General features: G+C 37.2%; 7 protein-coding genes, 3 long non-coding RNA genes and 3 pseudogenes across 16 annotated transcripts; 6 read left to right on the forward strand and 7 right to left on the reverse strand.

Annotated features, from left to right (window-relative positions):
- Positions 1 to 5893: 5893 nt before the first annotated feature.
- On the forward strand, positions 5894 to 9362 carry LOC126608358 (uncharacterized; annotated as a pseudogene).
- A 1195-nt stretch (positions 9363 to 10557) lies between these two features.
- Positions 10558 to 53052, reverse strand: LOC126608362 (probable acylpyruvase FAHD1, mitochondrial). Of its 2 annotated transcripts, XM_050276241.1 has the most exons (8): positions 52728 to 53052; positions 52495 to 52660; positions 52330 to 52382; positions 51707 to 51769; positions 51162 to 51212; positions 50964 to 51081; positions 50709 to 50845; positions 10558 to 10610 (listed from the first exon to the last, which is right to left on the reverse strand). In XM_050276241.1, exons 1-7 carry the CDS (start codon positions 52833 to 52835, stop codon positions 50730 to 50732), a joined length of 675 nt encoding a protein of 224 aa, XP_050132198.1. In that variant the 5' UTR covers positions 52836 to 53052; the 3' UTR covers positions 10558 to 10610; positions 50709 to 50729. The 2 variants fall into 2 exon arrangements, with proteins under 2 accessions (XP_050132198.1, XP_050132197.1); XM_050276240.1 differs by lacking the exon at positions 10558 to 10610 and having other exon boundaries at positions 50543 to 50845.
- Positions 16543 to 20465, reverse strand: LOC126608359 (uncharacterized; annotated as a pseudogene).
- LOC126608367 (uncharacterized) lies at positions 20063 to 31183 on the forward strand. Its single transcript, XR_007617841.1, has 2 exons — positions 20063 to 20210; positions 30978 to 31183. It is a non-coding gene; the product is annotated as an uncharacterized LOC126608367 (long non-coding RNA).
- On the reverse strand, positions 27834 to 31248 carry LOC126608360 (uncharacterized). Its single transcript, XM_050276238.1, has 3 exons — positions 30681 to 31248; positions 28399 to 28640; positions 27834 to 28305 (listed from the first exon to the last, which is right to left on the reverse strand). Exons 1-3 carry the CDS (start codon positions 31155 to 31157, stop codon positions 28056 to 28058), a joined length of 969 nt encoding a protein of 322 aa, XP_050132195.1. The 5' UTR covers positions 31158 to 31248; the 3' UTR covers positions 27834 to 28055.
- On the forward strand, positions 44295 to 49714 carry LOC126608368 (uncharacterized). Its single transcript, XR_007617842.1, has 2 exons — positions 44295 to 44675; positions 49608 to 49714. It is a non-coding gene; the product is annotated as an uncharacterized LOC126608368 (long non-coding RNA).
- On the forward strand, positions 46741 to 49601 carry LOC126608364 (uncharacterized; annotated as a pseudogene).
- Positions 53053 to 53303: 251 nt separating the features above from the next.
- On the reverse strand, positions 53304 to 58902 carry LOC126608355 (protein GAMETE EXPRESSED 2). Of its 5 annotated transcripts, none has more exons than XM_050276231.1 (16): positions 58593 to 58902; positions 58155 to 58493; positions 57565 to 57891; positions 57051 to 57257; positions 56878 to 56963; positions 56606 to 56747; positions 56102 to 56410; positions 55780 to 55904; positions 55391 to 55608; positions 55088 to 55315; positions 54769 to 54998; positions 54440 to 54678; positions 54204 to 54360; positions 53909 to 54099; positions 53718 to 53803; positions 53304 to 53644 (listed from the first exon to the last, which is right to left on the reverse strand). In XM_050276231.1, exons 1-16 carry the CDS (start codon positions 58900 to 58902, stop codon positions 53500 to 53502), a joined length of 3339 nt encoding a protein of 1112 aa, XP_050132188.1. In that variant the 3' UTR covers positions 53304 to 53499. The 5 variants fall into 5 exon arrangements, with proteins under 5 accessions (XP_050132188.1, XP_050132189.1, XP_050132187.1 ...); XM_050276232.1 differs by having other exon boundaries at positions 53909 to 54072; positions 57565 to 57894; XM_050276230.1 differs by having other exon boundaries at positions 57565 to 57894.
- Positions 58903 to 59575: 673 nt separating this feature from the next.
- On the reverse strand, positions 59576 to 63009 carry LOC126608357 (lipoamide acyltransferase component of branched-chain alpha-keto acid dehydrogenase complex, mitochondrial-like). Of its 2 annotated transcripts, none has more exons than XM_050276237.1 (8): positions 62542 to 63009; positions 62196 to 62354; positions 61818 to 61943; positions 61210 to 61583; positions 60778 to 61025; positions 60542 to 60630; positions 60102 to 60329; positions 59576 to 59903 (listed from the first exon to the last, which is right to left on the reverse strand). In XM_050276237.1, the coding sequence occupies exons 1-8, from the start codon at positions 62731 to 62733 to the stop codon at positions 59790 to 59792; spliced, it is 1530 nt and encodes a 509-aa protein (XP_050132194.1). In that variant the 5' UTR covers positions 62734 to 63009; the 3' UTR covers positions 59576 to 59789. The 2 variants fall into 2 exon arrangements, with proteins under 2 accessions (XP_050132194.1, XP_050132193.1); XM_050276236.1 differs by having other exon boundaries at positions 62533 to 63008.
- A 23773-nt stretch (positions 63010 to 86782) lies between these two features.
- Positions 86783 to 89049, forward strand: LOC126606552 (protein DETOXIFICATION 55-like). Its single transcript, XM_050273950.1, has 2 exons — positions 86783 to 87083; positions 87201 to 89049. The coding sequence occupies exons 1-2, from the start codon at positions 87036 to 87038 to the stop codon at positions 88707 to 88709; spliced, it is 1557 nt and encodes a 518-aa protein (XP_050129907.1). The 5' UTR covers positions 86783 to 87035; the 3' UTR covers positions 88710 to 89049.
- A 21686-nt stretch (positions 89050 to 110735) lies between these two features.
- LOC126608672 (uncharacterized) lies at positions 110736 to 112004 on the reverse strand. Its single transcript, XR_007617942.1, has 2 exons — positions 111936 to 112004; positions 110736 to 110956 (listed from the first exon to the last, which is right to left on the reverse strand). It is a non-coding gene; the product is annotated as an uncharacterized LOC126608672 (long non-coding RNA).
- A 13264-nt stretch (positions 112005 to 125268) lies between these two features.
- On the forward strand, positions 125269 to 126364 carry LOC126606422 (FCS-Like Zinc finger 15-like). Its single transcript, XM_050273807.1, has 2 exons — positions 125269 to 125688; positions 125907 to 126364. The coding sequence occupies exons 1-2, from the start codon at positions 125396 to 125398 to the stop codon at positions 126073 to 126075; spliced, it is 462 nt and encodes a 153-aa protein (XP_050129764.1). The 5' UTR covers positions 125269 to 125395; the 3' UTR covers positions 126076 to 126364.
- Positions 126365 to 130132: 3768 nt separating this feature from the next.
- Positions 130133 to 133007, reverse strand: LOC126609397 (uncharacterized). The gene is made up of 3 exons (XM_050277333.1): positions 132614 to 133007; positions 132395 to 132500; positions 130133 to 130436 (listed from the first exon to the last, which is right to left on the reverse strand). The coding sequence occupies exons 1-3, from the start codon at positions 132782 to 132784 to the stop codon at positions 130354 to 130356; spliced, it is 360 nt and encodes a 119-aa protein (XP_050133290.1). The 5' UTR covers positions 132785 to 133007; the 3' UTR covers positions 130133 to 130353.
- Positions 133008 to 144179: the final 11172 nt, after the last annotated feature.

A 144179-nucleotide genomic window follows, 5' to 3' on the forward strand; every position in this document is an offset into this window, starting at 1 on the left:
TTGGGCACCGTTGGGTTTGCTTTTTCTTGATCTATTTGGTGTTTCCTCATCTTGTTAGAGTTCGACTCTCGTGTTGAGAAATTTTGGCTTCTCCTTTTCTTTTTGGCATTTGTTTGTGAGCAAGAATTTAAATATTGTTATTGGCCTATTTCTACACTAGTGAATTAAGGGTTGTCATCGCTTAATTGAAACACTCTTTTGCAATCTCATATTGATATTTGTGAAATATTATCGTCTCTGAATTAGATCTAGGCTATAAATCCGAACCATATAAATTAGGGTGCATTAAAAAAAAACTGACTGAACTACCCAAACCGCACTGATGGGTTGGTTCAATTTTTTTTTATTTTAAATTTTCGATGGTTAAACCGAACCGCATCGATCTTAATCGATTTGGCAAGCGGTTTTCAAAATTCTTCGGATGCTGTTAACCGAACCAACCCGCATATACTTATTTTATTTTTATAACCATAATTAATACTTGTAGTAATATAAATAATTAGTTATTTACGAGTTACTTTGTATCCACCACATAAAAATAAAACTTGATTATTTTAAGAGTCCCTTTTCCTTTCATTCAAAAAGTAAAAAGAAAAGGCAACATTTATGTGCCTAAAAAGCAGAGAGGAATGAAATTATGAAAGGAAAATAGGGTCAACATTTGGAGAAGGTAGTAGCTGCTCTTTGGTGCTCTCCTTGAGCTGCATCATTTGTGTTTTTCTTTGAGCAATCACTCATATTGGTTCTACGTTATGTAGCTTTTGGGAAAAGAATTTGTTATGTATTTTCGTCTTCACACAAATCGAAAACCGATCTAAATCAACCCACCATTGTCGGTTAACCGACCTTATCGGTTTTAGACCCAGCTTGGTCAGTTTCGGTTTGCAATTTTGGCCTAACTGACTAGGTTGGTGTTGACCCTAAAAACTACCAAGTCTATATGGCGCGCAGGTTGAGTAATTAATAAGTTAACTACGCCATTCGGTTGTGTGCGGGGTGTGCCAATTCGTCGACCGAGCTCAACCAGGGAGTAAAATGTGTTGATGTTGCGTTGAGCGCGTTGCTGATTTCTTGATCTTGCGACTGTGTCTAAGGAAGGAACACGTCTCGGCCTTCAGGTTCTAGAGCCTGAAGACAAGGCTGCTAGTTTTGCGAAGTTCAATATCAGATTTGGCTTTCAATGTGCCGAATGTAGTAACCTGGTAACACCTCACTTCGCCGAGAAGGCTGATGAGATGACCTCTACCAACAAGGATTTGAAAATCCTTGTCGACCGAGACTTGGATAGGTAATTAGTTGGTCGAGAAGCAATGTTGTTTATCCAAACTGAAGCTGCTCCTTGATCGGCTAATTCTACGGTTCCAGTGTTGTTTATCCAAACTGAAGATGTGTCGATAGGAAAAACAAAATAAAAATCTCAAGGTTGTTAAGATGTTTCACGTAAAGCGAGAGTTTATGCAAAGCAGTTTGTGTGTTGAATTGGAGGGGACTTGAAATGTTGCCTGTGACTGTGTATTTATAGTGGCTGTCTTTTGTCAAAACTTTGTAGAGCATCACTTGCTACGTTGACCCAGAACTTGTGTCCAACCACCTTAGCCGTCCAATATCTCCAAGATATGATAAAGACTATCTCCTAATTCTCCTTGAAAAGATAAATATATCTTTCCACATGCGTGACCTAACCAAAGGAATGCATCTTATTCCAACTAAAACTTCTCTTTCTCCACCATGTTGGTCCAGGTGCAACCATGCATGCATAATAAATTGTATTTTATTTGCAACATAACTTGATCACTTAAGAGATGACCTCATGACAAGATAGGAGCAAGTGCCATTTATCCTTCATGATTATTCGTGACTTTTCAGAATAAAAACCTAGGCTTATCACATCATCATCAGAAGCCTGGCCTATCTAGGCTTCTTCATGATCTATCCATGCATCCTAATCCTCATTTAATGAATTTCAAATTAATTTTAAATTCATTTCTGACTACTTGTCAATATGTCACCACCACCACACGCCAGACACCCCAAATCAATTTGAACTATACCACTTGCTTGGGGATATAATCCGCATCCTATCTATCCCGTTTAAGAATATGCCAAGATAATTCATATTAAAAGATAATTATTATGATAAAAACCATAATATTATCATTTAACAATAACAAAATTATCTTCATTTTTCTATCCAACGGTTGGAAGCTATGCTCACTCAACGACCTTGATTGCACGGGCCGATGATGTAATTTTGGGTCCAAATAATTGGTATGGTGTTGATTTTGGCCCAAAACCGTCCCAAACCAACTGGCGCCCACCCCTATTATAAATCTTAGGTTTCTTGAATATTTAGGATTTCTTGTCTTTCTTTGATATATTCGCCTCATATATATGTCGGTTCTGCACAACAATTTCTTGGTTGCCACTTCTAACATTTCCAAATACTCATTCATATATGCATAGAAACCATTTCGCCGGCCATAACACCTATGACCTATCAATAGTTCAATACTAATAATATGCCCACACACAAAGTGTGTGAATTTTTTTATTTTTGTTTTTAAAATTAAAGGAGAAAGGAAAAGAGTGAGATAAAACGTGAGAGTGGGGAGAGAGGAAGAGAGTTTTTCATATTTATATTTATTTTTATTTTTATTTATAAAATCACCTGTGAAGTTTAAACAAAAAACAAGAAATTTTTTTATTTATAAAATCATGTTAATACTCTTAATTTTTTTGTTGTTATAAAAAACTAAATAATCTTTTCACCATTTTTTAGTGGACAAAGAGAATTTTATTAATATTTAGTTAAATAATTAAAAAAATATTCCCATGCATATTCTCTCTTACGGCAAAATATAGAACGCACTAATGACTAATCACGATTAACATTAAAAGTCAAAACTCTATAATTAATTAATTATTCATCGTTTTAGGTCCCATCTCTACAGAACTAATTAGTAAATGAAAATCATCCATGACATCATGGATTTGGCTTCTCACATTTAGATTTAGGCCGCACGTTGTTTTTTAAGTTTGTGCCGGGATAATGTAACAATTTGTTCCCCTGGTTGGGATAAATTTCAAGTTTGTATTTTACACGATACATTCTTAATTCGATTTCTGATGTTGGTAAATTGCACGATGATGGTCAGGAAAAGCTGAAATGCCTATGCTTCTTCCTATCTCGCGAAATGGTGGATTGCCATGTCGCCACTAACTGGTCCTCTTTAAAAAAAAATATAACAATTAAACATATACTGTGTTGGCCTTTGCTTTTAGAAAAAATTACAATTCTTATTAGGATCGATTTGAGTTAGTATTTACTTTTTGAAATATTATTTACACTAAAGGGGAGGGGGTGAATTTACCCTCACAATGAGCTAGCAATATGCGGTTCAAATTTGCTTTTGGCAAAAATCAAATCTAAAATCTCTCATTTAGAAGTAAAGAAAAACTCCCCTAAATCGCACTATTAAGTAGCAGCATTGGTTTAGTGAGTTTGATTCACTAAAACCTATCTTTTGACCCAACAAATAAAAAAGTAAATGGAAATCACCGACCTTAGCTCCTTGTACACTGCATATTCTTTAACTTGATCGAAATCTTTGACACTAGCTCTTTAACTTTAGTGGGCTCTGATGTTCTGTGCAATAATTAGCTAGGAAAATAAAATATTCCGAGTTCTGGGTTCCACTCCCGTCTTCTAATTCTCGGAAGAGCGGAGGAGAGGCCGTTTCGTGAAACACGTTTACTATTTGTTCTCTCTTTCAGTTTGATTAGCAATTACGTTGAATAATACTAAGGAGATTAGATATTCATATTACGTTGGTATACCATTTCATATAGTAAGTGATGTACACAATCATCATGCAATGAGATAAATTTATTAATTGACGTCAGTCGTTGTATATACACATCATTAACCACATCAAATAGTACAAAAATGTGGTACAAAAATATATGGGAGATTTTGGATGCGGTCGTTAGTTGTGAATATTCTTTGATTGAAACTTTGTTGGTTTTTAATTTTTGATCAAGGTCCCTGAAATTAATGTGATAATTTATTTATATGTACGTTACTATATTTTTTAAATTAAAAATTAGAAATTTTAGTTGTTTATATAAATGAGATTTTAAACAAAAAAACATAATTTGTGGGATTAAATATTAAAATATAAATATACTATTGTGTGTGTGTATATATATACATGGGTATCAGAATTAACCAAAAAATTTATTGTATCAAAACATGGGTACATTCTTCAAAATCACAAAAAAAGAAAGAAAGATATTAGGCTTAATAACATTAGTAAATTTATTCGATTCAACTTGACATGAATACATTTTAAAATCAAAGAAAAAAAAATGTACCCATATAAGTTTAAAAATGGATTAGAAAAAAATTGAATAGATTTTATATAAAAAAAGGGTACATTTTACATATAACAAATTGGTATATTTAAGAATGAGTACATTTTAAGATTAAAAAGTTTTACAAGAATGGGTACATATAATTAGCATGGGTGCATTTAGCAAAATAAAAAGTACAAATAAAAAAAAATGGGTACAAATACAAATAAACTTTAAAAAATATGGGCCCAAAAATAAATTAATATATGGGTACAAATTAAAACTAAAAAGAAAATTGGTACAAGTTAAAAAAGAATTACAAATTAAAAATGGGTACAAACTAAAACTAAAAATATATGAAAAAAAAAATAGCCATAAATATAAATATACTAATTGTAACATTTTTAACATTAAATGAATATATTTAGAAATATAAAAAAATATTTTATTATTGAAATAATTAATGATGTTATTAATACAGAAGGACCTTGATCAAAAATTGAAAAAAAAGAAGATTTTAATCAATGAAGTAGTAAAAAAAAGGATGAGAACCTAATTTCTCCAAAATATGTTCTACCTAGCATTTTCCTAACACGTTTGATTACAATTTCTATGTGACCCGTCCTTCCTTTAGGTGGTCATCTTACCTTACCCTAGTTATTGACGGAATAATGGATGCATCATGCATGTTGAGTACAATGTATCTACTGCAAAATTCTAGTGATGGAGAAAGAAGAATAGCATCCTAGGTTGTTTTCAGTGAAATTTCACCTTTCCTCTCAATCTTATCATATAGATTGTCAATTACTATCAAAATACCAATCAAACACTTATTTGATGAAAAACATAGGAAGTTTTCAGTGTACTGGTAAAATTGATATAATAAACCTTGTGTTATAGTACAATGGTTGCGGGTCGAAAAACAATGACTCATTTATGTCTATTTTTTTTTAATTTTGACACGTGTCATAATACTTAATTACAACTTAACTCTGTTAACTTTTGATAAAGTGAAAAAAAAAAAAAAAATTGCAGAAACATAACTCCCCAGGTCTCCCCCAAATCACCCACCGGTTTACAGTTCGTCATCTAAATCTGTCGTGAATTCCAAATATCGTCGGCGTCACAATCGCAGTGAGAAATCGCCACAACCGATGCCATTTCCGGATTCTCATTTATAAATAAAGCAGAATACCACTAAACTATAGTGCTATGTGAAAAAAATAACAAAGTTAAAATTAAATAGTATGACACATATAAAAAAAATAAAGTGGAAGACATGAAAGAGACACGAACAACAGATCCCAACAGGATCTTCTTCGAATTCTTTTGGTGAGGGTTGATTCGTAAATCATGGTCGTTCATTGTACATTATACGCTTAATTTTTGTCAGGTATTGTTTGTGTTTAATTTTAAATAAAAATATTTAAAATAATTTTTGATTTTATGATGTATGATTCACGGATTCTCGGAATTCTCACGATGAGGATTCGGATTCCAGCAGATCCACAGCGCAGCCATCATACAATTGATTGGAAATAAAAAAAAAGATAAAATTTTAGTCGATTCATTTTACACGTATCAAGCGGTTAACCTCCAAACGATGCAAAATCCATTACTGCCGGATTCCGTCTATAAAAACACACAAAATCACCCAAACACCAAACACCAATCACTCAATGATAATTATTACCAAAAAAAAAAAAAAACCGAGAGAGTTTGAGAGAGAGAGAGAGCGATCGCCGATCATGGAGTCACAGGGAATAGAGCACCGAACAGTCGAAGTGAACGGCATCCACATGCACGTCACCGAGAAAGGGAATGGCCCACTCATCCTCTTCGTCCACTACTTTCCTGAGCTCTGGTACTCCTGGCGCCACCAAATCCTAGCCCTCTCCGACCTTGGCTACCGTGCCATAGCCCCTGACCTCCGAGGGTACGGCGACACCGACGCCCCCGCCTCCCCTTCCAGCTACACCTGTTTCCACATGGTCAGAGACCTCATGGCGCTCCTAGATGCCATCGCACCCGATCAGGAGCAGGTGTTCGTGGTAGCCCACGACTGGGGCACCCTCATCACTTGGTACCTCTGCCTGTTCAGGCCCGACCGGGTCAAAGCCTTGGTCAGCTTGAGTGTGCAGTTCATGCCGCGAAACCCTCAGAGGAAGGTCATCGAATCGCTTCAAGCTGCTTATGGTGATGACTACTACGTCTGCAAATTTCAGGTTCGGTACTTTTTTTTTCTTTTTTGGGAATTTCTGAGGGACAAGGATTGTCTGCCCTCCACTTCTAGTGCCCTCCCCTTGCTCTCTTGTCTTGTGTGGTCACGGTTAAGCCATGTTAACATTTTATATTGTTTTTTTATAGATATAATAAGACAAAAATAAATAGTAATATAAAATGTTGACGTGACTTAATCGTGACCACACAAACAGGAAGGCACGGAGAGGGCACCGGAAGTGGAGGGCAAACAATCCTTGTCCATTTCTAAGCCTCACAAAATTCCACACTATTGGGAAATCATTTTTTTAGGTTAACCTTAACATCAGTCACTAATTCAATTTGATTAAAATTTAATCATCTTTTACTCAAATTAGTTGTGAGGTACATAATGTACTTCCGATCTGCACTCTCGACTTTCAATTTAAATTTTGAACGTCAAGTTTCTCACACTTTTTTCTTTGTCAGCTAGAATAAAGGAAAATAATTGACATATGAATTGACAGATTTTAATGGTGAGGAACAGATTCGCATGTTTTTTAAATTTAGAGGGAAACAGATTTAATTAGGGTAATTACTTAAAAGTTTTAATTAATTCTAAAAGAAATATAAGAGTTAGACCAAAACTATAAAGATACACTTTGGGATAATCGATATTTTTAATTTTAACTGAACCTTGAGTTTTTTTTTTTTTTTTTTGTTTTGTTTTGTCAATCGATAGATTTAGTTAGAATAGATATTAAATTAGTTACCGACATAATTCAAACTCATACTATCATGCAAATATTCAATTTCTTTCCACTGCTGTAATAAAGAGCTACTTGCTAGCTAACCTTGAGGATTGCTTTTACTTATTAATTTAATCTCTAAATACAAGCTACAACATATCGTATAGCTATTCCACACACTTTTTTTTTTTTTTTTTTATCTTTTACACACTTTTAAAGTATTAATTTTTGTCATGTAATTTTTCTGTGTGGACATCCTCACTTTGGAAGCGATTATTTTAAAGAGCTTACTTTCAACACAATCTTGGCGGATTGAAAACAACCATCTCTCTCTCTCTCTCTCTCTCTCTCTCTCTCTCTCTCTCTCTGTAATCAATCTGAATCGCAAAGTGTTATTTTATATTAAATAGGATGTGACAATATTATATTTTTTATTACATTTTCTACCTTTCAAAAGCAAATATTTTTAAGAGTAGTGTTATTTACATATTTTTTAATCTCTCATTTTTTGTTAAATTTTGTATATTGATCGTTAATTCATTTGATCCGACGGTCAAAAATAAAGAGAAGTATGAGAAATAAAAATAAATGTTTTATTGTAATGTAATTGATTGTGATTTTTTTCTTTTAGATTGAAGTTGCTATGAATATTTCTATCACTAGCTAGATTGCGAATTTGAACTAATAATCAAATTGGGTTTATTCGAAAATATTGTTGTTGTAGATAGGTTTTATTGTATTGTGAAGGTAGTCATGAGTGTGCATTACGGTGCGGATTTGATCTCCACTGATTTTTCTTCCCTCTAATAACTAACTATCTAAGTCTAACCCGCTAACCCTATCGTTCTATTAAAAAAATATTATTGTTTGTTTAACAAGAAAACATTAGTATGCAATTTTGAAACCGCATACCTGCAGATATCAATTGCAATTTTTGCTTTTGACTCGACAAATTACTCATATTTGCAGGAGCCTGGAGTGATAGAAGCTGAGTTTGCTCAGATGGGCACTACAAGAGTTATGAAGGAGTTTCTAACATATAGGAATCCTGGTCCACTGTTCCTACCTAAAGGCAAAGGATTTGGACATCCCACAGATACTCCTATTGTCTTGCCAAGTTGGTTGTCTGAGGATGAAGTGAACAACTACGCCGCCAAATTTGACAAGACGGGCTTCACCGGTGGCATAAACTACTACCGGAATTTGGACATGTACGTAATTTTTTTTTGAACATATGCTGTGTGTCGATGAACGGTTGTTTTAATTAATTTCATTCACTTTAACAATGCAGAAATTGGGAACTGACTGCACCATGGACTGGGGCTTAAGTGAAGGTTCCGGTGAAGTTTGTTGTGGGAGACCAGGACCTAGTTTACAACTCTCTAGGTGCTCAGGACTTCATCCACAAAGGCGGGTTCAAGAAATATGTGCCGCTTCTGGAAGAAGTAGTTGTGCTGGAAGGAGTTGCCCATTTTCTGCAACAAGAAAAGCCTGATGAAATCAGCAAACACATTCACGACTTCCTCAAGAAATTCCATTAGCCATACGTCCTTGTATCGACGCTGGCTACTGCCTACTGGTGTTTCAGTTATGCACTTCTTGCCTCCGACTTTGAGTGACGTTGTAATGGACATTGTTGTTTCCTTGTTTACCAGCGTGCAACTTCCATCAACTAGTTTGGTTTTGTCTTGAATAATCACTGATGATGCGTGTAATTTAATGCTAAGTTTAATTTTATAAGCTGTTTCTGTTTGGTTAAGGGCTGGTTTGGTATTGCTGTGCTTAGAAAAAAAGTTGTTGTGAGAATAAGCGGCTGTAAAATAAATCAGTAGAGTGTTTGATAAACTTTTTTGTAAAAGTGTTTTTGAAAAAAAAAAACAGTATGATAGTGGGTATTTTCATTAAAGGAGCACTGTAGCTTCGTGTGCTTTGAAAAAAAGCCAGTTTTCCAAAGCTGCAAATAGCAGCTTCATTATTTTCCTTTGATTTCAGCTTATTCTCACAGCAGCTTTCAAAATAAGCCTTTTTTTTTCAGTTTACCAAACACCTAAAACCCTCACAGCTTTTTTTCATGGGTGCTTTTTTTTTTTAAGCACCCCACTCCCAAACCACTCCTAAGTCAGTTCGATGACTTGAAAAATAAAGAGGTGTGTGAGGAGTTAAAACCACGTCGGTTGCTTCAAGATACACATTATCGCAGGGTTTACGAAGCTATGACTAACGTAAAAAACTGAACGTATATCATAGAGGTCAATTTGCACCACTTTGTCACATTACTGAATGACCACTTTCCTACTTTCTCACAAGTCCGAAAAAATATGTAAATTGATTTAATGTCAAACGTTGAGATCTAATAAGAATAATCGAAATCTCGTGAATCATTTCAAAATTGATTTTAAACCTCAGTAGTGTAAAATGCATTTAGTCTGAAAAACATGCATTGAACATAAATGAATATCAAAATTACTAATAAATACATTAATTTAAGAGTTTTCTATATATAAATTCTTAAAAACAACACACTAGAATAATACTTCAAACTCAATTATCATTGAGATATATGACACTTAATTAATTACTTGTGTTTATTAGTAAAAACGAGTGGTTCGTGGCCAATCCATGAAACTTCCTGCGTATGATTAGAATCATTAATATAAAAATCATTGTAAAAATTATCTCAACAAAAAAATTAATAACTATATGAGATTGTTTAGTTATTAAATTTTATAAAAACAGATCATTGAAATCGGCAAAAGTATTACAAATTATCTATCTATTTGCTATAATTTATTGACTAAATGACTTTAATTTTAATTATTTTTTATGAAGATAATATTTCTAAAGTGTTTTATGGTATCAATGGACTATTATAATTTCTAGGAAGCAAAATGAGGCAAAATGGAGAACAATTGTTTCCAATTCCACGGTGAAGATAAATCCTCCATAAGAAGGTATAAAAGGCTATAAAAGGCTAATTAGTACACGGTGAAGATAAATCCTCCATAAGAAGGTCACTAATTAAGGTTGGAAGTTCATCTAATCAAGTACAATTGTTTCCAATTCCATAATAGAGAACAAAACAGGCTAAGCGATGAGCAACCAAGTTTGCTTGTCGGGGGTTGTGGGCAACATAAGCTTCAGCGACCTTAGTTAGCCAGAACTTAGCATCTTGCCCCATATGAAATTACGCCTAAATTCCTTATTTCACTCCAATTTTAATCTCACTCCCAACATGAAGAACAAAACAAATGGACAAGTTCAGATACCGCCTTGTAAGACGTTTAATCCGAGAGTCAAATACAATAGCACCTGGTAGAAAAAAAACAAATATTTCTGCAGGCTTCCTTGTATAAAAAGACATAGAAACACCCAAATAGAGAGAGAGAGAGAGAGAGAGAGAGAGAGCGATCGACTATCATGGGGTCGGAGGGAATAGAGCACCGAACGGTCCAAGTGAACTGCATCAACATGCACGTCGCCGAGAAAGGGAATGGCCCACTCATCCTTTTCATCCACGGCTGTCCCGTGTTAGGACTCTATTGAATTGTCACTGAGCATAATAAGGACAATCATACGTGGAATTAATTAATTAAAGTCAAAACCATTTAAAGGATAAAATCCCTTGTTTGTAGGACACTAAATACGTGCTTTAGTTGTGGTTTAACAATTGACAAACGTGGAGGTTTTTTTTAGGCCTTGACAATCCCACGATAGTTGGGATGCAGATGGGTTATAAGTCTATATAGGAGGTGTCCTTACTCTCGGGAAGATAACGTCAAAACAAGATCTAGAACTATCGCTAGGGTTTTGATATCAGGTTCCTCAGTGAGTAGAAGAAGATCACATCAAAATGGGATTTTGTCAAACATTGTTGCATGAATTAGGTTGCAGGATATTGTAATTCATTTATCATGACAATTTGGTATCAGAGCTAATCCCTAGCCGGATGTGTGCTGACGAGGACATTGGGCCCTTAAGGGGAGTGGATTGTAACATTCCACATCGCCCAGGCGTGTGGATCCTGTAAATCTTATATGTATATTCCCATCTCTACCTAGGGTTCCATCGGAACTCCGAACTTAAGCGAGTTCGCGCGTGAGCAATCCCATGATAGGTGACCCACAAGGAAGTTCTCGTGTGAGTTCCTAGAAACAAAACCATGAGTGTGTGGTCGGGGCCCAAAGCGGACAAGATCGTGCTACGGCGGAGTCGAGCCCGGGATGTGGTGGGGGCCTTGGCCAGGATGTGATAATTTGGTATTAAAGCAAGGTTAGTCTACTTGGATTCAGAACTATTTTAGTCTAAACATATCACATATAACCCTCAGTACTCTCAAAACAAAGTTGAAGAATTTTAAGGAGGACTTTGCATCGATGCACAATTGTTTAGAAGATCACATCAAAATGGGATTTTGTCAAACATTGTTGCATGAATTAGGTTGCATGATATTGTAATTCATTTATCATGACATACATATTATTCTCTTCAAAAAAGGAGTATATGACTGGTTCAATTAGTGAATTAAAGCATAGTGATTGCTGGGTTTCCTCTGATATCACTGAATGGCAGCATAAGAGAAGTCGGAAGAGCGGCTTCGGTTGAGTGTTGTTCAACCGGTTTGAGTTGTGGAAAATGCTAAACATGACGGAACTAATTTCCCAATGAGGTGACCAGAACTTGATCTCGACAATGTGCAAGTCATGGTACGAGATCGAACGGTGGTGCATGATGTGATATTCAGCGTGAATTGCTACGCTGTCATCCCTAAGATGGTGATCAAGTGGTTCCCGGACGTTTGAAGACCTCACTTCGCAGACTTCAATATGGTCCCCGTCGTAAATTGGTGAAGTGGATTCTAGGGGCTCAAAGCTTCCATTGATAAACCCTAGCTTCGATCTTCCTCCTAGAGCAAGTGACACAGCTCTTGACCAAGGAAGGTAGTTGAACTCGTTCAGTAGCACCGAGCAGAGTCGTTGATTTGGATTGTTCTTAACCCCTTTGGTTAAATTTGGGGAGGAGGATGAGGCACTGTCAGCACTAGACACATTTTCTTCTGCCATCTCTATCGATGATGAGAAAATGAAGAAGTAAAAAAAAAAAGGAACAGAGTCAGGACCCTATGGTTCCTGCTCTGATATCATGTTGAGTTTTGGTTTCAATATTTGTTGTATATTTCATTATGAATGTTACAAGAGAGTGAACACAACTCTTATAGAGAGCCAAAAGAAAGTTACAATAGATTGTAGGATAACTACACAAACACAATCCCTAAAATCCGCCCTAACAAGTGGAAAAGTAAAAACCAAATTACAAGTAAAGAAATTTTTACAAGCAACTAAGAAATGTTGATGTAAGGTGAATGATAAGCTATGGAAAGTGAGGTTGATGTAAGGTGAATGACAAGCTATGGAAAGTGACTTTAGCCTATGACTTAGCTAAAGTGAGGATGGCAACTCATACATACAACCCATCCATACAAACTGGTTTCAATATTTTTGTTATGTCCTTTAACGTTATTTTGACGTGTAATGATTATTTTGGTGTATGGAAATATTATTAATTAGCACGTACAAATCATTAGGTACGTAATGGAGAAGAAAATACTGGAGTCTTGTTCTATGGCCTTCGACTCTAGTCATTAGTCAGTACAATGAAATTTTTGATAAATTTGGTCATTGTAAAAATATGTTGAGGCAATCGCTCCAGGTAAAAACATGCTCTGGAGTAGCTTACTTAATGAACGCAAATCCAAAAAATAAAGGGGAGTCCTTCCAAAGAAATACAACTCTAACAAATCAAACAAACAAAAAACGATAGACATCACTAATTAATCAGCAAACCAAAAAATTGTTTCCCTACAAAAAAAGGACACGTAAAAAAGGAGAAATATTTTCTTCCCTCTTTTTTTTCCTTTCCTTTTACTCTCTTCCTATTTGAACGGTCACAGTTAAGTCACATTTAAATTTTTTTTATAGAAAAAGAGAGACAAAATAGAGAATGTGAGAGGAGGGGATGGAAGGGAATGGAAAGAGGAGGGGAGAGAATCTTAATCCCGTAAAAAAATCTACACATTCGGAATTCAATAATTCATATTTTAATTTAAAAAAGATCAATAATGAAATGTAATTTAAATTCATTTGGGTCGTACAAATTGAATCCAACAATCCCCATTAACTCATTTTCCTGGCACACCACACAAAACCAATAGCTCTTATTTCTTTTACACACTAATCTGCAATCAAAATATTAGCTTTTAAAGGTAGGTAATGTAGTAAAATAAACTGTCGCATCCGATTTAAAGTAACAATTTGGGATTTAGATTCATTTCATAGAGACAGATATGGTCATTTTCAATCTGCTAGGATTTAAAGTAACACCGGCAATTTGTAATAAAGTGATGTTATCCATATATTAATTTTTAATTTTTATATTTTTTTTGTTTTTAGTTGTCCAAATAAATGAGTTGAAGAAAATTAAATGACAAAAATTAACAAGAAATGTATAAAAGATAGAAGATAGTGTGTTCATAGCATCCCTTAGAGCAAGTCAATTCCTCTAAGACAATAATTGTCCTGTCAATTGGGCAAAGAGAATTATTACTAAGTTCCTAGTATGTGCCCAAGTACATCTCCGTCCGACATAAATTGCCTAGACAATTAATATTAAAATTATTCCTAGAAGAATTAATAAAAATACAATATTATTTTATATTGTTATATCTATTTCTTCATCATTGTCTATGAACATCTTCATCTCCTCCCTCCTTTTGTCTCTGTCAATCTTCAACTTAACACCAATTTAACAACATTAACTTGAAAAAAAAAAACTAAAAGCTTAAGAAAAACAACAGCATCCCCCAAACTATCTGACAACCATCTACCCCAACAAGTCCCACCCGTCGTTGCAAAGCACCTCATTGGCGGCGAAGGTTATCTCTTCACCCTTTCTGTCTCTTCCTCTTTCTCCAAATCAGAGAAGTGGGAAGGCCAATAATTAAAATCATCTAACTCATATCTCCGCAGACATAACCGGCAACGTTGTGCCAAAACCTTATCTGATCGATCTAGCCCACCAACAAATTTATGGGTATTTTGGAATTTGAGGACAGCCACATTTTTTTTTCTTCTGGGATTTGAGGATAGTCAATTAATTTTTTTTCTAGGGTTTTTTGGGTTCTTTCTGGAATTTGGGGATAGCCACAATTCCTAAAAAACCAAAGAAAACCCAAGATTTCAATTCATTAAAACGTATTGTGCTTTAATTTTGATCGCATGGTTGATTTGTGTTCTCCCGACTGGGATTTAGTAGCAGAAATTGCAATGAAATGGCTACCGACGAGGTCGTATGTGGTTTGGTAGGTGGCTATTGCGTAGGTGGAGAGTTTGTCTCCTTTTGTTTTTCTTTAATTTCTTTATTTTTATTTGTTATATTAGTCTTTAGAAAAAAGATAAATTGATTTCCAATAGTATGGAATTTTGTGGGGCTAAAAAATTCCAAAAAAGAATAATAATAAATAAATAAAAAGTACCAAACCTGAAATCTGCACGTGTAATAGTCGTCGCCATAAGCAGCTTGAACCATTTCGATGAACTTCCTCTTAGGGTTTCTCGGCCGGAACTGCACGCCCAAGCTGACCAAGGCTTTGACCTGGTCGGGCTGGAACAGGCAGAGGTACCAAGCGATGATGGTGCCCCAGTCGTGGGCCACCACGAACACCTGCTCCTGATCAGGTGAGATGGTGTCTAGGAGCACCACGAGGTCTCCAACTATATGGAAGCAGCTGGAGGGGGATGCGGGGGTGTCGGTGTCGATGTCGCCATACCTTCAGAGGTCGGGGGCGACGACGCGGTAGCCGAGGGCGGAGATGGTGAGGATTTGGTGGCCCCAACAGTACCAAAGATCGAGAAAGTCGTGGATGAAGAGGATGAGTGGGCCATTCCCTTTCTCGGATCGATCGCTCTCTCTCTTTCTTTAACTTTCTCTCTATTTGGGTGTTTCTGTGTCTTTTTATACAAGGAAGCCTGCATAAATATTTGTGTTTTTTCTACCTGGTGCTATTATATTTGACTCTCCGATTAGACGTCTTACGAGGCGGTATCTGAACTTGTTCATGTTGGGAGTGAGATTAAAATGGAGTGAAACAAGGAATTTAGGCGTAATTTCATATGGACCAAGCAAACTGTGGTCGTTGAAGCTTGTGTTGCCCACATCCGGCGACAAGCAAACTTAGTTGGTCATTGCTTAGCTCATTTTGCTCTCTATTGTGGAAATAATTGTACTTGATGAAATGAACTTCCAACCTTAATTAGTGACCTTTTTATGGAGGATTTATCTTCACCGTGTACTAATTAGCTTTTTATAGCTTCAATGAAATATATGTCGTTGTTTTCTTAAAAAGAAAAAAGAAAAAAAAAACATTTGGCCTCTTTTCGCTTCCTAGATATTATAATAGTCCATTGATACCATAAAACACTCTAGAAAGATTATCTTTCTAAAAAAATAATTAAAATTAAGGTCGTTTAGTCAATAAACTGTAGCTAATAGATAGATAGTTTGTAATACTTTTGTCGATTTCAATGATCGGTTTTTATAAAATTTGATGACTAAACAATCACATATTTTATTAATTTTTTGTTGAGATAATTTTTACATAATGATTTTTATATTAATGATTCTAACCATGCGCACAAAGTTTCGTGGATCAGCCACGAACAACTCGTTTTTACTAATAACCACAAGTAATTAATTAAGTGTCATATATCTCAATGATAATTGAGTTTGAAGTATTATTCTAGTGTGTTGTTTTTAAGAATTTATATGTAGAAAGCTCTTAAATTAATGTATTTATTAGTAATTTTGATATTCATTATGTTCAATACATGTTTTTTTTTCAGACTAAATGCATTTTACACTGCTGAGGTTTAAAATTAGTTTTGAAATAATTCACAAGATTTCGATTTTTCTTATTAGACCTCAACATTTGACATTAAATCAATTTACATATTTTTTCAGACTTGTGAGAAAGTAGGAAAGTGGTCATTCAGTACTTTAACAAAGTGATGCAAAATCGACACCTACGATATAGGTTTTTACTTTAGTCATAGCTTCGTAAACGCTGCGATAATGTGTATCTTGATAAGTTACTTCATAGAACATTGAACGCATCCACAATTATTTTAAAGCAACTGACATGATTTTAACTCCTCACAAACCTCTTTATTTTTCAAGTCATCGGACTAACTTAATCAAACAGAAATAGCTTATAAAATTAAACTTAGCCTTCATAGTTTAAATTACACACATCGTCAGTGATTATTCATGACAAAACGAAACTAGTTTATGGAAGTTGCACGTTGGTAAACAAGGAAACAACAATGTCCATTACAACGTCACTCAAAGTCGAGGGCAAGAAGTGCATAACTGAAACACCAGTAGGCACTAGCCAGCGTTGACACAAGGACATACGGCTAATGGAATTTCCTAATGAAGTCGTGAATGTGTTTGCTGATTTCATCAGGCTTTTCTTGTTGCAGAAAATGGGCAACTCCTTCCAATACAACTACTTCTTCCAGAAGCGGCACAAATTTCTTGAACCCGCCTTTGTGTATGAAGTCCTGAGCACCTAAAGAGTTGTAAACTAGGTCCTGGTCTCCCACAACAAACTTCACCGGAACTTTCACTTGAGCCCCAGTCCATGGTGCAGTCAGTTCCCAATTTCTGCATTGTTAAAGCGAATGAAGTTAATTAAAACAATGATTACCTTTAGAGTCATCGACACTCGACAACATAAGTTCGAAAAAAATTACGTACATGTCCAAATTCCGGTAGTAGTTTATGCCGCCAGTGAAGCCCGTCTTGTCAAATTTGGCGACGTAGTAGTTCACTTCATCCTCAGACAACCAACTTGGCAAGACAATAGGAGTATCTGTGGGATGTCCAAATCCTTTGCCTTTAGGCAGGAAAAGTGGACCAGGATTCCTATATGTTAGAAACTCCTTGATAACTCTTGTAGTGCCCATCTGAGCAAACTCAGCTTCTATCACTCCTGGCTCCTACAAATATGAGTAATTTGTCCAGTCATAACCAAAAATTGCAATTGATATCTGCGGGTATGCGATTTTAGAATTACATACTAATGTTTTCTTGTTAAACAAACAGTAATATTTTTTAGTAGAATGATAGGGTTAGCTGGTTAGACTTAGATAGTTAGTTGTTATGGGGAGAAGAATTTGTGGGGATTAAATCTGCACCATAATGCACACACATGACTGCTTTCACAATACGATAAAACCCATCTATAACAACAATATTTTTTAATAAACCCAATTTGATTATTAGTTCAAATTCGCAGTCTATCTAGCGACACAAACATTTATACATTTATTTTTAATTTTCACTCTTCTTCATTTTCGACTGTCGGATTAAATGAATTGACGATCAATATACAAAATTTAACAAAAATGAAAGATTAAAAGAATATGGAAATAGCATTACCCTTTAAAATATTTGCTTTTGAAAGGTAGATAATGTAATAAAAAATAGGGCAAAAGACTGTTTACTACCCTCAAGTTTTATGGTTTTCAACATTTAGTACATCAATTTTTTTTCATCCCAGAATCATACCTAAAGTATAAATTTTCGGACAGTCTTATACATCCGTTAATCAAACTGTTAAGTCTCCCGTTAACTATGACGTGGCGCCCATGTGGACAATGACTGGGCGCCACGTGTCATTAAAAATATAATAAACTATTAAAATAATTAATTAATTAAAAGTTAAAATAAAAATAAAAATTCCCCAGATCCCTTTGTCTTTCCCACCCCGACCCCCCTCCCTTCTCCCTCTGCACATCCATCCTTCCCTCATCCCCTCCGCCCCCTTCATCCCATCCACCCCCTTCATCTTCTCCATCCGAGCACCCCCATCACCCACCCCTTGCCTACCCGAGCCACCATTTCTCCATCCACTCCTCCTTCTGGCACTTGATGCAACCCCCACCCTCTCTTCTCTTCTCTGCAACCACCCACTCTCCCTCCCTCTCTTCTCTCCTCTACAACCTGCACTAACCACCCTCCCTCCCTCCCGTCCTCTCTCTCTGATTTCCTCACCGGAGCTTCGCCCTCCCTACGCCACCCCCAGAGCCATCTCTGTACGCCCCCTCTCTTTTTCTCTCTCTCTACAATTTGAATTTTTGGATTTGGATTGATTGATTGACTGATTGGTTATTTGATTGAGATTTGGTTGGTTGGTTGTTGTTCTTGAATCTCTGCAGCTAGGTGAGGTTTCTGTGGAAGAGAGGGTCGTCGTGCTTCCATCCGAGGACAAGGGACTTGTCAGGTTCCTGGACCTCGACGGAGTGGACGGTTGAGTTCTTGGATGTGTAGAGGGAGTGGACGGCATTGAGTTCTCAGAGTTGACGAAGGACTAGGCCTATGCAGAGGGAACGGGAGAAAAAACGAAAGGGAATCTGGGGAGAAGGGGGAGGGGAAGGATGGATGTGTAGAGGGAGAAGGGATGGGGGGTCGGGGTGGGGAAGACAATGGGGATCTGGGGATTTTTTTTTCTTTTTTTTTTACTTTCATTTTATTAATTATTTTAATAGTTTAATTATTTTTAAATTTTTTTAATGACACGTGGGTGCCACATCATCATTTAACAGCAAAGTTAACAGTTTGACTAACGGATGTATGAGACTGTCCCAAAATTAACACTTTAGGTATGACTCTGGGATGAAAAAAAAATCATGTACTAAATGTTGAAAACCACGAAACTTGAGGGTAGTAAACTGTCTTTTGTCCTAAAAAATAATATTGTCACATCCTATTTAATATAAAATAACACTTTGGGATTCAGATTGATTACACAGAGAGACAGCTGGTCATTTTCAATCTGCCAAAATTGTGTAGAAAGTAAGCTCTTTAAAATAATCGCTTCCAAAGTGAAGTGTCCAACACACTTTTTATTTTTCATATTTTTCTTAATTCTGATTGTGAGATCAAATAATTAAAGAAAATTACATGATAAAAATTAACCCTTTAAAAAGTGTGTTAGAGATAAAAAAAAACATGTGTGAAATAGCTATACGATATGTTATGGCATTGAACATTTGCATGACTATCTAAGTTCGAATTCTATCGGTAACTAATGTTACATTTATTCTAACTAAATTTGTCAGCTGACAATAAAAAAAAAAAAAAACTCAAGGTTAATTTAAAATTTAAAATATCGATTATCCCAAAGTGTATCTTTTTAGTTTTGGTCTAACTCTTATATTTCTCATTTCATGATTTAGAATTAATTAAAACTTTTAAGTAATTACCCTAATTAAATCTGTTTCCCTCAAAATTTAAAAAACATGCGAATCTGATCCTCACCATTAAAATCTGTCAATTCTTATGTCGAATATTTCCTTTATTCTGGACATAGAAAAAAGAGTGAGAAGCTTGATGTTCGAAATTTATTGTTCTAAATTATTTTGTGAAGCACAATATGTACCTCACAACTAATCTGAGTAAAGATGATTAAATGTTAATCAAATTGACAATTAGTGACTGATGTGGAATTTTGTGGGGCTCAAAAATTCCCCAAAAAGAAAAAAAAAAGTACCGAACCTGAAATCTGCAGATGTAGTAGTCATCGCCATAAGCAGCTTGAAGCGATTCGATGACCTTCCTCTGAGGGTTTCGCGGCATGAACTGCACGCTCAAGCTGACCAAGGCTTTGACCCGGTCGGGCCGGAGCAGGCAGAGGTACCAAGCGATGGTGGCGCCCCAGTCGTGGGCCACCACGAACACCTGCTCCTGATCAGGTGCGATGGCGTCCAGGAGCGCCACGAGGTCTCCGACCATGTAGAGGCAGTTGTAGCTGGAAGGGGAGGCGGGGGCGTCGGTATCGCCGTACCCTCGGAGGTCGGGGGCGACAGCGCGGTAGCCGAGGGCGGAGAGGGCGAGGATTTGGTGGCGCCAGGAGTACCAGAGCTCAGGAAAGCCGTGGACGAAGAGGATGAGTGGGCCATTCCCTTTCTCGGCGACGTGTGTTGATGCCGTTCACTTGGACTGTTCGGTGCTCTATTCCCTGCGACTCCATGATCGGCGATCGCTCTCTCTCTCTCTCTATCAAATTCACTCTGTTTTTTTATTTTTTTATTTTTTGGGTAATGGTTATCAGCGAGTGAATGGTGTTTGGGTATTTGTGTCATTTTATAGATGGAATCCGGCAATAACGAATTTTGCGTCGTTTGGAGATAAACGACCTGATACGTGTAATAATGCAATTGACTAAAAAAAAAAATATTTAATTTCCAAACAATTGTTCCGCAGTGCGGTGCCGACCTGCTGTCCGCTAAATCTTTTACTTTATTTTTTGATGTGTCATACTACTTAATGTTAATTTAACTTTACCAAATTTTTTTACATAATATTATGAACCATATTATTGATAACCCATTGAGAGGCTTAACCCACTCTTCCACCCTTTAGTGTCGTTTGTTAAAAGAAAAAAAAAACCCAGATGAAAAATTAAAGAGAGAATTAGAATTTCCTGCATATTTTTAATATGTTTTAGATTACATTGATTTCATTTTAAAATTTGATTAAGGTGTTTTAAACAATAACCAAGTCAACATATTTCTATTCATGTAAATTACACTAGCATTTGCCTACACAGTTTGTGTGTATGAAATGAGAGATGGAGAGAGAGAGAGAATGTGGGGGGGGAGGGGGGGAGAGAGATTTTTGTTTTCGGTTTTTATTTTATTTTTTATTTTTTATAATATTATAGGTATTTTAACATCGCCTGTAGGTGAAGTTTCAATAAAAAATAGTAAAACTTGGACCTGTGAAATTACATTATTACCCATCTTTTTTTTGTGTGATAGAAGACTAATTTGTTATTTTACGGGACACTTTGGATGCGGTCCCTAACTATCAATATTCTTTGATTGAAACCTTGTTAGTTTGTAGTTTTTGATTGAGGTCCCTGACATTAATGTAATAATGTAAGTTACTATATATTTTAAATTAAAAACTAAAAATTGAAATTTGTAATTGTTTATATTAATGAGATTTTAAATAAAACCCATAATTTATGGGATTAAAAATAATAAAATATAAATTATACTCTCTATTATATTGTGCGTGTGTGTGTGTGTACATATATGTATGGGTACATTAACCAAAATTAACAAAAAAAGTTATTGTACCAAAACATGGATACATTCTCAAATCAACGAAAAAGAATGTACCCATATAAGTTTAAACATGGATTAAAACATTTGAATGGATTTTATATTAAAAAAGGTACATTTTACATATAACAAATTGATATATTTGAGAATGGGTACATTTAAGATTAAAAAAATTAAAAAATGATATGAATTGATACATTTAAGATTAAAAAATTGAGAATCTTTATATATATATATATATATATATATATATATATATATATATATATATATATATAACTAATAGGTACAAACTTAATTTAATTTAATTTTTTATTATTTTGGAAATGTTTGAATTGAAAATTAATTAGAAGTTTAATAGAGGTGTGAGTATTAAACCCTAAATTAATTACTAATTTTTATATTAAAAATTATATAATAAACATGTAAATTCATTATCACATTAATGCTAGGGACTTGAATCAAAATTTGAGAACTAATAAGGTCTTAGTCAATGAACAGTAAGAACTAGGGATCGGATACTAATTTTTCCGTTATTTTACCCTCTTTTGGTTGACAAAGAGGGTTTTATTAATTAGTAGAGATTTCATTATTGATACTTTGTAAATTAAAAATTAATTATTGAATTCTGAGTATGTAGATATTTTTTTTACGTGTGGTTTTTTGTAGGGAAACAGTTTTCTGGTTTGCTAATCATTTGGTGATGTCTATCGTTTTTTGTTTGTTTGATTTGTTAGAGTTGTATTTCTTTGGAAGAACTCCCCTTTATTTAACAGATTTGGGTTCATTATGTAAGCTCCTCCAAAGCATGTTTTTACCTAGAGCGATTGCCTCAGCATATTTTTACAATCACCAAATTTATCAAAAATGTCATTATGCTCTAGAGTCGAAGGCTACAGAACAAGACTCCAGTATTTTCTTCTCCATTACATACCTAATGATTTGTACAAGTTTGCACGTACACTCGTTTTTAACCCGTTTACCTTTTTTACTCATTTCCTTTTTTTTACTAGTCTACAAGTTTGCACGTTTTTTATTTTTACCCATTTATAAGTACATACATTTCCGTATTTCAATTTTTGTAAGCTCTCATACCTTTTTAATAATTGAAATTATATTTTATGAACGATACTTTCAACTGTTATTATGTCACATTCCCGTCCGGGGTCCACCACATCCCAGACTCGTTTCACTATCGTAACACAATATTGTCTGCTTTAGGCCCCGACTACATCCTTACGGTTTTGTTTCTGGGAACTCACACAAAAACTTCCCAGTGGGTCACCCATCATGGGATTGATATCGCGCGCTACTCGCTTAACTTCAGAGTTCCAATGGAACTCGAAGCCAGTGAGCTCCCAAAAGACCTCATGCTATGTAAGGATGGAAATATACATATAAGGATCACTCCCCTGGGCGATGTGGGATTTTACAATCCACCCCCCTTAAGGAGCCCGACGACCTCGTCGATACACCACGGCCAGGGTTAGGCTCTGATACCAATCTGTCACATCCCGGCCCGGGGTCCACCACATCCCGGGCCTGCTCCACTACCGTAGCATGATATTGTTCGCTTTGGGCCCCGACTACGCCCCCACGGTTTTGTTTCTGGGAACTCATACAAGAACTTCGTAGTGGGTCACCTATCATGGGATTGCTCTCGCGTGTTACTCGCTTAACTTCGGAGTTTCGATGGAACCCGAAGCGAGTGAGCTCTCAAAAGGCCTCATGCTATGTAGGGATAGGAATATATATATAAGGATCACTCCTCTGGGCGATGTGGGATCTTACAATTATGTAATTTGACGATTATGCCCTTATTGGCAAGTGACGTGGACGTATTCTTATCACATTCATTTTATTTCTCGCTGTTGCATTTAAATTGTACATGTTAGTACGAGTCAGCGTAGATTTTAAAGTGTAAAATATCTACTTCGGATAGATTTCGATTTCCTTTTACTGTAGGAAATCTAAAAACCTATCCATTGGATCCCCTTTTTATCCTATCCCGTGCATCCCCTCCTTCATTATTCACTCTCACCTATCCCATCTTTTCCTCATTTTTGTCCCCCAATCAGAAAAGCAACATCCCATCACTCATTCACACTCTCTCTCTTCTCTCTCCTTCGCCGAGCCCATTCTTCTTCTCTACAACCATCACAAAACCACACCAAAACACTCAAACATCGAAAACAAACTACACAATTGTGATCATCTCAGTCCCACGATCACAACCATGTCCTTGAAATCTGGTGTAGACGAATTTTGACTCACCAATTCAGAAGGTCGACTCGGCGAGTTAGACATATCGATTTTCAGGCCATTCATGGCTTAGGTAAGCCTTGAGAAACCCTTAGAACCTTCATTTCACTTCTATGGGTTGTTATTGATCTCTTGTTTATGTCTTGAACATATGGTTTTACCCAGAAAACTTACGAAGAAGAAGAACCTGAACGTTTTTTAGTCAAGGACCGTGACCATTTGGTCACTTTCAACCCATTTTTCCAGTCAACCTCAACCACATCTGGACTCCTGCTAGGTACAAACTTGTTCTCTACATTCCTAACTTCAAAATGGCTTTTGAATTACTGAGTTTGGTTAAGTAACGAGTTAGAAATCAACTCTAGAAGTTGGGAAGAAAATTTCAGTTTCTGGAAAATTTGCAATCGTGGTCATTTGGCCACTTTCAGGCCAAATTTCTAAACAACTCGAACCATATTTGAACTTTTTGTGAAATGGGATAATACATCACATTCCTAGCTTTAATTTGGCTTTTGTAGAAGTGAATTTGGTTGAGAAACGAGCTTGTTATGAGCTCTGAAAGTTGGCCCAAAAATTTGCAAAACTACAAATTTTCGCGAGGAAGGTGAGTACATTGTACTCACGGGTGCGTAGGGCGCGCATGACGAATCTGTGCAGCCACTTTAGGTGGCGCGTGACAGCGTGTCCGGCCTCCGGCCTGCGTGTGGTCGACACGTGTGTGTTCGTGTTGTCGAGTAATGTGTGTGCGTTTGTATCGTTTATATACTTGAGTAGTATGTTTAAGGAAACTATACTTGTTTTACTGCGAAGGATTAGTATTTTCAAAGTTAAAGGTTTTCTTATAAGCATTGTTTTGCTAACCTACTCAACTTTGTTTTTTGCCCCACCAGGACCTAGATAGTTGTACTCTTTGTGGCACTCGAGGAATCTCAGCAGTTCTGACATTTCCTTCTATTTTAGACGTACGAACTTATCATTATTCTGTAATAAGTGTACTTTGGTTACTTTGACTACTCTTCTGTAGTCTCACTGTTTATTACGCTTTGAATAATTATAGTGGGTTCATCCCACGATTTGCGCATTCTGTCACTATTTAGTTCTAATTAGTTTTAATTTTATTCACTTTTTGCATCACTTACCTTTACGGTTACATCACCTCATGGTGATGGCCAGCATGCTTCGACCTTTCCAGGTCGGGGTGTGTCAGTTTGGTATCAAAGTATAGGTTTAGACAGTCCTGCACTTCCTTGTGTGTTCTAACTCTTGTTTTCTTATGTCAAAACCATGCCACCTCTTAGAGAGCCATGTTATCCAGCTGAGAATAACTTTCCAGACTTTGGGCAGTTTGGTGAGGCTATCGCCACTGCTATTTGGTCTTCCATTCGTCCTACCTCGAGGAATACTCTGGATATTATATCTCGCTTGAAGATTAATGATTTCTTTGGTAATGAGGGATCAGAGAAATTAGAAATATGGTTCGATCATGTGGAGAAGACTTTTTGAGTTATGCACAGGCAGGGTAATCTTTCTCGGGAGAGATGGGTCGAGACAGCGACCTGGTTCTTTTGGTTGGGAGTAGAATCTTGGTAAGATCATGAGAGGAGATCATTATCTGATGAGGATGCTATAAATTGGAATGTTTTTAACGGTTATTTCAGACCAGATTTGTTCCTCCGAAGTATTTCGATAGTAAGAAGAATGAGTTCACAGACTTGAGGCAGGGCAATATGTTAGCCACTGAATATCATCGAAGGTTCACAGACTTATCTTGTTATTGCTTCAAGACTGCTGCTAATTCCCGGGAGATGTTTCGTTTGTTTAAGAGGGGAACTTGCAAGAAATGGCGTACTATAGCAACCTCTACTCTCTGTGCTACTTACCAGGAATTCTTCGAGGTCTTGCTTCAGATTGAAGATTTGGTGAATGCTCCTGACAATGAGGATGAGGAGGATGTTGGCAGAAATGTCCAGAGGTACAATAACAAGGGGCGATCGTCACTTGACCCGAGAAAAGGCTCATAATTTTAAAAAGAGTGGAAACAGCTCTGGATCGTCGAGCGGGGGTTCTAACTCCGGTACACCTCATAGAGGAGGCAGATCCGCTGGTTGTTGTTGTTTTCAGAATCAAATAAACTCCAGCAGTTTAGGTGTTCAATTTTGTCGCAGGTGTAACACCTGTCACTATAGCGAGTGTAAGAGATGAAGCATAAGATGTTTCACTTGCGGACAAACAGGGCATATGGCCTATAATTGTCCTTAGAATCAGAAGAATCAGCCTACTAATCTACCACATGCAGTCCCCTTACAACAGCTTCCAGCACCTGGTAACTGTCAGCAAATAGGCCACGGTGGAGCTTTCCACTACCAAGAGGGCGTAGCTCCGAATCAGGGAGGACCATACCAGTATACGCCTAAGGTTCCCTACTATCAAGGAGGCTATTAGCAGACTCAGGGAGGTTATCCACAGTTCCAGGAAGATTATACGCCGTATGCCGTATCAAAGCGGCGGAGCATTGATGTATACTGAAGGGCAGTATCAGAACCTAGACGTGGCGTCTAGCAGTGAAGGTTCAGGCAGACAGGCAAATCTACCCTAGCAGGGCTGAGGTAATCAGGGTCGAGGTAATCAAACTCAAGCAAACAGGGGTCGTGGAGGCAGACAACAAGTTCAGGGAAGAGTTAACAACATCACCCTTTAGGATGCTCGGGCTAATCCGGACTTGATCATGGGTACGTTGAATGTTCTAGGCCATTTTGCTAAAGTTTTAATTGATTTTGGTGCTACACATTCAGTTATTTCCCATAAGTTTTCTCAAAAGACTCAACCACATCCTACTTCACTCGACTACGAGTTGGAGTTCTCTATGCCTAGAGGTGAAATCTGTTATGTTAGTTGGGAATATCAAGGATGTCCTATCCTTTTCGAAGATGTAGTCATGCCGGCTAATCTTGTTCCTTTGGATATCGTTGACTTTGACGTTATCTTAGGCATGGATTGGTTACACTACAATCGTGCCAGGCTGGACTGTTATGAGAAAGTTGTTACTTTTCACCGACCAGGTATACCTACTGTCACATTTATTGGTAAGCGCGGTGGTCTAAAGCATGGAGTTATCACTGCCATGAGGGCGAGACGATTGTTGAATAAAGGTTGTCAAGGTTACTTAGCTCATGTCATGCTAGCGGAGGAGACTACTACATCTGTGGAAGACGTCAGAGTATTTAGGCACTTTTCCAATGTTTTTCTCGAGGAATTACCTGGCTTACCCCCAGATCATAAAGTAGAGTTCACCATCGATCTACTTCCAGGTTCTAATCCTATTTTCCTTACACCTTATCGTATGGCTCCTGCAGAGTTAAGGGAACTTAAAACTCAGTTGTAAGAGTTGGTTGATAAGGGTTTCATTCAGCCAAGCACTTCTCTGTGGGGAGCTCCAGTTCTGTTTGTAAGGAAGAAAGATGGAACTTTGAGGTTATGCATCGATTACAAGTAGTTGAATCGGGTGACGATTAAAAACCATTATCCGTTACCTCGTATTGATGACCTATTTGATCAGCTTAAAGGTGCTTGTGTGTTCTCGATAATTGATTTGAGGTCTGGTTACTACCAATTGAAGATCATAAGCGATGACGTTCCAAAGACAGCTTTCAGAACTCGATATAGTCATTATGAATTTCTCGTGATGCCATTTGGATTGATTAATGCACCAGCAGCTTTCATGAACCTGATGAATCGAGTATTCCATCCATACCTCGACATGTTCGTCATTGTTTTCATAGATGACATTTTAGTGTATTCGAAGAATGAAACTGATCATGCCAGGCATTTGCGTTTAGTTCTAAAGACGATAAGGGCAAATCGGTTGTATGTTAAGTTCAGCAAATGTCAATTTTGGCTGGATCAAGTGTCATTTTCTACGATATAGGTTTTTACTTTAGTCATAGCTTCGTAAACGCTGCGATAGTGTGTATCTTGATAAGTTACTTCATAGACATTGAACGCATCCACAATTATTTTAAAGCAACTGACATGATTTTAACTCCTCACAAACCTCTTTATTTTTCAAGTCATCGGACTAACTTAATCAAACAGAAATAGCTTATAAAATTAAACTTAGCCTTCATAGTTTAAATTACACACATCGTCAGTGATTATTCATGACAAAACGAAACTAGTTTATGGAAGTTGTACGTTGGTAAACAAGGAAACAACAATGTCCATTACAACGTCACTCAAAGTCGGGGGCAAGAAGTGCATAACTGAAACACCAGTAGGCATTAGCCAGCGTTGACACAAGGACATACGGCTAATGGAATTTCCTAATGAAGTCGTGAATGTGTTTGCTGATTTCATCAGGCTTTTCTTGTTGCAGAAAATGGGCAACTCCTTCCAATACAACTACTTCTTCCAGAAGCGGCACAAATTTCTTGAACCCGCCTTTGTGTATGAAGTCCTGAGCACCTAAAGAGTTGTAAACTAGGTCCTGGTCTCCCACAACAAACTTCACCGGAACTTTCACTTGAGCCCCAGTCCATGGTGCAGTCAGTCCCCAATTTCTGCATTGTTAAAGCGAATGAAGTTAATTAAAACAATGATTACCTTTAGAGTCATCGACACTCGACAACATAAGTTCGAAAAAAATTACGTACATGTCCAAATTCCGGTAGTAGTTTATGCCGCCAGTGAAGCCCGTCTTGTCAAATTTGGCAACGTAGTAGTTCACTTCATCCTCAGACAACCAACTTGGCAAGACAATAGGAGTATCTGTGGGATGTCCAAATCCTTTGCCTTTAGGCAGGAAAAGTGGACCAGGATTCCTATATGTTAGAAACTCCTTGATAACTCTTGTAGTGCCCATCTGAGCAAACTCAGCTTCTATCACTCCTGGCTCCTACAAATATGAGTAATTTGTCCAGTCATAACCAAAAATTGCAATTGATATCTGCGGGTATGCGATTTCAGAATTACATACTAATGTTTTCTTGTTAAACAAACAGTAATATTTTTTAGTAGAACGATAGGGTTAGCAGGTTAGACTTAGATAGTTAGTTGTTATGGAGAGAAGAGTCAGTAGAGATCAAATCTGCACCATAATGCACACACATGACTGCTTTCACAATATGATAAAACCCATCTACAACAACAATATTTTCGAATAAACCCAATTTGATTATTAGTTCAAATTCGCAGTCTATCTAGCGACATAAATATTCATAGCAACTTCAACCTAAAAGAAAAAAATCACAATCAATTATATTACAATAAAATGTTCATACACCTATTTTTATTTTTCACACTTTTTATTTTCGACCGTCGAATTAAATGAATTAAAAAAAATAAGAGATTAAAAAAAATGTGTAAATAACACTACTCTTTAAAATATTTGCTTTTGAAAGGTAGAAAATGAAATAAAAAATAATATTATCACATCCTATTATATATAAAATAACACTTTGTGATTCAGATTGATTACACAGAGAGACATATGGCGTTTTCAATCTTCCAAGTTGGCGTAGAAACAAAGTAAGCTCTTTAAAAGAATCGCTTCCAAAGTGAAGATGTCCACACACTTTTTATTTTTCATATTTTTTTTTTAATTCTGATTGTCAGATCAAATAATTAAAGAAAATTACATGACAAAGCCCTCGCTATGGCGGGGGTCGGAGGAAAGCTTTTCCTTTCGTTGTCTGTTTCTTAGTTTTTAAGTTAAATTTCTCCCCAGTTCTTCCTGATTCAACCAAAATGTCTCTACCCAAGGCCTGTCTTCCCCAACTTCTTTCAGTTCGATCTGCAGTCAGATCTCAACGCAATTTTTTGCAATCTTTTGAGAGGGTGCGTAGAGCTCCTATGGACTCATCGGCTCTGGTGTTTTCAACACCACCTCCCTCTCTTTGTCTGCCTTCGTTGGCACTGTCGTTCGAGGTGTTCCCTCGGACTTCTTCCACTTTCTGGCTGAGATCGGGACGGCTTTCGTGGCTGGGTTCTGCGGAGTTGCTCGATTGGCTTTGGCGTTGGCTGGCGGATTAGTTCTGGGTTGATCGGGATAATTTTGAAGGCGGTGGATGCTGGGGTCAAGAATTGTCTTTTGCTTTGTCTCTAGTGTTGGGCTCTTTTGTTGAGCTTTGTTCGGTTTGTTGGGAGGTACATTTGTGTGTATTGTTCTTTTTGTATGTGGGCCTCGCTTTGTAATCTAGTGTATGAAATAAAATTGTCTCCTTTCTTCGGAAAGGTTTTCCAAAAAAAAAAAAAAAAAAAAAAAAAAATTTACCCTTTAAAAAGTGTGTTAAAGATTAAAAAAAAAAACATGTGTGAAATAGCTATCCGATATGTTATGGCTTGTATTTAGAGATTAAATCAATAAGCACAAGCAAACCTCAAGATTCACAAGGGGCCTTTTATTACAGTAATAGAAATAAATTGAACATTTGCATGATTGCGGGAGTTCGAATTCCGTCGATAACTAATCTAACATTTATTCTAATTAAATCTGTCAGTTGACAATAAAATAAAAAAAACTCAAGGTTAATTTAAAATTTAAAATATCGATTATCCCAAAGTGTATCTTTTTAGTTTTGGTCTAACTCTTATATTTCTCATTTCATGATTTAGAATTAATTAAAACTTTTAAGTAATTACCCTAATTAAATCTGTTTCCCTCTAAATTTTAAAAACATGCGAATATGTTCCTCACCATTAAAATCTGTCAATTCTTATGTCGATTATTTCCTTTATTCTGGACATAGAAAAAAGAGTGAGAAGCTTGATGTTCGAAATTTATTGTTCTAAATTATTTTGTGAAGCACAATATGTACCTCACAACTAATTTGAGTAAAGATGATTAAATGTTAATCAAATTGACAATTAGTGACTGATGTGGAATTTTGTGGGGCTCAAAAATTCCCCAAAAAGAAAAAAAAAAAAAGTACCGAACCTGAAATCTGCAGATGTAGTAGTCATCGCCATAAGCAGCTTGAAGCGATTCGATGACCTTCCTCTGAGGGTTTCGCGGCATGAACTGCACGCTCAAGCTGACCAAGGCTTTGACCCGGTCGGGCCGGAACAGGCAGAGGTACCAAGCGATGATGGCCCCCCAGTCGTGGGCCACCACGAACACCTGCTCCTGATCAGGTGCGATGGCGTCCAGGAGCGCCACGAGGTCTCCGACCACGTGGAGGCAGTTGTAGCTGGAAGGGGAGGCGGGGGCGTCGGTATCGCCGTACCCTCGGAGGTCGGGGGCGACAGCGCGGTAGCCGAGGGCGGAGAGGGCGAGGATTTGGTGGCGCCAGGAGTACCAGAGCTCAGGAAAGCCGTGGACGAAGAGGATGAGTGGGCCATTCCCTTTCTCGGCGACGTGCATGTTGATGCCGTTCACTGGGACTGTTCGGTGCTCTATTCCCTGCGACTCCATGATCGGCGATCGCTCTCTCTCTCTCTCTCTCTCTCAAACTCACTCTGTTTTTTTTTAAATTTTATTTGGTAATGGTTATCAGCGAGTGAATGGTGTTTGGGTGATTTTGTGTCATTTTATAGATGGAATCCGGCAGTAACGAATTTTGCTTCTTTTGGAGATAAACCACGTGGCACGTGTATAATGCAATTGACTAAAAAACAAAATATTTAATTTCCAAACAATTGTACTGCGGTGCCGACCTGCTGTCCACTAAATAGTGTCCTTCGTATCTTTTACTTTATTTTTTGATGTGTCATACCACTTAATTTTAATTTAACTTTGCCCTTTTTTTTTTACATAATATTATGATTTTGTGATATTTTTCTTCATTTATAAGTAAGAGGTCTTAAATTTTATTCTCGTCAAAGATGAATTTGAACCATATTGTTGATAGCCCATTGAGAGGCTTAACCCACTCTTTTACCCCTTAGTGTCGTTTGTTTAAAAAAAAACCCAGATGAAAAATTAAAGAGAGAATTAGAATTTCCTGCATATTTTTAATATGTTTTAGATTACATTGATTTCATTTTAAAATTTGATTAAGGTGTTTTAAACAATAACCAAGTCAACATATTTCTATTCATTTAAATTACACTAGCATTTGTCTACACACTTTATGTGTATAAAAGGAGAGATGGAGAGAGAGAGAGAACGTGGGGGGAGTGGAAGGTTTTTGTTTGAGGTTTTTGTTTTATTTTTTATTTTATTTATTATAGTGAAGGTATTTTAACATCGCCTGTAGGTGAAGTTTCAATAAAAAACAGTAAAATTTAGATCTATGAAATTACATTATTGCCCATAATTTTTTTTATGTGATAGAAGACTAATTTGTCATTTTACCCTTTTTTGGTTGACAAATAGAGTTTTATTAATTAGTAGAGATTTCATTATTGATACTTTGTAAATTAAAAATTAATTATTGAATTCTGAGTATGTAGATATTTTTTTTACGTGTGGTTTTTTGTTGGGAAACAGTTTTCTGGTTTGCTAATTAATTGGTGATGTCTATCGTATTTTGTTTGTTTGATTTGTTAGAGTTGTATTTCTTTGGAAGAACTCCCCTTTATTTTTTGGATTTAGGTTCATTATGTAAGCTCCTCCAGAGCATGTTTTTACCTGGAGCGATTGCCTCATCATATTTTTACAATGACCAAATTTATCAAAAATTTCATTATACTGACTAATGACTAGAGTTGAAGGCCACATAACAAGACTTCAGTATTTTCTTCTCCATTACGTGCCTAATGTTTTGTACAAGTTTGCACATATACCCGTTTACCGTTTTTTACCGGTCTACAAGTTTGCACATTTTTTATTTTTTATTTTTTATTTTTTTATTTATTTTTGCCCATTTATAAGTACATTTGACATACATTTCCGTATTTCAATTTTTTTTTAAGCTCTCGTACCATTCCAATAATTGAAATTATATTTTACGAACAATACTTTCAACTATTATAAGTGAACGTAATATAATATATTTGCTAAGAAATAATTTGTTTACTAACAAAATGCCTTTCGAATTCTTATGTACAAGATCTCCATGGATATGAAGTAATAGTCAGCACATGTAAATCGCATTTCCATCAGGATAACTCAGGGATCTGATTCTTGGGATCCAAGTACTCTACTCTGATAGGCCAACTCCTTTGTCTGATTCAAACCTCAGTCATTTGGTTTGAACTTATATGTGCTTATAGAATATACCGAAACAAGGCAATGAGACAAGCATTTGAAAGATCGGGGAAGAGTTGGGGAAGAGTCGTACTTTACGTCCGGCGGTAGCCAACAAATAATCCACCGTGAAACTCCGTCGTGGATGCAAGTTCAGGTGCCGCCATCATCGAAGACCAAAAATAGGGAACAAACCGACTGTTTTGTCAGGGATAAGAGAGAAGGCAGCGAGGAGAGAGATGAGCGGCGGGAGTCTATTGAACAATTTTCAGGTTTTTAGTTTTTTTATTTTAATTTTACATATATTAAAATAAACAGTTAAATAGGTAACCATTTGTAATTACGGGTAATACTTATAACCACTCATTTAAGTTTATAATCATTTATTCTTTTAAACAGTTATCCATAACCGTAACCATTAGTTTTAAATGGACGAGTAACTGCGGTTACTCCTACCTATGGGTATTTTCCCAATCCCTATATATAACTACAACACCATAATCTAATCTGCACATATAAATAAAAGGAACTTTAGCAAAAAGGGTTTGGATGAAGATTATTTTAACAAAAAATCAGCCTAAAATATTGTTTAACCAAAAACTCTTCAAATTTAACCATAAGGACAAAAGTCCTAAATTATACACGGGCTGAATTACAATGCCCAACACGCTCAAATGTAACTTTCCATAATTGCCCTAACTGAAAGAGAGAAGAAGAAAAGTTTCTCTCTCTTCACTCCCACCCCACATGGTCTCACCCTTTCATATTTAGTTTTTTATTAAATTGTTTTTCAATGAAATTGGGACAGCTAGTGTCGATGCAAATTTCCGCCGTTTTCAGTCTTGACGAAAATGCACCTGCAAAAGAATCAACACCTTTGATCAGAGACCTAAGCCTTAAGCACCTACGAGGTGGGGGGGGGGGGTTAGGCCAACGGATCTCCGATGCCTAAGTTAGTTTCTCTGTGAGAGTAAAGTGTTTAGGGCTTTTTTAGGGTTGCAAAAGCTCTAAAAAATTGATAGAATATGGGGTATTTATAGGGATAGGGCCGGCCAAAGTGTTTAATGGAGAGATATTCTCTAAATATTCCCAAGATATTATAGGAAATAATATATTGAGATAATGGTGTAATTATCCTTAATTATTTAAATTAGGATTACTTACTTGATTGAAGTCAATCTTCAATTAGGAATGTATTAAAGATAGGATTTGGGTAATTAATCCTTATCTTTAATTCCTTGCCAAGGGCAGGTGAGCTGTGGGAAATCGTATTAAGCTGTTGAGACCTCTAGGGATGTGAGCTAAGCGTGGGAGCATTTGGGAAGCCTGCTCATTTATTGAGGGCAATCTTGTCTTTCTTGAATAAAAGTCCACGTGTCGCCTCTATAATTTTTGGGATTATTTTAGGCTCCACAAATACCCCCACATCTACTGTGCTGCACGTAGGAAAATGATAGTAGGTGTATGAATCCCAAGCTGCTTAGGCTTGTAGAATTGTTTCCTAATTTGAACTTGATCTTCTTTCTTGATTTGGAGATAGATTTCTTCTAGGAAGGAAAATAATTATTCCCAATACCTATTTAATTCTACCTTAAGCAGGGGATTAAATAAATTTGGAGAAAAATTATTATCCCAACAAGAAAGAGAAGCCAGAGGAAATTTTTATTCCCCCTCCCCTAGCGTTCTTCTTTTCTTGGCCCTTGCAAAGAGTCGTTGTTCTTCTTTTTCTCCGTGCCGCACCAAGGTAAGAAAAATTTGAATGTTCTTTTTCTTGATTTGTTTGGAAGTTTTAGGACTTGAGAAATTGGCTTGGTGGGTACCGTGGATATGGGTGACACATGGCAAAGAGCCACGGAGCTGCTTGGTGGAGCGGCATGGGTTGGCTCGGCTTTGCCGAGGTGCTGGCAGCGTGAGCTGGGCTCAGCGCGTAGCTGGCGTGGGCTAGGTGACACGATGCTTGGCTCAGGCCCATTGGAAATTAGAGGAGATGAGGAGAGGCCAGCACGGGCCGGGCCTCCTTGGTCTTCCTTGGCGTGCGCTGGGCACAGGAGAATGAGGGGAATGAGGTGCGTGCCTCCCTTCGTGTTGGGCTAGAACAACTTGGGTCGTGGGTGCGAAAGAGAGCATGAGAGCCGTGAGGGCTTGAGGTCCTCTTTTTTTCTTTTTTTTTCTTCTCGCGAGCTGCCTTCTAAATATTTTTCCTCGTACTTTTTGCAGAGACTTTGAGATGTCTTCCTCCGATCGCAAGAGTGACGAATATCCGCCACTTTTGTACCGTCAAGGTGGTTCTTCCGGCAAGATGGGCTATTTCAAAGTTGCGCATGTCAAGATTAATTCCGACGAGCTGTTTAGGAATTTTCTTGAGGCGTACAAGCATGCGATTTTGTTAGGGGTTTACGTCAAGCCGGTGAAAGATGATAGCGGCCATGAACCATGAGGCGATGGTGCCTCTGCTAGGAAGAGAGCTATCAAATTCCATTCGTACTACTTCGTGTTGGGATTTACTTTTCCCATGCCACGTCTTTTCCAATAGGTGATATGCTCCATGAAATGCGCACCTGCTTAGTACTCCCCAAATGCAGTTCGTGCGATGGTGGGGTTCTCAAACTTGAGCAGGTTATTTGATCTTGGCTTGACCATAAATAAGTTTTTGTACTTCTTTGAGATCGGCCACAAGAAAGGTGTGGGGCAGTTGAGATCTCGCTATAGGCAGTTCGATGTTTCTAGCAAAGGTGATCATGAGTGGGCGAGAGATACCTTGGAGGTGAGCGGAGAGTGGGAGTCTGACTCTTCTCCTGATCTGCGTGTCCCGACTACCTTTATCAGTGGTAAATGAACTGCTTCATTCTTGTCCTGCTTGAATTTTTTTGTTGGGTTGCTCCATGACTTCAATTTATTGATCATCTTTCTTACTTTGCGTTGATTCGGAGTTTGGCTCAACTCCAAGGACTTCGGCAGATATGAAGAAAGTGCACGTTGCCTTAGGCATTCCTGCTGAGTATCATGAGTAGCGTTGGCTGCTCTGCCTTATTCGTCGAGAGAAAGGTGGTCTACCTTCGAATGAAGAGATAAAGCGAATAAAGGATGAGGCGTTGGCTCACCCGACTCTTGCTGTAGAGCCTACTACCAATGATGGTAGAAAGAAGAGGTATTCCTTACCTGTTTGTGAGCCTCCGGCTGAGAAGAAGCCAATGACTTCTTCTGCTGCTCGTGGGAGCTCGTCTGCTGCCATGAAGCTTGTCATTGATCTAACTTCCCTTAGGGGGTGAAGAAGACCGTTGAGTCTGAGCCTGTGAAACCTACTGCTCTGAAGGTGACTGCATCCATAGCTGAGAGACTTACCCAGTGGAAGGGTTCGGTGACGCCTCCGGTGTCCAGGTTCGTATCGAATCGTCCGTCAGAAGCTAAGTCTGGATCAGCTTCTAAGAGGTTCGCCGCTATAAAGAGCCGTAAGGTGGATTTTGCTGCTAAGGTGGCGCCTGGGCCTATTCCTCCTTCTACTGTGACTGACTCGTCTGCTGAGAAGGGGAAATTTACTCGCATGGGCCTCATGCTGGCTTCTGCGATCTGGGCTTGGTGCGCGGCTGGCATGGGCTAGGTGACACGGTGATGGGCTTAGGCCTGCTGGAAATTGAAGGAGATGAGGAGAGGCCGGCATGGGCCGGGCTTCTTGCTAACGTCTACGATATAGGCCGAGAAGCCTGGTTTGCCTTACCCGTACGTTGGGCACATAAGAAGGAGGGGAAAAAGGCGCGGGCCTTCCCCCGTGTTGGGCTGGAACATCTTGGGCCATAGGTGCAAAAGAGAGCATGAGGGTTGTAAGGCTTGGTGTTGGGGCGTTGGGCTTGCGATCCTTGTTTTTTTATTTTTTTCTTCTCGCGAGCTACCTTCTAAATATTTTTCCTCGTACTTTTTGCAGAGACTTTGAGATGTCTTCCTCCAATCGCAAGAGTGACAAATATCCTCCACCCTTGTACCGTCAAGGTGGTTCTTTCGGAAAAATGGGTTATTTCATAGCGGCCATGAACCATGCGGCGAGGGTGCCTCTGCCAGGAAGAGAGCTATCAAATTCCATCCGTACTACTTTATGTTGGGATTTACTTTTCCCATGCTGCGTTTTTCCAGGAGGTGATCTACTTCATGAAATGCGTGCCAGCTCAATGCTCCCCAAATACAGTTCGTGCGATGGTGGGGTTCTCAAACTTGAGCAAGTTCTTTGATCTTGGCTTGAGCATAAATGAGTTTTGGTACTTCTTTAAGATCGGCCATAAGGAAGGTGTGGGGTAGCTGAGATCTCGCCATAGGTTGTTCGATGGTTCTAGCAAAAGTGATCATGAGTGGGCGATAACGTACTTCCGATTTGCATTCTCAGCTTTCAATTTAAGACAATATCAATCTAGGATAGGATTGACACCTACAATGGATCCAAAGTGAGCGTACGGTGCGATATGCACATACACGTAAAAGACTAGCCCTGCCGGGGCCCGAGCGAGTACCAACACCGGTGCAGCAACGATGAACATATCATAAATATAGTCATGCCACATTGATTCAATAATTCTAGTCAACACAATATTATTCATAGCCGTAAAATTAATTAAGGCATCCCATACGATTTATAACGACTTACTAAATCTCATCGTTTCATCATTTATCATAAACATTAATTTAATTACGACAGCCATAAAGAAAGTTCATTATTAGATGCATATATGAAAACTAAACATATATATATATATATATATATATGTATATATCAAAGAAAAGATCAACTCACAGATCATGTCGTATGGCCGAACCCGTTCGAACTAGAATAGCCAAAGTCATCGATAATAATTGCACCTAAGCATAATATTAGGACCCATTAGTTAAACTCCACTAAAACAATTAAATTTGGAAAAACGGAATGCGAATTTGGAATCAGGGAGTCGAAATACTATAAGGAAGGTCCTGGTAAATTTTGTAAAAAGTCAATGAGAAGGTTGACGATTAACTCTAAAAAGTCAACCGAGACGCCCTGGTGGTCAACTACTTTAAAACTTTGGAATTTCACTAAATGGATGTCAAAAACGAACTCGGGGTGTCAAAATTAGCCTAGGAGGGTTCCCAAGAAAATTCTGAAAAATCAACCTAAGGAATATTGTAAGATCTCACATCGACCAATAGAGAATGGGTGATGTGCCTTATATGTACATACTCCCCTCCCTAGAGCACGAGGCCTTTTAGGAACTCACTAGCTTTGGATTCTATCAGAACTCCGAAGTTAAACGAGTTCAGGCGAGAGCGATCCTAGGATGGGTGACCCACCGGGAAGTTCTCATCTGAGTTCCCATAAACAAATCAGTGAATGAATAGTAAGTAAAAAATGGACAATATCGTGCTACAGCAGAGTCGAGATTGGGATGTGACAATTTGGTATCAGAGCCACTTTTTCGTTCGGTGCAGATGTGCCGACGAGGACACCGGGTTCCCCTTAAGTGGGGTGGATTGTAAGATCCCACATCGACCAATAGAGAGAGGGTGATGTGCCTTATATGTATATGCTCCCCTCCCTATAGCAAAATGCCTTTTGGGAACTCACTGGCTTTGGATTTCCATTAGAAAGTTCTCGTCTGAGTTCCCAGAAACAAATCTGTGAGGGAATGGTAAGCCCAAAGCGGACAATATCGTGTTACGGCGAAGTCGAGACTGACCAGTTGTTGCTGCAACCACCGGGGATTTTTCGGCCAGTTGCTGCTGCAACCACCGGGTAAAGCCTAGCTCCGACCACCTAATTTCTTCACTAAACCTAACCTTCCAATATATCAAATCGAAACTCGAAGTACAAGGAATTGAAATGTACCTTTGGTTTCCTCAACCGTGGCCGGAGGTGGCCGAAAAAAGGCTCGAAAGCTGTCAAAAAATTGGAGGAGTTTTCATCATTCGTTCATACATTCTCCAAACCCTATCAAAACAATTAAAAACCCTATGATCTTCCACAAACATTGAAAAGGAAGGGAAATAGAGTGTTCCCGATGCCTACCTTGGTCGAAAAATCGTGGTGACTTGCCGGGAAACATGGAGATCGAGGTCCGGGTTCGTGTTAGTAAGCAAGGGTCTCTGTCTAGGCTCGGGTTCATATGTTCCACCTCAGTCGCCTGAAAAGTTAGTGAAGTTGTGGTGTTGTCTCATAGTGTTGGTTCAACGGAGAGAATGAGACTTATAGTGAGAGAGGGAACCAGAAATATGAAAGGAGGAGTGAGTTTGAGTGAGATGTGGGAGAGGACTAGGATAAGAGAGATAGAGAGAGAGAAAGAACGGACACGTGGCGAGAAAGGGATGGAGAGATTGTGTGAGTATGAGCCCCACGAGCCAGAAATATAATTAAAATGATAAAATATCCTTTTCAGAAAAATATTTAACTAATAATATAGTAATATAAAAGTTTGAATAAATAAATAAATATATAAAATATAAAATAGAAATTTTTACGAAAGTATTTCTAGGATTCGTAATTCCTTAAAATCTTCATCGTAACTCCAATTTCAATCCCGCTTACGCCTATGTGTTCGTACCATCGAGTACTTCGAGAATACGGTAAAATAATAGCTCATACGCATCATGTAACGGCGGTCAACGAAAGTCAACAATCTTGCCCATAGGGGCGTTTTTGTCAATTCACTCTTTTAGTATTTATAAAATTATAAAATTAGGGACTGGTTGTCACACAGAAAATTTAGGTTTTAACCCATAAACAGCTTTTCTGCTCCAACCATTCTTACCTAAATTTTTTAGCCTGAGATTATTAAAGAATAAATTTAGGGTAATTTTTTCTTTTAAGTAATTTAAAAAAAAAAATTATGTACACTATCCTAATTTAATTTTATGAAAATTTTAACCTAAAAATATTTAGATTCCGATAAATATTGAAAAATCACTAAAATTTGGTGAATTTTGAGTTCAATAGCCGTTGGATTTAAATTTGGGCCGTTAGATCTTTTTTTTACCGTTAGATTTGATTATATTCGATCTTAGCCATTAGATTTAATGTATTTTAAAATTATATTTTTTTTATAAAAATAATTTGAATTTGGACCGTTGTATTAACCAACGGTCCAATGAAATCAGTTGTCTGTTTAATAATAGAGTCGTTGGGCTCATGATGGTGGCCGACAACTGCCTTGACAGTGGGCCCTCTCATGTCGGGCGCTAAAGGCTTGCCAACGCGTGAACCGTCCGGGGCACGTTGGTGGGCCGAGACTAGGGTTTTTTTCTAGTGCGTCCACACGCACGGCTGGGCTCTATAATTGATTTTGGGCTAAATCTTGGCTGGTATTCATCTTAGTTTTAGGTTTTAGGCTTTAGGTCCAAATTAAAACTTGGGTTGGATTGGATTTGGGGGGTGGGGGGGGGGGAATAGAAGAGGAAAAATAGGTTTTAGGCCATGGGACTACAACATATCGTATAGCTATTTCACACACTCTTTTTTGGCCTTTTACACACTTTTTTGTTAATTTTTGTTTTGTGATATTCTCTAATTTATTCGATTTGACAACCAAAAATAAAAAATGTGTGAAAGATAAAAAAAGCGGAGATATAGTATCAATTTTCAAGTGATTATTTTAAAGAGCTTACTTTTCTACACTATCTTTGGCAGATTGAAAACGACCATCTGTCTCTCTTTCTATAATCGATCTGAATCCCAAAGTGTTATTTTATATTAAATAGGATGTGACAACATTATTTTTTTATTACATTTTCTACCTTTGAAAAGCAAATATTTTAAGGGTAATGCTATTTGCACTGTGAAATCTCGTTCTTGGATTTTACTGTTATGATTTACATATTTGAATTATTGAGATTTTGTATTATTGTTCGAGAATTTATTTTAATTTGTTTGAATTTAGATTTTTATTAAACTAGTTACGATGTTTGAAGTTTGGAAATTAATTATTTAAAATTCGTAGACCATTCGAGGTCACAATTTATATTTTCGAATAGAGCTCGATCTCACGAACTCGTAGATGCAAACCGTTCGTGAAACGAAATTATAACGAGAGAGTTATTAACGTTTAAAGTTAGGGGTATTATTGTAAATTGGCTCTCATCTAGAAAGCTCCAAAAATTTTGGAGTAGTGGGGGAAATGCCACGTGGGTGGCCAGGATGGAGAGTTAATGAGAGAAATGAGACAGATGGAAGGAGGAAAAAGAAAGAAAATGAGGAGAGGGAAGAGGGGAGAGGTCTCGGCTAATCAGGAAGATAGAGGAAAATGAGAGGACCGATGGGGACAGGAGAAAGGAGGGGAAAGGAGAAAGGCGAGGTAACACCCGATCATGACCATTTCCTCTTTACCCGATTCCAACTCGTGAACCGGTTTAGACCCGGACCCCTGAGAGCTTTTCCGTTGCTTCCTCCGGGGATTTTTCGACGAATTTCATCGTGCCACCACTTAGGAACTTCATTTTCCCACACAAAATTGACGATATTTGACCCTGTTTCATAGTGTGCAGCGACGACACCCCCGTGAGTCCCTAGGCGGCGATCCACCATTTCTGAATGCAATCTCATCGATCTTCACCATCAACGAACTTCCTTTGAGCTCAAGAACAATGCCCAATCATTTTTTGGAGCGTCGGAGTCGATTTGAGGACGAATCAAGAAATACCCAATTCTAGGGTTCCGGCGGGTTTGAGTGAAATTTGGGCCTTTCCCGACCAAATTGGCCTTGGTTACAGGTATGAAACTTACTCTAATCATTGAGATCTACAATTCTATAAATTTTGGTAATTTTTTAAAATAGTTGAATTTTATGTCGAGTCGAGGCGGCCGACCGCCACCTGCTGCGGCGTGTGGCCAATGGACCGCCGATGCTATTTTACGCTAAATTGATATCTTGATCTCAGATTTGATATCCGTATGATGTTTGATTATTGTGAACCTAGTTTCATTATGGTACATCACATGATTATTATTTGAATTGACGATTCGACCATTGGATCATCTCAAACTTTGATACATCATAGTACGTAATATTTGAGGACCATAGGAACTGACGGATCGGGAATTTGACGTACGGATCTTCCCGAATTGGATTTGTAAGTTTGTAAAATAAAACGTTGACCGCCACTTGAATTTGTGATTGGCGAAGATTTGACCGTTGGATCAAAATGATGTTTTAGTATGTTATTCTAGAAACATAATGTGCATCTTGGGAAGTTACAGATTAGGAGTCTGATAGGCGGATTTTCCGGTTTAGATTTCTAGGGTTGTGGACCCTAATCTCGACCTTGATCGACGGTTGACTTTTTAGTCAACTAGCATGAGTTCTTCTAACGTGTTGCCGATCTTAGAGTGAAGTTGGGATTTTATGGAGCTTGATGGGCTCCTCGTGATGACATGTCTTCTCAATTGACGTGCACCTCGATTAAAGTAATGATGGCATTATATGGTGATATGCTTGTTTATTTTATGTGACTTGATTTGTGTATTGAATTTGTTGTGGAATGCGTGGTTTGATTTGTATGATTGGTTTGATGTGATGAAATGTGAGGGCTAGTAGTGGACCGTTAACCCGTTGCTATGGGGTTTGTTGCTTCAGAGCTTGTTTCATATCCCGTTCTATTGTTTCATTTCTCGTTTTGTTGACCGTTCTAAATTTAGTACTTGTATCGTTGAGCCTTTTTAAATTGTGCACTTGATTCATGTCTCGTTTCTTAAGCCGTTGTACATTATGGTTGTTAGCCTTCCGCTTGGTTCTGTTGAGTGATTCGGAACTAGGTTTCCGTTGGGGTTCCATTGAGTGGTCCGGTTCCCTGCTCCATCTGGATTTCGTTGAGTGGTCCGAAATCCCTCGTTCCGTTGAGTGGTCCGGAATCGTATCCAACTTGGATTTCATTGAGTAGTTTGATATGCATTGTACTCCGCGATTCTATTGAGTGGTCCGAAATCGTATCCACTCAGATTCCATCGAGAGGTCCGGAATCCCTTATACTCCGTGATTACGTTGAATGGTCCGGAATCGTATCCTGGTTTGGATTCCGTTGAGTGGTCCAAAATCCCCTTTGGTGCTTGCATCCGTTGAGTGGTCCGGAACTCGATGTTGATGGATTTCGTTGAGTGGTCCAAAATCGCATCATTTGATTCATTTGAGACAACTTCAAAGATGTAGGCTTCGGCTGAACTATGTCGCTTTAGCCTTGCATTTCGGTGTATTGTATGAGTTATTGATTGATGTGATAATTGGTGGGTGTTGGAATGCATATATGTGGATGAATGACGAGATGACTAGAGATTATTAGTGTGCTTTGTTAAATGTTCATGGAGGTGCTAAATGATTGAATTGTTGTATTATGTTGAGACATAGTGGTCTATGTGATGAATGTTCGAGTGTAATGAAACAATGAAATACGAATAGCTTGATCCCTGTTTAGGGTACGTAGGCAGTCTAACGAGGAGGTTAAATGCAGCCATAAAGCATACGGAAAATTATTACGTAGTTGGATCTTGAGTTATGCCTTATACATATCCTGGAGGTGGGATTTGTTAGATATACGGATGCTAGGTGACGTCACGCGTCGATCCTGGACGTATGTTGGGTTCAGGGCATGACATGCACACTCATTTTTTATCTTTTGTTTTTGTTAAATTTATTCATTAATTTTCGTCAATTCATTTGATTCGATGGCCAGAAATGAAAGAGTGTGCAAGAGGTAAAAATAGGTGTATAGATAACATCTTCCTATTTTAATTGCATATTACGTATGAACATTTTATTGTAATGTAGTTGATTGTGATTTTTTTTCTTTTAGGTTGAAGTTGCTATGAATATTTATGTCGCTAGCTAGACTGTGAATTTGAACCAATAATCAAATTGATTTTATTCGAAAATATTATTGTTGTTGGTGTGGATTTAATTCAGACCGATTCTCCTTTCCCTAACAACTAACAATTTAAATTATCTAACCTACTAACGATATCGTTCTACAAAAAAAAATATTACTATTTGTCTAAAAAGAAAACATTAGTATGTAATTCTGAAACCCCATACCCGCAGATATCAATTGCAATGTTTGCTTATGACTAGACAAATTACTCATATTTGCAGAAGCCAATAGTGATAGAAGCTGAGTTTGCTCAGATGGGCACTAGAAGAGTTATCAAGGAGTTTCTAAAATATAGGAATCCTGGTCCACTTTTCTTGCCTAAAGGCAATGGTTTTGGACATCCCACAGATACTCCTATTGTCTTGCCAAGTTGGTTGTCTGGGATGAAGTGAACTACTACGCCGCTAAATTTGACAAGACAGGCTTCACCGGCGGCATAAACTACTACCAGAATTTTGACCTGTAAGTAAGTTTTTTTGAACTTATGTTATCGAGTGTCGATGACTCTAATGGTAATCGTTGTTTTAATTAGTTTCAGCCGCTTTAACAATGCAGAAATTGGGAACTAACTGCACCATGGACGGGGGCTCAAGTGAAAGTTCCAGTGAAGTTTGTTGTGGGAGACCAGGACCTAGTTTACAAATCTTTAGGTGCCAAGGACTTCATACACAAAGGCGGGTTCAAGAAATTTGTGCCGCTTCTGGAAGAAGTAGTTGTGCTGGAAGAAGTTGCCCATTGTATTCAACTAGAAAAGCCTGATGAAATCAGCAAACACATTCACGATTTCATCAAGAAATTCCATTTGCCATATGTCCTTGTGTCGATGCTAGCTATTGCCTACTGGTGTTTCAGTTATGCATTTCTTGCCTCGGAGTTTGAATAACGTTGTAATGAACATCATTGTTTCCTTGTTTACCAGCATGCAACTTCCGTCAACTCGTTTGGTTTTGTTATGAATAATCACTGATGATGTGTGTAATTTAAACTATCACGACTAAGTTTAATTTTATAAGTTGTTTTTGTTTGATTTAGTCAGTCCGATGACTCGAAAAATCAAGAGGTGTGTGAGGAGTTAAAAACATCTAGGTTGCTTTAAAATAATTGTGGATGTGTTCAAATGTTTGTGAGGTAACTTATCAAGATACTCATTGTCGCAGGATTTACGAAGCTATGACTGAAGTAAAAACTAAACCTATATCATAGAGGTCGATTTTGCACCACTTTGTCACATTACTGAATGACCACTTTCTCACAAGTCTGACAAAATATGTAAATTGATTTAATGTCAAATGTTGAGGTCTAATAAGAAAAATCGAAATCTCATGAATCATTTCAAAACTGATTTTAAACCTTAGCAATGTAAAATGTATTTAGTTTGAAAAACATGCATTGAACATAAATGAATATCAAAATTACTAATTAACAGATTAATTTAAGAGTTTTCTACATATAAATTCTTAAAAACAACACATTAGAATAATATTTCAAACTCAATTATCGAGAGATATATGACACTTAATTAATTGCTTGTGTTTATTAGTAAAAACGAGTGCTTCGTGGCTGATCCACGAAACTTCCTGCGTAAGATTAGAATCATTATGTAAAAATCATCTCAACAAAAAATTAATAAAATATGAGATTGTTTAGTCATCAAATTTTATAAAAACAGATCATTGAAATCGACAAAAGTTTTACAAACTATCTATCTATTTGCTACAGTTTATTGACTAAACAACCTTAATTTTAATTATTTTTTACAAATATAATATTTCTAGAGTGTTTTATGGTATCAATCAGTGTTCTAAAAAATGCGGCGCTGGGCGGACACCATCCAAGGCGTTTTATTGCAAATCGGCCGAGCTCTAGGCGGCTGGGCGGTTTTTTTTTTTTTTTTTTTTTTTTCTATTCTGAGTTTCTAACTTCTAATTCATAATTTCAGATTCTATGAAGATGAGGGAAGAGAGAGTGTGAAGAGAGAGAGAGAGAGAGAGATAAGAAGTGAATTTTTGCAACTCGTCTCTATGAAGACGAGGGAAGAAAAAATGCATATGCAGCTCGTCTGTGAAGAGTGCGAGAAGAGAGAGAGAGAGAGAGGGTTGAGCTTCATGAGGAGGGCAAGGGGCTGGCCGATGCTGCCGGCGGCACCGAGAACGGCGACCTTTCATTCGGGGACGGAGGCGGAGGAGTAGCTACGGTGAGCGACTCAGTGTACGGATCTGGCGATGGAGCTTGAAAGCCTCATTTTTTTTTTTTTTTTTTGCTTTGGGAGTGTCAAAAGCTTGCTGCTTCGAATTGTTAACACTGAAACAACAACAAGAAGTTAACAACGACTAATTTACAGTGAGAGGTTGCGTACTGTATATATTTATGGTTGGCTCCTAGGAATCCAAGGTCAAAAGCATGGTTTTAATAATGAAAACCATGGACTTTGACATGGTTTTAAACTTTTAATTATGAAAACCACCCATGGACGGGTGATGTGAAAGAGTAGAGATGAGGTGGACGGTTTTATGGTTTTAATAATGAAAACCACCCATAGACTTTTTATATTTTTAAAAGTTTGGTATGTATATATTGTGTATATATATTATATATACACAAGTATATAAATCTTATATAAATTATAAATTATTTAGATAATATTTTTTTTTCCTAGGCAAGCATATTATATATGTACAAAAAACATTCACATATGTATATTCTTTTATAAGAAATAACATATTAGTAAATAATTGTTTACATTTGATATGATAAATTTAATTAATTCATAAAATATATAAGAAATTTACCTAAATCCGCCTAGACCACCTAAGCGCTAGGCGCTAGCCCGCCACCCGACTAGCACCTAACGTTTTTTAGAACCTTGGTATCAATGGACTATTATAATATCTGGGAAGCAAAAAGAGGCAAAATGTTTTTTTTGTTTTTTTTTTTTTTAAGAAAACGACGACATATATTTCAATGAAGCTATAAAAGGCTAATTAGTACACGGTGAAGATAAATCCTCCATAAGAAGGTCACTAATTAAGGTTGGAAGTTCATCTAATCAAGTACAATTGTTTCCAATTCCACAATAAAGAACAAAACGAGCTAAGCGATGAGCAACCGAGTTTGCTTGGCGGCGGATGTGGGCAACATAAGCTTCAGCGACCATAGTTAGCCAGAACTTAGCATCTTGCCCCATATGAAATTACGCCTAAATTCCTTATTTCACTCCAATTTTAATCTCACTCCCAACATGAAGAACAAAACAAATGGACAAGTTCAGATACCGCCTCGTAAGACGTTTAATCCGTGAGTCAAATACAATAGCACCAGGCAGAAAAAAAAAACAAATACTTCTGCAGGCTTCCTTGTATAAAAAGACACAGAAACACCCAAACAGTAATCACTCACTGATAACTGTTACAAGAGAGAAAAAACAGAGAGAAAGTTAGAGATAGAGCGATTGACGATCATGGAGTCGGAGGGAATAGAGCACCGAACGGTCCAAGTGAACGACATCAATATGCACGTCGCCAAGAAAGGTAATGGCTCACTCATCCTTTGCATCCACGGCTTTCCTGATCTCTGGTACTGCTGGCGCCACCAAATCCTCACCCTCTCCGCCCTCGGCTACTGCGTCGTCGCCCCCGACCTCCGAGGGTATGGCGACACCGACGCCCCCGCCTCCCCCTCCAGCTACACCTGATTCCACATGGTTGGAGATCTTGTGGCTCTCCTGGACGCCATCGCACCCTATCAGGAGCAGGTGTTCGTGGTGGCCCACGACTGGGGCGCCATCATCACTTGGTACCTCTGCATGTTTCGGCCCGACCGGGTCAAAGCCTTGGTCAACTTGAGTGTGCAGTTCCGGCCGCGAAATCCTCAGAGGAAGTTTATCGAAATGGTTCAAGCTGCTTATGGCGATGACTATTACTTGTGCAGATTTCAGGTTTGGTACTTTTTATGTATTTATTTATTTTTTGGAATTTTTTAGCCCCACAAAATTTATCATTTTCTAAGACCATCTGCAATGGTTGGGCTAAAAACCAAATATTTTAGCCCGAAAAATTTAGCTTTTAGCCCAGAAACAGTTTTTCTGCTCCAACCGTTCTAGCCTAAAATTTTAGCTCGGGATTATTAAAGAATAAACTTAGGCTATTTTTGTGGATAAATTAATTTAAAAAATAAATATGTAGACTATCGTAAATTAATTTTATGAACATTTTAATCTAAAAAAATTTAAATTCCGATAAATATTGAAAAATTTAAATTCCGATTTCTGGCTAAATTTTGGGGGGAATCTGGCCTTGGTTTAGCATTTAACATTTAGCCCAAATTTTCCCCTTGGGTTGGATTGGGTTTGGGGGAAAATTTTGGGGAGTAATTTGGCTTTTAGCCCACCATTGGAGTTGGTCTAAAGAATAATATAACGAATAAAAAGAAATTAAAGAAAAACAAAAGGAGCCAAACTCTCCACGGTCCACCTACCCGATAGCCACCCACCGAACCACATACAACCTCGTCGGCAGCCATTTCCTTGCAATTTCTACTACTAAATGCCAGTCGGGAGAACACAAACCAACTACGCAATCCAAATTAATGCACAATACGTTTAAGGAATTGAAATCTTGGGTTTTCTTTAGTTTTTTAGGAATTTTGGCTATCCCCAAATTCCAGAAAGAACCCAAAACACCCTAGAAAAAATTAATTGTGGGTATCCTCAAATCCCAGAAGAAAAAAAAATTGTGGCTGTCCTCAAATTCCAAAATACCCAGATATTTGTTGGTGGGCCTGATCAATCAGATAAGGTTTTTGGCAACAACGTTGCTGGTTATGTCTGTGGAGATATGAGTTGAATGATTTTAATTATTGGCCTTCCCACTTCTCTGATTTGGAGAGAGAGGAAGAGACAGAAGGGGCGAAGAGATAACCTTCGCCGCCGATGAGGATCTTTGCGACGACGGGTGGGACTACTTGGGGTAGATGGTTGTCGGATAGTTTGGGGGATGCCGTTGTTTTTCTTAAGTTTTTAGTTTTTTACAAATTGCCGATGTTACTTCAAATCCTAGCAGATTGAAAATGACCATATCTGTCTAGGCCTGGCATTTTGGACCCAACCCGTTAACCCGACCCGACCCAACCCGTTAATATTTGTATTTGGGTGGATGCTTAACGGGTTGGGTCGCTAACGGGTGAACCCGTTAACAACCCGTTAAATAACGGGTCACTTTGGGTCAACCCGTTAGACCCGTTAGCACCCGTTAACACCCGTTAGCACCCGTTAGTTGAGGATATTTTAGTAATTTTAGTAAAGTCTTAAGAACAAAAAATAAACTTTATGCAAAAAAAAAAAAAAAATAATTGTTAACGGGTGTTAACGGGTGAAACGGGTGACCCGTTAGCTTAACGGGTCGGGTTCGGGTGACCCGTTAGCTTAACGAGTTGGGTTCGGGTGACCCGTTAACTTAACGGGTTGGGTTCAACCCGACCCAAACCCAATAAACCCGACCCGTTTACAGGTCTATATCTGTCTCTGTGGAATGAATCTGAATCCCAAAGTCTTACTTTAAATCGGATGTGACAGTGTCTTTTGCTACTATCTACCTTTAAAAGCTAACATTTTGATTGCAGATCACGTATGAACATTTTATTGTAATGTAGTTGATTGTGATTTTTTTTTCTTTTTAGGTTGAAGTGCCTACCAAATTGGGTTAATACGAAAATATTGTTGTTGTAGATGGTATTTAATCGTATTTGTGAAAGGTAATCATGCATGTGCACTTTTCTGCGCTTTCGATTTTTATCGTCCCTCTTTAATGAATAATTAACTAACTCACTAACTCTATCGCTCTACTAAAAAATATTACTGTTTGCCTTAAAAGATAGTTTTTTTTCTTTTTTTTTGTTGTTGTTGTATATCGTCATTGATGATACGTGTATTTTAAACTAGGAAAATTAAGTTTAATTTTATAAGCTAGTTTTTGTTTGATTTAGTCAATCCGATTACTTGAAATAAAGAAGTGTGTGAGGAGTTAAAATCGTGTAGGTTGCTTTAAAAGAATTGTGAATGCGTTCAAATGTCCCTGAGGTACGGTATCAAAATACACACTATTGCTTGGTTCATGAAGGTATGACAAAAGTAAAAACTAAACCTAAACCTATCTCATAGGTAGATGTTGCAACACTTTGTCACTTTACCCGATTGACAACTCCCCTACTTTCTCACAAGTCTGACAAAAGGTGTAAATTGTTTTAATGTCAAACGTTGAGGTCTAACAAGAAAAATTAAAATCTCATGAATAATTTCAAAATTGATTCTACACCTCAACCGTGTAAAATGTACTTAGTCCTAAAAACGTGCATCGAACATGAATTTTTTTTTTTTGGACGAAGCATCGAACATAATGAATATTAAAATTACTAATAAACCCATTAATTTAAGAGTTTTCTACATATAAATCCATAAAAACAATAGTAGAATAATAATTCAAACTCAATTACCATTGAGATATATGACATTTAACTAATTACTTGTGTTTATTAGTTTCGTGGCCGATCCAAGAAACTTCCTGCTCATGATTAGAATTATTAATAAAAGATTACTATGTAAAAATCATCTCAACAAAAAATCAATAAAACATAAGTGTTTAGTCACCGAATTGTACGAAAACAGATCATTGAAATCTACAAAAGCACTACAAATTATCTATCTATTTGCTACATTTTATTAACTAAATGACCTTAAATTTAATTATTTTTTGCAAATATAATATTTCTAGAGTGTTTTATGGTTTCAATGGACTACTAGGCAGCGTAAGAAATAATAAACCGTGAAATTTATTTCCATCCGAAAAATGTTCTTTCTACGCCTACATTCTTTATTCCACTCCATTTTAATCAAACTCCAAACGTGAAGAACGAAACAAATAGACATGTTCAAATACCACCTCGTAAGATATTTAATCCGAGAGTCGAATACAATAGCACCAGAACGCAAATTCAACTAGCTCAAGAACTTGCTTGGCTCTTCCGTTTTTCGACATTGAACTGAACATCCACGAGGTTGGTTATGCCAGCAGTTATCTTTTGACCTATTTTTACTGGGCCAACACCTTGGGGAGTGCCTGCACAAGCAGTACCAAACCATAATTAGCTTCATGTCGAAAAAATATTCGCACGTCTCCTAGATGCGGAGGAAGTCGGGTTGGATGGAAACCTTAGGTACAGATAAAAATTTCATACCTGTTAGTATTACATCTCCTTCGAGAAGTGTCATAATGGAACTTATGTGACTGATGAGAAACGGGAGTTTAAATATCATGTCCTTGGTTGAGCCTTTCTGCTTCAATTCTCCATCTACCTGCGGTGAAGCGAATTAATTTGAACGCATTAGGAGTGGCCAATACTAGAGCTCGTGAAAGCAAAGGAAGCACTAAGAACCTTCAGCCACAACTCTATATCATCTGGGTTTGGCACCATTTCCTTGGGCAGCTGCATGAAGTTTGGAGAATCAAATGGTTAAATATGCTTAAAAATATAGGTAGTCATAGTGATTGAATTATTTGCATTATAACTCTGGTGAAATTATAAGTTTACAACTAATATCTATGCCTCTACAGAGCATCCCTAATCAAATAGGTCTTAACCGGGAAAAATAACCCCATGTTCTCCCGCAACTACCTTATAATAAACTGGACAAGTTAATCTGGGAAGCTTTAGTTGGTGTGGCAACAGAGCCAAGCACGGTTAAATTTGCGATACTCATCCTCACCCCCACCTCTAAACAAGCTTTCTTTTTTAAAATTAAGTTCCGTTCTATAGTGATAAATGTTCAGCATAAATAATCAATATAGCCCATATAACACACCCTCATCGCCCCATTGGTCCGAAATGATGTTCACGTTAGCTACCTCACTATAAACATACAATAGAAAATCACCCGTAACAAAGAGAAAAGCATCAAAGATAAGCAATGCAATTCTTACTGCGGAACTGATTGGTGTGAAGGTGTCCTGCCCTTTAGCTATGGTCCATGGAAGACCTGCAGACTGTGAAAGGAAGTAACGTACATTAACAAAGATAACAACATTGTATCGGCATGTCCAGTGATCCGCATATACAAAACTTTATATTCAATTTGGACAGGAAGTAAAAAGGAACACACTTTAACTTTAGGTATCCTAGAATAGAGTACAGGTTTAGAACTTGAACTGTTCCGCTCTTATTCTTCATGAGATCAGGCCATAGTAGTGACTACTGGACTTTTTTGTAGTTTACATCACAGGTGCCTCTCGGTTTATGAAAGTTGTTCATCTAATGTTTATTTTCCTCTGACAAACATCGCTTGTATTAATCTGTACGTACGAGCTAAATTAATGCACTTCTCATATCGAACATCTAGATAAAACGAGAAACGAAAAGTCTTATATGCAAAAGATAACTCATTCATCAGAAACCAACAATACATTTGCAGTAGCTGTTACAATTAAAACATATTGATTATCATGAATTGCAGCATTAACATTCTAATTAGAAACTTGTAGTCATAAAATTGAACATTTCGCTACCGTGTTAGATCGCATTAAACAATCCGATTTTCGATAATTACCTTAGCAGAAGCTTGAATTTCTCTGGCAGTCATATCCAGAGCAAGTGCATAACCTTAAACCATCAGATTTTCGCTAATCAGATTTAAACTCAAAACTAAATCATTAACAGCAGCATTATTAACTGATTAATTAGCAAATAACAGTAACAAAAATTACAAATTTACCGGCGACGTAATCCATGGCGGTGGATTGCGGAACATCGCGAGCTTTCTGAGAGATGATCACCGCCAGCTCCACCTCATGGTCCAGCGACAACAGAGGGTGAGGGACTTCGATCGTGCCGCCGTTCTTCAAGTAAGACGACGTTGGTTTGAGGAAAAGCACGGGCTCCTTCACAGATCACAATCAATCAGAATTAGGAGAGAGAGAGGGAAAGAGGAGAGAGAAAGAGGTGGACCTTGGGGACGGCGTTGCCAAGTTCTTTGGCGTGGGCGGCGTAGTTTCTGCCGACTCCGACGATCTTAGTGCCTGCTTGCAAAAGCTTCTCTAACGCCGTGGCTGCCATGTCCAAAGTTTCAGTCTTTGATTCCGACTACGATTTCCAACTGAAATGTTTCCCGCACGGAGTTGTCGTATCCTGAACTCTGTAATTTGTTAATTATTTTGTGGAATCATTTCATCAACTTTATTGATTTTTATTAGTATTTGGAATTTTGCAGCTAAAATATCATATTTTAATGTCGTAATCCAAATTACAATTTTCTCTTTTTTTTAGTCGGCAAGCAATTTTGCTTGTCACTGCATCAGTTGTCGTTACATTTTAAATGTCAAGATATGTCTAGCAAAGAGATCAAATCACGTATATTTAATAATGATAAATACGGTAATAATATTCGAGAACACTTTAGAATGATGAGCAAAAATGCACTATTTAATTGTACGTGTATTGATTTTTGATTTCATTATGGAACAAAGTGGAGATAATCTGATTCACAATACAACAAACACATGTCACAATGTGAATTACGAAACATTTTGTTGCGACATGTCCATATGAATTATGTTAAAACAGATATGCATCAACCGTCAAAATCTTGTACAAGCAAGTGGGCAACTGAGAGCAGATGAACAAGAAGGGAAGGGAAAGTCCATCCAATTTTTTCTACGACAGTTGTCAAAGTATTACATTGGGTAACTTGAGTAATAAACAACAATGTTTCAATGTAAGCTCAAACTGTTTGACTTTGTTCCTTGTCAATAGCAAGGGGCATAAAACTTGGGGTAGTAGGAGTTTCCTGACCGCGTCTGCTACCGGAATGGAGTCGCTGACATTCTGCCTTGCCAGATTCCTCGTCTCCAGATTGACGATGCGACCTGAACTCAAAGAAACTACATATCAGAATGCTTTGTTACTGCCTATTGCTACCTGAGTCTGAGAATTCATTACCGTTGGCGAAAGTTGGGATGCTGGCTGGCAAGCAATGGGCTTGAACAAACACCGGAGTCTGCATTTGCTGGTAGATTTGTCCTCAACTACACATGAATCGGCACAGCATTGCATTACCAAAGAGGTGATCTAAAAGTGTTCCGGAGGAAAAAATGCGCCATGTTATATCATATGATGCATATCATACTTACAGTTCCTTTGCGCAAACTAGGTGCGCTTGCCGGCTCTGGTGCCCTGGTAGCTTTGTTTTTTCTTTCATGTACAAGGTGAGCTGCACATTTGCATGTGAAAAATAGTAGCACTGCTCCGAGCAAAAACACTATAATGGATTCGATGACAATAGCTGACCCCAAGCCTGCATTCCTCACAATAAACAGAAGCACTTTGGCTATTTCAAGACCTAAATTGAGTTTTGTTTGGAGCTGTATGACCCAAGACAGAAGCACTTTGGCTATAAGTTACGGACATACATGCATTACCACTTACCGTGAGCCACAAGCGAACTCATTGGCCTTCGCCTTATTAGATTAACAGAAGCCTCGGCCTGTAAAGGCACCGATATCTTATCATCACAATTAAAATAGCATCCGTAGTTTCCCATGTCATTCAATTTCACTGTCAAGATTGCATCCTGTTCTCCGCCCTGTACAAGAAACGTGATGAATCAACAGACGATGCTGTAAATTAGATGCAATGAAATCAAAGCGAAGAACCTAACTCACATGATAAAAGATCTGTCGCATCACAGCGTTGCAGTCATTAAATGTTCCATGAAATCTAACTCCCTTAGCTCTCACCATGAAATGTTTTGAGATGCTGACATATGTCTGAAGAGGTAGCCACTGATAGCTATTCTTGAGCTTCAGTTCTGTCGTAGAGATGAGCTCAGTTGGTAGGCTGGTTGCCAAATATCCGTCATTAACTTCCACAGAAAAGGTGACTGTGAAAAGGGACTCGTTACCTGAAAGATTATGGGGCAAAGAACATATATCAATCCTCTAAAACTCAGAGATTGAACATGTCGTTTAGCCTACTTTGACCAGAGCCATACCAGGGAACGCAAGAAGATCTGGATCGCCAATGCAGAACTCAAACTTGTCTTTTTCTCTGTCGTATATCTGTGACTTGTCTTCATTACTTTTCAAAATAATGTATTCAGGAGCATGAATAAATGGAGGATCGTTAATAGGTTCCACAAAAACTGGAACATCCAATTTATTTACTCCATTCCTGTTCCTCGTAGACACTCGAATTGTATCATAGCCACAAAAGTTCTCGTTCCTGACTCAAGGGAAATGGAGGATAAAAAATGATGTTACTCAATGAAGGAGGCCAATTATAAGAAGCAAAAGCAGATAGATGAATAGTACCCGAAGTATTGAATTGACTGAAGGGCAAAATTGATTACTTCCACACAGCCTACTAAAATCAAACCCTTTGCATCTCCATCTGATGTGTATACAGAAAGTCCTGTCCAAACTGGCTCCCAGAATTGCATTAGCATAGGAGACAGAAAGACTGTCCCAGATTGCGCAGTGAGATTAACAGAGATGTTCTCCATCGCATCCGAATACCTTATCTCAAACCCGTGGAAACCACTGCAAATAGTCGAATTTATAATTATACAGAAGCATATATGAAAATTGAAGTGTTATAGATTAATAGTACGTTACCCAAATCTGGGACTAATCTCGTCTTCAGTTGCTTGTAGTTCGCTTGGAAAAGAAACAAATTGGGGCGGGATAGTGAGAACATATATGTTTACAGCAGCAGTAGCAAGATTTCCGTTTATATCAGACATTGTGTACACAAAAGAATCATTGCCGTAATAATCTTTATGAGGCGTGTAGCGGAGTAGCCTTCCATACTCAAGAAGGGAACCACGATCTGGCTGACAAATATAAACCAGTCAAAAATCCGGGCAAATTGAAATCCTCTAAAAGGGTAGGTGGTGTTCGTGTGCATATGCCTGCTCGTGGGCACTGATCAGTAGCAGTTCCACTTTTGTAAAGAAGAGAGAGTAGTGAGACAATGGTTTGAAAACCTTCACTTTGTATTGTACCTTTGAGTATTCGACAACACTTGCATTATTTCCAGCAAAGTAGTCGTTTGCTAAAACATCAAAAGCGATTGACTCATCCTCCCAGACAGATATTGTATCAATGTAGGCTCTGGGAAAATATTCGCCTGCAAATAAATCAGTCCATGAAAGTAAAATTAATACCACCAATAGTGCTTGGCTATAAAGTATAAACATCAATTGATGACAGCATGCTTGCACAGTATCGATCCATAACACGAGTAGAGAAATCAAATCCCATTTAATTGATACAACAAAAGAAAATAGAGCTACTCTTACACAACTTCTTGTTATTCTAACTTACTGGTGTAGACATTGATCCCCAAGGGGCAGGGAGAGATGCGTTTGCCGTCAAATGAAGCGCATATCTCATAACTACCAACATTCTCAGCCAGATATTGAACGGTGTATGAGCCATCATTATTATCCACAAACATGGAATTTGAAAAGCCAGAACTGTTAACTGAAGCAATCTCTAGTTTCAGCCTAGATTGTTGTGACAAGACAGGATTATAAAATGAATCCACGAGCTGCACTAATACTTCATTGTTAATCATCTTCGGCACCTTGGGAGAAAATTTGACAACTTCTGAGAGTGATGTGTTAACCTTTCCTGCAGAAAAGTTAGGAATCCATTCATCAGAAATCAAATAAGAGAGGCTGAAACAGTATGATAGTTCATGCAATGACGAATAAAACTTGTAATGAACTTCTCAAGATCATATAGTTTCTTCCAAATTTCCAGATCAAGTTGTGCTTCCTTAACATGATGGTCATGAAAAGTATAGAAAATATCAGGTGAATGTACCTCCTTTTACTTCCATTGTAAATGGATGACCGCCATTGAGTAGAACATTTCCACAAAATACGTAGATGTTATAGATCCCACTCTTGGCGGGTGTATACACCACATTGAAAGCAGTTACCAGGGCGCTGAAGCTCCCAACATACTAAATTCAGAAACATTGTACCTCAACAATTAGAATACAAAAGCTTAAAGAAGTAATACAAATATGTGTATGTAATACTATGTATATGTTGATGCATGTTTATGTGTATATATACACGGATACTTCTTACAGAATTTATTGGGTCCATAGATGGTGATGGAGCGATTTCTATCTGGCTGGTTGCACCATATCTTAACGCTCGAGCAGGTCCACTACCTAACTTAGAGATACAAACAGTGTAAGTTTATAGCCAAAATGTTTATCATAAGGAACAGCTCAAAAATTGCTAGCTACCATTTATACCATTGATGGTTTGCATAGGAAATATGCTTGACTGCACATTATAGGAGTCATTTGCCCTTACAATTTGTACTTCGAGCCTTTCAATTTCAACGGGAGAGGGATATTGAAAAGCATCATTCAAATAAACTGAAAACTCTGCTAGTACTCCAGCAGTAGAACTGCTTAAACCAGATCCATTGACAACGCTGTTTGTCCCGTTGCAATAACCTATCCAAATGTAAGCAAGAGAGAGGCGTGTTAATGGAAGTGGAAGTAGTAACAGCAATAGGTTATTCATAATGGATCAGGATCCTCTCCTGAGCTAAGGGTGAGGATCCCCCTGAGCAAACCCATCGGGCCGTTCAAATTTTATCCAACGGCTACAAACAGAGGGTCCCTTTAAAAGTTATAATAATTGTAACTGTTGGATAAAATTTGAACGGCCCGATGGGCTTGCTTAGGAGGATCCTCACCCTTAGCTCAGGAGAGGACCTGATCCATTCATAACTGGATTAACCACCTACATGGCACGTACCGACAAAGACAGTATAAGCATATGGCATATTAGAGATACTCTTATAATGCTTCATATCGGATATAGTGAGCAAGAAGTTCCCTGGTTCTAGATTGCTGAAGGAAAACAACTGAATTCCAGCCACCACTTCTTCAAAGTGCAAATCTGCAACAGGTATAGACAAATTGGTCTCTATCTCTACAACTTCAGCGTCAAATGCATTCAGACCAGGAACAAGGTTCCCATATCGATCTTGCTGATGTATAAAGATTTCCATCTTCGAATATAGCTGCCATGCATTTGGTTCAAAATTCCATTTCACCGCACAATTGGAAATTTCTAGTGGTCCTGCTATAGGCCAGGGAAAATAACTCCGAAGCTCAGAATCAACAAACGGAAAGAAGTAACAACTAAAAAGAATGCATCAGTGAAGTGTAAAATAGTAACATAATCGACCAATTTAAGCTGCATGCAGATGGGAGCTTCATCGTTTCCATTATAAACCTAAATGTAACCGCTCAAATCACAAATTAGAGAAAATCTAGCTCAAGTTTTGTATATAGAGCGTAAGCATGCACTATAAATGTATAACTATTGCTATGAAACACCACCTGGGTTCACCTTAAGCGGTAGTGGAGAGCCATTCAAGGTCTGATTACCATCTCCCACGTACAACAAGAGATCTCCAGCTTTCACCACAATGAACTCCAAGATGATATAACCGAAATCATTCCAACCCAAATGAGTGATGTCTGGCATGTTCGCTATGGAACCATTTGCATAGACTGCAGACACTGTAAAATTATGTAATCTTGGATCTTCACTGTTTTTGGAGACATTATTTCCAAACGCGTCCTTTGGAAGTATCATTACCCTAGCTTTAGTCCCTGCTTCGAATTCATTATTGAAACCCATCCACGAAGCAACACACAAAGACGGGTATATTTGCCCTTCAATCGAAAAATAGGCAAAATCCATAATGTATCAGAGAACACTTGGAAAGAAAATCAGCAGTTAAATTCCTATGATGAAATTAAAAAAGGCAAAACCTGGATGAACTTGAAAATGCAGAGAAGAATCAAACACTTCGTAGCGATCCTCGTTGATCATAACGTTAAATACCCCGGAAGTTATGGTAGTAAAGAAGAGTTTCCAACTGGTAGGGTCTCCTTCAAAATCCGAAAGAACGCCTGACACGAAAGAGCAATTCCCGGGCTTCCCATTCACCGTAAGAGTAGGTTTAAACTTGTTCTTGTCGAGCTTGTCAAAGTTGTTCAGCGCTCTGATTCTTATGGTTGCAATGTCCCCGGCTCGGAAGGTATCATTGTCATCCATCCAACTGAAAGTGAACTCCGGCATCGCTGCTTCGTCTGAAACAAATTCGAACAAAGAAAGGCGAAAAGAGAGAGCCAAGAGGCATATGAGTAAGTACATTTCGACTGCCATGAGAGAAAGCCGAGGGTTTTGGAATTCTGCAGAGAAAAAGTCTGTATTTCCGAAGGGAAGCTGATCAAGTAATTTTGTCCGTTTGATACTTCTAGAGCGGTTGGTGACGGTTGAGAACGGTTTATTTAGTGGCGCGGATGTTCCTCATACTTTTTATCCACTTAAATTCTGAACACAATATTTGGGTTCTCTCTTTTTCTCCCCCTCTATTTTTCACTTTCTTTTCTTTTTCTCCCCCTCTATTTTACTTTTTATCAAGTGTCTTCGCCCATGAGCGGTAGGTCTCGGGTTCAAGACTTGGGAGCAGCTCCTCCATAAATGGGGGTAAGGTTAGTCGACATTCACCTCTCCCAGACCTTGCGTAAAGCGGGAGCCTTGTGCACTGGGTACGACATTTTCATACAAAAGAACTCGTGCTACCACACCTAAGTGATCGAGGACCGTTATCTTTTGGTTCAATTTTATCTATAGACGTTCGGTGCAGACACGTTAAACGGTTGAGTTTGATCAAACCGCTTAAACTAAATGACCGAGAACTGTTCTGCTTACTTGTTGGTCTACGTAGAAACAGTTTACACGTTTCGCAAACGAAGCAAGAGAACTTAATCAACTTATTACGAAAAGAAAATATCAAGTCTACATGTGAATTATTTATTAAAAAAAAAAAAAGGCCTACTTCTCTTGAGCCGGCTGTCTTGCTTGTAAACAGCCTTGAAATCGAACTATACAAAGGCAACAGGAAATTCAGTCAGTTGGGAAGAGCATGTTTTCAAGCAGCGAGGCCGTCGACGACCAGTTATCTATCTCATACGCAACATGAGCAGCTCCGGATTCTCTATAAATTGTTTCCACTCGTTGCAGAACCTGGCAACAGTTGCTCCATCCAGCACTCTGTGATCTGCGCCTATATTGACCTGAGAAACAACATTGTTATATTTAGACGGCCAACTATTTCATCGCAGCATCCTAGAAAAAAGGCCCAATGTGCATATCCATGCGGATTTGTAAGGGTGAGGGCACTGGCATGCAGTGATTTGGTAATTTATATGGAAGTAATATGTAGATTTAACCATTTCAATTGGTTTTATTGGAAAAACAAAAGAAACACTCACCGTCATAACTGAGGCAGGATATACACTTCCGTCATCTGCAAATCGTGGAACCTTCTGAATTCGCCCAATTGCAATAATGGCAACCTCAGGCAAGTTCAGAAGAGGCGAACCATATTTCCCACCGATTGCTCCAATGTTGCTTAAAGTTATTGTTCCGCCAGATATATCTTCAGGCTTGAGCTTGTTTTCCAATGCCAATTGTTGTAACCGTGAAAGTTCCTTTGTTATCTGCACACATGGAACATATAATTAATAAAAGCATCTGTCATTCTTTCACCCGAGTAGGTAGAAATAATTGCAATTATCTTAGAATCGTAAAGTTCAATATGCAACCGAGAAATTGTTCTCCAAATCATGAATCTCATGCAAACAAACCAAGAAGTGTATGCATATTCAGACACACGGTGTAAGCTACAGTTGAGAGGTGACATAGAACTAACCTCCAAAATGGATAGAGATTGAACGTTCTTTATGATTGGCACAACTAGGCCATATGGAGTAGCCATGGCAATTCCGATATTGTGTGAACCTGTAACAATTTCCATTTAGTTAAGTCAAAACCCCACTTCAAGACAAAATTAATACTAGCAAGTTTTCCATGTCACACTAAAAGACTAAGCTCAAGTAGAAACATTGCCGCAGCCAACGGATGATAATTGCTATGGAGTGTACAAACCTTTGAGGATGACCTCGAGTAACTCTTCATTGAAGCTACTATTCATCAACGGATATTTGCCCATGGCCACTGAGAGAGTCTTTACCAGTAATGGAAGAAAAGTGTGCTTGACATTGGAATTGGTGTTTTTACTTTGGAAAGAATTTTTCAGTTCCACAAGTGCATTGCATTTTATATCCTCAACATAATGAAAATGTGGAACTTTTGCAGCCATGCTCATTGATGTAACCATTCTTCGCTGGAATCCCCTGAAATAACACATTTTAATTAATTCACGGCATACTTCACTTCGTCTTGAATGAAACCACTAAAAACAAATATTCTCTATGATATTCTAGTATTATTTGACATAAGTTTCAGCCATGGATCATACAAATGATTCATTAATGAACAAAGGAGGTATTCCAAGTTCATGTTTGCATGCTATATTACCTCAGGGTAACTGTCTTATCCTCATAATTCCATCCCGATTCAGCTGATGTATGTGCACAAGTCTCTTTTCCTCCAAAAGCTTTCTCAGGACTAGCACTCAAGGAGGCAGAAGGAACTTCAACGATTCCCTTCTGGGCAGCATATTTAAGGACATCTGCTCGTAACACTCTCCCATCTTTACCAGTTCCACAGACTTCATTTATATCTATATCATATTGCTTTGCAAGGCTCCGAACAGGAGGTGTAGACAAAACTCCGCCTATGTTATGTGTGTTAAGCTCAGAATCTAGTGACTTAGTGTTTTCCAAACTCTCACATATCTGCTTTGGTACCTGAGATTCCTCGACGGCCATCTTTAAAAGAATTTCTCCAACCTAAGATTTAATTTAAACCATAAATCATAAATAAGAGTTTCAATAGGATTAAAACCAGAATGAGCTAATCCACAAGAGAGAAATGCTATGCTGTTACCAAATATATAAGGGAAAATTTCCCGTTACTAGTTCAATTTCTAAAGGACAATTATTTTACACTGTAACTCTCTTACACATGCGGACCTCTCCACAAATCCTCAAACCATAGGTTGTCAGGTGTAAAAATATTCTGACCTTGACGATGTCACCAGGAACATAGAGAAGCCGAGAAACTTTCCCTTGATAACGGCTTGTTATTTCGATGGTTGCTTTGTCACTTTGAACTTCACAAAGTGGCTGAAATTCGTCAACTTGATCCCCCTGCCAAAATCACAAATTAAACCTCTAACTCCACAGTCTGTTTGAAACAACCTAAGATCATATAACATACTAAATGACACTCCCATTGTACCCAAAACGAAGACCGCCAATATGCAGGGCTGCGAAAACTTCCCATTCAAATCTAACAAACCTTGCGCAAATACGTGGATCAACAATATAAATATATACAAATGCATGTGTATTTATATTGTACAGGATACGTTTATGCAAAAGGTAGAAGGAATAACAGACCTCCTGCACAAACCATTTGAGTAGCTCGCATTCGGCAATGCCTTCTCCGGTTTGAGCCAACGGTACATCAACTATACCATTACCATTAACCCCTGCTGCAACATGAGCCACTGCCTCACTTGAAAACCACCTCCCATTCACATTACACGCAATTCTACGCTAAAAATTCACAACTTGCAAAATAAATAAATAACCATACAGATTACGAACAAATTTACCAAAAAAATAGTTGAAAAGAACCAACTTTGAATGTAAATTTAAACAATTTCCACAATTTTGATTACGGACCAATCATTTAATCAGAACCAAGATTAATTAGCAAGCGAGAGAGACTTACAATGGATACCTGATCGGCCAAGCAGAACCAGGCGGAAGCGGCAGTAGAGAACGCAACGAGATCGGAAGAGGAGACTCGAAACGGAGAGTGGTGGGAAGAATGCACCGCCGCCGGCGACGGAGCTGAAGAGGTGTACGGAAAGAGCCACCGGCCACCGTTGACCAAAGCCCGCTTATGCCAGAGCCGCCTAGCGATCATCATCCTTTCTGGGTTTTAAAAATTACTATAATTCTGAAGTAAAAATGATCGGAGTTAGCTCTCTACCTACGAGTGACTGTATATATTCATGTTCTGCTATTTCTGAATTTGGCTCTTTGATTTTAGTTTAAATTAATTTAATTTAACATAGATTAATTATGATTGGTTGGGATGGTTGCTGCATCAGCAGATAAGCTTTGCAATCGGCCATGCCATTTGGTCTTTTCAAGCTCTGCGCAGTGCACGATAAACATCGCTCGACAGCTGACGCGTTCGCGTGCATTTCTGATTCACTTCGATTTTCCACTTTTGTTTGTTTGTTTGTTTTCTGGCCAAGCCCCAAGAGGACCAAGTGAATGAATCCACAAGGCCCAAGACAGAACAAGAAAGAAGCCCAATCTAACACTTGATGAGTACCATTACCAACCAACAATGTGTATGGACTTGTAACCAATTACCAAGACTGTGTGTCAGTCTAGCCTAGCCCGTCCAGGGGTGGGTACGATCTGGTTTGGCTCGATTTCACGCCTAAATTACAGTCAACCACCATCTCCTCTCCTTGCTTTAATTTTTTTCCAATTTTTTTTTTCAACTCTTCCTTGAGTGGTTATCTGACTCATGCAATGACAATTTCGTCATCTTAAGTTTTTTTTTTTTTTTTTAAATCTAAATGCACGCTGATCACTTTTAACATGTATATCCCAATAACTTTTATTTTATCTTCTTCAACTCTCAAAACCATTCTCACTTTTCTATGAGGTTTTCAATTTTTTTTTTTTGTCAATGATGAATTCTCAAATCTAAATCTTCACTCTTTGAAAGGGAGGAAAACAACATAGAAATCATCTTATAATGCAAAGATGTGAAGAGTGTCGGGTGTAAAAAATAAAAATGAAAACATAAAATGTTTATTGTACCTAAGAGAGTGCAAGATATCAGGATATTATGAGAATATATGTGGAGTGTAATAAGATAAATTTTAACTAAAAAAAAGCAAATATGAAATGTATTAAGTATGTGGGGTATATTCAACAATATGTGAATGCTAATAAAACAAGCTTTACTAAGTTATACCAACTCTTTGTTAGCTCTACTCATTTTCTCTACCCCTTCTCACCCTGAAAAGTTGGGGGCATCCCGTATTTGTTATTGCCAATACTCAAAACCAATGAGGTGTGAGAGTAGTTGTAGTATCCTGTTGTGGACCCGCAAGTGTTACATCCGGTTACATTTTGGATACAAAGCTTAGATAATAGTTGGACGAGCTGAAAAGGACTTGAGTTGGGTTTTGAACTAAGATGATCAAGGCTTCTTCGATCGAGATCAAATATTCTACCTCTAAAATGAATGTGGTCTCTCTACGATCCTAATTATTGTTTGACACATATTAAGTTTATGCCAACAAAATTAAGTTTATAAACACGTGTCTACTAATAATTGTGGTCAATGAAAGACCACACATATTTTGAGTGTAGAAGATTTAATTTCTCTTCGATGGAAATGAAAGGGATCCGGAGATCCCTTCCACCAAATTCATCAAATCCACCAATCCATGCCTTTGAAATTTGATCTAACAGCTAAAGTTATTATAACTTTTAAAGAGGGCCCATGTTTTTAACCGCTGGATCAAATTTTAAGGAACCGGATTAATAAATTTGGTGTAAGAGATCCGGAGAGAATCCCTTTCCCGATGGAAAGTTTAAGTTGATTAGACCAATGGCATGTGGGCATGCCACATCGTAGTGGTGATTAGTGGCGCCACCACATGTAAATGATTTTTTCATTTGTAATCACCAGTTGTCCAAAAGGGTTTTCCATGCAGATAATGTTTTTCCACATGCTAATATGCTAATGCATAAATGCCAAACTCTCCATTATCCCTTTAGCCAATCTATATTTCTTATGTGTTCCCTTGGTAACAATGCGGGTCGGATTCCTGTATTTTATTTCGTTAAATTCAATCACAATAGTATAATAGATTCATCCAAAATAATTTTGTTTACTTTAGTAATAATGTCTAATTCATATAGAAATGCATATTTTGGGCACGCAAAAAAATAAAAGTTGAGTCTTCTTTATTTCAATAGCATAAGGGGTTATGTCTTTGGCTATTTGGAAAGTTCGAAATAAGTTTATTTTTTAGGGTCACTCAATCTATTTTCATCATCTTTGCATGTCTATCAATTTTGGGATCGTTCAGGGTGGGAAGTTTATTCTTGGTTATTCTCAAAGTTTTGAGGCTCATATCATCTCTTCTCTGGGGCTCCAACCTAACCCTCACAAGGCACCAACTATTCTTCATGTGCTTTGGTCTTCTCCTTGGTTTCTTTGGATTAAACTCAATACAGATAGTTCCTACATGTGGAGGAGTTTTTCGGGATTGTCGTAGTCAGTTTCTTGGTGGTTTCTACCAAGGGAACATTGCAACTCTTTTTATGCAAAATTATTAGCAATTATTATTAGTGTAGAGTTTGCATATCAATGAGGTTGACATTATCTTTGGCTGGAAAGTGACTTTTCGAGTGTTATTTCTGCTCTCCAATCGACTGATTTTGATCCTCATTAGTCTCTTTGTACGCAATGATCTATTTGTTTAAACCACATTTGGAAGATGACTTTCTATGCCTCTCTCATATATGCAAGGGAAATGTAGTTGCAGACAATTTTACTAACGTGGGTTTGTCTTCTCTAACTTTGATATGTCTTGATTCCCCTCTGATGGCGGTTCGTGCCGCTTTGTTTTCAGACTATGTTAGCTTTTCTGGCTTCCGCTTCTCAAATTAATATGCATCTTGGCACATAGGTTAGTTTTACTTTCTTGTTTTTTTTCTTAACCTTGTGATGTTCCTTGTTCTGTTTTGCAGGTTTAGACACTTAGGATCGGCTTTAGAGGGGTTAGGTTTCATGTTCCCCTTTTTTTCCTTGTATCTTTTTTGTTAATGTTTTTAGAAAGGTAAAGTTTATGTCCCCCTTGACTAGGTGTACTTTTTTTTTTATCAATCAAATTCCTATCTTACCGTAAAAAAAAATCTCTTTAATTTTTCTTTAGTTCAAATTTTCTGCACCCAACATTTTTTGTGGTCTATTTATGCCCTATCTACTTGAGTGTCAAAATCTATTAAGTAGGGTTTAACTGAATGATCAGATGTCAACAAATGAGAAAAGTCACAAAAAGAACATAGAAAATATTGGATGCAGGGGATTTGATCTCTTTTTTTCTTAGGGTTTAGAGTTTAACCGTAGGAAAACTAATTAAATGTTTTTAACTTGTAAGTTTATAGGAGGGATGCTTAAAAGTGTTGCGTGTCCTGCAAAGCGATGTTTCTCCACGTTCTTGTTATATATATCATAAAGTTGGTGTTTTTATTTGCATGTGTTGGATTGGAATCACCATAAGACGTTCTTAAGGACTCGAATCTTGATGATATTTCGAGTCTAGCGATCCACCCGTATGCATGCATGGTATGTGCGGCATTTAAGGAGACCAAGTAATGTGGACATTCAAGTTAGAGATGAGAGATTCTCTCCACTATGAATTTTCAGGGGTAGTGTGTCTGCCATTTCAGTTACTTGTTTAATACGCATGTGAGTTTAATCACTTAACATGGCAAAGAAGAATTATCGCCATATATTTATAGAGGGAGGTAAGATCCGAACGTCTAGTTTCCAAAGCTTCATTCCTAGATTTGTCTTACAAAATATAACTGAATCCTATATATATATATGTTATCGACACATCCAAACTGACCAAATAAAGTGTTTATATAAATATTTAAGTTTCAAGGCTAATTACATTTTTTAACATTTTAAGTTTGAGGTGATTTTTAAAATGGACCATGAGATTTTATTTTTTTCAGATTGCACCTTTAGGCTTTGAAATTGTATTACTTTACACTTTTTGTCTCTTTGAACGTCTAGTCCTCTACTAAATTGATGAGATTTTTTTTTTATATTTATTTGTTTATAAGGGTCTCAAACTCACCACATCAATAATTTAATAAATATGGGACCTTGCTGAGTGTTTGTAGAGCTTTAAATTTGCCTATATCCCCCGCGATGATGGTAGTATGGCGGCCCACTTGATAGCGTCACATTTTTTTCCAGTTGGGTGGATCTCATTCTTGGGGTTTATCCTTTCCAGATTTTCTTTACAATATTTTGACGGAAGATGTAAACATTTCTCTCGGAATAGATAAATAAAATTCTTCTACCATTTGGTAAAAAAAATCATAGAATCAGTCCAATCGAAAGCACAAATTGATAAATTCAAGAACTTATAAGGTGTAATACGACAAAATTAAAACTTGATGACCTATTTTAAAAGTCACATCAAACTTGACTGTTGCATATTATAGTTGCCCTAAATTTCATGATGATACTCAAATAGTTAAATTATTTTTAAATTGATTTTGCTTGAATGATCTATGAGTGAAGCTTAAAAAATAGACGTATGGTTAGAACCTTTAAATATAGTTTGATGATTTGATGGAAAATACCTTAAACATACATGCATGCAATCTGTCACTCATGGCGGGGCAAGTGACATAATAGAGTTTGTTGTTTGAGTTCTTCCAAACAATGCCTGCGAGCTTGGGACCAAAGATAGTGTGTTATACGAACAGAGGTCACACAAACCATGAGAGAGAGCGTTGGAAGTTACTGGATATGCAAACACACTGCAAAAAGAACATTTAGCCACGGAATAACTTCCGTCAGCTAAAAGCTGCATTAGCCCTCACACAGTTTAGTCGACAGAGGTTCGTTGGGAAAGAATAGTCGGGCAAAAACCATCGACCAAAATCTTAAACGACAAAAACACAAATCCGTTGGGCTCGGGCGAACGTGTGTTGACTAAATTGACTCGACAAAATCCACTTGCCCGACGAATGATATCTTGTCGGCTAGCACATAATTAAATATTGTAATGAATTTGACCCGACGGCCCAGTAGTAAGGCCAACTCTAAGAAACCAAATTTAAAATATATATCAATTTTTTTGTGCGACGAAAGTTTTTTTAATTAAAAAATAGGAAAAATTAGTATCATGTCCCTAGTTACTAATGTTCATTAACTAAAACTTTATTAGTTTTTAGATTTTGATCCAGGTCCCTATCATTAATGTAATAATGAATTTACATGTCAATTACATAATTTTTTAAAATAAAAATTAATAATTGATTTAGGACTTTAATACTCACACCTTTATTAAACTCCTAACTATTTTTTAATTCAAAACATTTCCAAAATAAATAATAAAAAATTAGAATAAGTTTGTACGCATTAGCTTTTTAAAAAATGTTTTAAATTTTTTTAATCTTATATGCACCCATTCATGTAATCTTTTTTTCCAATTTTTAATCTTAAAATGTACCCGTTCTTAAATATACCAATTTGTTATATATAAAATGTACCTTTTTTATATGTAAAATCTATTCAATTTTTTTCTAACCATTTTTAAACTTATATGGTTACATTCCTTTCTTTTGATTTGAGAATGTATCCATGTCAAGATTAAATGTGACAACCCGTCCCAAATGTTACGATTTTATAAATTTTTAAGGGTTGTTATTCATTATTATATTCATTTCTTATAGTTATGGTTATTTTTTATTAATTGAGGGGTTAAAGGAGGAAGGCTGTGGGATGGCAGCAAAGTGGAGAGGGAGAGGTAGGAGGGAAAGGATGGAGGGAGAGGGGTAGACTACCCGGGTCCCCCTCAACCCGTTTCTCCTTTGAAACCGAACCCCGACGAGAATACATGAAACCAGGTGCTTTCTCAGGTCAAATTCTGACGAATTGCACCGGGCCAATACCTGGGAACTTCTCCTTGGTCCTTCTTCTTCGATTTCCTACACAAATTGGACGGGATTTGGCCCTGTTTCGTGAGATGTAGTGATGGTGACTCTGGGACACTCGACGGTGATTCGCTGTTTTCTACAACTCTCCCCGTCGATTCCCACCATCAACCAACTTCTCTTGAGCTCAAGAACAATGCCCAATCATTGGTTGGAGCGTCAGAATCGATTTGAGGACGAATCAAAGAACACTCACACCTAGGGTTCCAGCGGGTTTTCATGAAATCGAGGCTTTTCCCGACCAAATTGGCCTTAGTCACAGGTATGAAAGTTGATCTACTCATTGAGACCTTTATTTCTGTAATTTTTGAGAATTTTTAGAAATAGTTGAAATTTCCGGCTAGTCGGGGCAGCCGACCGCCACCCGCGGCGACGCGTGGCTAGGGGGCCATCGAGGTTATTCTTAGGCTACTAGATGCTTTGAGTTCAGTTTTGGTAATTGTATGATGTAGGTTGATTGGTAGAATCTAAATTCTCTACGTTACGTTAATATGTCATTATATGAATCGATGATCCAACCGTTGGATCGTTACCAAACTTTAATATGTTATAGTACGTAATATTTGAGAAACATAGAAACTTACGGATCAGAAATCCAACGTACGGATCTTTCCAAATTGGATTTGTAAGTTCATAAAATAAAATGTTGACCGCCACTTGATTTTGGACAATTGGCGGAGATCCGACTGTTGGATCATAATGAAACCTTAGGATGTTGTTCTAGAAGTATAATGTGAATCTTTGGAAGCAATGGATCGGAAATCCGTGATGCAGATCTTCTGAATTGAATTATGTAGGGATGCGTTTTATGTAAATTATGTATTTTATCGGTCAGAACTCTGAAATGTGATTTGATAATTGGTCATAGGCAACGGTGATTCGTGATGTCTCGACACGCATGCTAGGGAGTCATAGCACGGACCTCAGGTGAGTGGGTCTTTTCCATTATATCATGTATTTTATATATATATATATATATATATATATATATATATATATGAGATAGACAATTCCATAAATGTTTATAAATCGATTATTGCTTATGATTAATGTGAATGCTTTGAAATACTATAGTGAACTACGAATGGCTTGATCCCTGTTTAGGGTACATAGGCAGTCCAACAAGACGTTAGATGCAGCCATACATTATTTGAAACAAAAACCTTGTTTGGGAATTGAGCAATGTGAAGGAAATTGGTGAAAATATGAGATTTAACCTTATATTTTAGTGATTGGATGTTGGTCATAAATCAATGTGGAAGGAATCAAGAAACTGAAATAAGGAAACGTAAGTAATGAAGTTAATTTAACTAGTGTTTAGTTGGACTTATCCCCGATCATTATTTCCAAAAATAAATAACTCGGGAGTAGGGCGTTATAGATTGTGCATTTTACGCCACATTATATATATATATATATATATATATATATATATATATATGTACATATTGGAAAAATACTATGATATGGTTGAGTTTTTTATTTGCATTATGGCATATCCATGGTTATACTACATGCACAAAATTATTATGAATGCTTTGAAGTGCAAAGATGAACGCAGGACACACATGTAAGTTCAGGTGAGTTATGGTATTACTTGAAATGATGGAGTTATGGCATGACTATATGCATGTTTTAAGCAACTCCGACATTGTCGTACGGGTTGCCCATGAATCATACATGTTATGTTGAGATACATTGAGAGCTCATAAACCTGCACCCTGGTGTTAATGCTCCCGCCCGTGGCCAGGGCACAGTCCTTCACGTGATGTTCACCTCTCGCACCTTACGCTCACCTTGGATCAAAGGTAGGTGCACAATCATGTCGTACAGACCATTATAGGTGGTTCCGACTCGTAGGTGACCTGCGATTATTCGCACAGCCTTCACGTGATCGTAGCACTTAAGCGTATTTATTTACACCCAGTCATGTCGTACAGATCACTTTAGGTGGTTCCGACTCGTGTGCAGGTATACTTATTGAAATCTGGATAAGTCGTACAGGTCATTAGAGGTGACTCCCGACTTGTGAGCTAGCATATGTGATGAAATATGAATAAATCATACAGGTCACTAGAAGTGACTCCCAACTTATGAGCTAGCATATGTGATGAGATATGGATAAGTTGTACAGGTCACCATAGGTGACTCCGACTTATGAGTTAGCATTGATTGATGAGATATTGGTGCAGTCATACAGGTCACTATAGGTGACTTCGACTTGCGTGCTAGTGTGGTTTATTAATCACATGATTATTGATATTGATGATGAGACGATGTGTTATGGTATATTTATGGTTTACTTTTGATTTCACATTGATACGTTGTATAATTTTCTGGAATCTATACAGGTGTTGCAGCGAGGGGTTATAATGCTTTAGATGACTTCTATTCAAATTTCATTTCTAGGGCCACTTACCCTTGTCTTGTCTTCACCCTCCAGGTTTTATTAGCTGAGCTTTCTTATCGTCGAAGATTCGTGGCGATTCTGAGTATTGGAGATTATTTCAAAGGTACGATTCTTAATTCACTCTTCTGTACTTGTTTATGCTCTAACGTCACGTATGAAGTGAGTTCATTCCCGCTCACTAGTGCACTCTGGTATTTAGGCACTCTTAGGTTTAAATTTATTCATAATTTTCCACATCATCAAACTTTATGGCTTCGTCACCTTCTAGGTGTCGGCCAACACAGCTCGATTCGGAGTCCTAGTGGACATTCCTGATTGGAGTGTGTCATTAACCGAAGAAATTTACTAATGTTATTAAGCCTAATATCTTTTACATTTTTTTTTGTGTGGTTTTGAAGAATGTACCCATGTTTTGGTACAATAATGTTTTTGTTAATTTTGATGGATGTACCCATGTTTATATATACATACACACAATAGTATAATTTATATTTTAATATTTTTAATCCCACAAATTATGGGTTTTTATTTAAAATCTCATTAATATAAACAACTATACATTTCAATTTTTAATTTAAAAATATAGTAACATACATAGAAATAAAGTATCACATTAATTTCAGGGATTTCGGTCAAAAATTGAAAAGTAACAAGGCTTAGGTCAAAGAATATTGATAGCTGAGGACCGCATCCAAAGTCTCCCTAAAAAATATTTATATCCAATAATTTATTTAATTCTAACTTTTTTAAATAAATATTTATAATAAATATTTCAAAAACAATATTTACAATCAATATAAAATTGTTCGTACAATTATATTACAAAAACTAAACAAAAAAACGTAAACTACTGGGGTGGCTTGGGGAATGGCTGTAAAAGCTCGACTAGAGGCTTGGGAATCCTAATGCCAAAAGCTGACAAGAATTGGGCTACAGCAACGAAGTACAGGTGTAACAATTCTTGATCTTTTGCAGCAACTTGTGCCAAGTGTGCCGCTTTTTCTTGTAGGCACTCACCTTCTTTTCTTTTGGCGTGCAAGCTCTATCTCAACTTGCTGAAGTCTGGAGTCAATCTTAGTTGATGGATTAGAGCCCGTAGAAGAAAAAGATCCCCCCCCCCCCCGACTTCCCAAACCCGCCCCGCTCTTAGGTCACAAACTTCCTTGTCTTTCCCCGTCCATCAGAACTAGAGAGACACCTCTGGATCAGGTGTCAGCTCCTCCATAGGCACATTCGGTAGCTGTTGAGAGAGGTTGGCGAGGTACTCGTCATTCTTTTGAATCATAGAAGCCTAAAACAAAAAACAAAACAAAACAAAGGGAAACCAATTACAATTTTTGATCATATTTAAAACCTTATTTATTGTAATGAAATTCACAATTAAAACATAGATATGAATATTTACATAAATGTCATTCGATGGTCTCGTTGCCATAATTGGCACCCCCCCCCCCCCCCCAAAAAAAAAAACCTCCACCTCAGGGAAATGCTCCCCATAGTGGTGACATAGTAAGAAAATGGTTGAGAACCAAAGTGATGAAGGACAGCTTCTTCTCTCGTTACCTTTATTTGCCACCAATTTTTTCGTCCATTAAAAGAAATTTAATTAAACTTACCCAAAAAAATATAAAATTGAACTAAAATTTAATTACCTGAAATTTTTCACTTTGAAAATGAATGAACAACCACTACCACTAGTAGACCTAGCAGTTTCTGACACGACACGAAAATAACGGGTTTAGGGTTAACACGATAACTTATCCGGTCATTATCGGGTGACCCGTTAATAATGGGTATACACATGGGTAACCTGTTTCGACCCGTTAAGAAAAAATTTATTTTGATAATTTTAAAGTTTAATTACCAAAAGATTTATTATAAAATACAATAGCCATATTAATATATACAATATATTCTATATTAAATATATAGTTTTGTATTATTATTCTATATAAGTTTTATAAAAAAACGTTTTAGTCATTATTTATTTTTATTATGAAAGTTCCTTATTATCATTACTAGGATAAATTTTACTTAACATGTTGTTGTCCAAAATTAAAATAAACTAATATAATATTTGTATAGGCAAGAACTAAGAACACATACATACAAGTATGAAAAATGTGAAAGAATATATAAACACTCGTGATTCATCATTACTCATCCACGAGTAGATAATGGTTACACTTACATTATGGTTTAGATTTTTAAAATCCTCCAAGCCTTCATGAATAATGTAAAAAAAAATATACAATCACTCATAGTGACAAACTTTACAACTTTCATGAAGGGGTCAGCTTCGAAATCTAACACTATAATTCATAAACCTTAAATTTGTATTTAATCGTCGATTGCCATTTACGCTTTATTCTTCTTACTGAATTTCATTTTTAAAATTTTCTTTTTTGAAAACATGATCATCTGGTGGATGTAAGAAGATGAACGGTTCAGATATTTGATATCACATTTCGATATTTACGGTTAACTAAAAGATGAGTCGATGTCATATAGTTTGTAGAAACTTTATAAACATTAAGCAATATTTTCACTAACCGTAAAACTCTGAATATAATATCAACGATCCAAACCGTTCATCTTCCTGCATCCTCTAATAGATCAAGTTTTCAAAAAAGAAAATATGAAGAAAAACAAAAATTGATGAGAACAATGAAGCATAAATGTAAACAACAATTAACGGTTAAATTTTGATCTATGATTTATATGATTATAGGGGCAAATTTCGAAGTTAAGCTCGTCATGAAAGTTGTAAAACTTGTGATTACGAGCATTTATATATTTTTTCTAGATTTTTTTAACACTTCTACATTAATTAAAAAACTATTAAAGACTTTAGGTAAGTGAAAATATACTTAAAAGAAAAATGTGTTTTTATGTTTTGGATGTGACAATATGGTATGTATATACTTATTTAGTATTATGTCTTTCATTTGATTATTTATTGGTTTAAAATATATTTTCCTTAACAGGTAACAGGTCGAGTCATATTACTTGTTAATATTATCATGTCGATTTCAGGTCGGGTCATTTTACCCGTTTATCTTAACGGGTGTTACACAACACGATCCGTTAAGATATCGGGTATGACACGAAAATGACACGAACACGAAAAACACGACACGAATGTCAGGTCTAACCACTAGTCCACCTTCTCCACAAAATCCTTGGGTGGTTATGTAAAAGCTGCCTCAGGCGTCAGAAAAATGTTGTAGTACTTGTGCAGCTCGTACTTCCCCTCCTTAATATCGGCCACTCCACACCCAGTCTATGTAATCGAAACAAGCCTTGTCCCGCTCATCTCACTCAAGGTTGGCCTGAAATTTTCAAAAAAACCAATTAGTTTAGTTAAAACCACATAAAATAAGTAAAAGAAAAAAATTAATAAATTAAGAAAGTTATTGCATACTTACTGAAAGTTCTCGATTCATCTTGGTAGGGCAAGTACAAGGAAAACGCTGAGCAAAGGTTGTGTCGGTGAAAATTTATTAAACATCATTGTGAGCCTTTGACTACCAACAGTAGAACTTAGCCGACAAACATTGTTGTCGGGCAAAGCCAACATAGCCAACAAAGACTAGATTAGTCGGGCAAACCGTCAAATATTGTGTGCTATTTTTCTCTCTTCACTCCAAAATTTTGCCTGCCGAATTGTGACTTGCCCTACAGTCACTTTCGTCATGTAAAGGTTTTGAATAAACCCTAAATATTGACCATCTTTGTCCTACCAACTAAAAAATATGTGGGATAAAGTCCTTTTCCTCGATCAAATTTGATTCGTCAAACAAAATTTTGTAAGGCATACGTTATTTTCTGGTAGTGTCATTTTCCCTAACAAGTAACAACCACCCCCACGAGATTGAATGAACATTGGCTAAGAATATTTGAAGGCAAAAAATCCCATCCAGGTCGATCAATTGGGGACCTGAAAAAATCCCATCTTTTCGAAGATATGTGATTGAAATGCAATGATCCGTCGACACGAATATTATTGAAAGGTCGGTGTAATAATTGTAAATGGAAGAACGTATTGCTTTAGTCATTTGGTGTAACTAGACGCACATGCATGGTTCCATGCAAGTGTCACCCAAAAAAATTAATTTCATTGGTGGTGATGATTCTTAATATCGATTAATTTGGTAGTAAGACAAGCATTTCAAGATGGAGAACGAGGAATATATAGTAACAGTCATGAATAAAATTATGAGAAGAATAAAGTTATTCTATGTATACAATATCAGTAAACATATATAGGCCATGAGATGCTTAAATCCACTTATGTACTAATTAAGTGAGTCCCACTTTAACAAAATCGATCAATAATTGGTTTCCTCTGGAAAAGGTTTTCCCCCTAAACATAATTTAAACGAGTACTAAAACATAGAAATCAATTTTACCCGATACACTAGTCTACATTATAGCGTTATTTCTTCAGAATTACATGTTTGAGTGAGGAACTTCGAGTAGTAGTGTAGAGGTACCGGGGGAATAGTTCGCCTATTCAATTAGGGTTTACCAAGAATTGTTAATTCATTGAATCTTTGGTGTATATTGTATATATGTCAGAGTTCTAATGAACTATGTTTTATTTGTATATCTATGGTATTGGTAAATCATCACGTTGATTATAAACGTATCTCGAGATCAGAACATAACAATAATATCCTTGCTCTGAACATTACTACATGACAATCATAAAAACTAAAGAAGAAAAAAGGAAACAGTTGAACAAGTTTTTTGTTTTTCTCTCAAGAAATAACATTGTCAGATAAAGTAACACTTTAAGAGAGCTCAAGGTCTACAAAGGTAAGGTAGTTCTCTAAAAAGTAAACAATATATCTTTTCTCTAGAGACTGATACAAGCTATAGCCCATGTTGAAGAATGCACAATGTTCTAAAAATCGCGAGGTGATAGTAGTGCTGGTAGTCGGGCGACGGGTATGGATCTAGCGAGAATTTGGCCTTATATATATATATATAATAGTTTACTTATACTTAAATAATACATAATTGTATTGAAAAACATAAACTACAAAATAGAATGCTATATGAATTATAACGTTATTGAAAATATGGAGAACAAGCATAATAAATATTCATCCAAATATTCTACCAGTCTCTACAATTTATTGAAAACATAAAATGCAAAATAGAAGTTACTTATTTTCTATGTAAGTGAGAGTTGTATCCATAAATTATTTTCTTAATAAAGCAAAAAAAAAAGTCACAAAACCCCTAGCCCACCTGTGCTCACCTAGGCGGGTCAGAGCGTCCTAACTTTTTTTATTTTAAATGCCTAAAAATTAAACATGGCGGTAGCCAGCCGCCTATAGCACCTAGGCCGCCCCTTTTAGAACACCAAGAATGCAACCCCATATTAAAAAAAATACATAAAGGAATCCTATAGATGATTATATCTAGTTCGATCAAGAAACTTAAAGTCTATTTGGTATTGAACTCGAATTCATTGTTTTAAACTTAGAGACAATTTTTTAGTTCTAAACCGAAAATTTGCATTTGGCAAGCTTATTCTTAAAATCCAAACTCAAGTATAACTCAAAACTATAACTGATTACTTAAAAATAGATAAAGTGTGTTTTTAGAGTTTTTTTTTTTTCCTTGCAATCTTTTTTCTTCCGATATCACAACCAACATTAAAAGCGCCAACAAGCTCCCTTTCCTTGTCTCTGCTTCCATTCGCCCTCGCCACAAACCTTATGCAACCCAATTTCAAGCCAATCCTAACACCTGAATTGGCAAACGGGTCATGTTGTCTTGTCATATCAAATCCGTTATTTTAATGGTTTCTTAATAAGTGATTTGATAACGATATGACTCATTAACGGGTTAACCTGTTATTTTTGTGTCGTTTCATGTTTGGTTAATGGGTTATGCAAGAAATTGTTATACTTGTTGTCTAGACCTGACAAACTGGTTGTGTCATGTCGTTTTCATGTCATACCTATTATCTTAATAGGTTATTAACATGTGAACCAATAATGACCTAACTTGTTAATCAGTTGACTTGCAATTTATTATTTTCGTGTCAAGTTAACGAGTCAGGCAAAAAATTGCCAGGCCTACCTAACACCCTTCTTTGTCTGAATTGGTTCCCTATGCCTTCCTCTGGCGGATCCTCCACTTCGCCGGTGAGATCGGTTCTCCAAATCTGTCCTTTTCAGCATCAAAACGTCGGGTTGATTAGTCAATATACAAATTTGTCGTTGAAGTTCTAGAGAACTGTATCTACAAGCAGTTTGCTTATAAATTTTTGGTTTATTTCGAGTATTTTTGTTAAGTGCTTGCCACGTTTAACCATGAAGATAAGGATGGGGAGATAGAAAGGGAGCGTAGGGGAAGGGGAATGGGAGGGGGAGGTCGAGGATAAAGGGAGTGGGGGCTTTTTCTTTTTTCGTTTTAATTGTTTAGAAAGTAATTTTGAATTTCATACTAAACAAGTTTTTGAATCTTAACGAAATCGCGCTAAAGTTAGGACGTCACCCGTAAGTGGCGCGCTGTGTGGCCCGAGCACAGTGATAAGTGAGCAAGGGTCGCTGTATCTCCATCAGCACCCGGATGTAGTGTTAAATGAGCAAGGGGGCCATAGAAACTTCTTTTCGAATGACTCCACTCAAAGTTGTTTGGGAGCATATGCTCCTATCAATTGTACACAGGACATACAAAAGAAGTACTTTGATCCTATTAGACGGGGGAAGGTGAAGAAGCTAGGACAGAACGGTAGAGTTCAAGAGAGTAGAATGCGTTTAGGAACGTGGAATATAGGAACCTTAACGGGAAAATCTATGGAAGTAGTGGAAGTTATGGTGAGGAAAAGGATAAATATTATGTGCCTACAAGAAACTAAGTGGGTTGGTCTTAAGGCAAAGGATCTAGAAAACTCAGCGTTTAAGCTTTGGTATTCGGGCACAAATAGAACGAGAAACGGTGTTGGCATCATCGTGGACAAGACCTTGATACAAGATGTTGTAGATGTCAAGAAGGTAGGAGATAGAATCATGGCAATCAAGATTGTAATAGGACAAGAACTCATTAATGTGATTAGTGCGTACGCACCTCAAGTAGGCTTGGATACGAGTTCGAAGGAGAAATTTTTGGAAGACCTTGGAGACTTGGTGCAAGGAATTGCTCAGATGGATAAGTTATTTATAGGAGGAGATTTAAATGGACACGTGGGCAGGGAGACAGGCAACTATGGAGGTTTCCATGGTGGCCATGGTTTTGGGGAGAGAAACGAGGATGGGGAAGCTATCTTGGATTTTGCAATGGCATATGATCTCTTCTTAGCCAACACATTCTTTAAGAAGAGAGAAGAACATGTGATCACCTACAAGAGTGGGTCGTCAAAAACACAAATAGATTTTCTTCTAATGAGGAAAGAGGATCGTATAACTTGTAAGGATTGCAAAGTTATACCGGGGGAGAGCTTGGCTAATCAACATCGCTTGTTGGTGATGGATGTACATATCAAAAGAGTGAGAAAAAAGAACAAGACTTGGAAGTGCCCAAGGACTAGATGGTGGAATCTAAAAGGAGAAAAACAAGCCCTTTTCAAAGAAAAAGTAATCACCCAGTGTGTGTGGGATAGAGACGGGGAAGCTAGCCAAAAGTGGGATTCCATGGCTAGCTGTATCCGAAAAGTAGCAAAAGAGGTATTAGGAGAGTCTAAGGGCTTTGCTCCACACCAAAAGGAATCTTGGTGGTGGAATGAGGAGGTACAAACAAAGGTGAAGGCTAAGAAGGAATGTTGTAAAGCCTTATACAAGGATAAGACCGATGAAAATGGTGAAAGGTATAGAAGAGCGAAGCAAGAGGCGAAGAAAGCTGTGAGATAAGCTAAGTTAGCGGCTTATGACGATATGTATAAGCGACTAGATACCAAAGAATGAGAGTTGGATATCTATAAACTAGCTAAAGTAAGGGAAAAGAAGACAATGGACCTAAACCAAGTGAGGTGCATTAAGGATGAGGATGGAAAGGTTCTTGCTACAGAGAACGCGGTCATAGACAGATTGAGAGGTTATTTTCATAATCTTTTCAATGAAGGACATGAAATGAGTACTTCTTTAGGGGAGTTGAGTAACTCAGAAGAGTGTAGAAACTACCCCTTTTATCGTCGAATCGGGAAGGAAGAAGTGGTTGTAGCTTTGAAAAAGATGAAGCATAGAAAAACAGTGGGCCCAGACGATATACCGATTGAAGTGTGGAAAGCCTTGGGAGAGACAGGTATAGCATGACTCACTGACCTTTTCAATAGGATTTTGAAAATGAAGAAGATACCAAACGAGTGGCGAAAGAGCACTTTGGTGCCTATTTACAAGAATAAGGGCGACGTACAAAATTGCATGAACTATAGGGGTATTAAGCTAATGAGTCATACAATGAAGCCCTGGGAGAGAGTCATTGAGCATAGATTGAGGCAAGAGACACGGGTTTCGGACAACCAATTCGGATTCATGCCAGGGCGCTCAACCATGGAGGCAATCTATCTCTTACGAAGATTGATGGAAAGATATAGAGATGGGAAAACAGATTTACACATGGTCTTTATAGATTTGGAAAAAGCGTATGATAGGGTCCCAAGAGACATTCTTTGGAGGATTTTAGAGAAGAAAGGAGTACGAATAGCATATATCCAAGCTATAAAGGATATGTATGAAGGAGCAAAGACTACCGTAAGAACTCATGAAGGACAAACCGAAAGCTTCCCCATAACTGTAGGATTACATCAAGGTTCATCCTTAAGTCCTTACCTTTTTGCGTTGGTAATGGATGAGTTAACAGGACATATTCAATATGATATTCCTTGGTGTATGCTTTTCACAAACGATATAGTGTTGATAGATGAAACTCAAGAATGGGTAAATGCAAAGCTTAACCTTTGGAGAGAAGTATTGGAATATAAAGGTCTTCGCCTAAGCCAATTAAAGACAGAATATATGGAGTGCAAGTTCAGTGCAAATGGAGGCCAAAATGAGTTAGGGGTGAGGATCGGAGATCAGGAAATACCAAAGAGCGACCGTTTTCACTACCTAGGATCTATCTTTCAAAAGAACGGATAATTAGATGGAGATCTCAACCATAGAATACAAGTTGGATGGATGAAGTGGAAGAGTGCATCCGGCGTGTTGTGTTATCGTCGTATACCACTGAAGCTCAAGGGAAAATTTTATAGGACGGCAATAAGGCCGGCGATGCTGTATAGCACAGAATGTTGGGCGATGAAGCATCAACACGTACACAAAATGGGTGTAGCGGAGATGAGGATGCTTCGTTAGATGTGTGGGCACACGAGAAAGGATAAGATTAGGAATGAGGATATCCGAGGTAAAGTAGGAGTAGCCAAAATTGTAGGAAAGCTGAGAGAAAATCGGTTACGGTGGTTTGGACATGTGCAAAGAAGGCCTACTAACGCTCCGGTTAGAAGATGCGACTACGAGATAGAGGTTCAGGGTCGAAGGGGTAGAGGAAGACCTAGGAAAACTTTGGAAGAGACTCTAAGAAAAGACTTAGAGTACTTGGATCTAACGGAGGACATGACACAGGACCGAGCACAATGGCATTCTAAGATTCATATAGCCGACCCCACTCAGTGACTTGGATTTTTCAAATCTCCAACCGAGAAGTTTTCCTTACTCGGGAAATTAAGGGAACAGTACCTCAACCTACATGCTTCACTCACGAAGCTTCAACATACAAGCTTCAACATACACAAAAGAAAAATTCAAAGAACTTAGTGAATAAGGCTTTGGTGTATTTAACACAATACGTTGAAATGAAACAAAGTTTATTTATTGATATCTCCGATAAGTTACAAATATGTACATATACATGAGTCAAAATAAACAAACAAGAGGGAGCCTTCACAAAGGTTGCTTAGGAGAAGTCTCAGCAGTCGGTAGAGCCCCAGAAAGAGAAGGCACCGGAGGGGGATCATTCGGAGCCTCAGTACTGGACAGAACCCTAGAAGGAGGAGGCATCGGAGGTTGATCATTTGGAGCTTCATTACGCGGTACAGCCCTAGAAGACGAAGGCAATAAATGCCTTTGGAACAAACCTACAAACCTCTGATGATCATGTAAAATCTGACCATCAGATTCCTTCATCTGGTCAAGCTTCCTCTTCATGTTTGTAGCATAGTCATGTGCGAGCCGGTGTAACTGTTTATTCTCATGCTTGAGCCCTCTAATCTCCTGGTTGAGACTCATCACTTCATCCGCCAATGATTCAACTTAGCGAGTTTGAGCAAATAGGCGTTGGACCATATTAGACACAGAACCTACACACTAAACACTAAGAGCCAGAGAATCCTTAACAGCCAACTCATCAGACCGTTTGGAAAGTAGTCTGTTATCTTTGGGAGTGAAAAGGTTCCTGGCCACCACCGCAACGGTCATATCATTCTTCATCACGGAATCCCCAACGGTAAGAGGACTAGTAGGGGATAAGAAGGATGGGCGCCATATGTTGTATGGAGAAGGCATGGCTGCCTCTTCAACAAGGTTCAAGTCAAAATGACGGTCGGAGGGGCCAGACATTTTCAAAGGTGTTGAAGAGAGAAGAGGTCGGACAAATCAAGATCTTAGAAATGCAAGAAGGGAGCTTTTACTGGTGGAGATTCAAGTGTGCTTTGGAACTTAATTTTGAAGGTCTAGCTACCATATTATTACCCACAAGGGTAAAGGAACAAGACCACTGCTGGATAATTGGAAAGTCCCTGTGTGTCAACCTATGTGCTCCGTGGCAAGGTAGACTAGCAAATAAGCCCAACCTTTACTCACATTCAAGAAAACACTCCCAACAAGATTACTTGCTTCAAGATCGAAGAGGCACCGCCCTCCGAATCTCGAGAGCCAGACTCCCAACATGATTACTTTCTCAAAAATCGAAGAGACACCACTCTCCGAATCTCGAGAGTCAAACTCCTAGCCGAATTGCTTTCTTAAAAATTGAAGAGGCACCGTTCTCCGAATCTCGAGAGACATATCCCTGACAGGATTGCTTGTTCGAAAACCGAAGAGGCACCGCTTTCTCAACTTCGAGAACCAGATTTCCTTGGATAAAGCTTGTCTGTAATCTTCACACCGCTTTCTCAACTTCGAGAGCCAGATCTCCTTGGATAAAGCTTGTCTGTAATCTTCACACGCAACATCAGCTTTCCAGTTACCACAAACCACTTTTTCAAAGTGCTCTGACAGGGTTAAAACACGTGAAGCTGGCAGCTCCCACTACCGTGCTATGACCAAGCAGGGTAAAGGAATAGCATTACTACTTGTTGTTAGGGAGACTCTTATATTTGTCGACCTCCATCCTCAACGGACAGGCAAACCTACAAAAATGCTCAACCCTTCCTCATATCTGAGAGGGCACTCCCAACGAAGCCTCTCGAAATACTCAGATTTCTTTCCTCCCAAGACTACCTCTGCAAACAAGCTACACCAGAGCAAGAATATCTCATATCATCAGGGTTAAAAGCAAGAGTATCTCATATCATGCTTTTTCCCTGTCTTTTCATTTGGCCTTGTTTTTACCTGCAAGACAAGGAGAAAGAGAGCAATCAGTCAACACTTGGAATCAAGCTTCCAATCAAGAACTGACTGTCTGGAACCCCTTACCTGATTACTTATCTGGCATTGCTCTCGAGTACTCATCTTCAACATCTTATGCTTCTAGAGAAGATGCCACATCTGCTTGAGGAACAGATAGGGCAAGTGAGAAGGATACAAGGAAGCATGTGGAGACAAGCATAACAGAACACGTGCCGATACATCCACTCCTTTGTCAACAGCAAAAGTATCATATATCAGCAGGGTCGAACGTACTCTAGATTTAATGGACTTGTTTTGACCCTCAAATTCTTCAGTCGACCTTATACTCTGAAGGAAACTAGAAAACCCTCCAGCCCAGTTCAAGAATAAGCATGTGGAAAGTTACTTCTTCAAAAGCAAAAGTATCTCATATCACCTCTTCTCCTTTTCTTCTCTTTATCCTTCATGCTGCCTACAAGATAGGGAGAATGAGAACAATCAGCCGAAACTCGAAATCAAACTTCTAATCTGAGACTGATTGCTTGGAGCTCTGATTGCTTACCTTATCTGTCACCTCTTTCAGCATATCCCCTAGCTTGGCGACTTGGGGGACTCCTACTACATGGTTTGTATCGCGCTTGACCAAGCCTGAAACTACAAGTAAGCTTCAAGTGAAATTGATACATTACCTTGTGCATCTCCACCAGTTAAAGATACCACCCCTGGATGGAGGAAGAGTACTTCCAGAGATGATGCCACATCTACCTATGAGATAGATAAGGCAAGTGAAGACGATACCACACTTCGGTACTTAGAAGTTTCGTGATTACGAGATCACTCTCCCACAATATTTCCTAATGTCATTTGTACTAAATCATTCACTTGTACTCACTAAAGGAGAGCCTGAACCTATGTACTATGTAAACCCTTCACAATTAATGAGAACTCCTCTACTCCGTGGACGTAGCCAATCTGGGTGAACCACGTACATCTTGTGTTTGCTTTCCTGTCTCTATCCATTTACATACTTATCCACACTAATGACCTGAGCAATCTAGCTAAGATCACAAACTTAATACTTTCTGTTGTACCAAAGTCCTCACTGCTTTTGTGCATCAACAATCCGTAAGTCCTTACCTTTTTGCGTTGGTAATGGATGAGTTAACAAGACATATTTAAGATGATATTCTTTGGTGTATGCTTTTCGCAAACGATATAGTGTTGATAGATGAAACTCAGGAAGGGGTAAATGCGAAGCTTAACCTTTGGAGAGAAGTGTTGGAATCTAAAGGTCTTCACCTAAATCGATCAAAGACAGAATATATGGAGTGCAAGTTCAGTGCAAACGGAGGACAAAATGAGTTCGGGGTGAGGATCGGAGATCAGGAAATACCAAAGAGCGACCGTTTTCGCTACCTAGGATCTATCTTGCAAAAGAACAGAGAATTTGATGGAGATCTCAACCATAGAATACAAGCTGGATGGATGAAGTGGAAGAGTGCATCCGGCGTGTTGTGTGACCGTCATAGCCCACTAAAGCTCAAGGGAAAATTTTATAGGACGGCAATAAGGCCGGCGATGCGGTATGGCACAGAATGTTGGGCGGTGAAACATCAACACGTAGGTGTAGCGGAGATGAGGATGCTTCGTTGGATGTGTGGGCACACGAGAAAGGATGAGATTAGGAATGAGGATATCTGAGGTAAAGTAGGAGTAGCCGAAATTGAATGAAAGATGAGAGAAAATCGGTTACGGTGGTTTGGACATGTGCAAAGAAGGCCTACTGACACTCCGGTTCGAAGATGTGACTACGGGACAGAGGTTCAGGGCCGAAGGGGTAGAGGAAGACCTAGGAAAACTTTGGAAGAGACCCTAAGAAAAGACTTAGAGTACTTGGATCTAACGGATGACATGACACAAAACCGAGCGCAATGGCGTTCTAGGATTCATATAGCCGACCCCACTTAGTGGGAAAAGGCTTTGTTGTTGTTGTTGTTGTAAATGATCTTAAGAAATATTTTCAAAATTTATGAATTTTTTTTAATAGGATATCAAACGGCCCTTAAGAACATAAGTTTTATTAAGCCAACCTTTTTTCTGGGGTAAGTAATAACCAAGATCCTTTTGTTTTTCCTCAGCTAACTTTCAAACCTAGAGCATGCAACAGAAGAAACTAAGAGCTAGTTGATACAGAAAGGACGGTTGGTTGTAGTAAATTTAATAAACAAGCTGTGTGCTTCAAGAAGAAAGGTGGAGGTTTGGCTTGTTTGGTCCGCTTCCCTCTTATGGTTTGGTTTATATTGAAACACATGTTGAAAATGCATGTGACGCAAAAGAAAATGCTTCCATCACTACCTAAATTTTCTATATACTCTCTAAGTAACACATGTGCACATGAAGGCCACCTCGTGCACCAATTAACTTCATTGGGGCCATGTGATAGGAGATTGGAGAAGAAAGTGACCTAATTATACACTAACAATTCATCAAAAAAGGTACATATTATGAGTTTTCTTCAAGAAATCTAATTAGAATCAAATTAAACTAGCTAAAAGTTTCTTGATGAATAGATGTATCAGGTTCATGCCTCATTCAGTTAGGCTCTTATGACAAGCAATATATGGTGGTGCCCTCGTGGGAATTATGTTTTGTATGGTTTCAATCGTTAGTTAATTACAAAATGCTTACTTTAGGAAGTAGGTTTCTCTACTTGTATATGTTTTTGTGTTGATACCGAATTTAAGTAGTTGCTGAATAAATATGCGTGTAAGGTTAGTGACACACAGTCTTCATCTTGTTGCTTGAAAATATTACAAATACTAAGTTTCATGGATGAAAGTTGAATAAAATTGTGAGTACTTCGTGCCTCTTTTTTTTTTTGGACGGACGAAAGTGTGTACTTGTGCCAAACCCAAAAGTACATAGCACAGCAAAGAGGATATGAACTTTAGCAATATTCGTAAATAATGAATATATTTTAGTAGAAAGACTTGAAAAGTAATATTGAGGATATTAATAAATAAGAATGTAGGAAATAGAAAGACATTGACAGTCACCAAATTGCCTCACGTGAAGAAAGAATCGAGCAGTATAAAGACTGGTGTTTGGTTTGTACTGAGAGAGATGGTGGATATGTTCTTGTTTATTTTGAAAACTGACAAAATGTGCTTAAAACAATAGGGGCGTGGGTATGACATGAGGGCACGATTACTGCTTAAATATTCACACGGTTTAAACAAGGTTCATGTGCATGCCTATTTTCATTCGGTCCATATCCCTCTACCTTCCAATGTTTGGTATTGTGTACCTCAATATGTTCTTAAGGAAAAAGTATCGATTGTTTTGCACCGAATATTAAGGCACCTTTTCAATAGTTTGATATTTGATGATCAATAATGTATCAAGTACTGTAAATCAGTATCAATAGATAATTATCTCATATTCTTAACTTATAGCCGAAGGTGTTGATAGTATTCTCTGCGGAACATGAAAATTTGCATATATAATAGTTTTAAAAAAAAATATTGAACCTAAAAGGCCACACATGCTTTCTCATCACTCAATACAAATTGTTTTAAGTGTGTGACTCAAGTGAGGCCAAATTAAAGGTTACGGAATCATGAGAAACTTTTATGGTAGCAGAAGTCACTTTGTATACTATTTTATGTGTTATGATAAAATTGGATGATAGAGTTGATATGTCTTGAAGAAAGTTGAGGTTCCATCATAAAAGGCAATACGAGGAGAAGCTCAACTACTTATAAGCACATGCAAGGTCCCTCCTCTTATCAATGTGACGAATTTCAAGCCCAACACGTGAGGAATTTCAAGCCTATCACGTGGACAATATAACTCAGGTGACGTGGAGCATGTGTGGCCGTTGGACTTCGCACACTCGACAACCTGCTCTGATACCATGAAAAAAAGTTGAGGTTCCACCATAAACCCAATTGGCAATATGGGAAGAGCACAACTACTTATAAGCACATGCAAAGTCTTTCATTTCATCAACGTGAGATTCATTCTCAACATGTCTCACTTATATGAATATAAAAAAAATTAAAAAAAAAAAAAAACAAGTCCACATATTTGATATAACAATAACTCCACGTACGTAGCCGTATTCTGGGTATGCCAAAAAATTGCTCATAAAAGAATCGCATAGGAGGTTTTAAGTAATTTACATATATATATACACTCTAACCAACTTTACTGCTCTGAAACAACTGTTAAAGTGCTCTCATTCTGTGAAAAAGTTGTACCTTTTGAGAGATAACTATAGGTAAATACCGGAGAACAAAAGAAAACTCGATCAATCTCACCGGCAGAACTCCCATATATCGATCCTTATAAATACCTTGCACGTACATTCATTAATTTCCCAAGACAGTTGCCCCTCTTTCTCCGATCCCTCTCTGTCTCTCATAACACAAGGAATTAAACAAGCAAGCTAGAAACAAGGCAAAAGAAACAAAGATCATGGTTGAAGCAGCAGAGCCATCCCACAAGTGCCCGACAATGCCAGAGGTACAAAATCCCACAAACATTCAAAGAATTTTCTTCATCGCATAGTATCATTAATTAACTTCTATTATTTTTTTTTAATCAATTTTTTTATCTTTTCCAATTTTGAACATGTTCTAGGTGGTGGAAGAACTTCACAGAATGTCAAATATTGGCTTCCCAATTGCGGCCATGAGTTTAGTGGGTTACCTCAAAAACATGGTCCTAGTTGTATGCATGGGAAGGCTTGGAAGTCTTGAGCTAGCAGGTGGAGCTTTAGGCATTGGCTTCACCAACATCACTGGCTACTCAGTCCTCTCTGGCTTGGCCATGGGTATGGAGCCTCTATGCAGCCAAGCTTTTGGTTCACAGAACTTCTCCATAGCTTTCCACACTTTACAAAGAACCATTCTCTTATTGCTTCTCACTTCTCTTCCTATTGGTTTGCTTTGGGCCAATCTTGAACCTCTCATGCTCCTCCTCCATCAAAACCAAGATATAACAAAGATTGCTAGCTTGTATTGCCAATTTGCCATCCCGGATCTTCTTGCCAATAGCCTTCTTCATCCCATACGTATTTTTTTACGTAGTCAAAGCACAACATGGCCATTGATGTGGTCCACTTTACTAGCAACCATTCTACACATTCCTCTCACAATCTTCTTAACCTTCAATCTTTCCCTTGGGATCAAAGGAATAGCAATTTCCACTTCTCTTACCAATTTTATCACTCTATTTTTTCTTTTGGGCTATGTGGTCTACGCCCATGTCACAAAAAAATCTATTTATTGTTTGGTAACGGACCAGTGTGAACCCACTACTAAGTATGAAACAACACAATTATTGTCCCAGCCATTATTACCCAAAAAAATAATACCACTTTCGTTGAGGAAAACACTAGGAGCTGACGAATGGAGGATCCTAATTCGACTTGCTTTCCAAAGTTGCTTAGGAGTTTGCTTAGAATGGTGGTGGTACGAGTTCATGACAATTCTAACTGGTTACCTTCAAAAACCTCACATTGCCCTGGCAGCATCAGCCATAGTGATACAAACCACATCTCTCATGTACACATTACCAGCGGCACTAAGTGCATCAGTGTCTACACGAGTAGGCAACGAGCTAGGGGCAGGCCAACCCAAAAAGGCACATTTAGCGGCAGTGGTGGCCGTGGGGATGGCACTAGTGAGCTCATTGTTGGGCTTGTCATTGACCACTCTAGGGAGAGGAGTATGGGGGAGAATCTTCACAAATGATAGTGAGGTTTTGGAGCTAACAATGAGTGTGCTACCAATTATTGGACTATGTGAGATTGCTAATTGTCCACAAACTACAAGTTGTGGGATTTTGAGAGGAAGTGCTAGGCCAGGCATTGGGGCATGGATTAACTTTTACTCATTTTACATGGTGGGTACGCCTGTGGCAATAGTCTTGACGTTTGTGTGGAGGTTAGGGTTTAAAGGGCTTTGTTATGGACTTCTAGCAGCTCAAATTACATGTGTGGTGTCCATATTAACAGTGGTTCATAAGACAGATTGGGAGAGAGAATGTCTCAAGACGAAAGAGCTTGTAGGAAAGAATAATGACAGAATGGCTGCATTTGCACATGCAGATGAAACAGTCAAATGTGAAGAGGGTGTTGCAAATTAGAAGATTTTGAAAAGTCCAAAAGATTTCGTGGGAAAAAGTCCATGCATTTCACATGCACACCAAACAGTTGGTTAAATGTTAAAACTCAAAAGACTAGACAAGTAGAGTATTCAAAAGTGCAAAGGATTATGGAAGTATTTTGCAAGCTGATTGATCGATAGAAGAACAATCTCGTAAATAGTTCCCATTCTTCCATGCAATATATTATTTGTAATGTTTTTGCGGTTGTTGTCTAGCTATTTCTAGGTGCTACTTGTTTATAGCTTTTACATGTATGCTTCTTGTAATATATAGTCATACAAATTAATATTATATATCCTATAAATTTGATCTTTAATTACACGAGTGTCTGATCTTAGGTGAATTTTGATGAAGGCTTACTAGCTACCAAGCCTACCATTATAAAATACTTACGTTTAACTCTGACTTGGTCTAACTTGGCGATTCAATCGTTAAGTTTCTCGTATATGTTCACATTCTCTAATTTAAATGTTTATAAGAAAAATTAATTATCAATTTTATTAATGTTACATTAAAGAGAATCGAGCCATAAATTATTATAACCTTAACTCATTATCTCATCATTCTCTCGACTCTTGAGTTAGTCTCAAGATGTTATTTTAAAAAAAAAAAGTAATGTTATGAAGACTAAATTTGCAAATTAAATAATGTGTCACAAATAGAAATGAGCACGTTTATCAACGTTTAAGTGATAAATCAATCATCAACTTCCATGTCCCTTAGCTTTCTAAATTTTATCACCAAATTTAGTCTTAATTATCATTTTTATTAATGTTACGTTAAAGAGAATCGAGCCATAAATTATTATAACCTTAACTCATTATCTCATCATCTCTCGACTCTTGAGTTAGTCTGAAGATGTTATTTAAAAAAATAATAATGTTATGGAGACTAAATTTGAAAACTAAATTTGCAAATTAAATGATGTGTCACAAATAGAAATGAGCACGTTTATCAACATTTAAGTAATAAATCAATCATCAACTTCCATGTCCTTTAGTTTTCAAAATTTTATCTACAAATTTAGTCTCATTAGCATTACCCTTAAAAAAAATACTCTATTGCACTGAATTTTTTTTCGTAAGTTGTTAGGTAATTAAATATCACAAACTAATCACTCATATTTTCACGAGTAGTAATACTAACATTTTTTATTTTCAAGCACTCCCTTCTTTTTATGTATTAGAATAAAGGGTAAAAGACTGTTTACTACCCTCATGTTTCGTGGTTTTCAACATTTAGTACATCAAGTTTTTTTCGTCTCAGAGTCATACCTAAAGTGTAAATTTTGGGACAGTCTCATACATCCGTTAGTCAAACTGTTAAGTTTTTCATTAACTGTGACGTGGCGCACTGACTGGGCGCCACGTGTCATCTACGTTTTTTTTTTTTTTTTTCTTTCTTTTCTTTTCTTCTTTCTTCTTCTTCTTCTTCTTCTTCTTCTTCTTCTTCTTCTTCTTCTTCTTCTTCTTCTTCTTCTTCTTCCTCCGAATTTGCCTAGATTCAGTTTTTTTTTTTCTTCCTCCTTCTTCCCTCCTCCTTCTTCCTTCCCCTTCTTCTCCTTCTTCCTTCCCCTTCTTCATTCTTCTTCTTCTTCCTCCGAATTTGGGGGAAGATGAAAGTTTTTTTTTTTTTTTTTTTTTTTGAGGAAGAAGAAGAAGAAAAAGGAGGAAGAAGGAGAAGGAGGAAGAAAAAATTGCAGTAGGAGGAAGAAGAAGAAGAAGAAGAAGAAAGAAAGAAAAAAAATAAAAAAAACAAACTTCCCCAGATTTCGGAGGAAGAAGAAGAAGAAGAAGAAGAAGGAAGAAGGGGAAGGAAGAAGAAGAAGGAAGAAGCAAAAAAAAAAAAAAAAGAAAGTTGCAGTCGGAGGAAGAAGAAGAAGGAGAAGGAAGAAGAAGGAGAAAAGAAAAGAAGAAGAAAAAAAAAAAAAAAAAAAAACGTAGATGACACGTGGCGCCCAATCAATGCGCCACGTCACAGTTAACGAAAAACTTAACAGTTTGACTAACGGATGTATGAGACTGTCCCAAAATTTACACTTTAGGTATGACTCTGAGACGAAAAAAACTTGATGTACTAAATGTTGAAAACCACGAAACATGAGGGTAGTAAACAGTTTTTTACCCTAGAATAAATATATAAAATCAGGAAACATATATCAAAGAAAAAAATGCAAATAAAAGAGGAGTGCCAACATCATGATGCCACCTTAATTTGTTCCATTTCATGTGAGTTTTGGTGCAAATCTTGGAAATCCTTTACGTGCATAAAAAAAGAAATTAAATGTTTGCTGCCATTTGAACACTCTAGCTCCCTCAAAAAGGTCTACAATTGAAGGTGTACGTCTCTGAAAGGTATACAAAGACGTTGTATACCAGGTTGTTGGAATGTTGAAAGCTAATATGGTCAAGCACGAAGCAATGGATGTATATTTACTTTCATATTATATTTTGGTTGGTTGCATATACTTTCTTGGTTTGAACTTTGAACTTTGAACTTTGAACACTCTCATATAGTCATAGACTCGTATGCACAGACCACGACCCATCAAACACTCTCATATAGTCATAGACTCGTATGCACAGACCACGACCCATCAAAGATTCAAAATTGACCTAATTTTGCCGCAGCTGGTTCAGATATGATTTCTAGACTTAGTTGTTGGTATGGTTTTTTCCAGAATAAAAAAATTGGAAGTCGATAATACTTGATTTAAAGAGACGTTTACATTATAATATTGACATCACATGAATCCAAGTGCATTATGGATGGTCTCAAAATCTGACATTTTTCGATCTGATTAGGTACGTACAGAGAAAGTTCATGCATGAATCCACAATGATTACAAAAATGAAATTGTTATTGTCACTCTAAATATCTAATTGTACATTTCAAATTTTTTATATTTAGAAATAAAAGTACTCTTATGAGAAGTGCATAATTAAATTTATAGAATTTCAATCATAATTCATGACAAAAATTAATACCAATTTTGTATGGTTCATCTATTAATTTGCTAGTCTGTTTGGACTTCAGTCGAATCTCTTTTTTTTTTTTCTTTTTGTGTAAGAGATATATTACGGCAATTCGCATTCCCATTGGCAGGTCCAAATCCCATCCAACAGTTTTCTTAGTTAAAAAGTAATGTTACACTGACCATATATTTGTATCATAACTCTCATAGAGGTAATGCATACTAATATATATGGATTATATCTCTATTAGAAGAATAATACTAATATGTGGTAAGAATAATATTTTTGTAGTAAAATATCTCTGTTAAAATTTCTGCCTGCTCTAATAGACCACTATTTTTTTCAAAAAAAAAAAATAGACCACTATTAAAAATTAAAAAAATTAAAAAAAAGAGTTAAGGTTCCGCTCTATAAAATTTGCGAAAAACTTAATTGCCAAAATGATTTTCTTTGATACCGCCGTAGGAGTAAACTTTATATACGAATCCCTACAAATCAAATGAAGGAAGAAAAAAAAATACAAATCAATCAATTACAACAATTTAGCGCCTAATTTAATTCCTTGAAGGTAGGGATGGTGATTGTGATCACGATTCTTTTCTAACATGCTCTAAAACTAATTGCCAACAAAAGTGACTTGAATAACAAAACTCCTAAACTTTCTGATATGAGATTGACATGTATATGCTTAACCAATTGCGTGGAGTAAAAAAAAAGGGAGTTTTAATGAAAAGCCCGCGGTACTGTTCACTTTAACGAAAAACCACATTTTTATACTAAAAAGTCAAAGCTGATACTATTCATTTTACCTTTTATTTTGTCCTTATCATTAAAACTCAAAGTTTTCAAGCCATTTTCATTAGTTTTCCTAAAAAATAATCAAGAAGAATATGGAGTTGACACATGGATTCTAGGGTGAAAATGACAAAACTACCCTCGAGGAATATCGAAACTCTTACGCATAAGCAGTGTACAACCATCCATCAATCAAGTCAAAAGTGCCCAAAATACGTATTTATTTAACACATATTTCATCCATCCTAATCAAATATTCTCCCCAAGGTAACCCCTAAATCTTTCCTTTCAAATTATATTAATTAGCTAATTAATTGATTTATTATTCAATTAATTTACTAATTAGCTACAAATTAAGAACCTAACCCAAAAAGCCATCTAAGTGGCCGGTCCCTCTCCTCCCAAGGGGGCCGGCCACACCCCTATATAAACACTTTCATTCTCTCCAAAACCCAAGTTCTACATTCTTGCAAAATTCTCTAAATTCTCTAAACATTTTTCCCTCAAAATTCTAACTTTGGCATCAGAGTTTCTTCGGCCAAAGCCCCCCTCATTCATCGTGGGTGCATGAGGCTCTTGGCCTTGACCTAAGGTGTTATTTGTTTTGTAGGTACAATTTTGTCCAAGAACAAGGAGGAAAAAAATTGCATCCACAAATTGGTGATTTCATTGAGAGTCTTGATCAAACGCTTGTAGAAAACTCTCACATTCAAGGTTTTTCGTTTTCTTGTTCATTTGTAGATTTTTCGTACGTTATAATTCTTGGAATTTTTATTTCTAAAAATTCTTCGATAAAACGTAAAAGAAAAGTACAATGGCAAGAGATTCGGAAACCTTGACGAACGAAAATTCCAACGTTCAAGGATTAGGACCGCGACGATCTACAAGGCTCAACACAACAATAAGTGGAGCGGCACCACCCCCATGGGGCACCACCATGACAACCACCACGGTAGCCACCCTCAGCAAGGCCCCAATGCCACAACCACAGCCCAAGCCATGCCATTCAAGCCCACATGGGCCCAAGCCCAAGGTGAGACTGCCCGAGCCACTCAAGCCCGATGCAAACCAAACGCGTTGCTAAGCCGTGCCCTAGCCTCGCACCCACGTGTGCCACCTGCCGAGTAGCCCACTCCCGTGGCCCAGCCTGCTCCCGTGGCTTTCCAAGCAGCCCATATCGGTCCAAGATTAGTTCAACTATCCCAGCTTCAAATTTATGGGCCTACGATCGAACCAGGGGCATTTTCACCACATTTCTCTACAGATTTGACATTTTCCAACTCAAATCTCGCACCCGGAGTCTACCACACTTCCATTGTTCAAGGAAACGCATTCCTTCCAATCTCTTCCAACTTAAATGGAGAACAACACTTATATCGACAAGTCATAGAGTTAACGCGCGTCCTTGCACAGCAGACAACCTTGGTGAATCAGCTATTGCAGCGCAACGAGTTGCAATGTGCCCTGTACAAGGTGTTTCGAAGTAGGACAAGGGCAGACAAAGAACCTCTCCAGCAGCGTCCCGTTAAGTAGGGGTGGGTTCGGTTTAAATCGGTTTGGTTTTTTGCCAAAACCGAAACCAAACCGAAATTTCGATTCGGTTCAAATTTTTTTCGATTTTTTTCGGTTCGGTTTTTTTTCGGTTCGGTTTTTTCCGGTTCGGTTTCGGTTTCGGTTTTTTGTTTTTATTTTTTTTCAAAAAATGAAAAACATTGAAATTTTAAATTTTAACATATCCAACACAATCATAACATAAACATTCTAACTAGAATCAAAGACAATGAAAATGAACATTTAAAGTTGAACTAAAATCATCAATCAAGTCTTTCAAAGTACAAACTAACAACCTCACAACACAAAAATCACACAAAAATCGTACAAATGACTTAGAAAAGTTAAATTGTATGATGTTGTTCAAAGATCAGTGTTGTTTGCTTGTAACTGCATGTTGACAACTTGATTAGTAAAGGTAATGCGTGGGTGGATTTATTTAGTGTGTGTTGGATTCTTTTCCATCACAAATTACCCAAGTAATCTACCCGAAATAAATGTTTATGGATTATGTTACATGTTATATGAGAGTAGATTTGGAAAAGAAAGCTGGCGCAGAAGTAGACAGTGCTATGGAGATGGATATAGGTACTTCGGGAAGAGGTTTGGTTCTGGAACCTTATATGGGGGAGAAATAATAGGTTAGGGTTTAGAGTTTTTATAGGCCTTTTTTTAATATTTTGAGCTTAAAGTTTGGCAACACATTGGGTTAGCACATTTTAACTTACAAATTGGGTTTAGAAAATAATACCCAAAACAAATAATTAAATAAAAAAATTAATTTAATTAATTCGGTTCGGTTCGGTTTGGTTCGGTTTCTAGATCACTAAAACCAAACCGAACCAAAAGAATTCGGTTTGGTTCGGTTTTTTCAATTCGGTTCGGTTTTTTCATTCGGTTTGGTTTTTTCGGTTTCGGTTCGGTTTGGTTTTTGGTTTTTTTCAATTTTCGGTTTTTTGAACCCACCCCTACCGGTAAGCAGTCACTCGACCAGCCACGAACTGAGTGTTTGAGCAGTGTACACCCCATATTGGGCCCCCGAGATAACGTATACTCCCGTCTTAACACGTAGAGGAGCGTGCACTCTCGACTAGGCCCACGGAAGAGCATACATTCACGGTTGGAGCTACACTCCAATAGTCAACATGAGCAACCTTCCAGGGAAGTGTTCATTCGCAGCTAAGCCCGCAAAGAGCATCTTCCACCTTCTAGGAACGGACCACATACATTAGAGTAGGCAGCACGACGAATAAAGAGAAGCAGTCATTCAATTCGACTCAAGTTCAACCGGCAACCTGCGAAGAATTCTCTTACCTTCTAGGAACGGACCACATGCATCGTTGTCGCGGCATAGACCAGCCGAGCACGTAGAATAGCAGCTTAGACTAGCAGGTCAAGATCGGGGGCAGCCGAGAGCTCCGTTACCCCCAACAAAGGAAAATTCAGGAAGAGGTTAAGAAGCTCTTAAACAAGCGATTGCATGATTTCTAACTTAACAAAATGGTCGATAAAGCACTACGACGAGACATAACTAACATGAGCAGGTCACCCTTCACGGACGAGATCGAACGGGCTGAGCCTTCACTCAAGTTTAGCATGCCACATTTCACATCTTTCAAATGAGATGGAGATTCGGATAGGCACTTGAACCATTACCAAATAACAATGGTCCTTTATCGGAACAACGATGAACTCATGTGCAAGATATTCACCACCACTTTACAAGGCAAGGTGCAAGATTGGTTCTACACCCCGCCGCCACGATCTATCTGGAGTTTCAACGAATTTTCTTTAGTTTTCACCGAAGAATATTCATCATTTCGCTTGATCAAGAAAAACTCATACCACTTGTTCAACATCAAGAAGAACCCAAATGAGTCGCTTCGTGACTATGTGAAAAGGTTCAAAGCAGAAAAGGCAAAGATAGTTAGATGCAATGACTCGATAGCTAAAGCAGCCTTCCAAAAATGACTCCCAGCAAACCACCCCCTGTTCGGAAAGTTGACTATGAAAAAAAATATAACTCTGGCATACTCTTTCACTCTGGCAAAGAAGCATGCACTTTGGGACGAGGTTCCTCAATGCACATTCAAGGTAAATCCGAGCGATCTTAAATATGAAATCCTCTACTACTTTGAAGGAGATTCAAGGTCTGACTGGACGAGCAACCGCATCTGAAGCAGCAATAAGCTCTACCCTCATACGAGAAGAGCTGGGGGCCCAACTACCTGTATTCCATAGTTCAAAAGCTATCCTCAATGCGGAAACCAGCTACCAGAAATTCAAAAGCTAACTTTGGCAACAATTGTTGCAACCAGGAAGCTCAAGTTATACCTTCAGATGCACGCAGTCATCCTCATGACGCACTATTCTGCCTAATCCAGATGCGCGACGATAAAGACGCAGACACTGACGGTGCAAAGTTTTCTGACTAATGCAATAACTTAGCTCAAAAGGGACGTCAAAGGCAGACGAATACTAGAAGGACACTCGGAAGCAAGTTTTGTCCTCGTCGCTCTAGAAGATTCTACATAGGAGCAACATGTACCGGCAAGTTGAGGACCACCTCTTACTATGCATCACACGGCCCCAGTAAACCATTTACACCATAATTCAGCTCTAGAACGACCCGATACTGGCAGTAGAGCATCTCCTGCTACGTGTAACATGGCCCCAGCTCCATGACTCCCTACAGCGCATTTACGCCTAGCCTAGGCGATTCAACAGAGTGACCCAACGACACTCTGGAGGCAGCCAAGCTCGCCCTAGCCACACCTACTTTGCCCGATGGAGACTTTGACATTTGCACGTCGACGACACTTCCAACTATAAAGGCTCAGAATCAGGCATGGTATTTATCACCCTAGATGGTTCGATGTTCGAACAGACGATTACTCTAAGCTCCAAGGCATCCAACAACGAAGCAGAGTACGAATCCCTACTAGTAGGCCTCCAAATGGAAAAAGACTTGGCAGTGAAAAAGCTCGTAGTTCATTCTCATTCATAACTATTCACTAGCCAGACTACTTGAGGCATTTCAGACTTACACCATCACTCAAGTTCCGCGGATAGACAACGCTTATGCGGACGCACTGGCCAGCCTAAGCTCCAACCACGACCACCAACTTAAACATTTTATTCCAGTGGAGTATCTAGACAAGCCAAACATAAAAACTGAGCCAACAGCCGAGGTGTCATAGGTTAGTACAACTCCAAATTGGCAAGATTCCACTATAGACTACCTGGTCAATGGCACACTCCTCATAGAAAAATTGGAGTCAAGAAAGCTCCAAATAAAGGTAGCACGCTACTACATGAGGAATGACACTCTCGTCCGAAGATCTTACACTGGACCACATCTCCGCTACCTAGCGCCTCCTGACGACCTAAAGTATCTAAGCTTAATCCACGAAGGCTTTTGTGGAAATCGCTTCAGAGGTAGATCTTTATCGTAAATGGCTCTTAATGCAGGCTACTACCAACCTACCATGCATCAAGACACTAAGGAGTTAGTGCAAAAGTACGACTGTTGCCAATGGTACAAGCCGGTACCAACACTGCATGCCGATAAGCTATACCCATAGATGAGTCGTTGGTCATTCATGCAATGGGCAATCGACTTGGTAGGGCCAAGGCATGACGATCGTGGCAACCAATTACTTCACCAAATGGGTAGAAGTAGAGTTCATGACAACCACGACTCAGACGGACATAGAGCACTTTATATAGAGAAACATCATTTGCCAATTTGGCATCCCTCAATCCATCGTCACTGACAACGACCCACAATTCGTGGGCAAAGATTTGGTGAAGTTCTTCCAAAAATATGGCATTAAGCAGCACATGTCCACACCAAGATATCCTCAAAACAATGGGCGGACTGAAGCCCTCACCAACAAAAAGTGAAAATGGCCAGATGAACTCCCTGGATATCTATGGGTATATCGTACCACCAAAAGAAGAGCAACCGATAAAACTCTTTTCTCTTTGGCATTTAACTTAAAAGCAATCATTCATCCTAATGTCATCGAGTCAAGTATTAGCATTTTACTGCCAAGCATTGAGCAAAACAGTAAGAAGATGGCCACAAGCTTATATCTGGCAAAGGAGAAGCACAAATAGACCATCACCCACATCGCAGCCTACCAGCAGCAGCTCCTCTCCAACTACAACAAAAAGGTCAAGATTCGGTAGTTCCAGCCCGAAGATCTAGTCCTAAAAAAAGCCTTCATCACTGCCCACAGAGAATGCTCAAAAAAGATGGATCTCATCTAAGAAGGTCCGTACAAGATCAGTAAAGTAGGCAGTAAAAGTAGCTACACCTCTGCCACCATGAACGATAAAGAGATCGAAAAGCAGTGGAATGCTTACAATCTGAGGAAGTACTATGCGTGACCTCCCACTGCATTAAAGCTCGAAGACTCAAGCAGCTTGATGGGTACCACCTCGCAAGCCGAGGACTATCCAGTTGTTATGCAGTTCCTACCTAACAACTAAGTTCTCGTTCGTTTCACTCGTTTTTCAATGAGGAACTCAGAAGTAATCTATAACTTGGCTCGGCTGCATGCTTTCAACAACTAATCATTCATGCATTTCAAAAGAACACTAAGCCCTCTTTAGGGACTCATCACAAGAATTGCGCCCCTTGAGAGATGAACCATGCTCTTTAGTGCGAGATGATAAACTAATTGCTTTCCAGTGCAAGAGGGTAAACCAATTCCCCGACACCCACATGGGTCTGCTCTCCAATGCAGGAGGATAAACTTACACTCTGAATATCCAGACGTGGATGAGTTGGGTTGCCCTAGTATAACTAAATGCACGATGGCTTGCGCCGGGATTCCTAGAAGTAGCCACGATGATCTTTTCAAGGCTTAGCTAACTGAAAGATTTTGGGTCTATTAGCCTAATTCACGGGTAAACGGGCCATAGAGACGAATGGGGCACATTACGCAGTACACCCTAAGGACGACTGCCCTGGAACCCTAAAGCTGCGACCCAGTGCACTAAGAAAGCCTACGGTTTCCAGAAAACTGTCTACAACTTGCTCTTCGACTAGTAAAGTTGCACTAGACTTATACAATCGCACATTCTTGTGAAAGGTTAAACAAGCTAGCGTGCATATATGAAGCTTTATCCACTGCAGACATGCTACGTAGTCGATAAGCTTCACTTATGCCAGGCGCGGAACGACCTACACCAAGTCCTAAAGTGTTGTGATACTTGCTACACAACCTACAGAATTGGAGAAAGCCAAGGTTAATAGCCTAGTGGTCACGTAGACTTATCTACTTTTGTAAGTAAGGCGTCCTATTGCCGACCCTATGGCTAACAACTTTGCAACGTTCTACACCAACAATTATGGTTGCATAGGCTACGTGGCCTGTCTGCTTATAGAACGCCTGCCCTTGGTCTATAAAGTCTAAAGGTTAGGGCATGAACAAAAGAAGCGAAGTTGGAGAAAAGCGAAAGAAACAAGTTTATTATGTTTTCTTGCAAAATTGATAAACAACTAGCAAAGACCGAAGGAGTTCAAGCAAAGCAAAAAACAACAAGGGAGAAAATCTTAAAGACTACCTAGAAGACTACTCTTCAGCAATTTGGGCACTCTACGACTACTCAATCACCACACCTTCAGTAGCCGCGATATTCTCAGCAACGATACCATCTGACGCTTCACCCATAACTGCTCCAGCATGGGCATCAATCTCTCCAACTGCTTCACCAATAGAAGCCTCAAAGGTAAAGGCAAGTAAGTCTTTCGGAGAAATAGAGAAGTTCTCGAAGTCTTTTTCAACAAACTCAAAGTCAAACGGCCTGCCAAAGAGATAATCTACATAACCCAACTTGTAGAAATCGCCTTGACTTTGCACATGCAAAGCCTCGAGCCCAACATTCTCACTCTTCAGCTGCTCATTCTTCTCGAGTAGACTAACACGGACGCGATGCAGCTCATCTACTTTCTTTAAACTTTCATTGATCTTTAGCACACCTTGGAGTTCCAACACTTAAGGCTCGAGCCTATCAACAACCTTCTTGAAGTGGATCACTTCGTTATAAGCAGCGATCAACTCTTCATCCTTTGCATAAGCAGCAAAACAAAGCTCAGAAACGGCATGCTCAAGATCTTATATCTGAGAAGAATAAACTTCGGCTGCCACATCATTTGCCACCTCCTCAGCAGCCTTAGCATCCTCTTGGTCAAGGAGCATAGACTCAGCTGCTAGAATAGCCATCTTCTACATCATTGCAAGTAGGGCGGTCTTCCTATACTCGGTCGTATACTTCACAAAAGAACTTGGGCAAACAACCTTTCTAAAATCATCGACAAACTTGGCACAAATGCCCATGCCTTCAAACAGATCTAGTTTCAAAAGCACACAAATCTCAACATCATCCCTAGAAGTAAGCTTAGTGGTTTCCTCACAGCTACCCACGCAAGCAGTCTCCTCCTTCACAGCAAGCGAATTAATCTCAGCAACAGTGAAGCAGGCCTTGGCGCCACTTCAGTAGCAGAGTCCACCTTATCGCTCTTCATATTAGCAAGCCTCTTCAAATATGAACCAGACTTAGCTCCCAACGGACGTTTTGGCACTGGTTTTGGCACTCGGGGAACGACAGAGCCTCTACACTGAGCAATCCTATCAGTAATCAAACTAGTCATCTTTGGTATAGCAGATGTCACTAGCTCAAATATAGCAACCTCATTCACGGTACTCAGCAGTAAAGCTCAACCCATGATGGCTTTTCACTCATTTTTTCTCTCGGACCAGCAAATAGAATGCCTGCATGCCCAGCATTCCAGTAGCCCACGACCTTCTCATTTTTCTCAATCACTGGCCTAGCTCGCGTCAGGTCTAAGAGCCCAAAGGACATAAGCCATGCGACTTGCCATGCACTGAGCCCCAGCACCACAATCTGCGACCCTAGCGCCACAATCCATGGCCCCAGCCGCACAGCTGCCCTTGGCTTTAGCCAAACCAACCAGCCTAAGCAGTGGTCATTGCCACAAAACCTCCTCATCCTATACAGAGCCAACTCCGCTGACGTGCCACACCACCCCAACGGTTGCCTCATGGTAGCACCATCCAAGAAGAAGATAAGGAAAATTATTTTTTTCTTACCTCGGTGTGGCACGGAAAAGATGAAGAAAGCAACGGAAGATAGTCCTTTACACGGGCAAGTGTAGAAGATTGCTAGGGGAGGAGGAACAAATATCCTCTAGCTTTCTCTCTTTTGTAGGGTATAATAGATTGCTCTCTAAAGTTGATTTAATCATCTACTTAAGGTAGACTTAAATAGACTTTAGAAGGGATTTATTTCCCTTTCCTAGAAAGATCTAATTTCCAATTAAAGAGGGAATCTACATCAAAATAGGAAATAATCTTATGTTTCCTAAAGCAAGAAAATCTCTACACCTGCTGCCTTTTCCTGTGAGCAGCCTAACAGGTGTGGGGCCATTTGTGGAGCCAAAAATATTCAAGAAGAATATAGAGGTGACACGTGGATTCTAGGGCTAAAAGGACAAAACTATCCTCGAGGAACACATGAACTCTTACACACGAGCAGTGGACAACCATCCCTCAATCAAGTCAAAAGTGCCCAAAATAAGTATTTATTTAAAACCTATGTCATCCATCCTCATCAATTATTCTTCACAAGGTAACTCCCAAATCTTTCATTTCAAATTATATTAATTAGCTAATTAATTGATTTATTATTCAATTAATTTACTAATTAGCTACAAATCAAGAACCTAACCCAAAAAGTCATCCAAGTTGCCGGTCCCTCTCCTCCCATGGGGGCCACCCACACCCCTATATAAACACCTTCATTCTCTCCAAAACCCAAGTTCTACACTCTTGCAAAATTCTCTAAATTCTCCAAACACTTTTCCCTCAAAATTCTAACTTTGGCATCGAAGGTTCTTCAGCCAAAGCCCCCCCCCCAATTCATCGTGGGCACGTGAGGCTCTTAGTCTTGACCTAAGGTGTTATTTGTTTTGTGGGTGCAATTTTGTCGAAGAACAAGGAGGAACGTAAGGTGTTATTTGTTTGTAGATGCAATTTTGTCTAAGAACAAGGAGGAAGAAATGTGCATCCACAAATTGAATCTATTGAATTGTAGACGTCCCTCTGTTCCTGAATATGAAGCTTCTTTGAAAAGGGTTTTTACTTTGACGGTTAATGATTTCTTGACATTGAAGTTTATTCACTTTTAAGTAGGTATATACGAAACTCACACACACACACACATACAAGAAACTCAAACACACACACACACGTGTGTGTGTGTGTGTATACACACGAAACTCAAACAAACACACACACACACACACACACATATAATATATACGAAACTCAAACACACGCACACACGCGCACACACGCACACGCACGCACATATATATATATTAGAAGACAAATAGTGACGAACTACAAAATTTAATTACATGTTTCTTTACGAAGGCATAGTTATAAAGTTTCTAGTAATGTTGGGATGGTAAAAGAGTCCGGTCGTCAAGTTTGTAATTCCAAATTGTATCAGTAGGGCAGATGCATGTCTGCTAGAACCCAATATGTTATGATGTTGTTTAAATAAATAAATAAAAACTTTCGAGTTTCAAATTAATGAAGTTAATATTTCAATGCTAGTCATAGGTGGTAATGAGGACCAATTGATTAATCAACCCAATTAGCAAGGTCTAATAGACTTGTGGTAGGAATATTATTAATTCTTACCATCTCCGTCAAGAAACAAAATACCCTCCATTAATATTCACCCTTGATAGTTTGATGCCAAGAAAATTGCGTCGACATACATATATTGCTTTCTGAGTCTCAGTGATCTTTTCAACAAATATAGCCAGATGCGTAGACGTCACGTTCATGTGCTAGATATTCTGAGCTATGGCGATGTATGTATCCATCATCTTATCAGGTAGTGAACTAAAGAATTCACCAAAAGGAATGCTACAAAAACAAAACCCAAGATTTGGTAGTACTTCATTTTCTTACTTCTAGGTTACTTTATTTTGAACCCCGATATTATTTCTAGCTAGTAAGATAATTTTGTATTGACTGATGCCTAAGTCAGTAAATCTAATAAGAGTGAGTGTTTAGGTTTTGTATGCGTAGCAAAAGCTTACCAATATTTGATGGAGATGAGATATTTATAGAGAGGTGGCCGGCCATAGGGTTATAGTTTTACCCTACACATGGTGCCTTTCCATTGACAAAGGTGTGTCATCCATTGGATGAATAGGGAAAGAATTATCCAAAATATATTATTTAATAAACAATATCTTGGAATTATCCTTGTAATATCCCTAATTGGATATGATTGTGATTCCTTGGTTCATGAAGTTATTCTTCGATGAGGAATGTATTAAAGATATGATTCGGTAATTAATCATAGGAAAAATTAGTATCTGGTCCCTAGTTTTTACTGTTCATTGACTAACACCTTATTAGTTCTAAAATTTTGATTCAAGTCCCTAGCATTAATGTGATAATGAATTTATTACATGTTTATTATATAATTTTTTTAATATAAAAATTAGTAATTAATTTAGAGTTTAATACTCACACCTCTATTAAACTTCTAATTAATTTTCAATTCAAACATTTCCAAAATAATAAAAAATTAAATTAAATTAAGTTTGTACCTATTAGTTTTTTTTTATATATAAAAAGATTCTCAATTTTTTAATCTTAAATGTACCCATTCATATAATTTTTCAATTTTTTTAATCTTAAATGTACCCATTCTCAAATATATCAATTTGTTATATGTAAAATGTACCCTTTTTTAATATAAAATCCATTCAAATTTTTTAATCCATGTTTAAACTTATATGGGTACATTCTTTTTCGTTGATTTGAGAATGTATCCATGTTTTGGTACAATAACTTTTTTTGTTAATTTTGGTTAATGTACCCATACATATATGTATATATACACACACACAATATAATAGAGAGAATAATTTATATTTTATTATTTTTAATCCCATAATTATGGGTTTTATTTAAAATCTCATTAATATAAACAATTACAAATTTCAATTTTTAATTTTTAATTAAAAAAATATAGTAACTTACATTATTACATTAATATCAGGGACCTCAATCAAAAACTAAAAACTAACAAGGTTTCAATCAAAGAATATTGATAGCTAGGGACCGCATCCAAAGTGTCCCTTAATCATATCTTTAATCCCTTTGACTTTTTCATATTTAATGAGAGCATTCTTGTCCTTCTTGAGAAAAATCCACATGTCGTCTCCATAATTTTTGAGATTATTTTTTGCTTCACAACTACATTTTAAAATTTTGTTGCATAACAATTTTTTTTAGTTTTAAATTTTTAACTTTTTACATTTTGTACTTGAGGTATTAGGAAAGTATATAAAAAATAAATAAATAAAAGTGAGGTATAAGGAAAGTATGAAAAATTCTCTAAGCATTATATGTATATTCTCATCTCTACCTACCATGAGGCCTTTTGGGAGCTCATTGGCTTCGGGTTCCATCGGAACTTTGAAGAAGTTAAGCGAGTTCGTGCGAGAGCAATCCCATGATGGGTGACCTACTGGGAAGTTTTCGTGTGAGTTCCCAGAAACAAAACCTTGAGGGCATGGTTACGGCCCAAAGCGGACAATATCGTACTACGGTGGAGTCGAGCCCGGAATGTGGTGGGGCCTGAGCCGGGATGTGACAATTTGGTATCAAAGCCAATCCCTGGTCGGCAGTGTGCCGACGAGGACGTCTGGCCCCTAAGGGGGGTGGATTGTAACATTCCACATCGCCCAAGCGAGTGGATCATCTAAGCCTTATATGTATATTTTCATCTCTACCTAGCACGAGGTTTTTTGGGAGCTCATTGGCTTCGGGTTCCATCTTAACTCCGAAGTTAAGCGAGTTCGCGCGAGAGCAATCCCATGATGGGTGACCCACTGGGAAGTTCTCGTGTGAGTTCCCAAAAACAAAATCGTGAGGGCGTGGTCAAGGCCCAAAACGGACAATATCGTGCTACAGTGAAGTCGAGCCCGGGATGTGATGAGAGTCCGGGCCGAGATGTGAGACAGGTGGACAAAAGTTGTAGAAGAAATATATAGAAAAAAATACATCTTTTTTATTTTCATTCATTCTTCTTTATAAATTCTCTTCTCCAAAGCCCACCACCCGTCTTCATCTAACCTTCCACTTACATATTTTCCCATAAGCATTGGCATAACATAAAAAGTGAAAACTAAAAGATAATAAAAAATGAATTTGACAAAAAAATGAAAATAAAAAAAAAGGAAGAGAGTCTTTATCTAAACTACCTATTAATAGTACCCTTTTTGTAAAACAAAATTTCTTGAAATTATCATTTTAAAGCCCTCATCAAAACTAAACAAAAGCAAAAACATAGGTTGTAACAACTCATCCCTCATTTTACGATTTTATTAATTTTAAAAAGTGAATTGACGAAAATACCCCTAATGGCGAGATTGTTGACTTTTATGACGCGTATAACTACTATTTTGTTGTATTCTCGAAGTTCTTGACTGTACGAATGCGTGGGCACAAGCGGAATCGAAATCAAAGTTACGATGGAGATTTTACAGAACTACGAAGCAAAGATCAATTTAGGAAATTCACTATACTAGATATTTTCTTATTATTTTTTTTTTTTCAGATTTCTGTTTTGTGAGACCCATACTCAAAACTCTTCTTTAATCTCTCACCATGTGTCAGTTTTTCCCCCCACACTTTGGGGACTCTTTCAAACTCTCCCCATTTCTCTCACTCGATCTCCCTTATCTCTCACCTCACTTCTTCTTCCTCAGACTCGTTCTCTTTCTACTCTCTTATCCTTCGTCTTCTCTACAACCACCGAAGCCAAGAAGGCCACCACACCTCTCGCCACTCCGGTGAACCCAACGCACCACCACCTTTACTGACCCATCTCCACCTGTCGAAGTCGGATCCATATACCCCAAAAACACATGACGGTCTCTCTCTCTCTCTGCACAGTGGTACCCCCACTATTTTAAATTTTGCTCCTACGAGTTCTCACCATCTCCAACGAGGTAAGTTTGAAAACCACTTCAAATCTTCATAGATCATGTTTAGGAGTACGATTAGGATATTCTTGAGATGTTTAGTGTTGTTTTGACGCAGAGATAACTCGGGATAAACTTTTCCAGTTTTCTAGCGAGGAACCCGACCTTTGCAGGGTTTTTCCAGCCAACTTCGACCACGGCTCAGCCCCACTTAGGTAGATTCTTGTTCCTTATGCTCTAAACTTCATTTTGGCTTTTTGAGTCGTAGAAGAAGATTGAGTTTTGAACCCATTATATGCCTTTGAAGTTTTTTGGCCTCTCTCCACAAATTTCGGCCTTCTTTTTCGTTGGGTCTGGTGACCTGCAAGCCTAATCTGGTCAACCCAACCCGATACAAAAAAAAATAAAAAAAGAATCCAACTCAGATCCGACCTGAACCAAAACTTGGGGATCCAACTCGATTGGTTCCGTTTTGGATTTGGAATATTCCATGTGCTAACTTTTTTGAAATTTTCTCGAAAACCCTCCTAAGCTAATTCTGACGCCCCAAGTCCATTTTTGACATCCATTTAGTGAAATTCTGAAGTTTTGACGTAACTAACCGGCCCGATGTCTCGGTTAACTTTTTTTAGGGTTAATCGTTGATTTTTTTTTGTTGACTTTTTACAAAATTTACCTAAGACCCCTCTTAGGGTATTTCGACGCCCTGAATCCAAATTTGTGCTCCGTTTTCCCAAATTTAATCGTTCTAGTTAAGTTTTACTAATGGGTCCCAATTTTATACTTAGGTGCAATTACTATCGAATACCTTGGCTTTCCTAGCTCGAATGGACGTGACATTGCAAGTAACTGTGAGTGGGTCTTTGCTTTTACATATTATATATTTATTTAGTTTACATTTATATATTTAATAAAGAATTTTCTACGTTACGCTTAGATTAGACTAACGCTTTTAGAAATTAGCGTATTGACAAAATGTACGAAAGTATGCTAAATCCTACGAGATGCACAGGTAGGCAAACTATTATCAGATTTTATTTACGACTATAATTAATATTTTTATGGATTATTATTTTGTCGATGTGAATTATTGATTTATCGTTGTAAGATCATATTTACTTTATCTGCTCTTCGTGTGCTACACTGGTGTCAGTACTTGTCTGGGCTAGGGCCAAGCTTTGCGTGTATGTTCACATCGCACTATACACTCATTTTGGATCCATTGTAGGTGCCAGTCCTGTCCTAGATTGCTATAGGCAATTAGGACTCGTATGTGATGCGCATTGAGCCAGTCTTTGCGTGATTGTAGTACTAGAGCATAAATCATTATATCACCCAATCATGTTCATGTCAAAATATCTCTGAATGAACTCGTGTGTCAGTATATGTCGATGATCACCTAATATTACATGTTCGTTTATGCGAGATATTATGATTACCGGTTGTCATATGTTTTATAGGTGAAATATTGTGATTTTTCATATTTATGATATATTGCCGTATGTGGTAAGTGTTTACATACTATATGTAGTATACATATATTTTTGGAAACTATACTTGTTTTACGGTGATGGGTTATACGTTTTTGAAAAGGTTTTTACAAAACTTTATTTTTAGGCCTACTCACCCTTGTTTTTCGCCCATCCAGGTTTTAGTGGCAGAGCATCTGCGTTGACGAGGATTCTTGGAAAATGTTGGATTAGAAGAGTACTTTCGATGGTATAATTCTCATTCTATGTTTTACTGTACTTTACTTATGCTCTGACATCATGCGTGAATTGGGTTCAATCCCACTCACATGCGCATTCTTACATTTAATCACTTTTAGTTAGTCACATTTTTCACATCACTACACTTTATGGCTTCGTCACATCGAGTGTCAGCCATCACAGCTCGATTCGGAGCCCAGGTAGACATCCCGAGTCGAGGTGTGTCATAGGTAATTTAGTAATTACATGCAACATAAATTTCAATTTTTTTCACCTACCTCATGTAAACATAGCATACCCTATTTAAAAATTAAAAATTAAATAAATGAAAGTACAAAATATGCCCATGTTAGTAGAAACTGCCCCATCATTGTCCTATTTTTCATAATTAATTTTTTTTCGAAATTTTAAAAATTAATCATACTCCTCAAAAGAAAACAAATAATTAAATTAAATTAAATTGTTCATACACAGTGTGCGTGGGCATCTGCTAAAATTTGTACAAAGAGTTCTAAATAAACAATGTGTTATTGAAAGAAAGAAAAATCTTTTCGATGCAGCCAAATTATCCCAGTAGGAAAATCTCTAACCTCCCAAAAATTGTTACTAGTTAGAGTTCAATTAGTTTGGGCTTTTACTCCTCTAAGTCCAATAAGTAAAACACATTTCGTGAAGAAGATGGGCCTAAGGTGGACCTTATTTTCACACCTAACGTTTGCCACGTTAAGGATGGTGACATTTTTTTTTAAAACAAAATATATTATCTACATTAAAGATGAAGGGATAGGTTAAGCCTCACAATGTGCTAGCAATAATGTGGTTCAATTCGCCTTTAGTGAGAATTGAACCTAAGACCTCCCACTTACAATGAAGAGAAAAATAAAGAAACTAACCTTATGTCGTCAAGCTCTGTCCTTAGTTTTGGTGTCTCCCTCTTAGGTCCCCTTTGGTAGCTTGTTTCACCAAAAACTGTTTCGCTTTAAAGTTAAGCAATAAAAAATATTTAGTAAAAAAAAAATCTTGCTTATTTTAAAAGTAATAGCTTTCAGACAACATCTTTTAAAAGCAATATGTAAGTTGTTTTTCAAAGTTGCTTTAATAAAAAGTAGAGTTAAGCATTTAATTAATACTTTTAATTCCTATAATACCCTCATTAGTTTTTTAAAATGACATTATTTAACCTTCTACATATATTTTCTCTCATGAAGAATAATGTGACCCCACTATTTATCACTACAACTACTAACCTTACATCACATCGCCATTACCACCACCATCTTTGCTACTACTACCACCACACCACCACCACCACAACTGCCATTACCACCATAACCGTTGTTGTCACCGTTGCCAACCACTGCCACTGCCACAACCACAACCACAATCACAATCACCACCACAACCACCACTGTTTTTGCCATGCCTCTACGCATCATTGTAACCTCTACACCCTAAACACCACACGCTACTATTGACACCACCACACACCCTTTAATTGTTTTTGTCATCACCACGGTTGACCCCACCCCACCGTCTTTGCTACGGCAATTGCCATCACCACCACTATCGTCGCCACCACCTACGACTGCAACCACCCGCCTTACATCATTGCTACCATCACCAGTGGCACTACCAACAATGTTGCAATCACAATCACAATCACTACCACTGCTACATTTGCACCTTAACCACCACACCCTATTATTAACACCACCACCACCACACCCCCACCATTGTCGTTGCCATCATCGCAACTACCCCCACCATCGTTGTCGTTGCCACCATCCATATTATGTCCATTTCTGTCATTATATACAATTGTATGACTTTTATATCATAACTTACCGGACGCTTTTACATTGTTTTTCATACTCATATCACTTTTAAAAATACAGTTTATCAGACACTTAACTGCTTTATTTTACATCAGATTATTCTTAAAGCACAATAGAAGCAGTTTTTTAGAAAAGTGCATATCCCAAATTGGCCTTTAGTCTTTACCCTTTCTTTCTCTCCTTATTTCTTCTTATTTCTTCTATCTTCTAGTCATCTTTATATCCTGGTTGTGGTCACTCCTTTTCTCTAGCAAGAAGAGTCCTCTTAGTTGTGGTTGTGGTTGTTCTTTCGTTTTGTCAAGTAAAGCCTTTATAACATCTATGGCTTACAACTCAGCCTCAGATCTTTGAGTAGTGGTTGTTGTTCAAAGCTAAGGTTGCATCTTTTTTTTCCTTGTGGTTTGTGTGCATGGCAAAGAACTATAAGGAGAAAACTCAATGTTTGCTGGAGGTGTCTCATAGCTAAGGCCAACCTTGATAATTTAGGTACCCTAGGCGAGCCTTTGAAGTGGAGTCTTAGAGTTCTTTGACCCCTGATCCTTTGTACATTGATATGTATAAAAAAAAATTCTTTAAATATATGAAAAAGTCTATTTCTACTTCGGATATCATGAATTAATATCAAAACAAACAAAAATTCAAACATTACTTGAATATCACACGTCTCGTGTTTTTAGACGCCAATGTACTAATTAAGTTTACATAATAATTTTTCAAAAAATTATTTTTCAATTGATAAAATAACTAACCTATTCAATCTTTCTAGTGACATAGTTGTTTGAAGATAAGATTTGCTCAACTTTAATTTTGAAAAACTTATTTATGCAGAGGCAACTATAACTAGAATGGTTAACAAATTTCTATAAGCAAAGAGTAAAAGTCTATAAACTTTTTATTTAAACAGATATTTGAGGCCCCTCCACAGTGGGTGCCTTAGACCTAGTTTGGGAGTGAGGTGCTTAAAAAAAAAGCACCCATGAAAAAAAGCTGTAAGGGTTTTAGGTGTTTGGTAAACTGAAAAAAAAAGGCTTATTTTGGAAGCTGCTGTGAAAATAAGCTGAAATCAAAGGAAAAAGCTGAAGCTGCTATTTGTAGCTTTGGAAAACTGGCTTTTTTTCAAAGCACACGGAGCTACAGTGCTCCTTTAATAAAAAGACCAACTATCAGACTGTTTTTTTTTTCAAAAGCACTTTTACAAAAAAGTTTACCAAACACTCTGCTGCTTTATTTCACAACCGCTTATTCTCACAGCACAGCCGCTTATTCTCACAACAGCTTTTTTTCAAAGCACAGCAATACCAAACCAGCCCTTAGACGGCCCGCCTGCTCCTGCTACCTTCAGGGCTAACCCTGCTCATCGCAATGTTTCTTAACAATGATTGCAAGATCATCAAATGGTGTTTAGGTCTTTTTCTCATTTTGCCTTTATGATAGCTTACAACTTGCAAGATTAGTCCATGTGAGTATTTAGCTAGATGTTGGCACTTTTGTGACTGAGGATCAGTTGTATTATATTTCGGATGAGATTGTAATTGTAAAGTTATAGTGTTTATTTTGACTCATTTGACATTTCATGGTTACATTTGACATGCATGCCTTATGTACGTTCTTGATCATTCTTAATAAAGGAGTGTGATATTCACACACCTCATTTTACTTCTCACACACCCTTCTGATTTTTGACCGTCGGATCAGATGAATTGAAGAAGATCAATGGACAAAAATTAACAAGAGGTGTGTGAGAAGTAATTTGGGATGTGTGGATAGCACACCCCTTAATAAAAAGTTCATTGAAATCTCAAAAAAACATAAAATAAAATAAAAAGGCATTTGGTTAACCAAATAAACTCATGACATTTTTACAATGAAAATAAAAATTATTTTGATTGTTGAGTCTTTCGCATTTACTAGAGTATTCATTTACGCTCATCGAGGGTGTTAGTTCACCAAGTTCTTTTTTTAAACTCTCCTCTTTCTAAGGGCTGGTTTGGTATTGATGTGCTTTGAAAAAAAGTTGTTGTGAGAATAAGTGGCTGTGCTGTGAGAATAAGCGATTGTGAAATAAATCAGCAGAGTGTTTGGTAAACTTTTTTGTAAAAGTGCTTTTGGAAAAAAAAGCAGTCTAATAGTGGGTCTTTTCATTAAAGAAGCATTGTAGCTCAGTGTGCTTTGAAAAAAAAGCCAGTTTTCCAAAGCTGCAAATAGCAGCTTCAGCTTTTTCCTTTGATTTCAGCTTATTCTCACAGCAGCTTCCAAAATAAGCCCTTTTTTTTTAGTTTACCAAACACCTAAAACCCTCACAGCTTTTTTTCATGGGTGTTTTTTTTTTAAGCACCTCACTCCCAAACTAGGTCTAAGGGCTGGTTTGGTATTGCTGTGCTTTGAAAAAAAGCTGCTGTGAGAATAAGCGGCTGTGCTGTGAGAATAAGTAGCTGTGAAATAAATCAGCAGAGTGTTTGGTAAACTTTTTTGTAAAAGTGCTTTTGGAAAAAAAAGCAGTCTGATAGTGGGTCTTTTCATTAAAGGAGCACTGTAGCTCTGTGTGCTTTGAAAAAAAACCAATTTTCCAAAGCTGCAAATAGCAGCTTCAGCTTTTTCCTTTAATTTCAGCTTATTCTCACAGCAGCTTCCAAAATAAGCCATTTTTTTCAGTTTACCAAACATCTAAAACCCTCACAGCTTTTTTTTATGAGTGCTTTTTTTTTAAGCACCTCACTCCCAAACCATCCCTAAGTTTATTGATTCCTTCTCTCATTTCTACTAAATAAACATGTCATCATTGTTTATTTCTTTTTGGTTTTTCAATGAATCTTTTCTTACTAAGCTATACCTTTCAAGTCTCAACCGAATAAATGTTGTTTTTTTTATTTTATCCCTTTTTCTGTTAAGGGCAGGCAAACTGATGAAGACGGTGACTAGGTGCAGAGTTTGCACAAACACTGGGACGGGGGCTCCTTTTAGGGTTTTGCTTTGTATTTATGGGGACCATCATAATGGTTCTTTGAAAACCCACCATTAGGGTCGTTTTATGTCAAACTGGACGTGATGTGATGCACATCTAGATTCTAATTCTAAACATAAAGGATGAACTTCATGCTTCACAGTGGAGGTAGCTAGGAATGTAATCAAATGCTGTCCTTCCTGAAGGTGTAGGAATAATTAACAAGTTAAACCCGTTTACCGAAACAGATAAAAGGAAGATGCAAACCCTAGCATGACTGCAGTATATATAAATGGAAACTTTTGAACCCATATTAATTTTATAGAATTTTTTTATGGGACACTTTGAATACGGTCTCTAACTATCAATATTCTTTGACTGAAATCTTGTTGGTTTTCAATTTTTTATCGTAGTCCCTAAAATTAATGTGATAATGTATTTCTATATAGGTTACTATATTTTTTTAAATTAAAAATTGAAATTTATAGTTGTTTGTATTAATGAGATTTTAAATTTAAAAAACCCATAATTTGTGGGTTAAAATTATTAAAATATAAATTATACTCTCCAATATATTGTGTGTGTGTTTTTATGTATGTATATAAACATGGGTACGTTCATTAAAATTAACAAAAAAAAGTATTGTATGGTTACATTCTTCAAAACCACACAAAAAATAATAGATATTAGACTTAATAATATTAGTAAATTTCTTTGATTAAACTTGATATGGATACATTCTCAAATCAAGAAAAAGAGTGTACCCATACAAATTTAAAAATGAATTAGAAAAAAAATTGAATAGATTTTATATAAAAAAAGGGTACATTTTACTACAACAAATTGATATATTTAAGAATGGGTACATTATAAGATTAAAAATTAAAAAATTACATGAATGGGTACATATAAGATTAAAAAATTGGATACCTTTTTATAAAAAATTAAGGGGTACAAACTTATTCTAATTTTTTTTTAATTTTGGAAATGTTTTGAATTGAAAATTATTTAGGAGTTTAATAAAGGTGTGAGTATTAAAATCCTAAATTAATTATTAATTTTTATTTTAAAAATTATGTAACTTACATGTAAATTCATTATTGCATTAATGCTAAGGACCTTAATCAAAATCTGAAAACTAATAAGGCTTCAATCAAAGAATATTAGTAACTAAGGACCGGATACTAATTTTTCCTTTTCTTGTATTATGACCATAATGACAATGTTCAAAATATCATTCTTCTTTTTTATTTGATTCAGAAAAATATTAATCCGATCAACTTTATTTGTGTTTGAATAAGGGATTCCGAAAATAACTCAAAATCCAATAAATAGTATTCCTTTTATAAAGAGAATGAAGATTTGAATTCAGGATTTATCCCACTAATAATAAAATAACTTCCTCTAGTCCAAGAATTTGGGTAAAAATTAAAATGCATGACCGAAAACAAGAAATTCTAAAATGCTTGACCGAAAACTTGCTCCCAAACAAATAAAACCAATAACTAGAAGTTTTGTCAACCTTAGGTTACGTTGGAATTGTAGTTTAACAGTACGATTAATGATGATTAGTTAACATAGTTGGTAGTTGATTAGTCTAGTAGTCCTAGAGGATTAACACAAGAACAAGTGAAGTAGATTCACCACCAGATCGTCGAGTGGAGATTGTAGTGAGTGGTGGAGTATTAGGTGGCATGAATGAGAGATGGCAAATATGCAGATCAATCAAAGCCACCTGCCCCACTGTGGCGCCGGATTTATTATATATGAAAATATTACGTACGGCCCTTTGTATTTTGTTTTGTTTTCTAACAATGGAGTACTCTCGACTATGGACTTTGGACTCTGGAGAGATGGAGCCGAGAGAGAGAGAGAGAGAAAGAGGGAGTCATCAATGGAGTACTCTCTGGACTCTGGACTCTGGACTTTGGACTCTGGAGAGATGGAGCCGAGAGAGAGAGAGAGAGAGAGAGAGAGAGAGAGAGAGAGAGAGAAAGAGGGAGTCATCAATGGAGTACTCTCTGGACTCTGGACTTTGGACTCTGAAGAGATGGAGCCGAGAGAGAGGGAGTCATGAGTGAGTAATGACCATACAGGGAAGCAAGCCCCTACAAATGTTCCACGTCATCATCCTAGCAGTACAACACCTGGAAAGCAGTCCTCTCTGTAGCTTTTAGCTGGACTAGCTAGTGCCACATGGCACCAACTCTCTCTCTCTATCTCTCTCTAGAACTCTCTCTCCCTAAAACTAGCTAGGTTTAAGCTGTGCATGCGTACGTACATGATATCACTGTCTCTCCACCCCTGTCTCCATCTTTGTATACAATTCCATCCATCTTTGTGTGTGTTTTTATGGATGGAAAAGACTCGAGGATCCAGCTCAAAGTCAGCTAGTAGAGCAATTGATCAGCACCGGAACGCTACATCAGGATTTTACGTATTTTATGACAAAATGGCACAAAACGATGAACTCATCATCGCATACAATAAAACACTACATAACGATGAAATCGTCGTGGCATATAGGTTTGTTCTTGAACTCCTTATATTTCATGACTTGCTAGGTTTCACTTACAAGGAAAAGAGTAATGTTAGACAGACTAAATTCGTAAATAAAATTTTGAAAATTAAAGAATATAGAAGTTGATAATTGGTTTATTACTTAAACGTTGATAAGCATGCTTATTTTTATTATGACACATTATTTAGTTTATAAATTTTATCTTTAAATTTAATTTCTCTGACATTACCCGAATTAAAAACTCGCACACCTGTTCGTTTATCTCTTCGAGGCTTTTTTACTGCTAAAGCTAAAAAAGCAACCTTCCCCTACCATTTTGGAACCGAACGTATAATCTATCTCTCTTGCTTCAAGACGATCCAGCTGGTTTAACTTTAACTAGTCCTTTTACTGCAATAAATACTTCATATTCATTAGCTTTAATTAATCATTTTACCCTCAATTCAAACCCAATTATTCTTTGAAGAATAACTTACATAGTTGGGGATCTTTGTGAGTGTTTCTGTTGGGATAAGTTTATTCCTTAGGTACTTTAGCATTTTAAACTGTTAACCACATTTACACCCTTAAGGTTGGATTGATTTTCTAAATAGATACAAAGTTTTAATTTGTTTCATATGTTGCACCATAGGGTATTGAATATTGTGTCTTTTATGCTTTCAGCCTAATTGATTGTATGATAATTCATTTAATTGTTCACATCAGACCTTATTATATAGACTAACTTGTAAGCCATATTATACTATATTGACAAAAAATCAAAAATCAAAAAAAAAACTCTTCAATTTAAGAGACAATGGGTATAAATTGATATTAATTCAAAACCTGAGAGTACCATGTGAGAAAATTGAACCTCATTACCCATTTTAAAAATTGCATCAAACGATAGACGGGAAATGTAGTTAGCTATCTTTTTACATATCCCTCCGTGGGCATACTTTATGCTTATATGAATGCCACATTGATGTTGAATAGATAAATATTCATTTTCATCTAGATTTATTTTTTATTCAAAAAAAAATTCTTATTTGTTGTCTATAGAGCAGTTTTTAATCCATTTGTTATATGACTTAATGCGAGCAAAAGATGGATTATTCGTAATTCAAGACTAGTAAAAGTGTCAATATTTAAAAGCCGGGGACCGAAATGATATTAACTCGAAGTGGAGAGATGCATATAGATAGTGTAATTAACCCTAACAAATATAATGAGCTCTAACTATTGTATCATGGATAAGTCTATTCGGATGGGTGTTAGGGCAAGCAAACACGCTGGTGATATTTTTTTTTTTTTACAAGAAACGATATGTAGTATTTCATTAATCAGCACAAACAAATACAAGGGTGTCATTGGGTACATAGCTCAAGTGACCAATAAATTGATCTAGAGTGAATTTGCGCAAACAAACAAATAAGAGCAAACCCCTAGTAGACTACCACAAGCACGAACACACAATTGCCAAACGCACAAGTGCCAGTAGTATAAATCTGTCACAATAAACGTTAGCTGCAACAGAGCAATACTGGCATCCACAATGGTCATCACTGAATAATGAGGCCACATAAAATCATCGCGGTAGAGCGAGACCACGTCAAGTCACTGTTGACAGACGAGACTACATAACGCATCACACAAAAGTGAAGACCAATCTAGCCAAAACAACAGGGCCACCATGGTGCACATAAGGCGAGTGAAAATAACTACACTACTCCGATAAGGGATCCGCTAGTCCCCAGCCATAGCCAGAGGCCGGCAGCAATGGAGGTAGCCGGCTAGGTTTTGTTGAAGGAGAGAGCATGCAGCTATAACATGATGGTGATTTAATGGTTTATCATATAGATGGGGTCTTGTTAATTAATCTTATTTTCTAAGAGCATGTCCAAGAGATAATGTAAAACAATTAGAACTCTATTTTTAAGAGTTAAATTTCAAAAAGACGAGAATATAAGGGAGACTAACTATTCGACCAAATTTTGCAAACCATATAATGTGATTGTTGATGATTGAATTATCACTTAAATGTTGATTAACGTGCTTATTTACTATTGATAACACATTATATGGTTGACAAATCTAGTCTAAAATTAGTTTACCTAGCATTACTCCTAAGAAAATAAATCTCCAACAAACTCTACAGAAGAGTCTCAATTATAGCAAAATAAGCTATCATTCTTTAAATTTACAAAGTATCAAATCATCAGCTAAATATTGAAAACTAATAAATCTCAAAGGTGACCTTTGCTTTGAGCAAGGAGAAAAGGAAGGGAGACTGTTGTTTTAGAAAATGAGTGGGTTGGGTTTAAATGTTAGTAATCAAACATTCAAAATTTATTAAAATAAAAAGTATTGTTAGAGATGAAAAATTCAACTGAGTAACTAAAATAATTTTTTTAACACTGTCCACTTGTTACTTAAACAAAAATTTAGAGTTTTTTCTTGAGCATCTCCAAGAGACTATAAAACAACATTGATTAAATATTTTAGCAAAAAACCAACAAAACCTTGCTTCAAGAGACCCCTTAACCTTACACAGTGAGCACGCACTCTATAAACTCATAGAGGAGAGAGAATATAACATGTGCTAAACTTTATATCAATACTAAAACTCTCCATCTATTCAATTATTTTCCCTTCTATCAAAGATCTTAAAAAGGTAATAAAATAAAGTTATATTAAAATAGTGTTGCATATTTTTGTTGGAAGTGATATATTTGAAAATTGTAGTAATAATCTCTTAGTTTTAACTTAATTTAAGCAATGGTCTCTCAAATAAAAATTCATAATCATGGGTTTCTTAACTCATAAAAATGTGTTGATATGGTCCTTTTCGTTAACTTCGTCAAAATTCTATCACAATGAGTCAGGTTGGAAGGATCATTGTTACAATTAGGTTAAAGTTGAGGACCATTGCTTCAATTAGTTAAACATAAGGGATCATTTCTTCAATCGGGTTAAAGTTGAGAGACCATACAATTTTTCTCATTTGGTTTTCTATATTTGTCCCTTGATTTAGTCTCACGTGTGTAGCACATGACTCATTTTGACGGAAGTTCTAGAGAAGTTAAGGAAAAAGTTGCACATTTTGATGAGTTAATAAATTAATGGTCATGAATTTTTTGTTGATGAATCATTACTTCAATTTGATTAAAGTTGAAGAATGACTGTTACAATTTCGTTAGCTTGATGGGCGTATATTTAAACAAAAATAATTAACATGCAATCAGTCATCCTAACTTCCTTGACGTATCATCGAATCGAACGTGTTTGTTTTGCATTTTTTTTCCCGATGACAAATTAAATTGTTTTCCAATCTTATATTATATCCGATAAGGTGACAGCATTTAGATAATTGTTTTAACATCTCAAGCGTGGACATAGATATCTTGCAATTGCGTACATCTGTAATGTAGTATGGGTGTGATTTCTTTTTCACCTATAACGGACTTGGTCGGAAAGATTAAGATAAGTTAAACCCATTATTGATAAGCATGAAAGTGAAAGCAATTAATTAAGAACGTGGAGCCTAAGTCACAAATGTGTTATATTTTTCTTCTACGCACTTTTTACCTAGCCGTTGTAAAAAATTGCTAACAAATAAATTAATATCTTGGTATAGCAATGCTGCTAGGATTAAGGGTTTCAAAGGATTGAGTGAGGGGGTTTGCGAAATGAGATTAATTTATAGCGGAAACATCACTGTGGCAGTATATCTCAAGTCATTTATGCAATCTTATGCATTTTGAGCCAACTCTACACTCTCATGTGGAAAAATTTAAATGTATGACACGCCCCAATCCCGATGTCCTAGGGACATCGGGATGGCAGCTTGCTGGCCGACACCCGAGGGTGACACAAGCCATTTAATGAATGCATATGCTGAGAACATGTGAAACATGCATGTAAATTTCGCATGAACTACACAGTGTAATATAATAATATTCAACTGTCAACAATGATAATGATAGTGATAATGCATGACATGTTCAGAGCTTACACCTAATTTAGAATACAAGCGGAATGTGTTATTACAATGATGTCAAAGCAGAAGGGATGGCACACTGTCACTAATAGGGGAATGCCTCGTAGCTCGGATCGTAAGCCTCGTTCCTATGTCCTGAGGGGGCACAAAACAAATATGAGTGGACCAAGTTGATATATAAGTTGTCACATCCCGCCCGGGCCCCCACCACATCCCGAGCTCGACTCCGCCGTAGCACGATATTGTTGGCTTTGGGCCCCGACTACGCCCTCACGGTTTTGTTTCTGGGAACTCACACGAGAACTTCCCAGTGGGTCACCCATCCTGGGATTGCTCTTGCGCGAACTCGCTTAACTTCGAAGTTCCGATGGAACCCAAAGCCAATTAGCTCCCAAAAAGCCTCGTGCTAGGTAGAGATGGAAATATACATATAAAGCTTACATGATCCTCATCCCTGGGTGATGTGGGATCTTACAATCCACCCCCTTTAGGGGCCCGACGTCTTCGTCGGCACACTTCCGGCCAAGGATTGGCTATGATACCAAATTATCACATCTCACCCCAGGCCTCCACCACATCCCGAGCTTGACTCCGCCATAGCACAATATTGTCCACTTTGGGCCCCGACTACGCCTTCACGGTTTTGTTTTTGGGAACTCACACGAGAACTTCTTAGTAGGCCACCCATCTTGGGATTGTTCTCGCGCGAACTCGCTTAACTTTGAAGTTCCGATGGAACCCGAAGCCAATGATTTCCCAAAAGGCCACGTGCTAGGTAGAAATGGAAATATACATATAAGGCTTATAGGATCCTCACCCCTGGGTGATGTGGGATCTTACATAAGTAGTACAAATATAGTTATTCAAAAGTTTATGAAAACTAATAGTATAATATGTAATAGGTTTCCGAAAATCCTAACATGCTATAAAACCTTTCAATAAACATATATCAAGTAGTGTGCTAAATAGTGGTGTTATATATAAATATCTTCCTACCGAAATCATCTACTAATGCCTGGCCGAAGCCAATATGAATATCTTCTGGCCATAGCCATCTACCAATGCCCGGCCGAAGCCAATATAAGTATCTCCCGGCCATAGCCATCTACCAACGCCCGGCCGAAGCCAATCTAAGTATCATCGCCTGTATGCAGAACAGTGACCACTAGATAAGCACAAAAACATTGAATATAATCTTTCCAACATAAGTACATATATCTCAAAACATCTTCATAGTATATAGTCATCCATCAAATATACTACAAAGAGTGTAAAAACATGTTCATAAATAGTATATAGTCATCCATCATATATACTACAAAGAACATAAATTCGACAACGTATGGTATTCCAAAATATTGATAATTATAAAGTGTAAATCTAATTTACTCAAAACGTTTCGTAAAAGGTAACCATTAAATCATGCTTTTCATGTATGCGTTTCTACTATTAAAACATGCATTTCAGAAGGGGTCCACTCACAAATACTCCGTTGTCGAAGAGTCGTGCAAAATATGAGGGATGGAATCACCACTAATAATCTCACCTAAGCACATAAAGGGTCCAATTAATAAAACTCTATTATAACAATTGAATTTTAGAAAACAGACATCATAAACGGATTCAGGACGTCGAAAAATATAAGGGTGGACCTCGAGTACCCCTACACACTGCCGCACACGCCCTCACGTGTTGCCGTAAGGTGGCGGCCACGCGCCAAGAAAAGTCGTCGGCGCTGCCGTGGACGGTGGTGCGTGTGCTCCAAGCGTCGGCATCGACAACCCTTCACGTGGGCCCACGTGCAGGCTCACGAGCGGCCTGGGTTCCTGGGATCTGACTAGGTTGGGCCAGATATGGGTCTGGGCCTGGGCTTGGGCCTATTGGGTTTAGGCTTAGGTTAAACGGGTTGAAGACCCTAGTTGGCACGGCCTAAGGGCCTAAGTATAAAGGATTTGAGCTTGTAACCCGGCCCAAGGGATTGGATTTGGGTTGGTTCAGAGAGTCGAAGGCCTTGGGTTTAGGTCAAAGGGCTTAGGGCTTTGGGCTTGAAAGCTCGGCCCAAGGCTCTGGGTTAAAAGACCCGGTTTGCGGGGGTTTGGGTTTTGGGCTTAAAAGGTTGGGTTGGCCTCTCGGGCCGGAAAATGGTGGTAGGTTGGATACGACCTGTTTTCAAGCGGGTTTTTTACGAGAAAGAGATCGGGGCTTCCTTTACGAGAAAGAGATCGCGGCTTCCCTAGTTTCAATCGACGCCAAATTGCAACTCTAGGGTACGATCTAAGTACCAAATTGAAGTGCAAGAAAAGAGGGAGGGTTTCGTACCTGTCTCACGCCTTGAGATGGCCGGAGTCGGCCTGATTTTGCCTTGAAAGCCACGGGCTCTCCGGACCTAGGTTCTCCAGTTGTCTGTGCTTCACAGAGGCAAGGGAGAGAGAGAGGGGGAGGTCCGACACGGTGGGTGGTGTCGCTAGGAAGAGGAGAAGGATCCGAGAGAGAGAGAGATAGAGAGAGAGAGAGAGAGAGAGAGAGAGAGAGAGAGAAAGAGTGAGTGAGCTGAAAGTGAGAGAGTGTCTTGAGGGGGGAGAAGAGAGAATAAGAGAAAGGGAGATAGGAAGCTGCCACGTGGCAGGCAGAGAGGATGAGAAATTAGAGAAAATCTAAAAAGGGGATCCGGATTGGGTAAATGATAGGGGGTAAAAATGGTCATTTCAAACTCCGTTAAAACGACAAAATACGTAAAAGTACTTTCGTAATTCCGCTAATATGAAAAATGTACATATTTTGGGACAGGGTTTCATACTGTATGATTGACTTGAAATATCGTTACAATGATATTCTCATTGCATAGAAATCATTTTTAAGTGTGAGAGTAGTACATATATGGTATAAATAATTCATTGTTAAACCGTAAAAGTATTGAGAATGGGGTACAAATACAATAAATAATAAGTAGCTCAAAGTAAAAACAATAAGGATTACATACGAACGGAAATAGAGTTATGAAACAATGAATAGAGTAAGGTCACTATCAAACTCCACCTTTGTAATTTGTTTTTACAAAATAGATTTGGAATGCTTAGCATATCAGCATAAATTAATGGAGGCAATGCATTCACTGAGAAGTTAGAATTGCAGCCGCTTCAGGAGGCGTTCTGGTCTTCCTTTTTTACCTTTAATTTTTCTTATTGGGGTGGGGATGATCTATATATATACTTCATTCAAAACCTTCTGTACTACTGGAAAGGATCTAAATTGTCTTGCCAAGATTTATTGGCATCATTGCTTTGCTATCTTTACTCATCTATACTAACTCACCATAAATATTGCAGACGTTTATCATAATGCTTGAACAGTGGGAGTCATGGAGCTCGTAAATATTCGTCTGTACAGCTAACTAGCTATCGGTCTAGTGATATTTGTATTCTAATTACGGAAAGATGTCTCATTTTTGAAACTTTTAACGGTGTTGATGAAAGTCCCAAATTCAAAACTCATCTCCCTCTGTTGGTTAAGGTTATGTAATTATGTTAAAAAAAAAAGAAGATATATTCAACTAAAGCATTGAATGTCATTCTTATATATTAATTTTACAGATATGGATTAGGAAGAATTTAGATGGTAATAGTATATATAATTACTAAGACCTTTAAGGAAAGCACTTAAGTAAAGCCCACCCTTTATGTTAGTGGGTTCGGATTGGGTTAGACACTGTTCCTTCCATTGGTCTAGAAAAAGGAAAAATTTTAAAATCCATGGGGTAGGTTGAGATAGAACTTTCAATACAACGTCCCATCATGTTCATCTACACACTTTGATACCATAATCTCTTTGGACATAATTTTGGATTAAATTATCAAGTTCTGGATTATAAAAAGGCATTCCAAATGAAGCAACAATATTTACTTGAGAAAAGATAAATGAAAAAGAGCGTTTTTATAATGAAGTGAATAACAACAATGGAGATGCGAGTTGAGTTAAACCTCACAAATGAAACAATAATATTTAGTATCGAACTCGTTAACTGTGTAAATCGAACGTATATTTTTTTACTTTTTTAATAGAGCGATATTCTACATCTAAAGGGGGGAGGACAATCTGCTCTAGAGGGAGGGGAGCTGAGTTAGGCTGCACAATAGACCAATTGCCAAGTAAATATCGAACTCAACACAAATATAATACATTATTGTTATCCATGTGAGTTCAACCTAATACCTCTTATTTACATGTGAAAAGAAACACTACTAGACCGCAATATTAGTGGAAAGAAAATGTTTGTTACATGTAAGTTCATCTTCCTTGTATGCATATCATAGTCTAACATATATGCAAATAACTCATCATATATAAGGAAAATCTTTCAAACTTATGCAAAGGCATCCGGATATACAAAAAGATAAAATTGAGGCAATGCGGATCCATAAAAATTGTCGATAAAATTTTTTGGATGGAATAACATGCAAATTTTTTCATTGAGGCATTTCATCAAGCACTTGGTTGGTCTGAGGTCATTTTCCAAGCATACTGCATGCCTACCAATAGATACCAACAACTTCAGAGTAAGCATATTGACTCATGTCGATAACTTTTGAGCGACCATATCGACAAATTTTGGCATATGTCGAATGAGCCTATTAACATCAACACATGCAAGGGCATGAGACTAGCAGCTGCCATGCCCATAGAGTCGATTGGATGGCAACTTTAAAGAGCATCTCAGATTTTCAAAGACAACACCCAGCTCTTTCATCTAAAGGGGTGTTGGAGGTGTGCAAAAGATGCAGTGACAGAGGGTCCCAAATTTTTTAGGGGCCCCAAAATTTTTTATCCTCCTATATATTACATATCATCATCCTATGATTTTCTGTATATTACATTGAAAGTGTTTTTTGTAAAAATGTTTTTAGAACTAATTATTAGTAAAAATGCAAGTAAATCCTGAAAAAAAAATCACTTAAAGTGCTTCCTAGAAGAAGCACATAATTGGTGCTTCTTGCAGAAAACACTTTAAGTGTTTTGGAATCTCAAAATATTTTATCTAAAAACGTTTTCAATCATTTTAAAAGCACATCCAAACGAGCCCTTAATTTTCTACTTTTCTCTAACAATAAAAAAAACTTGTGTATTACTTTCTTTTACTTTTCTTTATCAATAAAAGCTAACTTGTTTATTACTTTCTTCTACAAACACAAGCATATTTCCGTATCTCTCTTTCAGTCATGCTCCATTTTTTTTATGGAAACCATAATTTCATGAGAATTGGATATTATTCAATTAGTAAGAGTGAGATTTCAATTAAGTTTGAATATTAACTATTTTGTGTATGAAAATATTGTCCAAAAAATTATATTTTAAATAAAGAGAGTCTTTTTATTAAATTCGCATAAGGACGACCTTCCTTTCTTCAATTATTTCAGACCTTAGGGGTCAGTTGACCACCCTGCCCCAAGATGAATCCATCCCTGAATAAAGGTCTCGCGCATGCATGTAAGGACTTTTACATGCATATCATAGTGTAACACACCATAACACTGACTCATAAAATCACAAAAGAAAACGGCCATGCAACGGAAAATAATTAGTAAAACATATAACAAATAAGAAGGTGTGTGATGCGTACATAAACTCAAGGGTTTGTTGGTTTGTTTTGGCAATTTAGCATGTAGACAAAACCAGAGCATGCTTTCTTGTCAGCCTTCATGTATAAATCACACAACCCATGCAACCCTCCGCAGAAGAGGAACTAATCACATGAGTCATGACCCATTTTTCTGGCTTTTGTGAGAGAGGGAGAGGGAAGGAGGGAGGGAGGGAGAGGGAGCGAGTAGTTCCTTCTTCCACTGATATGCGACTGCGACTGCAACTAGGGTATTGTTATTATCATCCTTATCAGACCCTAATTATACAAGCAATCACGATTTAAACGTAAACACAAGCAGACAAAACAAACAAAAGAAACTGGAAATTATTAAAGAAAGAAAAAACCAGAAAAAAAAAAGAAAAGAAAAAGAAAATGGGAAACTAAAGAGGGAGGGGGGGGGGTATGTGGCAGTTAATCAGCGCAATGAGTCAAATCGATGGCTACGCTAATCGTCCTTGTTTTTGCTCCATAGCTGTTTGGGGTCCCACCGAACCCACCCGTACCATTCTCCTCTCCCTTTCTTCTTTCTCTATTTATTTTTCCTCAAATTTTCCTATCAACCAGAGAGCAAAGGCTTCTCCTTCCTCCTCACACTGAAAATTTTAGAGAGAGAGGAACCTCCCGTAGAAAATTTTAGAGAGAGAAATTAAGGATTCGATGAGATAGATAGATATGGTGGGACTTAGCATAGTATTGGAAGAAGGTCAAAAGGGGAGTGGAGTTAGCAAAAAAATCCCTCAAGTAATTAACAAAGCCACCATGGTTGTCATCAACAAGCCTTTTTCCTCTTCATCTTCTTCTTCTTCTCTTTTGCCTTCTCCTTCAAGCCCTTCACAAATAACCCACAAAAGTTTTAACTTTTCTTCTCACTCCTCCTCACCCTCCTTTGGACAACCAAGTTTTCTCGACCAATGCTTTCTCTGCAAGCAGAAGCTCTTGCCTGGCAAGGACATCTACATGTACAAGTAAGTCTCTCTCTCTCTCCCCCCCCCCCCCCCTCTGCCCACAAAACCCACCCAAAAATAAATAAAAATCGCATTTTTATCTCTAACCCACCTCCGATTTTGCTGTTTTGTGAAAAGCCCAGTTTTTTTTTCTTATTTGCGTAATTGCATGGTGATTTTGGAGGAAAAAAAGTTACAATCTTTGATTTGGGTTTTTTCGCATGGTCTTGAAAATGCAGGGGGGACAGGGGATTTTGCAGCGTGGACTGCAGGTACAGGCAGATTTTCATGGATGAGGAAGAGATTGTTCGCAAGGAGAAGCAGAAGTACTGTTCACCATCTTCTTCTTCCGCTTCCTCTGATCAGCGCAAAGGGGCCAGAAACCGAGAGGGTGGATTTGCCTACTGAGAAAGGGGAGAGAGAGTTTTACCAGTTTGGAACCGAGAAGAATTGGTTTCTAGAGTTATATTTCCAGTTTTACCCTTAGTTTACTTTCAAAAGACGTTGATGTCCTCCGTCGTTTTTTCTTGCTTCCTGCTACGAGGCCAAAAGAATCCAACCTGTTCAAGCATTTGTGTAATAGCCCACAGTTTTGCTTGCTCCCTCCATTGTTTAGAACGGAAACGATGGAGGAGGACATTCGTGGGATTTTGTGATAGTTGAAAGGGCATTAATGGCATTTTGTTGTTATGCTTAACCGTGGCATTCATGAATTTATTCATTTAATTTGGTTTTATATATATTTTTTGTTTTTAATTTTCTGTATTGCTTGATGCAATGGCGGTGGGGTGTAATAGGGTAATGGAATTTGTTCTATCCTGCGCATATATATTATATGGAGGATTTGTAGAGGGAATATGTCTAAATTGCCCCCTGAAGAGACAATAGTACATAAATGGTGGACAACAACATAAGTGCAGAATTAGTACTTGGAGAACAATGTCTTGGTCCCAACAGCAAAAGAAGATTAATGCCACCAGGAAACATGAGATTTCAATAGATTTTCCTGAAACCCCTTGCAGTTTTCCTATTTACTGATGACGTCCTTCCATTTCTGCATTTTATCTCTCCAGTCGCTCTTTTGATACGATTGCAGACATTGAACACTATTTAGTGAGCGTTTTCCTTCTTAATCACCCTTTTTAATTACCTGAGTTTTCATTTCTTTACATTTGACAGTCTGATTGACAGGACAGGAAAGTAGGTCCAATAAATTGGACTTGGATCCTCTCTTGAGCTCAAGGAGAGGATTCTCCTGACCAAAGGATTTGGGCCGTAATCCAAAGACTATAATTATTATAACTTTAAAGGGATTTTTCTGTTTGTAGCCGTTGGATTTTCATCCAATGGTCCAAGTCATTTGCTCAGCAGGATCCTCTCCTTAAGATGCTTGCTTCAAGCGGACCACTCCTCGCTCTTAGCCCTTCTCGGCTGATAGAATGTGAATTATCTAGTTTTGGTCTGAGCAGGCGCGAAGTCAAGGGCTTGCTTGAGGGCGTTAAGCTCAAAGAGAGGATCCAAGTCCCAATAAATTTGCCATGTTTGAGCTTTCTTTTTTCTTGCTTCTTTTGCAAATACTAGCAAAATCTCGTCAAACATTTGCCCAAGCTCTCTGTGTCCAAAACATATGGTATAGAACATGAGGGTGGATGGTTTTTGGGGTCTTGTTTCTTTGGTACTTGGTTTTGGGATATTGGGTTTTTTGGTAGTACATGGTTTTGGGGTCTTTAATTATGGGTAGTGCTATTCACGCACCTGTTTTTACTTCTCACACTATTCTTAATTTTTTTCGTCGAATCAAATGAATTGAGAAAAAAATTAACAAAGATGCATGGGTAAAAAGGAGTGTGCATAGTACTACCCCTTGATTATTAGTACTGAAAAAGGAAAACATAGTTTGGGGAAAGGAAGCCAAGGGAGAATTGGTAAATTTTTCATTAAGTTGGAAAGATATTTTATGCACGATTATATGTAACTATCTTATGACAATGAGAAAGATGGTGATCTTATCATTCGTTAGTGTTTAAATCAGAGAAAAATTTTGCATGCGCTGTTTATATTTAACTTTTCTTTAACAATATAAAAAGAGAGTTGATTCTCGAACATTCATGGGTGTCAACGTTGCATTAGGGTAAGAATTTTGTAAGCACCAAAACTTTCCTCTGCCAATATGTGAAAGCAAATTCAATTGTTATCTTATTTTATCGCATTATGAAATATTATTTACTCAACGACATTTCTCTGACAATGCAAAATAAAATTTAATTGTTGTCGTTTAATGGTGTTGCATTAGAGAAATATTTTGTGCGTGTCGATTTTATTTAACTATTATCTTATTTTGTCGCATTAGGGAAGATTTTCTCTAACAACGTAAAATGATATCTAATCGTTGTCGTGTATCGATGTCGCATTAGTGAAAGATTTCAGTTATATTTAACTGTTCTCCTCCACCTATATGTGTAAGCAAAGTTAATTGTTATCTTATTTTGTCGCATTAGGGAAGATTTTGTACTCGACGACAAAATGAAATCTTATTGCTGTCGTTTATCGATGCCGCATTATAGAAAGATTTTGTGAGTGTCAGTTATATTTAAATGTTCTCCTTCGACAAAATGCGTAAGCAAAGTAATCGTTATCTTATTTTGTCGCATTAGGGAAGATATTGTACTCAACGACTTTTCTCTGACAATGCAAACTGAAGACTAATTGTTGTCGTTTATTGATGTCACATTAGAGAAAGATTTTGTGCTCATCGGTTATATTTAATTGTTCTCTGCCGACAATACACGTAAGGAAAGTTATATGCTATCTTATTTTATCACATTAGGGAAGATTTTGTACTAGCCTACTTTCCTTTGACAACACAAAGTGAAATTTAATTGTTCTCTCGTCTTATCAATGTCGTATTGGGGACATATTTTGTGCGCTTCGGTTATATCTAACTTTTCTCTGACAGCGCAAAAAGCAAAATTTACTGTTATCGTATCAATGTTGCATTAGGGAAGATTTTGTACTCGCAACTTTTCTTTGACAATGCAAAATAATAAAATTGAATTGTAATTGTTGATATATATATATATAACATTAGGGAAAGAGTTTGTACGCATAAGTTATATGAAACTTTTCTCGAGCAATACACATAAGGTAATTGTTACGGTTTAATGGAGTCTCCTTGGAGAAAGGTTATGCTTAAGCCAATTATATATTTCCTCACAATGCATGTGGTACAAACTACTACTACTAATGCAATCGACGTATACAATAATTCATTAATTTGTCCTGCATTCTGCAAAGCACTAGTCGAGAGTCGGGTAATTTTATATGGTGTGCGTAGGTGAGAGGCATGCATGCATGATTGGAAGTGGAAACATCACGTCTATCAAATTTAAATTGTCATTAGGAAACAGTTCCATAAAGAAAAGACACAAAAAGGAAAAGGGTTTTCAGGTGCGAATCAATCATTTGGCAAAAATGATGCGTATTTATGAATATATAGATAATATTTCTTTTAAACTTTTACCTTTTTTTATTGTGAATTACCATTGATTTCAAAGCCTACAAAAATATCATTGAAAATGTAGCTTTTTTCCCCTCTCCATGATCCCTCCCTGGAGATTGGAGAACGACACAGTAAAGTCTTAGTTTTGCTTCATGCAGAAACTAATATGCATTTTTATAAGATTAAAAAGGTCGTTGATGATCATTTCATTTTTACTTTTTAGTTTTTTTTTTCAACGATTTTGAACATTTGTTTGGTAAAGTTTTGAAAAATAAAAAGAATCTTTAAGTTTTGTATTTTCAAAAAATTAAACAAAAATTGAAAATAAAATAGATTTTTTTTTAAAAAAAAAAAAAACCAAAATAGTTATTAATTGATCCTTAAATTTGACGAACAATTGTCAAACTCAATGTAGAACCCTAGTTTTTTTCAAAATGTTCCTCAAATAAACATGACTTGCTGCAGCTAGATATGAACAACCTATTTACCAAAGAGTACTCTTACCAAATAATTCATTCATTTTAATAAGATCAAAGGAGTATGCTTCGGTACAAGGAGTTGTAAAAATAAAAGCATGATTGATTACGTAAGAGAAAAACCTATTTACCGAATAATTCATTCATGACGACATGGATTCAAACCCCGTCAATGACTAATCTAACACATAATCTAACAAAATATATCGTTTGACAAAAAAAAAAAAAACAATAAGAGTATCTCCTCTTAATTCTGCACATTCATTCAGCTTTGCGTAGTATGGTACGGACGGGGATCCATGATCGTTGGATTCTTGACTAACGATCCAACTGCCATGGATCTCGGTCCACGCTATTGGCCGGTCCATTCTAGAATGAAAAGGCCGGCATTTTATGCAGAGTATTCCGTTTCCATGGGCAAATGGGGAATCAGGATGCCCTAAATAAGTTCCAATTTCTCACTTCACCACGCAAAGAAAGATGAAAGAGCTTAAAGCCAAGTTAGAGACGCAATTAAATTGAAAAACTGAAACTCATACCTCACAGCCCGTAGGAGTAGTATTAGATATACAAGTTAAGTGCAAGACTTTTAAGCAAGCGGTTTACCAGCTAGCAGATTCAATTTAATACATACACGTGCAACTTATGGCATCACAACTTCAGGCTCGTCGTCATTCTTTTTGTCACCATCTTTGTCATCATCACAAGCGTTCAACCAGACTTAAATAGCAAAACTGCTTTCTGATCCAAGTAGAAGTAGACAAAGTGGTTTGTTTCATGAGTCACATACGAACCTGCACGAAGGAAAAACGCGAAAATATATTCGTGAATACTTCTTGTTGATGGAATGAATTATTTGTAGTTCCACATGTTATACAACAATTTCAAGATTAGATTGATCAAGGAAAAGAAAAAATATTCCTAAAATCCAAAATATCGAAACACAACTTCAATATGTTGCATTCTGAATGGACCGAGAAAATTTAGCACCCTTAGTAGGCCTGGTTTCATCCAAAGCTGGATGCCATATCAAAGATACCAAAGGTGTCAAACACAAGCCTTTGCCTGCTATGTTGGTTATTTGCACACATCTGTCGGGAATATAATGAAAAGAGCTGATTGCAGACTCCCAGCTAGTTTAGACCCACCAAATATGGCCTCGTTTGGTTAGTAGGATTGGATTGTTATGGATAACTATCCAGTTTAAAGGCAAATTGAAGGTAGAAGTGAATGATTTTTCATTTAGAGGGGAACAGAAGAGGATTAGACATGAAGAAAACTCATCCCTGATCCTACCATTTTGGAGAGGGTTTAGGTTTCCTTTGTGAGTTTATCCATCTTCCACCCTCTAGTTGGTCATAATTTTTTTCATTTTTCCACTCAACATGCCTTGAGATTAGGGAGTTATCCATTCCAATCCAATCACACGTACCAAGCAAGCCCAATGAGTGCAAAAGCTCTGAACTCTGGAGCAACAATGCTTGTGAGGTTCAAAATAAACCAAAAGGGCGCCAGTGGAAGACACATAGGAGACTCACAAGCCAATTATAAACTGTTCAACCTAGGTGGCCTCTTGTTGTTACTAAAGAAAATGTTGCTCTGATTATCCACGGCAATCCCACCAACTGTTTCCTTCAGTTGGAAATGGCACAAACTAATACTCATACGAAACATAAAATATAGGAACTTTGTTAAAGCCAGGGAAAACAATTGCATGTGAAAAATGCAACAGTGGAAAACACGTAACAATGAGAAAGAATCAAAATATCTGTTGCATATACAGAAGTGGAACAACAACATAACAGACTTATAAGGACATTCACTTTTAAAGCAAGTAAATCAATGCCTCAACGGGCTGCCTCTTGCGTGATAGTACATCACTAACACAACCTTTTCAAAATGGATAGGCTATCACTAAACTTTTTCGGCTCAATCTGTGGTCAGTGAATTTCTTAAACATCTCACCTAAATTTTTTCTAGACTAACCACCTAAAATCTCTCTCCCCCAAATAACCAGCTAAGCATTTAGGCATGTTGTCACACAATATACAGAAGCGAAACCCCAACCATTTTCTGGCCTGCTGCCTTCTTCAAGGGTATGTTAAGACATTGATCTAGACAAGCCGACAACTTAATTTTGCTTGTTGGCAAACATGATTTTATTGCAGAGTGATTATATACAAGATTGAATCCCCAACTTTCGATCACTTAAAATTCCCTTTCCACCATTCAACAGTAGCCGAATATCAACCACTAAACAAAAGGTTGAGGAAAGATCACTAACACAGATCCCTACAAAATCAGGGTCTGTTGGAGAATAAACATTCGGCATCAGCGTTTCTCCTATTGAGTTGAGCACTATTTCACGTCCACAAATAAAGTAACATGTATAGTCAGCTACGATAACACCAGACCTATATTTATATGATCAAAGTTTTTCAGCCATTCTACTTAGAATTTGTTAATCTGAGAGAGCTACAATGTTTTCTTCAAAAAGAACTATAAACTTCCAGTACTTTTTTCAAGATCCAGCTGATAATAGTTTATGACATAGGAATCCATTAAAGCTTCAGATCCATTCCATTTCAAACAAAACAACTCATCCTAATTAAACCACCAAAAAAAAACAACAATTAACAACTAAAATCGCAAAACAATGAATTATATTTTCTTCAATGTCACCAAATGTTTTCAAATAATAAATCTGAACGAACCCCAGAAAAGAAAAGGAGAGAAATTGAATGTATGTTACCAAAATTACGGCCAACAATGCAATGCCAAGTGGGTCCATGCTTCTTATCGAACTCCTTCTTTATATACTCGGCAACGTCCTTCTCCACGCTGTGCTTCTCAAATGCCTGAACAGAACAAAACCCAGAAATTCAATTTTCCATCGCCAAAAAACCCATTTCTGATCCAAACACCAATATAGCAAGAAAAATCGGAAAACAAAGTTAGAGAGAGAGCTAACCCCGATGGCGATGTCGACGGCCTCCTTCTGCATATCCTGGAACATGTCGGCGCTCTTGATGATGACGCGCTTGCCTGTGGGAGTTGTGACAGCCGAGGATGGTTTCCGGTCGTCGGAATTGGGCTTCGCCGACAAAGCTCCGGCGACGCTTCTCTTTGCGTCTTCGCTCATACTTTTTGTGGTTTTCGTCTCTGCTTCCCTTGCAAAAGCGAGTGTGTCTGGTTCCGATTTGGTAATAAATCAGAACTTTGCCTGGAAAAGCAGGACGAAACTGGTTCTTTTCTGCTCAGGGAAGAAGAACAACGCCCCCCACATCCACCCTTCTCTCTGCTCACTCTCTCTCTCTCTCTCTCTCTCTCTCTGCGAGTCTGAGCGTGACCCGGCTGTGATGAAGTGGAAAGTGTGTTATGATTGTTTTCTTGAACTTTTCGGGCGCTTTTTTTTTTTACCGCGGTTTGGTTTTTCGGTATTTTAACCGCTTGCGGGAGTTAATTAAACGAGTTTCACTTTCATATTTACCTGAAGACAAATGAATTTTACAGGTATGTATTTTCTACAATAAATTAATTAAACGATCTTAATTTTAATTTATTTTTTATAGTGATAATTTTTACAGTGTGATTCATAGTATGAATGATTATGATCATAGGTACAAAGCTCTGTGATTAAAACATTAAGAATTTTAAATAGGAGTTCCTATTCAATTTTTAATATCCAAATATTATTCATTTTAACCGCGTACGGGAACTTGCAGCAATTAATTAAACGAGTTTCACTTTCATATTTACCTGAACTATCAATATATTTTTAAACCCAAATTTATTATTTAAATGGGATGTGATATCCACACATCCCATTTTACTTCTCACACATCTTTTTAATTTTCGGTCATCAGATCGGATAAATTGAAGAAAATCAACGGACAAAAATTATCAAGAGATGTGTGAGAAGTAAAATGGGGTGGGGATAGCACACCCCTATTTAAATTACCCTCACAAACCTAATTTGATAGCTAAATTTATCTTTACACCCATTTTCAAAAGGTAAAACATCAAAATCAAATCATATGTTTTCTTCAGGCCTAAGCAATCTTGTAATTCTTCAAGCCCCTTATAAGCAAAACAATATTGAGGGATTGAATTAGAATTGGTCTTTGCAAGTGTTTGTAAGGAGACTAAAGGGTCTTTCATGAAGGCTCGAGAAATGCTCATGGCTCGCGCCTTGAACACGCATAAGGTGGATTTGGCTGTTGGCCAATTGGGAGCTGTTGTTTCAGAAAGCAAGAACGAGGAATGGCATCCATCCCCAGATACAAAAATTGCATTTCTCAAGTATTTTGAGGATGAGAAAGATGTTGATGGTGCTGAGAAATTTTGTGAGATTTTGAAGCTTCTAGGTTGTCTCAATTGCAATGAGTATTATTTGCTGCTTAAGACTTACATAGCTGCAGGAAAATCAGATCCTAAGATGCGCCAAGGATGGGACATCGACTGAATTTTTCCTTTGAGTTCATAAAATAATTAAAATAAAATAAAAACTCATAAATCGATTCATACTTTAGTTGGAAGATCGCAAACTTCAAAATCACTATCTATTTGTCAAAAAAAGCTTATTTTCTCTATGATAACGTATTGGGATTTTAGCCAGAGTAGGACGCAAGAGAAAGATTGCATAATAGTAAGGTTTGATTATTGGGTGATGGTTTATTAATACATTTCAGCTTTTTGTTAATTTTATCTTATACTTTATGGTAATTGTGCAATAGGATAAAAATAACACTTCACATTTAAAATTTAAGTTGAGTATAGAAAAAAATTATATGAGTTCAAATAAAATTTTCCAATCGAATTTTACGGTGATGTAAGTTTCTGAATGAGACGTGAATGTGTCATTTTTACCCTTTTGGGGGAAGTTAAACTTTTATTTTTTTGTTGAATGGGGGAAGATAATTTCATACAAAAGCGTCCGACCAAATTTTATATGTTCATTTATTGTGTGATGATGGCTTTGTTTCTAGCCTTTTGTACTTTCCAGCTTCAACTCATCATTACGACTACAGAACAAAAATCACCAGGCCTTTATAAAAAGGAGGTAAATTATTTACCCTCTCATTTCCATACTTTTTTTATTCATTTCTGTTTGTGTGATCACAGTTAAATCACGTTAACATTTTATATTAATTTTTTATAAAAATAATAAAACAAAAAGTAATAGAAATATAAAATGTTGGCGTGGCTTAATCGTGACCACACAAAACAGGAGGGATAAGAAGAGTATGAAAATGGAAAGGTAGACAATCCACCTCTTTATAAAAATTGAAATAGGACCAACCTGCCACGTCATTCGTATAAGAAGCATTTCACTTTGTATTTTAATTTTACTTGAAGTTAGCCGGTTTTATCAAATGTGAAAACTGTTATGCCGAAATTTCTCTCCTTAACATGTTTGGGTTTTTTGATTGCGTTGTTATGAATATTTATTGTTATTTTGAACAATATTGAGGTCACAGTTAAGTTACGTCAATATTTTATATTAATTTTTTTATAAAAATAATAAAACAAAAAGTAATAGGAATATAAAATGTTGACATGGCTTAACCGTGACCACACAAAACAGGAGGGAATATGAAGAGTATGGAAATGGGAAGGTAGACAATCCAACTCCTTATAAAAATTGAAATAGGACCAACCTGCCACGTCATTCGTATGAGAAGCATTTCACTTTGTATTTTAATTTTACTTGAAGTTAGCTGGTTTTATCAATTGTGAAAACTGTTATACCGAAATTTCTCTCATTAACCTGTTTGGGTTTTTTGATTGCGTTGTTATGAATATTTATTGTTATTTTGATCAATATTGAGTCCACATCATAAAAAAAAAGCTTCTCACTTATTCCATGGAAAGCATTTAACAAAGATCACGTATCAACTTGAATTATAGACCCTAGTAATTCCTGACACAACCTAATAACCAGACACGACACGACAGGACATTAAATTAACAAATGTTCGGATCAACACGATAACGAATCGGATCGTTATCGGGTAACCCAATAAACACATGTTAAGATAATTGGTTGGTTCGGGTATACACCTGGGTAACACGATACACGATAAGCAAAATATTAATTTTATAATTTTATAACCCTAAAAAAATATTATAATAATTATACATATTAAACAATTTTATACCCCTAAAAACTATAATAATTATATATATATATATATATATATATATTAAATGTTAAAAATTGGTGACCATTAGATCTGCTTAAATATACATACCATTTAATTTCTTAAGTGTTATATGTACAAAATAAATAAATTTAAATCTACTTAATAAATAACTAAATATATATATATACACACACCATTGATCTTGATGGGATACGAATTCTACGAAACTAATTTCAATTATCCAATCGTTAAACTTGTTTGAATATGCTTCGAAATCGCATCAGCAAAAAATCTCAAAAAACAAAGATTCAGAGATCAAGTAATGGGACAAAACTTTTCGACAGTTATCAACGAAAAATCACAATTTAACGGTTATTTTAACTTCGATTTTGATAATTTTTTACAGCTACACTCCTTGACCCTATATGAATACAATGAATGAACTCGATCTTCAATTTAAAATATTTACACTAGTGGATACCACAAAATCTTATGTTATACTTAATGAAAATATGAATAAACTCTTAAGTGTTAGTGAATCTATTGTTTTGATGGGATACGCATTCTACGAAACTAGTTTCAATGATCAAACCGTCAAACATATTTGTATATACTTTGAGATCGCATATGCCAAAAATTGCAAAAAACAAACATTCAGAGATCAAGTAACGGGACAAAACTTTTCAACGGTTATAAACGAAAAATCACGATTTAACGGTTATTTGAACTCCGATTTTGATGATTTTTTACAGTTACACTCCTTGACCCTATACGAATAAAATGAATGAATTCGATCTCCAATTTAAAATATTTACACTAGTGGATACCACAAAATCTTATGTTACACTTAATGAAAATATAAATAAACTCTCAAGTGTTAGTGAATCTATCGTTTTGATGGGATACGTATTCTACGAAACTAATTTCAACGATCCAACCGTCAAACTTGTTTGTATATGCTTCAAGATCGTATACGCCAAAAATTGCAAAAAAAAACATTCAGATATGAAGTAATGGGACAAAACGTTTCGACGGTTATCAACGAAAAATCACGATTTATTGAAATCCCATTTTGATGATTTTTTACAGCTACACTCCTTGACCCTATATGAATACAATGAATGAATTCGATCTTCAATTTAAAATATTTACACTAGATACCACAAAATCTTTTGTTATGCTTAATGAAAGTATAAATAAACTCTAAGTGTTAATGAATCTATCGTTTTGATGGGATACACATTCTACGAAACTAATTTCAACGATCCAACCGTCAAACTTGTTTGTATATGCTTCAAGATTGCATACACCAAAAAAAACAAACATTCAGAGATCAAGTAATAGGACAAAACTTTTCGACGGTTATCAATGAAAAATCACGATTTAACGGTTATTTTAACTCCAATTTTGATGATTTTTTACAGCTACATTCTTTGACCCTATATGAATACAATGAATGAATTCAATCTTCAATTTAAATATTTACACTAGTGGATACCACAAAATCTTATGTCATGATGATCGATGAAAATTGATGATTTTGTAAAAGGAATAACATGCAAGCTTTGAGTTCCATTGGCAAGGTTTAAACTTTTGAGAAAGGCTTCACAACCTTGAAAACAAAAAATCTTTCACTTTGCATATCCTTGCACATTTAATATTTTGTAATAGACTAGTAGTGTATGAATGTTTGTTTATTAGACTCTTGTTTTCGAGTGTAGATGTAGTACTTAAACGACAAATGTGTTTTAATGTTTTGAAGTAATATTTATGTGGCAATGTGTGGTATGTGCAAATTTAAGGAAAAAAAATATTTTTCTTAACGGGTCATAACATGTCGGGTCACTTTGCTCACTTTACCCAGGTAAAGTGACCCGACCTGTTAAGGACCCATTAAGATAACGGGTGTGACACGACACGACCTGTTAAGATAACAGATGTTATACGAAAACGACACTAACACGACAGACACGACCCGTTTGCCAGGCTTAGACCTAAGGTCGTCTCTAGCTGAAAGGGGATCAAAGGGTCATGTTTAACTTTATAATTTTGTATGAAATTATTTTTTAGAGAACAGTATCAAATCATATTTTATATCATCTCCAATCGAGAGGTCCAAAGAGCCATAGGCCCTAAACTAGCTCATTTGACAAAAAACCCATCTCCAACCAAATGAGGCTATTCTTTAGCCCCCTCAATAATTTATTATGTTAATTGAATTAATATGGTTAATTGAATTAAACTATCATATTAAAATAAGGTTTTAGAACATATTTTGAGTGTCATTGTCGCTAAATGAATAAACCTTCAGGTTTTTTATCTTTGTATAATGAAAATGATGTGAAAAATTGGTGAAGAATTGAAATAAAATGAGGTAAGATAGTATGGGCTTGTGAAAATGAGGTGAGAAATGGTGTAGAAATGACTTAGGTATTTATAAGAAAAAAATTAGAATTTTAATATGAAAAAAAAAATCGTCTAAAAAAATTCAAATGGGCTAGCTAGCTGGCTTTCTTTGGCCAGCCCACTAGCCTAATGGATGAATTATGGCCTGGTGGGGCCCGCAATCTCTTCGGCCTAGCACTTGGTTGGAGATGATTTTTGTGTCAAAACGGACTATATCATCTTAAGAATGTACCTCTTGGTTTGTGTGTAAGTGACACCTTACTGAGTTTAAATATGTACTGGACTTCTAGAGGAAAGTAACGATAATGTATGATTGTTAGTATGAAAAGATGAACCGGAAACTATATTAGAAGTATTATGTAAAATTTGTATGTCTGTATAACAAGATTTGGTTGTCAAGTGGAATTGATAGTGTATGTGTAACATCCCACATCGATCAACGGAAATGGGGTGATATGTCTTATATGTATATGCCTACCTCCATATAGCACGAGGCTTTTTGGGAACTCATTGGCTTCGGGTTCTATCGAACTCCAAAGTTAAGCGAGTTTGGATGAGAGCAATCCTAGGATGGGTGACCCACTGCGAAGTTCTCGTGTGAGTTCCCATAAACAAAACCGTGAGGGCGTGGTGGGGCCTAAAGTGGACAATATCGTGCTACAGCAGAGCCAGTATGGGATGTGACAAAATGGTATCAGAGCCACTATGCCATTTAGTGCGAATGTGCTGACGAAGACGTCAGGCTCCTAAGGGGGTGAATTGTAACATCCCACATCGATCAACGGAGAGGGGATGATGTGCCTTATATGTACATGCCCACCTCCATGTAGCATGATGCCTTTTGGGAACTCACTAGCTTCAGATACCATCGGAACTCCGAAGTTAAGCGAGTTTGAGCGAGAGCAATCTTAGGATGGGTGACCCCACTGGGAAGTTGCTTGTGAATTCCTAGAAACAAAACCGTGAAGGAATGGTAAGCCCAAAGCGGACAATATCTTACTATGGCGGAGCCGGTCTGGCATGTGACAGTATGTGCTCTCATTGTAAATCATAGATGTTAATGTATGAGGTATGATGTGTGATCATGTGACAACACCATATAGCAGTGTGGTAAATAGATGGTCTCGCCTGGTAACCTGCATTAGAGGGACCACACACATTCTAGGAATGATGATGCTTAATATATCTACGATGGGTTATCACTGCCTACACTATTAAACTATGCCTATGGACTTGCTTGGTATATCCATGATGGGGGACTATACGTATTCAAGTTGTCATTATGCTTGGTATATCCACGATGGTTGATCAACACCAAGTACTATAAGATATAGTCCTGCTTGGTATATTCGCGATTGTGGGGCCATACGTATGCTAAGAGTAATCATGTTTGGTATATCCGCGATGGATGATCACTGCTTACACTATTAAATTATGACTATGGTTGTGCTTGGTAAATTTGCGATGGGTAACAACTTCATAGTTAGATTCAGTTAAGCTGTATGGAGTCCATTTTCTTATTTGGTTCAGTTCAGAGGTTCGAAACCTTACCTTTGATTGGATTTCATTGAGCTGGTTCCGAATCCTATTTCAGGTTTGGTTCTATTGGGTTAGTTCAGAATTCTAGATTTTTGTGCATAGAAATTGCTCAAGTTTACGCTTGTGGTTGTAACTTAGGATTACAATGCTAGATAATGGATTTCAGTAACAAAATACGACAAACCTTATAGAGGTTGGCCTTATTAAAATTTATTAAAGTGATATATGATCTTGTTGGTTGATCAATGTAGTTAAATGTTAATATTGTGCAACTTGGATTCATGGAGTCGATTATTTGTTGTGATTGCGGAACTATGTTGGAAAATTCATGATGTATGTGAGTGACGGAATGACAATCCTAGCTGGCATATAGTTTCATTATGTATTCTAGAATCTAGTGATTCATGCTACTCGAATTTTATTAAGTGATTTTGGAATTCTATGTTTCTTTGCTAGAAAGTACCATGAGAAACGTCAGAGTTTAGTAAATGGTGAACCACGAATAGCTAGATCCTGTTTTAAGGTATATAGACAATCTAACATAAAGGTTAGATATAACCATAAAATACAGAAAAATATTACTACGTTATTGAACCGTTAGGTTCTTTTTTGTTATGACTCGTAAACAAGGCATGATTGATGAACAACTATTTTTTGACGTGGAGTTTCGATGCTAATCGTATTTTCGGGATTATGACGTGACACATTTCCTTAGTAAATCGTGGCAGAAAACGAAAAGGCTTGTGCTGGCATTTATTGTAGAGTATAAGGAGACTACGAAACTATTATTATACTCCTAGACTTTAAGCGCACGTTGACAACAAATTAACAAAACTTAAATGTTTGACAGAATTTGTATCGAAAGTTATATTGACATGTCCGATGTCCCATGTATGATATATCATACATTGACTTGTTAACTTTGCAAGAAAATTGTAAATTTGAATATTAATGGAAGAACAATAATAGTGTGTGTCATGGGTCCATTGATAAAATTCTAGGTACATTATGTATGCATGATTCTTTCTCGCATATTATTTTTTATAGAGGTACTTGTTGATTTGCTCTCTGAGCTTGTGTAGAAGTGTCAATTTTCCTCCCGAATTTTAATTTTAGCTGATTATTCCCTTGAACATTTCCCTCACCTAAAATTTCATTCAATTTTCATCCATCCAATTTTCCATTCTTCCCCCCCCCCCATACACTTGTCATGTGTTATCTGCATGATCAAAACGGATAAAAAATTGGACAATTTTTTTTTATAATCTACCTTCAGGGAGAAATTGGCTATTTATAAAAGTTCACGGGGTAACCGGCTAAAATTAAAGTTCAGTAGGAAAATTGGCTAATTATAAAAGTTCAAGGGGTAATCGGCTGAAATTAAAGTTCAATGAAAAATGACAGCTCTATACAAGTTTATGGGACAAATCGACAAAAATAGCGGTTGAGATTTAATTAAATTTTAAACCTCAACTATTTTTATCAATATCTATATATACAAGCCCTTTAAAGAGAAGTCATCCCCATTTTTTGAAAAAAGAATGGAGATTAGTTATGGAACCCATTTCACATCGAACTTCAAAGATCCAAACCATCTATTTTGTAAGTCTTGATTCATAGATTATCTATGTCAAATTTCATTTCAATCAGAAACCATTTACCGATTTAATTGCCACGTTGAAATTTTAATGTTCTTTAAAACATAGTGTTTGTCAATTTCTTTAAGCTCAATTAGATGTTTTAAATATTTCTGATTTGGCTAATATTTTTCAAGATTGATCAACGTGCTTCAACTTTTAAATCAATTACCACGTGTACAGGAGGCAAATACTATTCGAGGCCCAAATACTTGGGGGAGCAAAGTTTAATGATGTACAAACAAATGGGGGCCCAAATATTTCGAGGCCCACACTAAAGTTTGAGCAGCTATCGTTAAGTACATGCAGTCCCTGGGCTCCTATGATTGGGTATGTGACGCGTGTCCCAAGTTGGAGTGCAGATAGCACGAAACTGCCAACTTTGAAATGGGCACAAAGTTTATCTACAGGCAATGCATCAAAGCGATGACATTGTAATTCGCGAAATCGTCCACGCGTCTGATCAGTTTATCTTCCAAGGAAATATTATTACACGCTCTTCTGAATGTTTCACTGAATCCACCGCCAATCAGCAGACGCCAACACATCGTAGGCGTTGGGCAAACACCTCACGCGCCAAATGCTCCCAATTATTTCACACATATTGATCATTATATCCACTGGGCTTCTGACGTTTGGCTGAAACGCGATCGTATTGACAAGTTCAAGAAATATTATTTTTTAATGACTGCTTTCCCGCACCAAGCGCAAGAAATATAGTTGTTCTTTCTATTTCATCGTGATAATAATTTTAAAGAGATTAAATTTGTAAATTAAATTTTGTAAAATAAGTGACATAAAAGTTGATGGTTGAATTATTATTTAAGTACTGATACTTATTTTTTATTAATGACATATCATTTAGTTTATAAATTTAATATCTCTAACATAACCGATTTCAATATTTCATCAATAATTGCAATAACATTCATCATCGCCGCATTCCTATATCAAATGACAAACTTTGGTCCCCCAAAAAAATCAAATGACAAACAAAAAGCATAATCATGACATTGGCAACGTTAAAATTTCTAATAATAGAGTCATGATTTTGACTAAAATAAAAGATTCATTACACTATTCGTCAAGCACCTGATAGGAACATGTCAATTTTTGCCAATATATGTCAAGAACACTATGATATGTAGAGACTTGTCAAGGGTGGCACATGAAATTGTAGTGTTAAAGACTGTCAAAACTTGTCAACTAAGGCATTTCATCGAGCATTTGTTGCATACAATAAAATCGCACAAAAGAAACGAGAAAAGGAAGACATGGATGATAAAAAAAAACAGAAGCATAAGTAGGATGAACATGTTGTAATCTGTATAAAGTGAATAGTAAAGGCAAGTTTATTGCTCTTACCCTCCACAAACAGGTGGAGATACTCTTAGAATGAATAGTAAGGGTAATTTTACTGCACTTGCTCTTCAAAAACGGGTGAGATGCTCTTGGCTTATTGAATTGCTAGAGAGGGTTTTTTGGGTTGGAGGGCACATTGTTGTTTTTGCTCTTACCTTCTATCAACTGATAGAGATGCTCTAAAAGAGCCATTAGGTAGATTTTTGTTAATTTAGCAAACATTTGACTTTAAAAACTATTCCAACCGGTCAATTTAATTTATCATCTCCATATTAACTATTTTAACTATCTGGGAGACCATAACTTGAGATCTCTTTCCATCATAAGATGTATGTAGCATTAGAATATGAGTTTGTTGTACCGTATAACTTCGATACAGTATTCCTATTACAACTATTAATTTGTGGTATCAATATTTTATATAAAATGAGAAAATTGGAGTATTAGTTTTTAGAATTTTGATCCAATTGTTATACAATTGTGTTAAATTTTAATAATTAAATTTCACAAAATTTTAATTCAGCGCCAAAATTTAATGAACAAAATCCAAAGATCAATGCTCAATTTGTATCTTTATAAGTTGAGTAAATTGTAGCAATGGTCCCTGAACTTTAATCAAATTGGAGCAATGGTCCCTCAACTAAAAATCCATTACCATTGGTCCCTCATCTTATCAAAATGTGTAGCTATAGTCATTTTCATCAATTTCTTCAAAATTTTGTCAAAATATGTTATGTTGGAATAACCATTTATATAATTAGGGTCCCTCAACTCATCAAAGTGTGTAATTATGGTCTTTTTCGTCAACTACGTAAAAAAATTTGTTAAAACGAGTTATGTTGGAAGGACCATTGCTACAATTGGGTTAAAGTTAAGGGACCATTTCTCCAGTTGAATTAAAGTTGAGGGACTAAAGGTAATGGATTTTTAGTTGAGGGACCATAGCTGCACGTTTTGATGAGTTGAAGGACCAATGGTAATGGATTTTTAGTTGAAGGACCATTGCTCCAATTGAGTTAAAGTTAAGGGACCATAGCTACAATTTACTCTTATAAGTTATAACAATGACTTAGAACATAACATCTTAACTAACATATATAAAATATAGAACATAACATTTTAAGTAACATATATAAAACATAGAAAATAACATTTTAACTAACATATATAAAATATGGCTCAGAGTATATGTAAAATCACTTATGACAACGACGTTTTTATTTTTATTTTTTATTACAAGCTGTATTCTATAATAACGTATTGTAGAAGACGGAGAAGATGATGATAACAACCAGCACAATTTATCACTTATTTTACAAAATTGGAGTTGTTAATAACTCTGGTTGGTTAAATTTTTTTTGTAAACGATAGATTTTATTAGATTAAATGTTAAATTAACCATTAACGAGGTCCAAATTTACACAGTTATGTAAGAACTCAATTTTTT

This window comes from Malus sylvestris, chromosome 16, assembly GCF_916048215.2.
Source record: "Malus sylvestris chromosome 16, drMalSylv7.2, whole genome shotgun sequence".
Classification (NCBI taxonomy): Eukaryota; Viridiplantae; Streptophyta; class Magnoliopsida; order Rosales; family Rosaceae; genus Malus; species Malus sylvestris.

Excerpts from the sequence above, each read along its gene's own strand:
- LOC126608362 (XM_050276241.1), bottom strand. The coding sequence starts at position 52,835 with ATGGCAGCCACGGCGTTAGAGAAGCTTTTGCAAGCAGGCACTAAGATC. Across the intron at positions 51,082-51,161 it reads ATATAGAGTTGTGGCTGAAG|GTAGATGGAGAATTGAAGCA; the intron begins GTTCTTAGTGCT and ends GCTTCACCGCAG. Across the intron at positions 50,846-50,963 it reads AGGAGATGTAATACTAACAG|GCACTCCCCAAGGTGTTGGC; the intron begins GTATGAAATTTT and ends CTGCTTGTGCAG.
- LOC126606552 (XM_050273950.1), top strand. The coding sequence starts at position 87,036 with ATGGTTGAAGCAGCAGAGCCATCCCACAAGTGCCCGACAATGCCAGAG. Across the intron at positions 87,084-87,200 it reads AGTGCCCGACAATGCCAGAG|GTGGTGGAAGAACTTCACAG; the intron begins GTACAAAATCCC and ends AACATGTTCTAG.
- LOC126609397 (XM_050277333.1), bottom strand. The coding sequence starts at position 132,784 with ATGAGCGAAGACGCAAAGAGAAGCGTCGCCGGAGCTTTGTCGGCGAAG. Across the intron at positions 132,501-132,613 it reads CCGTCGACATCGCCATCGGG|GCATTTGAGAAGCACAGCGT; the intron begins GTTAGCTCTCTC and ends TGTTCTGTTCAG. Across the intron at positions 130,437-132,394 it reads CATTGTTGGCCGTAATTTTG|GTTCGTATGTGACTCATGAA; the intron begins GTAACATACATT and ends TCCTTCGTGCAG.
- LOC126608357 (XM_050276236.1), bottom strand. The coding sequence starts at position 62,733 with ATGATGATCGCTAGGCGGCTCTGGCATAAGCGGGCTTTGGTCAACGGT. Across the intron at positions 61,026-61,209 it reads GATAAGACAGTTACCCTGAG|GGGATTCCAGCGAAGAATGG; the intron begins GTAATATAGCAT and ends GTGTTATTTCAG. Across the intron at positions 60,631-60,777 it reads ACTCGAGGTCATCCTCAAAG|GTTCACACAATATCGGAATT; the intron begins GTTTGTACACTC and ends AAATTGTTACAG.
- LOC126608360 (XM_050276238.1), bottom strand. The coding sequence starts at position 31,157 with ATGGAGTCGCAGGGAATAGAGCACCGAACAGTCCCAGTGAACGGCATC. Across the intron at positions 28,641-30,680 it reads ACTACATCTGCAGATTTCAG|GAGCCAGGAGTGATAGAAGC; the intron begins GTTCGGTACTTT and ends TCATATTTGTAG. Across the intron at positions 28,306-28,398 it reads TACTACCGGAATTTGGACAT|AAATTGGGGACTGACTGCAC; the intron begins GTACGTAATTTT and ends TTAACAATGCAG.
- LOC126606422 (XM_050273807.1), top strand. The coding sequence starts at position 125,396 with ATGGTGGGACTTAGCATAGTATTGGAAGAAGGTCAAAAGGGGAGTGGA. Across the intron at positions 125,689-125,906 it reads AAGGACATCTACATGTACAA|GGGGGACAGGGGATTTTGCA; the intron begins GTAAGTCTCTCT and ends TTGAAAATGCAG.
- LOC126608355 (XM_050276230.1), bottom strand. The coding sequence starts at position 58,902 with ATGCCGGAGTTCACTTTCAGTTGGATGGATGACAATGATACCTTCCGA. Across the intron at positions 58,494-58,592 it reads GCATTTTCAAGTTCATCCAG|GGCAAATATACCCGTCTTTG; the intron begins GTTTTGCCTTTT and ends TTTCGATTGAAG. Across the intron at positions 55,609-55,779 it reads GTGTTGTCGAATACTCAAAG|CCAGATCGTGGTTCCCTTCT; the intron begins GTACAATACAAA and ends TATATTTGTCAG.